This window comes from Emys orbicularis, chromosome 2, assembly GCF_028017835.1.
Source record: "Emys orbicularis isolate rEmyOrb1 chromosome 2, rEmyOrb1.hap1, whole genome shotgun sequence".
In the NCBI taxonomy this organism is placed as follows: Eukaryota; Metazoa; Chordata; order Testudines; family Emydidae; genus Emys; species Emys orbicularis.
Window position 1 is genome coordinate 195095995 of NC_088684.1, and position 144179 is coordinate 195240173.

The 144179-nt window shown below is 43.4% G+C and overlaps 1 protein-coding gene across 1 annotated transcript; it reads right to left on the reverse strand.

Annotated features, from left to right (window-relative positions):
* Positions 1-2207: 2207 nt before the first annotated feature.
* RAMP3 (receptor activity modifying protein 3) lies at positions 2208-106403 on the reverse strand. Its single transcript, XM_065397606.1, has 4 exons — positions 106211-106403; positions 70298-70327; positions 66203-66335; positions 2208-2463 (listed from the first exon to the last, which is right to left on the reverse strand). The coding sequence occupies exons 1-4, from the start codon at positions 106401-106403 to the stop codon at positions 2208-2210; spliced, it is 612 nt and encodes a 203-aa protein (XP_065253678.1).
* Positions 106404-144179: the final 37776 nt, after the last annotated feature.

The following is a 144179-nucleotide window of genomic DNA, read 5'->3' on the forward strand; positions in this document are numbered from 1 at the left end:
TAGTGGAAGGTCCTAATCTGTTTGGAAGAGATCTTGAACAGGATTGTATCAGGTTTCACATCCAGGGAAAATTGATATTTCTGTGTCTGCAAAATTGTCTTTTTTGAGCATTATTAGCTGTGAAGCAAAAATCCTTCATTTTTTTCCATACTCTTTTTTCCATACTCTTTTTTTTCCTACGTCTCTGATGGGATGGTACCAATTCTGTTTCATTTTAAATTATATAATCTAGGGTATAATTTTCAAAAATGCCTGAGGAACTTGGTCACTTTTTTGAAAGTTTTAGCCCTAGGCTATGGGGAAAATGTGAAACAAAACAAATGAAGATAATTGAATAGAATTTGGAAACCAGTTCATTTAAAGATAATTTTTGGTTTAAGAGCATAATAGTTATCCTCTGAGGAGGTGTAATCAAAACACAACATACTTTCACCATCATGTAGTTTCCAAGGCCAGTCTAGGTAATGCACAATGACAATAACATACCAGGCTCCTTAATAGCTGTTTCTTACCTTTATGTTAAATATAATAAATGTTTAACACATCACTTTTCTTCTTCAAACATTTTACAAATATTAACTTATTAGCATCAAAGAAGAGAATGAATCAGTATCTATTACAATATACATAGGAAATATCTGACATAACCAGTCATTCCTACCAATATAACCAATCTGATAGGAATACAAGCATATCTGTATTATGTTAAAATATTGGGAAAGAATGTGAAAACCAAGATATATAGGTACTGTAACTTTCCACGTATATATGATTTTCATACAGGGAGCACTTCTGTGTTGAGACCCAGCAACACTTTGTTCACGTGGACCCGCATCCCATCTACTAGAACAAAATCTTAAAGAATATTATCTAACTAATACATGTAGAAGACACCACTAGCTGTACTTTATTTAAGTGTGTGAGGTATGAGAATATGTATTCATGAGCAAGAGATCTTGAGCACTTGTAAAAACAGAATATTTGGCTTGGAGGACACTTCATGTGACAGACAAGAAAAGTTTTCAATAGGGACTAAAGTTATTTTATTTGGAGCATACTGTATCTAAATATTTCATTACAGAGGAATATGACGAATATGAACTTGTTGAATGGAATCTGTTTCCATTTCTCTGCCCTCTGTCAATTCCAAGCATCATTCAAACTGCCTTGCTGTTAACAACATAAGCTTCCACATTCTGTAAGTGATGAAAAATGAAGTATTCAAACACTGAAAGGCACCTCAATTGACATAGCTTCTTATCTTTTTTTATTTACAGGACATCACTTGCACAAAGGATTCAGGGTGAAGTGAGAATGAGGAGCACACAGTGAATACACTCATCAACATAAGAATAATAATTAAAAAAATAAAATGATAGGTCTGGCATATGACAGTTCCTTCACCAGCCCTTGGTAAATTCATGGTGACCCCATTTCCTCTCATTTTCCACCTCTAGGGAAAAGCCTGCATCCTTCCTGGAGTGTGTTCTCAAGCCAGCAAGCTCTAAGAAGTCATCTTTAAGGACATTTTAAAAACTACTTAACCTAGCACAGTCTCTTCTCCACAAGGATAATCCACTGGCCATATGAATTGTTTCTTACCAAGACAATACTTCCAGTCCTTGGTAGGGTGTGGTTTTTATTCACCACCAAGAAAGTGTCCCTCAGCAACATCCATGTTAAGTTCCTTTGGTGACAAATTTCCATTCAAGTCACAAGGTTCACAAATGAAAACCTCAAGTGTCCAGCATAAAAATTTCAAAAGAGCCTCACTGTCAGTATTACAAATTAATCACCCATTGTGTATATGCACACACATACTGGAAAACGATGCTTATTGACAAGCTTTAACTTTGGGTAAGAAACTTTACCTCTGCTGAAGTTAGCAGGTTCACTTTCCATCATAAGTCTCCCGTTATCCAGAACTGAATGTGAATTCCATTACACATTAGCTGTGATTATCGGTTTTGAGGGGAAAAAAGTTGTCTTTGCATAAGCAACATTAAAAACCTGCAGTATAGAAGCATTGACTTTAGATAGAGGCAGAATGCTTCTCTGAGTACAGGACAGTTTCCTCCCATAGTACCTGACAGGTTAGAACACAGCAGATCTGATATTTCTGATTCTTCTTTTCGTTACCAAACCAAAAAAAAAAAAAAAAAAGAGAGAGAGAGAGGAATGGGATGAGAAAAGCCAGGAGGCATGACTTACACTAGAATGTCACTTCTCTTACTGCACCACACCACTAGAGATATCATGGTAACCATCAGAAATACTGGGATTAAGATCAGAGTTATGAGAATTTCATCCGGTGGATCTTCCCAGTGGACCTTTTCTGATGTACAGTTTGAAAAGAATTGTTTATGAATTCCAATGATGAAGCCCTGTGCGAGTCGGTTTGGCCAAAAGCATCTCGCGGCGATGGCTTCCCGTTCTGTGCAGAGGCTGAAGTTGTCGTAATACCTATAGAGAGAAGAAAATCGAAGTAAGTCTGAATAAAAAATTATTTTGTTTCTCTTAAAAAAAATTAGTCTGATGTAATTTTGGGGTTTTTTTTAGATCTTTCAGATGGGCTGTAAATAGATCTTCTCCTTGGTTTTCTCACTAAATAAAAAACCTTTTGGAATTCCAGGTTTTTTTGTTCTCTAAAACATGGTTTATCAAATAGTAATTTTATTTCAGTAACTATGGACAACATTTTGGCATTTGCAATAAAGTGTTTTTGACATTGCCTTTGTATAGGATCTTTGTCTGATAATCTGTTCAACCTCATGGTGTTTTTCATTTGATTTATACGGTTTTAGTAGAATTGACAATGGTTATCACATGTCTAATGTAGATGATTGTACCTACAGTGTAGATACTTCTGCTGAAGGAAATAAATTGAATCTCTGGGTGTTCAGCACCTTGGAAAAGCAAGCAGTGTGTGACTTGCCAGAGATGACAAAGTGAGTCAGATGCAGTGTAGTTGTAGCCATGTTGTTCCCAGGATATTAGAGAGACCACACGCACCTTGTCACAACGAGTCAGAGGCAGAGTTGAGAATACTCTATTCCTAACTCCGAGTCCTCCGGTCAGGCTTCTAGACAAGCTGAGTAAAATCCTGGCTCCACTGGAGTCAATGGCAAAGCTCCCAGTGATTTTAATGTGGCCTGTAGTTCACCCTCTCATTTTAACTCATGTAGAATTAGAATGCAGTTCCCTTGGCAGAGGTATCAACAATACCCATAAAAATCAAATGTGGCAACTGCAACAAACTGTGAGTGAATTATAAATAATTCATGCGTAGTCTGTTGCTGGGGAGGAGGCTGAGGCCAAGTGCAGTCCCAGCATGAGATCATGAACTGCTGAATAATAATTTCAGTCCTGCTGTGCATGGATGCAATAATCAGAGAAAGGGCAAATAAAAATTAAATAAAGCATTCTTTTTTTTAACCTTAACCTTTCCCGCATCAGAGTGTGGGGAAATAGAGCAGGGGGGCCTTCTTTTTAATAGCCAGAGCTGTGAATCTGAAGGCCCCAAAATAAACCCTCCAACAGAGATCTGTTATGCTAACTACCCTTACACAAAGCAGTACAGGCCAGGGCCCAGGCCAGGGCCTGAACTAGACTAGACTGCACAATTCCCTGCCAAACTCGGTCAAGGGTCATGACCAGGGGGGGGGGAGGGGTGGCAAGGAGGGAAAGAAAAAAAAAAAAGCCCCAGCAGCAGCACTAATGAAATATGTTCATGACTAATGAAATATAATAACCGCTTGTGTGAAGCAATAGGTAACTTTAGCTAAATGCAATTTCTTAACTCATGCAGCTTCTCCTTTGGGTGATCTGTGACCCACTCCGTGATTCCAGCTATCTGCAAAAATAGCCAATCATAGATCCTCTTTAGGCGTCCCATGGAAACCCCCCCCCCCCCAATCTTTAACCAAAAGACCCCGGAAAATAACATGTGTCTTGAGAAATGTACCCAAACTGGTGCCAAGTACCACCCCTGGGGAAAACCATCAAGCGCCCCTCTACCCAAATAAACATCCAATTCTCGGAAAAATGAGGAAGGTACCGGGGGTGGGGGGGGAAACTGACCCCGACCCTAATTTCTTAACTCGCGGTTTGGGGAGGGACTGACCCCAACCCTAATTTCTTAACTCATGATGTATTGTTTGTACTTTGCTTGCGGTTTAATGAAATAAAAACTTGCCTGCGAGCTGCTGCTTGGGGTGTCAGTCTTCGGACTGCACCTCAGTGCACTGGTATGTATGTCAATAAACTGGCCTCAGGCTTGAGTCTTTGAACTAAAATCATTGCGTGGGTGTCTTTGACCACAACAAGAGTTAGACTCTAATGCCTGTCTACACCCTTAAGAGAGATCTGCTACACCCAGTAGCACATAGCACTTAATCTCAGCACTGTAGAGCATACAAAACGATGCACATAATGTTCAAAAGTAACCAAAGTTTGTATTTATGAGTACAGGCTATGCTTAGAGCAAGGAAACAATAAACTAAATTGAATAATTTGATGGATTATTGTGATGGGATCACGAGCCAACGTGATTTGGAAAGGGGTAGAGTGGTCAGAGGTAAGAGGAAATTAAGAAATTGAATTGTGTCTGGACAGCATATAGAGAGGGGAAGGAAGGAATTATTGTCTGTTGTACTTTGCAATGTTCCCTTCAATGATGAGTGACTTAGTAAAACTATTTCAAAGGGAAGGAGAGACTACCTGATGCCTTCAGGGACAGTATGCTGCACTATTGTCAGTGAGTCCCTGCCTCCACCCAATATATGAGTACAGTAATTGCCTTTGAATGACACATTTCCTGCAATAGGAAAATAACGCCCCTGGGAACTGATGGTGACTCAATCCCGGGTTGTGCAGTAGTGGAGGTGAACCACTCAGCATTGGGGTCAAGGATTGCACTCCATTGTATAAGGATTGATATTGCCATGTTATTGCCATGTAGGGGCAGAACACTGCATGGATAAGGTCTATGGCTACCTTCTTAATGTCATGTGCATAGGAGAAAACAGAGGCTTTGTAAAAAGGCACAGGTCAAAGTCCCTACCCCATCCCCTTCCTACTGGGGCTGGCATAGTTTCTAAATCACTGCCTGTAGCTTCCTATGCAAACACCAGGTCATTTAAGGGCCAGTGTAAGACCACACCCAGATGCGCTGGCACATCACCACTAGCATGAGAATGTAGGCAGTGGTTCTCAAACTGTGGGTTGGGACACCAAAGTGGGTCACAACCCCATTTTAATGGGGTTGACAGGGCCAGAATTAGATTCACTGGGGCCTGGGGCTAGCCAAAGCCTGAGGGCTTGAGCCTGGGGCAGCGGGGCTCTGCCCCGCGCCCCCTTCCACCCCCACCCTCACCCCTCCCACACACACACAAACACACACGGAGTGGCAGGGCTCACCCAGGGTCATGTAGTAATTTTTGTTGTCAGAAGGGGGTCGTGGTGTAATGAAGTTTGAGAACCGCTGAGTAGAGTATACAACCATTTTAAGAAGAAAAAGGAAGCTTTTGTTATGGTCAAGAGCAGCAGGGGACTAACAGTAAAGAAGTTAAAAATAAAACACAAATAATATCCTCTAATTATTTTAATAGTGACCTTCAAACATTCCAGTAGTTTCCATCCTTTATGTCCTGGACTACATTAGAATCTAAAGAGGACTAGCTGTATATGGGAGAGACATTCCCAAAGGACTTGAAGAATAATACAACTCAGTTGTTTTCCCCTGTCTGACTACGCTTCAATGCACCTTCTGAACAATAGAATCCCTAATGGAAAATGGTAGAGAATTTAATAGGGATGAGACCAATAGAATTCTATAGAAATTCAGTATACTATAGAAATGAAATAGATATCCATGGATAGTAAGGATGCTTCTAGAGAAATTACTCAAAAATCCTGGAGATTATAATAATAATTTTGTATATTGCGTATATCTAAAAGCACTTAAAAGAGGGCAGGATCATTATCCCCATTTTACAGATGAGGAAGTTGAGGCACTGTGAGGTTAAGTGACTTGCCTGAGGTCACCCAGCAGGCCAGTAACAGAGCCAGGAATAGAAGCGTGGTCTCAGATCCTTAAAAGTACTGCGGTGATGCTCCACTCAGTGCCATACTGCCTAGTGGAATCATCAGCCCTGAGTTAGGCCCAGGCTGCTCAGACAAGTTAGCCACATAAGGAAGGCATCCTTTGAAGCCAGCAAGCTGAGCTGTGAGTCACCGCAGATAGCAGGGACTGAAATGGCAAAGAGAGGAATGGGGTGAAGAGAGGGGCTTGGGTGCCAAAGCATATGTCTACACAGCATTTTGGAGCTCTAAGAATTGCTGTGTAGACAGCAGGGCCGGCTCCAGCATTTCTGCCGTCCCAAGCAAAAAAAAAAAAAAAAAAAGCCACGATCGCGATCGGCGGCGGCAATTGGAAAAAAAAAAAAAGCCGCAATCGGCGGCAGCAGTTCAGCGGCAGGTCCTTCGCTCCTAGAGGGAGTGAGGGACCTGCCGCCCCCGAATTGCCGCAGGTGCCGCCCCTCTCCCTTGGCCGCCCCAAGCACCTGCTTGTTAAGCTGGTGCCTGGAGCCGGCCCTGGTAGACAGCATTTTGAAGTTGCAGCTCAGGCTCTGAAGATTAGGGACAGTGATGGGCTCTAGAGCCCAAGCTCCAGCCTGGGCTGCAACTTCAAAGTGCTGTCTACACAGCAGTTTTTAGAGCACTAGTGCAAGCCCCACTAACCCAAGCTTGTCAAGCTGGGCTGGACGCAGTGTAGACATACCCTAAGGGGCCAGCCTAGTGTGCCTGGCTGATGAACCAGAGATAGGTGCTTCCCTCTGCTTGGGATCTTCAGTCACAAACCCTCTCATGGAGTTGGGTGCCTAAGCCAGGTCTGCTGCTTAGTTAGCCTATGCCCAAGCAGCCAAAACCAAAATCTCTTTCTCTCTAACTCTGGCCCTATGTTTCCATGTGCCCCCATGTGTCTTCTGTGCAGGAGCTGTGCTCCGCAAGCCCCACATATTGATGACCTGCATTCTTCCCTCCTGCCGTGAGGTCTGACAGGTATCAGGCTTAGGTAGTTGTAGAGCCTACCTATGGGATCAGGTCCCATTAGCAGGACTGTTGTTCCCCTGCCTAGTTTGAGATTCCACTTTGGGATTTTCAGGGCTTTGGCTTGAGCAGAGACTCTGAATTGCTTGTTACCAGCAGGGCAATCTCAGCACTTAGGTGGCTTTACAAATGCCAGTAAGTTTAAACTTGGGCACCTTGGGGACTTAGGCACCTCTGGGATTAGGCAGCAGCTGAGCTGTGGTTTTGAAAATGTCAATGGCAACTTAATGGAGGATTTAGGTGCTTAATGAGGCAGAAAGGTGGCTAAATACCTGGAAGGATCTGGGCCCCAAGCCGTATCCATTGGGCTACGCACTGCCTCCTAATAGACAATAGGACTTAATAATAATTGAGGTGTGCAGGTATGTGTATGTATAATGAATATAAATTATTCTATAAATCTAAGTACTATATTCTTACCATCAAATTCTACAGGATGGCTTACAAATTCTGTAGAAAAGTTATCATTCTTTTATAAGTTCCGGAGGACTTTTTCACTACTGTTGGCTGATTTCAGCAAAAATTGACCAACTGCTTTTGTATTTGAAGTCTAATACAGTCCAAAGAAATTGAATTAAACAGCTGCCAAGTTCTCCCAAATAGTAAGATAAAAATAATTAGGTTTGGTATAGTGTGTTCAAAAGACTGAATCCCTAAAAGCCAATCCACACCCACACGTTATCGTAAGTAGAATTCTGCAGAACATTTACTTAACGCCTCATGCCTTAAAATACTAATGTTTTACCTACATTATAACTGCTTTTGCAACACATAGTTGTGAGACTGAAGATAAGGAAAAATCTGAACTACTTGAGAACTGTGTCTGTGAGTAATGCTCCATTAACCAAAATACTTGTGTATGCTTTCACGAGAAACTGCATATTTTGTCACATTTGAAATTATTACCAATATATGCTAGCAAACAGCTTTTCACAGCAACAAAAATTGCCAAATTCCTCCTTGGAATAAATTGTAAGTTCTCAGACATTTGCCATATTCGTAAAACAATTCTATTATTTTCAGAGCACAAATAGCTTTTCTTTTCCTTCACTTGAGGCTTTCCGGAAAACAAAGAATAATTCAGATCACAACTGCAATGTGGTTTATTTTTTGAAAGACATGTGAAAACATGAATTTTCAGTGATTTTTTTGCCTGTGGTGAAATTTTAATGAATATTCATACATGCAGTCTCAGGTTGCCGTTTAACTTATCTTCAATGGTGCAGAAATGTGCATTTGTCCTGATAAGTGTTCTCTGGAACCTCCATGCAAAGGAATAGAAGATCAGGATGCGTCACGTACAGTACTATATGTCAAGCCACATCAGACAGATCCATAAATTCGTTTGTTGGAACTACTGAACAAACTAGCAGAGAAATCCAATAATATTCTATCACACATGGAGCATGCATGCAGCTAGCTAACTCTGTGGAGTCTTCCCATACTTGTGACTATGGACTTACTGTTTGACTATACGCCTATGAACCTCAGACACTTTGCAATAAGCTTAAGAAAGTGCTTTGCCTTACCTGGGTAACGTATTTTAAGAAAACTTTCACCATAATGTCACAATCTACCTTTTATACAATCAGGGGCGGCTCTATGGTTTTTGCCACCCCACGCACGGCAGTCAGGCGGCTTTCGGTGGCACGCCTGCGGGCAGTCCGCTGGCCACGCGGATTCAGTGGCATGCTTGCGGGAGGTCCGCCGGTGCCGTGCCTTCAGCGCCGTGCCTTCAGCGTCCCCGTGGCCGAATTACTGCCGAAGCCGCGGGACCGGCGGACCTCCCGCAGGCATGCCGCCTAAGGCAGCCTGACGGCCGCCCTCACAGCAACCAGCAGGCCGCCCCCCGCGGCTTGCCGCCCCAGGCACGCGCTTGCTGCGCTGGTGCCTGGAGCCACCCCTGTATACAATTAGCTTCATCATTATGTTATGCCCTAAGCTCCAGAGAGCTCTTTAAATCAAGCTCTGAAATTGGATAGCAAAGTACATAAACCATGAGCTTATTGATCAAATTTCCACTCTGAGTATTCACACACTACAAACTAAACTCCCAAAGTCCTGTCCCAGCATTCTCAGGGTTTAGTCTAAGTCTTGCAATGGAGTTTCTAGAGACAGTCTCTTCTTTTGTTGTTCCAAAGTCTCTCATGTAGCACTCTTAAATTAACAGAGAAATAAAATCCCTTCGTTGTATTCCTCAGAGTGGACAAGCTTCCTCATTCAGCTAACCTTCAGTCTATATATAAGTAGTACTAGTAGTATTGTAGAACCTTGGAGTCCCAGTCATGGGCCACACTAAGCATTACATCCCGAGGGCAATAGGATAAGCTAAATCACCCTAACCAAGGCTACCTACACCTCTAAAAACAGCTGCTTGAAATTCTAGTTACAGCACTGACCTCTGTGGACCAATTTTCTTAATTAATCCAAACACTTCATGCCTCTCAACTAACAGTATATGTTAATCAAATACATGAGTCTCCACCCCAGAAGCACAGCTCCAATCTAGAAATGTCATCCTAATATAGTCACATAACTAAAAATGGGTTTCAAATCAGGTAATCAGGTGACATAGTACAAATTTATCCCTGTTGCAACTCTATTTGCTTCAGTGGAATTACGTCAGGAATGAATCTGGCCAATAGTGTGACTTTTCATTTAACATCATGGGAGAAAGGAATTCAAGCTAGAAACACAACTATAGAACAAATATCTAGCACAATGCTTTCAACTTGCCTTCAAGTAAAAGCTTGGGGTTGTCAGAAGAAAAAAGCTCATATGTTTCAGGCCATTTACCCAATAACAGGAATTGCTAAACCAGTCTGAAAAAAATAACAGCTTCCCTTCAAAACAATATTCAGATAAAAGTCTTAATTTTTATTCTTTCATTTTCGCATGTCCCTGCCAGAACTAGAACCAGAAGTGCTGAAATAATAATAATTATAAATATCGTACCATGAGAAAGGCTGGTCTCATGTTATTTCCACTGTAGTGGAAGCAGGAAGTACCAAAAAAACTCACAAGAAAGCTTCTTCTTGTGTGATTCCCAGCCAAATGTTGCAGAATTAAAGGGTGTGAATAGTTTAGATAAACTTTAAATTAAGGATCCAACCTTTCAGCTGATTATCTCTTAAGGTTTCCCCATTACTACACAAGGAAAGTTTAATTTTCTGTTTAACAATTCCCCACAGCTATATTGGACAAAGCAGACACTGTAAAGATGTGGAATGCGTCTCTACTTCTTTCATATGAACATTTAACCAAGTGAACTTGTGGTTGCATCTCACCCTCCTTCATTTAAACACCGCCAAAGATAAAGTGCTTCCCTTTCGCCAAAAGGAGCAATCTCATACACAAATCCAAATCACCTGCTGCGGGAACTTGGGCAAGTCACTTCCCTGCCTGTGCCTCGGTTTCCCCATCTGTAAAACAAGGATAATAATATCTGACCTCCTTTTAAAAGCACTTTCAGCTCTAACATTAAAAAGTGCTATATAAGAAGTGAGGTATTATTATTAGACTGTACTTCCCTAATTAAATCATATCTTCCATTTTGGATGGAATGACACAGAATTCAGCCAGAAGAAAATAAAATTCCACAAAGCATAGGGAAAGAAATTAACATGAAAGTGAAAAACAACCAGGTTTTGAGACAATGATACAGTATAGTTGACTGTTACTACATTAAATTATGGATGACGTTATGACAGATTTACACACTCGGGGCTGAAAACCATAAATACACTTGGGCTCCTTTTGAGATAGTTACACCTGACCAGGCTGCTAGAGAATGAAAAGTGGTTGACTATACCTAATTGAGAAGCTTAATATACAAAATTTAGTACCAAACTGTTGTCAGATACCTAAAGATATAGGGGAATATGTAAATATAAAGAGCAGCTCTACATTTATGCAACATCTCTGATACCAAGTGCCCAATGTCTATTGAACAACAGAAGCACCTGTATTCAGCAAAGGGTAGAATCATCAAGAAAAATGTTTGATTCTGGTTAAGTATCATGGTATAAAAGATAATTTAGCACTGGAGGGATTGCATTAAAACATCAGCATTTACTAGTCACTGGCTTTTGCATTCAAACCTGCCTGAGCTGTATCCTGGTGATTATCACTATTAAACACCACCTGTCATGTAGGGATCACATGTTCAGATTTGGACTAGGTCAGAGGAGATTCAGAATATTTATTAGGGACAGTGGTATATCATGTGGTTGTGGGCGGTCACTGATTCCATATTTATCAGGTTTTTGACCCAAAAAACCCTCCAAAAAACAAATCACAGGATCTAATTCTCACCTCCTTATACACTGGTGTAAATCAGGAGTAAATAAACTAGAAGTAAAAGGTATTGCATCAGTGTAAACAGATGCAAGCCCCAATCCTGCAAACACTTAAGCATGTGCATAGTTATGAACAAACAGTCCATAAGGGTTATCACTGCCATCAGATGGTAATGAATGATTAGGGCTAGCAGTGTGACTTGGTAAATGATATGAAAAGAAGTGTGTAGGTCATGAAAAAGGGGAAATATTACAGGCTGTATTATTTGAATCAAAACATTCCTTTTTGCCCAATAAAAAAAATGTTTAAAAACCATTTAATAACCTTTTAACATTGTAGACCAGTGGTTCCCAAACTTGTTCCGCCGCTTGTGCAGGGAAAGCCCCTGGCGGGCCGGGCCGGTTTGTTTACCTGCCGCATCCACAGGTTCAGCCGATCGTGGCTCCCAGTGGCCTTGGTTCGCTGCTCCAGGCCAATGAGAGGTGCTGGAAGCGGCGGCCAGTACGTCCCTCACGCCGCTTCCAGCAGCTCCCATTGGCCTGGAGCAGCGATCCGCGGCCACTGGGAGCCGTGATCGGCCGAACCTGCGGACGCGGCAGGTAAACAAACCGGCCCGGCCCGCCAGGGGCTTTCCCTGCACAAGCGGTGGAACAAGTTTGGAAACCACTGTTGTAGACCATTTAAAGCCCATCACAATGGCATGTCTTGTTTTGATAGATCATGCTGTACACACTTATATTACAGCATTTGATCAGTCTCTGGGCACCTCTGACATCAATGGGATTCCTGAGGTCAATAAAGTCACACACATCCTTCAGTGTTTTCATGTGGCAGGGCCCTGATCCTGCCAGGGAGATCAGAATCTGCCCCATAGAAGATTATTTGGCTTAAGAGCCATCGTTACAGAGCTGCTGCCTTTGCAGTTGAGGCAGAGAAGCAGTATGTATTGGAAGAGCTGCCACTACTCTATCCCCAGCAGAATTGCCAAGGCTGAGTTATTTTGGGTAAAAAATTTAATTCCGTGATGCCAGGAGGTTGATAATACCCTGCAATTAACGGTGTTTATCAAAAGAGTGTGCTAGTTTTAAGTGGTTTAAACTATTAGAGGCTATTAAAGGGTCTGAACAGTTTATTGAAAGAAAGGCTATTTTGATTTAAATGAGACAGCTCATAACTTCACCTTCTTTTATATAAATTCATTACATGTGCCTTTTTCTCCCCTGAAGAACTCTCCCTCTCTTTTTCCTATCACTTACCCTTATAGACCACTAGCCCCAGTCATTACCATCAGATATATGGCTATTCACTGACCTGTGTAAAATGAGTTGGTTGTCTCAGGTAAGTTCCTATAGTAGTAGACACATACAGGGGTGCTGGAACAATTTTTATAGTATGGGTGCTGAGAGCCATTCAACCAAACTGTAAAACCTGTATCTAATGGAATTCACTTCAAGCTAGGGGGTGCGGCAGCACCCCCAGCAGCCCTTGTTCCAGTACCTATGGACACATGTCTACATCACAATTGTAACTAATTAGCACTCTGGTTGGTAGTTGTAGTAGAGAACACCGGGGTGGAATGGAAGACTGATCTGTCCTTTCCACCCAAAATATGGTTCCTGTAGGTGAGGTGCACTGCTCAGGCAGCTTGGGAGTTTACAGTACAGGTATGTCTACATTACAGCCACAACAGTGCCGCAGTTGTGCCATTGAACTATAGACACTTCATGCATTGACAGAAGGTTTTTTTTCCATTGCTGGAGCTTATCACCTCTCTGAGAGGCTAGGCCAATGGAAGAATTTTTCCGGCGTAGCTGCATCTACAATGGGGGCTATATCAACCTAACTACGGCACTGGGGCAAGAAATCTTTCACAGCTTGGTCAATTTAATTAAGTGTAGACCAGGCCTACCTCTGCATGTGCTATACTATAGGTATATTCCTGGCCATCTGTCATTTTGGGGACAGATTATGCTGGGCCCTTTGTGGGTGTGTAAACCCCATCTGCACCCTTGAACTCCCCTGAATACAGGTCTGTTCCTGGCTAGCACCCTGACAGGCACTAGCCTTCCAAAATAGGGCAGGGATGATCTGGCTGACTACAGAGGAGTAAGCAAGCTGCACCAACCTAAAGAGTGACACAGTAGCAATATGGGCCAGGACTTCCAGTAACTTATGCCCAGGCCACCTCTCTGTGGCACTGCAGTTCCATACCACCCACCACTCAGTCCCATACTTTAATGGCACAGTGTAGCCCTTGGTGACATAATAACATTATTTCTTTCCAACAAAATGTACAAAGAAAAGAACATACAAAAATACATGTGATGGCCTGGAATGCTAAGCATAGCTAGTCAATCCCATACCCTTGCCTTCCAAATCAAGGGCTTGCTTTGCTTCTTGGAGCCGATTCATGGGGTTATAACATTGCAGTGCTACAGGTGCACTCCCCCTCCTTTCTTTAGGATGAGCCTGCCTGTGACGAAGTGGGGATTTCCCCTTGTTATGTTGTATGTGAACCTATGTAAGTCTTACTGTTTGGCATGAATGCTGTGTGTGCCCCCGTTTCCCTGTGTATTGCATAGGGTTACCATATGTCCGTATTTTCCCGGATATGTCTGGCTTTTTAGTCCTTAAATCATCATCCAGGAGGAATTTTTAAGTATCTAAAACCATCCGGGAAAATACGGATGTATGGTAACCCTAGTAACATGAGGGGAAGGGGACCCCGAGTGACTGCAACTTACAACTCCCAGGTTCAGGTCATTGGCCGTAGGAGTCAGCGCCGCGAAGGTTTCCTGCAAGCCAGCCAGCCGGCGATGGTCAGGAACATTTCCCGGGAAACCCCACTCTGCCTGGTGGCCACGGTCCACAGCAGCATCCCTCCTAGTCCTGCGCCACCTCCTGCTGCCACTCCCAGGGCAGTAGCCAACGTCGGGCTCCGGCAATCTGTGGGGAACAGAGGTGGAGGGCAGCATCCGAGCGCACAGCCGCCTCCTCCCCAGGCTCCCGCCGCTCTCCAGCCCGTGTGCCTCCAGGCGCTTCCCCTGCGCAGCAGCAGCCGGAGCCGAGGTGGGGCAGGAAGTTGCTTCAGGCCCCGCGGTGAAGAGCGGTGGGAGCCAGGAAAGTTGGAGCCTGGGGAGGAGGCGGCTGCGCACTCGGATGCTGCCTGCCGCCTCTGTGCCCCCGCAGATCGCCGGAGCCCGGCTTTGGCTCCTGCCCTGGGAGCGGCAGCAGGAGGTGGCGCAGGACTAGGAGGGATGCTGCTGTGGACCGTGGCCACCAGGCACAGTGGGGTTTCCCGGGAAATGTTCCTGACCATCGCCGACTGGCTGGCTTGGCAGGAAACCTTCGCAGCGCTGACCCCTACGGCCGATAACCTGAACCTGGGAGTTGTAAGTTGCAGCCACTCGGGGGCCACTTCTCCTCATGTTACCCCCATCATTTCAGGGTGCAGCTTGGGCATCCCTCCATCCCTGCCTCCATCCTCTCCCAAAGCCCGGCTCGTTCTCAAATGCTGGAAGGGGAAAGAGGAGGAATTGTCTTGCCTTGGGGCTGGGTGGTCCAGTGAGGGTTAAAAAAAGCCCCTTAGGGAATAGGCTGCTTGTTTCTCTGGGACAACCATAGAGCTTAGACTCGCTTCTGTTTCCCGGGAGGAAGGAGCCTGGTGCTGGGGAGGGACTCTGGTTAGCTTGGGGCTGGAGGAGCAGCGTTTCTTTGCCCCCGCTGGAAGGGCTCACCATGGCTGTTGGAGGTTGGGGATCATGGTGCAGTTTGCCAAACAAGCTCCTTTGCTGCCTCTCTCCTCAGAAGCTGCAAAGGAAGCTGGATTCCCCCCACCCCCACCCAGGGCTGGCTCTAGGATTTTTGCTGCCCCAAGCAGAAACAATTTTGGCCGCCCCCCCGCCCCCCGTTTTTTTCTTACCCCACCCCCGGCCCCGCCTCAGCTCTGCCCCTTCCCCAAATCCCCAGCCCTGCCTCCTCCCCCCAGGCTCTCAAGCCTAGGAGGGAGGGGGAGAAGCGGCGCGCGAATCAGCTGTTTCGCGTGCCGCGGCCGCTCGGGATCTCCCCCTCCCTCCCAGGTTTGAGAGCCTGGGAGGGAGGTGGAGCAGCGGCGCGCGAGCGGCAGCAGCGGAGGTGAGCTAGGGCGGCCGGGGCACATTTTTAGGGGCGGCATTCTGGCGCCGGCCATGCTGCCCCTAAAAATGTGCCGCCCCAAGCACCAGCTTGTTTTGCTGGTGCCTAGAGCCGGCCCTGCCCCCACCCCCCAAGCCTTAAATCTGGAAGCTGAAATCAATCACCTGTTTCCAGTTTCTGCGCCCCGCAGATTTATTAGTCCATTAATATTAGTAGCCTGCACGGAATTTTGAAAGCAACGTATTACTAAGATTGATATTGGACTCTCCAGTTCTTTAAAGAGAGGCTGTTCTGGTTTGGGATTAAAATATGTAAATAAACTACAACCACCGAATAGTACGAAACCTCCCGAGTAGGCTGAACCTCCGTAGAGACCGCTTATGCTTCTCAGTGGGTCCTACCACAAATCAGATCCAAACAGAGGATTTGGTTGAAATGATCTATCAAAATACATGCTGGTTTTTGCAGCCACGCTTCCTGTGCTGTGATCTATCCCAGGGACTTGCTCTGTTTCAGCGATACAGCTATGAACCGAAAGCTCTTTAGGGTCGGGTCGGGTCGGGGGGGGGGGGGCGGAGGGCTCTCTGTGTGCTGCCGGTGCCTGCAAGCCCCGCTCCGCGGCTCCGGCAGCTCCGATTGGCACTTTTCCCGGCCAGTGGGAGCCACAGAGCTCGTGCTTGTGACGGGCGCAGCCCGTGGAGACCCCTCGGCTGCCCCTGATCCTAGGAACCAGAGGGACTTGCGGCAGGAGGGGTGAGTAGGCAAGTAGGCAAGCGGGGCAGGGTGAAGAGGTGAGGGGTGAGCAGCGGGGGTTGAATAGGTGAGGGGTGAGTAGGTGAGCGGGGGGGGGGCGTGAAAAGGCCAGCGGTGGGCAGCAGGGGTTGAAGAGGCGAGCGGCAAGGGAGCCAGTGGCAGGTGGGTGGGGGTGAGGAGGCAAGAAGCGGCGAGCCAGCGGCAGGCAGGGGTTCTCGGGGCGGTCATGGGGGTTTCTGGCAGGGGAGTAAGGAGGTGAGTGGCAGGTGGGAGGAGGCGAGCGGTGGGTGGGGGACTGAGGAGGGACGCAGCAAGCCAGTGGCAGGCTAGGGGGTGAGTAGGGGTGTGGTGGTGGGACCTGGGGCAGAGTGGGAGCAGAGCATGGGAGGAGCGGGGGTGGACTGTGGGCGGGGCTGACACCCCCTGTGGAGTGTCCTCTTTTTTGAATGTTCAAATATGGTAACCCTAGTATTGCACCAATGTCTAGGTGGTGGGAATAAGCATGTGTGACCTTTGTGGGGGTTGCTCCAGCTGCCTGCATGGATGCTACGGCCGCCCCTTCGTAACCTGAGACCCAGGAGGGGGCTGCAACCAGGTGACTCTTGGCCTGGGAAGCGAGACAAAGGCCGGAGGAGGAGCAACGGGCAGAGCAGGGCAGGGGCCAGGCAGCTGGAAGCGAGTCAGTCTCGGCTGGCTTGGGGCTCAGGGGGAAGACCAGAGTCCTGGCTCTGGGCTCCCCTCCCCCAAAGATGGACTTGGCTGAAAGTCACTGATTTCTGTGCTAACAAGTTCTGTCCTACACTGTGTTCCTGTCGACTAATAATCCTTCTGTTTTACCGGCTGGCTGAGAGTCACGTCTGACTGAGGAGTTGAGGGGCAAGGCCCTCTGGCTTCCCCAGGATCCCCGCCCAGGCAGACTTGCTGTGGGAAGCGCACGGTGTGGAAGCGGATGCTGAATGCTCTGAGGTCAGGCCCAGGAAGGTTGAAGCTGTGTAAGCTTCTTGCCCTGGAGACAGTATGCTCGGAGAGAGGAGGCATGCACCCACAGAGTCCTGACTGGCTTTGCAGGGAGTAATTCCAGAGCATCGCCCCGGTGACTCTGTGACACTGCCTCAAAAGCTTCAGAGGCAATAACTTGATCTAGTTTGAAGCTATTATTTTCTAAAATATTATGCAAACTGTTTCTTTATCACAAGATACAAAGCTTTGTCACAAATTCTGCAGGGGCACAAATAATCCAAAGCAAGCGAGTGGGCTCAGCTACTTCATAAAAAATACTTTGGGATTAGTTTTTAGGAGAAAAAAATGCATCAAGAAAGATACATGTAAAAACATACTATTTCAAGGCACACACTAGTCAATGAAACAATTTGGAAAGCTTTATACCCTTCTCCCTAATTATGACATAACCTGATGGGAAAACCAAGACTTTTTTTTAAAACTATAAATTAAGCTTCTGTGGCCCTGGGAAGCCAGATGATGTTTTTTCTAGTTTATTTAAATTAAAAATACTTCCTGATATTTGAAAACATTAATTTTAGTATACACAGAGGTTCACTGAACACACTATTTGTACTAGTAATGTCTGTGTTATGACAAATATCTCCCTAATTTATTATATATATTACCCATGATATGTCAGGCTTCTAAACTACACCTATTTCAAAATTAAAATAGTGGCACTGCATATCTTTCAACAAACAAGGGGAAATGTATGTTTTGTCTTGGAAATTTCTAGAACAAATGGTTGTGTCCAGTTCACCTGTGTATCCTAAAATTAATATTTTCAAAGATCAGGAAGTATTTTTAATTTAAATAAACAGAGAAAAATCATCTGGCTTCCCAGGGCGATTGAATCTTAATTTATAGAAAAAAACTACTTTCATTGATTGGTGGGTGCCTTGAATCAGCATATTTTTACATATTTCTTTATAGTTACTTTATGTAACAATGCTCCTGGTCAAGTTATCTGTGGGGACCAGAGCCACGACTCCTGGATCTAAAATCAGTATCCTGAACTACTTGAGCTAAAAGCCCAGAACCGTTAGCTTAGAGACAGCTGCAGATTCATAAACCTGGTCCTGCCACCAGAGGGAAATAAGAGCCACACTGTGTCAACATGGGTTACACGTGTGGCTGATTGAACATAAACACTATAGATGTCTTTCACTGCTGAAACAGGGTGAATAAAAGTTTCCTTGCAACAAGCCATTTCAGCTTCCACATGCCCTATGCCAACATAAGGAAAAGACAGGGTTTGTCTAATGCTAGGTTTAAGTCATGACTTCTTGGGAATCAATGCTTTAAATACAGCAGAATTAAATCAGAATTTGCTTGTGTTCACTTTCAAACCACAGCCTTTTGAAAGTTCAGCTGAAACACCATTTTTTATGACAGAGCAGCCACTAGTCAACCCTTAGTTAAGATTGCAATTAAGTTTCTGTTTCAAGCCTATTTAAAGTTCTGAGGCATGCTAACGCTGTTTTTTTAAACCAAGGTTATTTGTAATCAAATCTCTTCTGGAACACAGCAGCCACCCCGCTATTTGAATTTAGAAAGAACTTAACATGTAAGACTGAAAATAGGATTGAGAACTGCATTTGGTACTATTTAAGAAAGTCTGTTCTGGTCCTTTACAGGCCAATATTATGATAATATTAACATTTGACAGAGCACAGAAAATATGGCACTGAGAGGGGAGATGTTACTCAACTGAATGTTGAAAGAAAGCAGTCATTTAAAACACACTAAAGTTTTGAGACTAGAAAAAGAGTTCAAATTCCTGAACCTTGACCAGAAAACTTAATAGAAAATCTGAGGATGGCTGAGAAGGGAGGGAGAGAGGCAGAGAGGAGGATGAGGATTAATTAGAACTAAAAGAAAGCTGTCTTCTAAATCAAATTTTTACCTGTTGAGAAATACGTTAGCCAATCAGAATGGCAGCGATTCTGTTCCTTTTTCTTCTTGGAGCCCCCTTGCAGATGGATTGCTTAGGGGTTGTTCGTTGTGGTTGTTCGTTTAAATTGTGTACCACACAGTGCTTGCATAAGCTGCATGATTGGCAACCCTAAAAAATGGAGTCCCCCATTTATGTACAGAACAGCATGGGCAGTGGCGCTACAAACTTGCCACCCACTTCTGTTCCCCAACTCTAACCCCGATGTAACACTTCTAGGGATAAGGATGGTTCAAATTCCATGACATATTCAATTTATCCTCTCTGCTGAGGCTGACAATTAGCTGCTATTGTGGCAGGGCTTCTGCAATTGTCTATTGGGAACTGAGTGCAAACCACCAAATTACTTTTGCACAGGCCATTTCTGTCTGAAGGCTGTTCTAGTTACCCCCTTGCCTGCCCACCAACATCAGAAAGCTACATCTAGATGAAATAATAGAGAGATACCTTCTAACTTCATTAAAATAAATTGCACTAGCAGAGGTCTTTGGAAGCCCACAGTGGAAAATGGTAAATATTTTTCAATGTGTAAGGAGAGTTGACCTATATTTTGAGCAGGACTGGATTTGAACTGACCCACCTAGAGCCTGACTCACAAGGATGCTGAGTGCCCTCACTTCTCACTGAAGTTAGTGGAAACTGAAGGTATTCAGCATCTCCAGGAGTTGCTCAGCACCTTGCAGGAACAAGTCCCTAAAGGAGAAAGGCTTAGGCAGTTATTGCGTGCTAATATCTTTATTTTTTAGTTATAATTCATAAATCATTGAAGTCCTGAACTGTTTAGAATAAATACTGTGCATCCTACACTGACAGCCTGACCCTCAGCCCACTGAGATGGAGTCTTTCCATTTACTTCACTGGACTTTGGATCAAGCCTTTAGAGAACCTGATTATAGAGAGAATGCTAAATTGCTTCAGTGCATTTCAGCGAACTTGCACTCCTCCATCAGTGAAGCTTTGCCGTGCTTGTAGCAAAGATTCATGCCACTGTAACTGAATTCTATTCTGCCACTCCCCTGGGAATCATCATCTACAGAAAAGTGTGGTGCTGCATATCAAGGGGGATCATCACCTGCTCTGTTCTATTTGAGCAGAGGATGGGGTAGGTGGAATGCTTGGCTACTGGTAACACAGTTAAAGAGAGGAAGACGAAGTAATAGCGGTGCTAGCCTGGGACTTGGAATATGTGGGCTCCACCACAGACTCCCTGTGTGATGTGGGCTCCCCCACAGACTTTGTGGGCAAGTCACTTAACGTCAGATTCTTAAATGTATTTTAGGGACTGAATATGCAGATAAGCAGATGCAAAAGCACCCAGGTGCCTAACTATCACTGAAATTTATGAGAGGCACCTAGAAGCTTCAGAAAATCCCATTAGGTGCCTATCTGCATCTTTAGTCACCTAAATACCTTTGAAAATCTGGCCCCAAATCTCTTTGTGCTACAGTTCCCCATTTGTAAAATCGGGACAATACTTCCCTACCTCAAAGGGGTATGGTGAACATAAATCCATTAAAGGCTGTGTGGCACTCAAATACTACAGTGTTGGGGGCCATGTAAGTACCCATGGCAAATAGTTGAATTTTACCTGCCTGTACTTGGAAAAATTCTTTTATACTATGCCTGTCATTCATAGATTCCAAGGCCAGAAGGGACTGTTGTGATTTTCTCGTCTGACCTCCTTTATAGCACAGGTCATAGAACTAATAAATTCATAAAGTATATCCTTTAGAAAAACATCCACTCTTGATTTAAAAATTGCCACTGATGGAGACTCCACCATGACCCTTGTAAATTGTTCCAATGGTTAATTACTCACTCACTTCCAGTCTGAATTTGTCCAGCATCAATTTCCAGCCATTGGATTGTTATTCCTTTCTCTGCTAGACTGAAGAGTCCAATACTAAATATTTGTTCCCCGTGTAGGTACCTTTAGACTGTAGTCAAGTCACCGCTTAACCTTCTCTTTGTTAAACTAAATAGATAGATTTAAGGAGCTCAATCAGTATAAGGCATGTTTTCTAATCCTTTAATCGTTCTTGTGGTGGCTGTTCTCTGAACCCTCTCCAATTTATCGCTGTGGGATCTGAGTGCTTTACCAATGTTGTAAGTAAGCAAACAACAAAGGATCTCTCTTCTCACAACTCCCCCTGCTGTGCGGCACAAGCTACAGGTAACAGGTTAAGCATGAAAACACATCAGCCTGTCGAGTACATTAAACAAAGAAAGCCCTATCTCCTACAACTTTTGCTATAAAAGGCACAAATTCAGACACATCTAAGCATCCCTGCAGTGCGTGACAGACCAGACACTATCAAAGGAAGAAGAAATAAATAAAAACAGCTGTGGGGACTCAATAGCTTTTGAAGACTCCCAGTTTCAAATGTCTTCTTAGTGAAAACAAAATAATTGCTTCCTAACCAGAGACTGGGGGAATATGTTATGTAAAGACACGCGAATGGTATTTGAGATCGTCACCTTTATAGGCACCATTTCAATAGTTAATATCATTACTGATGTTTGTATGTAAGTAATATAAAACATAAATAATAAAATATTAATAATGCCTAGCTCTTATAAAGCACTTACTATCCATAGATCTCAAAACAACAGGTCAGTATCATTACCCCTTTTTACAGATGGAAAATTTGAGGCAGAGAGAGGTGAAGCAATTTGCCCAAGGTCACCCAGCAGACTAGAACCCATGTTTCTTGAGTCCCAGTCCAGTGCTTCAGCCAATAGGCAACACTAAGGCTAAGTAAGGGGGTGGATTTTTTAAAAAGAGCCTAAGGGAATTAGGTGCCGAACCCCCACTAGAAATCCCAGCCTAGTTAAGTATGTTGGGCTGCTTCTGCTATTGGATCACCTCTTAAATAAGACAATAAAATGAGAATGAAAAAAATTCACCTTTATCCCAATTCTATGGCCCATTCAGAACTCTGAATGAAACAGAACATTCTTCTTCATGTGGAAGCAGATATGCACGTTGTAGTAAGGGCTCCAAAACAGAGCACAGAGACCTCACTGACAGATACAGCAGAGCACTTTCAAAAGTATCCTTAGTTAGGGTTAAATTCTACCATTGTTCTGGAGCTGCACAGGGACGTGGGAGCAGAGTGGTAGTTTTCAATGTGAGGCTTACTGAGCCACTCTGCCCATGCAAGGTCAAATAGCTCAGGCAGAAAGGAGAAGAGGCCTGGAAGCAGTACACTCAGCAGCTCTCCTTACGGTCTCTTCAAAAAGGAGAACTGTGCACTCCCCTAGCACCTGCTGCCAGAAAGCAGAATGTTTTCAGGGAACTGGGAGTTCCGAACCACAAAGCACTATACCTTCCAGGGGCATCAGCTGGCCATGGAAGTGCTATATCTAGGTTTGGTTCTGTTTCTGCATGGATGAGCTGGAGGGCAAAGTGAAAGACTCCCTGTGCACCTGTCCTCTTTCTGCCAAATCTGCCATACATACCAGGGGGAAAATGTTGCCCATGGTAAGTCCATGTATGACCAGGCAAATTAGAGAGCCCCATCTAAACTTTTCATCCAGAGGCATGAGTAATGAATAATCCAGGCCATAAAAGAAGTAGTAATAGATTGAAATATATCTATCCAGGTTCTTAAACCCCCCAAAAAAGACAAATCATTCCCCAGGACTAGGTAGCTAAGTGATGTCCCATGAACTAAAACAGAATTAGTCACCATCAAGTATGCGGGAGTCAACCCTGGCAATGTGATCAGATGCAACAAGTTGTTCAACTGAGACTCAAATCTGCACAGTTGAGCAAAAGAAAACATGAACCCATTGGAACCAGCCTTTGTAATGTGCTAAATTAAATCAGAATATCATATATCGTTGTCTCATGATGCCAGTCCAGTGAAGCCAGGCTCTGCATGTCCATCCAAAGAGCATGAGTGGCAAGAGAGGACAAGCCACAAAGAGAAGCCATCCCTAGAACACAGGAAGGAGAAGCAAGTTGGCCACTTCTGAGGTGGGGCTCTCTCCTGCTACCACCTGAACCCAGCCCCAGAATGAAGGCTGTTCTGAGCTAGCATATTTATTATTTATGTATTAACCCCATCAGGGCACCTGGCATGATTCAAAACACCAAAGCAAACAGGACCCTAGTCCTAAAGAGCTTATAAACACCATCATGTTAGGTTCACTCTCCACCAAACATTGTGGCTAAACGTTGAATCTACACCTATTCAGATTCTCTCATTCTTAATTACAGCAACAGCTGAGTTCTCTCATTATGTAAGACAAATTATCTTTCAACATGCAAGGTTAAGATTTTAAAAGAGAAAGCATCTGTAAGCCCTTATCAATTGTGTATTACATAAAGACTGAAATTGTGACTGCTCAGTATTGCCTACTGTTTGAGATAGAGGAGGCTGCTCTATATTTGTCTTGAAGATGTCTAAGATGAAAAGGGGGATTGGTGGATTCCATCCACAGGGAGTTTGTTCAAATTCATTTAGGTCTGAGACGGTTCACACACTCAGTTGAACTAACTCAGAAACTTGAAACAAAGCTCAAATGAAACCACCAAAGGTTGTCTTGTTCCTAGTCCTACCCCATGCAAATTTATCCAGTTTGATGTGTTTTTCACCCCAAACCAGAAGTCAACCTAGGCTCACACAAAATCCAGCCCAAACTCAATGAATAGGTTGAAAAACTGGAGTGAATTTTGTGTTTCATTGTAAGTTTTGTACAACTCCAGCTGGAAGACAGCTGACCTCCCAAGACTTCCCACAGCATCATGGGTTAAACACCATGTACCTATCATATAGAGTGAAAGTTATAAATAATTATATGAAAAACAGCATCCAAGATTCTCTGTTGAAAGCATATCTCATTTCTATGGTACATGTTTTCTGCCATGGTGAAAAAAAAATGGGGAAAAGCCTATAAAAATAAATGTTATTAAATAATCCTTGGGCATTTTGACTACTTGAAATCATGATTTCTAGATCCATCAAAAAGAAGGCAGTAAAGGCAACCAGTTAAAGCGAATTTAACAATTAGTGATCCTGCCACAACTACTTAGAACTCAGTTTTCACATCTAGTCTCTTTCTCCCCTCCCCCGCAACATCTTGTAAAAATTTTAGTTTGATGTCTGGAAAACTGTATGGTATGCAATAAAGAAATGAGCCGAGAAAGAAATAATTCAAATGAACAATACACCAGACCTTTGAATTCAGTCACACCTAAGGAAGTGTTAGTGATTTCTGTATATGTGGGGTCATTAATGTTTTTATTTAGATGGAGGCCAGTCATTGTGCGTCACCTTGTCAAAAAAATGGGAGGAAACTTTCAATTTATGCTCAGGAGACACACACCCAGGCACACACAGAAGGAAGCTGGGGCTTGAAAAACATTACTGATGAAAGATATTACTGTTATCATGGTGAGTGGAAAGTCTAGCTTCTAGCATCACATTCCTGTGACCATGGAGTGGTGTCGTGAGACATTCTCTCCTTCTTTCAGTATGACAGGATGAAGCCTGATATACCAAAAGGAATGACTCTCCTTAATAAATTGAGGGTAGGTCTTTTAGTTAAATACCTAACTTACTTGTGAGATGGTACGTTCTTCCATGTTTGAAATCACCCAGATTTATCCAGCTATTCACATTTTGCTGACGTGTTCAAGCATATGATATATAATGTTTCAAATAGGCATCACTAGGTTGCACTGTTACATATAGTCTTCCACTTGTTTTTTCTTTGCGTAGAAGCAAGTTCTGACTCCTGGGAAGACATGTTGTGCTGTGTTAGTTTTAAGTTATGCAAGGTTTGTGTAGATGCAGCTTCAATGGAGAAAGGGAGTTATGTGAGCAGCAAGAGAGGTTGCTCTCTGCCTTGGGTTCTGATTAGAGTCTATTCTTTAGGCATTGCTGTTGGGCTCAAATTCCTGGAAGAAGGAATAGCCCTGCATGCTATTTTGACCATCTCATTTCAGGACTAGTATACGTATTAATAAAGCAAATCACACTATCAGGGTGATTTGATTACAGTGTATAAATACCTTCACAGGGAAGAAATACTAAGTACTGAAGGGCTCTTTAATCTAGTGGAGAAAGGTATAACAAAAACCAATCGCTAGAAGTTAAAACCTGAGAAATCTAAATTGGGAATGAGGCACACATTTTTAACAGTGAGGGTGGTTAACTGCTGGAACAAACTACCAAGGGAAGTGGTGGATCCTTCATCTTTTGATGTCCTCAGATCAAGGCTGGATGGCTTTGTGAAAGATATGCAATTAAAATATATCAGGAGTCCACATTTATGACCCACTGAACAGTTTTAAACTTAGTCTCTTTAATCTGATAGATACCTTTTTCAGACTGTGAGACTTCTGCTCCTACTGCAGTTTGAATGAAGAACACAACTACATGAGCTAGAGGAAAGTTTCCACTTGGCTGCACTACTAAGATCCTAGAGATCACTAGAGGTCACCACAACTTATTGGTAAAATATTTATTTCATTCATTCCATTTTCATTCTTCTGAAGACTGAGTAAGCAGGACTGCCGCAATACCAGGACGGCTGATGCGGTGCTTTGTCAGTCTCATCCTCTTCCAAATGTATTCAAAGCAACACTACTGAAAGCCTGAGGAATGCCTTAGCAGCATTTGCCCAGTATTAATAAGTTGCATTGTTACAAGGACATCTGTTGTCCCATTGCTTCTTGCATACCAGCACAGCTGAAAGTAAATGAAAATTAACAACAGGAGGAAAAGGGGTCTGACATATTTGTTGACGACATCGCCTGATCAGCAGGGTCAGATACAACAAAACTGAGGGAACCCGAACAATGTGCGTGAAGGCTAAATGTCGAGTTCTTATTGTTCCAATATATATGTTTTCCTTCCTGGCTAATTTGTGAATGTGCTAACTGCACAGAATGCTCTCTCTAAAAGGAAAACATTCTACATAAAGATTGCAATGCAGCTGCTGACTTTGACTTCTCAAGCACCCTACCCAAATATGAACTAACTCATACACTTGTCATATTTTTTCCTGTTTGTCTTGCTTTGTCTTTCTGGACTAAATGCAAAAACAGATGGCTATGTTGCAGAAGTAACATTTTCAGTTACATGTGCATAAGCAGGTATTTATATACACAAACCTGTTTTGCAAATTGCACCCAACTATATTTTACAGGTATTATACCAATTACCTGTTATCTGTGCATATGCATTTTACACGTGCAGTCCAGTGCCATTTCTTTCCAATGTGGCTTTTTATATTTAAGAATAGTGTTAGGCAGCCATTTAGACACGGTCACTGAAGGATTATGAAGAAGTAGAGTTTTGGGGGCTGTAAAGGAGTGACAGAATCAGGTCAGCAAGGGACCTGATCAACTCAGACAATGTAAAGACATCTTGTGGTATTAACTCTCAGAAAACAAAATTTTAATTGCTCGTGATAATACAAAATAAGTGTTAAAAACAGCTGCCATCTGTTGTCAAAAGACACTATAACTTAAGATGTGCATTTGTTCACTACAAAAGCCAGGGCTGTCCCTAGACTAAATGGCACCCCAGGCGAGGAACATATTCAGTGTGCCCCCCCCCTCCATTTGTTAAACTTTTGAATACCTGCCCTGGCACCCCAAGCCCGGTGCCCCAGGCAGTTGCCTGCCCCTAAATCTGGCCCTTACAAAAGCCCTGACCCTGCAAGCATTCGTGGGCTATAATTTATGCATCTGAGTAGTGTTATTAAAGTCAATACTTAAGGTTAAGCATGCACTTAGGTATCTAGAGAACTCTGGCCTAAATTCCATTGTAAGTTCATTAGATGATGGCTAGTGTTTCATACAATAGTATATCATGCTAATCAATATAGTCTCATTGTTTCCTTATATTCCTCCATCCGTCTCCACCTGTTGTCTCGTGTTTTATACTTTGATTGTAAGCTCTCTGAGGCAGGGACCCTCTTTTTTGTTCTGTGTTTGTACAGCACCTACCACAATGGGGTCTTGGTCCATGATCAGGGCTCCTTGTAACTATGATCATACAAATCAATAAATAATAATCTGCATTTAACTTGCATGGAGTACTTGATGCGAGCTATCCAAAAACACTTTACAGAACTCAATACCAAACAGCAAAAGTGAGGTATAAATTAAGCAATGAATACGCTCTATGGTGAATACATTAAAAAAATAAGGGTTGAATTCTGCCTTGATTTGCTGTGTCACATCAAGGACATCAGCAAATTTTGCAAAAAGACGCAGCAAGAGAGCGTATCAGTGAGCTGATAGCATGGAGGACACGAAGGAGTGAACTTGGGGTGCTTGCTGGTCAGTGGAGAATGAAAATATCACCTGAAGATGAGATGAGGATTCTCAGAGAATGGAATGCTGTCACAGAGCATAAATCATGTCATTGACCTGGAATGGATGACTAGGACAATCGCAGGGGTCCCTGAAAGTGTTGGGTAGACAGTATAAGTACACAGTGTCGGGGTGTCTTAGAAAAGGGACAACGTAATGGCAATATTTTCTCTTTTATTTTCCCCTTGTGTCAGTGAAATGAGTAACTGCCAGAGCTCAGGTTTGAAGCATGTGAGCATAGTCTCTGCCACTATGCTAAACTGGTGCTTAATGCCAAAGGTAATTTATAAAGATTATTGGAAATAAACTGTTTTGTAAGTAACCTGATCGACACAGGATCTTGTTTGTGAGAAAAAGGAACATTTCTCAGGGACAATTATCACTAAGAAACAATGTTCTAATTCCTCTTTGCTCTCTCTGGGAAGGGCAGATATTACCACTAACAAAATCTTAGATGAACAGTGAACAGAATTACTTTGCAGCCTGGCAGCAAGGGCATCTGCTAAGATCCAATTAACACTTTTTAAATCTATCATGTGCTACAATTTTGTTATACCTGCTTTAAGAAAACAGAAAATCAAACTCCTGGAATTAGAGCTGTCAACAGCTAGAACAGGGTTATTGGAAAGAGGTCCTACAAGTAGCCCTAGTAACTGCAGAAGCCTGTTCTGTCTCCTAACCTTCAAAAGTCTCCAAGCACTGAATACACTTTCACGTAGAACAGATATGCATCACCATCAAATCTATCAAGGTTTAACATAAAAAGCCCTGGATCAAAACCTAACACCAGTCCCCTCTCCACCTGCCAGAGAAAAGTGAATGCCAACCATCCATAGTAAAAGTTTTTTCCAATTGAAGTAGCCTCTGCAGAGACAGCAGCTAGAAAGCACCTACTCTGCTTACAAGATCTATTAGCCCTTGAACCCCTTCCACTGGGGGCAGGGATAAAACACTTTGCTTCAACCAATGATTAATATCCCTGAAGAAGTTTAAAAGACAAAACAGGCCTGTTGGGGATGCAAGAGGTCTGATCAAGGTGCACTTCTGAGCTAATAAACATTTTCAGTCTATTTCCTAGGGCTTTGGGATACGTTTTTACAATCAGCGCAGCCATAGGGGTTTCCTGTTTGTCAGCTCACAGATATCTTCTTTGGGGTGGGGGTGGGGGCAACAAATGAGCTTTCCCTCTTGGCAACAAGGGAGAGAGGCACTGTCTCTCCTTGATGCTTTCCATGCAGACCAGCACTAAATCACATCCCAGAGAAGACCAAAAATTCCTTATAAACCTCTGCAGAAAAGCCACCAGTGCCAGGAGAGTCTCTGGTAGTCAGCTCACAAAGGGCTGCTGTCAGTTTCTGAAGAGCTCAATCCTCTTCAAGTCCTTCTGCTTGCAACGCTGAGATCCTCAAGATACTGCTAGATTAAGACTGATGCATGCCTCTGCAGAGTTCAAGTCCAAGTACTCTGAGTGTTAATGTCTGGATCCTCACAGGTTCACTTAACCTGGTTCCAAAGGTGCAATTGTCACATGGCTAGTTATCTTCTACTCTGCATTTTTCTTTTCTGGCCCCAAGAAATATTGAGCAGATGCTTCAACCTCCTTAATACTGAGCTCTAACAAGAGCACCTTGGGCCTTGCAATCCAACTCCATCAAGGTCCATTTCTTATACTTCAGGCACTCATCAAGTGCTTTTTCTGTTTCTATTATTTAATTCTCTCTAGCTCACGGCTGTCAGATCTTTGGGCTTGTCTACATGAATCCAGAGTCCACACTATGAGTGTGTGATTTGTAGAGTTGCCCTACTGTGGTCCACTCTAACTTCCCCATGTAGACCCTGCTAGTGTGCAGTCCTGTGTGTAGACCCTGCTAGTGCGCAGATATAGTCCTGTTTCAAACAGGACCACGTCAATGTGCACTAAGGAACATTTAGTGCATGCCAGCAGGGTCCACATGCAAGAGTTAGAGTGCAGCACTCTAGTGTGCTCTACAGATCACACCCCCGTAGTACAGATTCCAGTGCAGCAATCCAGCAAAACCTCACATATAGGTGTAGAATCACTTAGTTGTGTTTCAGATGTTTTAGACAGCCATAAGTCTGGCAGAAGCTTTTATGGATCCAGATGAGGGGAAATGGCACTGAAGAACACTCACCTGGCAGCTGGAAAGCAGATACCCCCAACCTAGCAAGTCAGAGAAAAGGAAACTTTAAATAAGTCAAAGGATGAATGTCTATTGTGGCTGACAGACAGACAGAAAGAAAGCAGGGATACCCTTGCTTCTACCCTTCCCTTCCTTCAGTTTTTTTTATCCAGCTTGTGACAAGTGGCCACCGTGTCTTTATCCAAGAAGAGAAAGGTAGATCAAGAGTGTGATGTGTTTCAAGAGAAATAGAGAATTTCATATTTCTGTGTGGATGTGAATAGAAAGCCCACATGCTTGATTTGTAAGCAACAGGTAACTGGTAAAAGAATGCCGCATTCAAAGACATGATGAAGCAAGCTGTGGTGAGAAATGTGATAAGTACACGGGAAAATTACACAAAGATAAATATACTGAACTAGCACAGTCACTGAAATCAATCAGTGCTTATTAATACTCATCATTTAAGTGATGTTGTTGTTAAAGTGGGCTGTGTGACTGTCCATGAAATAGCTGTCATCAAAACTAGTAATTTTTGAGAAACTGTATGCTAAAAGTTGCAAAAATCATGTGTCCAGATAAGTGACAAGTTTTTTCAAACATCAGCCTCTCAAGAAACACAATTATAAGAGAATCAATGATTTAGCTGAGAGTTTGAACAGTCAACTCCAGGAAAAAGCAAAGTCCTTTGCTGCTTTTTTCAGCTGTTATTGATGAAAGCCCAGATGTAAGTGACATGTCTCAGCTAGCAGTGTTCATTCATGGAGTTGATGAGAACATGTGCATAGCAAAGGTGCTAGTAGAATTGGTGCCGATGAAAAACACAACAGCAAATACAACAGCAACTGACCTCTTCAACAACTTGGTGGAAGCTCTAAACAAAATGGATGTAGATTGGAAAGAGTGAGCCTGGCCACCCTCAATGGTGGGCAAGAAAGATGGAGTTGTGATAAAATTGAAGGCCAAATTGCAAACTACCAACCATAACCAGCAGTTTGGCAGTTTTCACTGCATTTTACATTGAGAAGCTCTGTGTAGTAAAACTTTAAAAATGAATCATGTTAAAACTGTGAATTTTATTTGAGCTAGAGGTCTCTACTACCACCAGTTCAGCCGGCTGTCAGGAAAAAGTGACATTCATCAAGAACTGCTGTATCACACTGAAGTTCGGTGGCTAAGCCAGGGAGTTGCATTGAAGCACTTTTTCGAATTGTGTGGTGAGATCCAACGTTTCGTGGATCAGAAAGAGAAAGATGTCACTTCAGTACCAGACAATGGCTTCAAGAATTTGCTTTCATGGAAGCTATTACAGAGCAGCTGAACTCGCTCAACACAAGAATGCAAGGGTGCAACCAAGCAGTGACAGAATATATGACAACATCTGAAGTTAAGGGGGGGGATAGCTCAGGGGTTTGAGCATTGGCCTGCTAAACCCAGGGTTATGAGTTCAATCCTTGAGGGGGTCATTTAGGGAACTGGGGTAAATATCTATCTGGGGATTGGTCCTGCTTTGAGCAGGGGGTTGGACTAGATGGCCTCCTGAGGTCCCTTCCAACCCTGATATTCAAAGTTTCTGCTGTGGGAAAAGCAACTTTCCCAGCATAACTTGGCACATGTTCCCATCTTGAAATCACTGTATAACACTGTTGGACTCAGTTTGATGACATCACATAAAGAGCCATGGGAAAAACTGATGAACCAAGAAAGCAATTTTAAGAACAATTCTCTGACTTCAGGAACCAGAGTTTACAATTTTCAGCAGACCATTTTCTGTCAGTCTGCATGATGTACCGGAGAAGCTCCAAATAGAATTTATTGAACTGCAGTGTGACACTCTGGGGCAAATTTTCTAGTATTGGTGTTCCCAAGTTTTATCAATACCTGGGATAATATTATCCGAAACTGAAGTCCTTTGCATCAAGAATTCCTTCCATGTTTGGGAACACAGACACATGTGAACAAGTTTTCTCCATCCTTAATATCAACAAATCTAAACTATGTTCTCAACTAAGTGAACACACCTGAACTCGATGCTCAGGATAGCCTCAGCCTTGTCACTTGCTCCCAATGTTGATGCATTGGTTCTAGCTAAGAGATGCCAACTATCTGGGAGCAGCAGAAGCAGTCACTAAAATCTAAAATAAATGTAAGTAATTACCAGCCTGGTTTATCTTTATCTATTTCTACTTTAATAACTTTTGCTGAATGTGGCCCATGCCCAGGGACAGGATATCAGTTTAGGCCCATCATATGAAATGAGTTTGACACCTCTGCTTAACTCTTCCATGCTTGGGTGTGGGCTCAGTGATACCTGTTGTATTTATTGCTGACAAATATATATTAAGGTGAACCTTATCCCACCACCATCACCTCAAAGAAGTATGTGGATTTGGCCCCTTCTCCACAAAAAGAGTTAAAACAGCCCAATAAACTATACATAAAGTTTAATATTTAATGTGCCAGTACAGACAATGTTTATGGATGGAGGACAAAATAAAATACAGAAGCCAGACTATGATCAGGGAACCCATTAGGGATAGTGCAATATATTTACGGGATTTTTTTAAAGACAAAGCCCATCCAGCCTTGCTAAAGGAAAACAACTAGTACTGGTATCCACCGCCAAGTAAATTGTCTCATCTGAGGGTTAAAACTCCTCCTCACCTCAACTGACTTGCCAAGCAGAAGACAGCTGGTTAAAACATAATAGGTAAAGTTCTTAACGATTTCTGTCAGTCCCGTCATCAGCTGCACAATTAAAAATATCCCTGCTATCAAAACATCATATGCCAGGTAGTTTACTGAAAGAGCATTCAGGGCTTCAATGTTATATTCTCTCTCCTTGCCCACAAGAGCATAAACATCAAGCAAAATGAACTGACCAAAAATCAACTTTGGGTGGACCCAGCTCAGGTCCCTGTCTCTTAGCCCTTGTTGTGGGCTCCGCCCCTTCTGAGCTTTCTTATATTTCTTTACCATGGGGAGGGGGAGAGGGATCAAAAGGGAAGCAAATGTTCCAATGTGGCTAAGAATAAACTCTTCTCAGGGCCAACTCAAGAGAAAAAGGCCAGCAATACCCACTTACTTTGGGTAAGCCTATGTAGCAGTTTTACAGGAGTCCTTGTGGCTGGGTACCTCAATCAGGCTCTCTCTGTCAGGCTTTCCCTGGGAGTTTGCTGGGGGTCTCCAGGATGGGAGTTCTCCCTGCTGCTTCAGGACCCACTCCCATAGCTTCCAGCTTTGGGTGTCCTCCGCACCCCCTCCCCCTTGCTGACTGCATGTTCCTCTTTTTTAAAGGCCTCCTTCCTACCATGCATGATTTGCAGGGGTGGAGAAATGGGGTAACCTCCTCCCTCAGAGCCTTTCTAGCCCCTTCCCCAGCAGTGTGGAATTTATACACCCATCACACTGCCTTTAACTTCTTTTGAACCAAATAAACCAGGCTTCACATTTCTGAAAATGTGGGCCCATGACTAAGAAAAGCTTCTGTCCCTCCAGTCAATCAGCAGAAGGGTTTGATTCAGGTCACCAGTTTGTGTTTCTCATGGAAAAGAAATGAATGTGCTTCTGTGGCAGATATTCAAATACAGCCATGTGTTTTCTTGTCTCTGCACCCGTTAACGTTTGAGGATTCACATGTAAGCTTACTCATCGCTCTGGGAATCATGTGGGGAAAGTGAGAGATAAAGCAGAAAGAACTCCATCATCGCTGCTAATTGCGGAAACACACACTTTAGTCATTAGTTGCTGCAGCCTCTTCTGTTTTTGTTTTGTTTTTGCTAAACTCAGGTGTAGAGTTTTACTTCATAATATGCTGAGGAGACAACAAAACCAGACTAAGAGCGGGAACACTTTCTTTCATGTCAACTCTGCATTTCCCTTTGGTCTCGTTAAGAAAACTTTTATTCCCTCAATAGCTGAGCAGCAGGAAGCTGGAACACAGAAATTCAGTGAGCTCATCTTCCCCATTTCTCTCACATTCAAACTTATTTAAGGCAAAACACTATTCACTTTTGAATTAAGGTAGACTGAATTAAGACCTCTTTAATTCTTAATGAATGTGTCCACACAGGGACTTAATGCAGTTTAACTAGTCCCCTTTAAGTCACACCTTTAGTGAATTCGGGTTAACTTTTCTGAGCATCCCTGTGTTGACAAACTGTTACTCCCACACACATCCACAGTTTTGCTCATTCAAAAACTATATTGCACATTATATTACAGCCAATATGCTTTCCTACCAAGAGCACTCATGCACCCACCCCTTTACAGAAACACTTTCCAGAAGCAAGTTCTTAAAAATTATGTCTGTGGGTCCAAGGCTCAAGGGTTTCATTCCAAAACATTGACTTTCTCCATTCTGGGTGGCAGACAAAGCCTCTACATCCAAAATAAACCAAAACTACCTTTCTCCAATCTCAAAAAAGGCAGAAACCAAAGAAAACCTGAGCCCAACTCACACAATCCTGAGAAAGAGAAAGAGGAAACAAGAAAAAGGAAAGAGGAGAGAGAAAGGAGGGAAAGTGATTTCTATTCCGCCATTGATCTTCAGGATATTTAGTAACTAGCTCTCATTGAGAGTTACCCACCTAAATCTCCAGTGAATCATTTGGTGAAGAGATTCCTTTCTGTATATTTCTGATAAAGTCATATACTAATATTGTCTAGTAACCATCAGGGATGATGTGAATAAACTACAGACATGCCTAATAACCTTTCTCAAAGTGAATCCATTTATAATGCAGTTCTGCTTTGATTGATTATCCCAAGTTACTTCAGTGCACTTGAAAGGACTTTTATTCCACATGGCTGAGTAAAATGGGCCCACTTGCTCTTGTATTCCTATTTTCAAGTGAAAATGACATGAAAAGTGAAATTCCTGACATATCCTGGAACAAAATTACCAACTGTTTTTGTGAACATGTGCCATTTTTGCACACTAGTTGTTATCTTCCATTTCTGTTTAGACTGTTGGCTATCTTTCTTGAAAAGATTCATCTTCACCTGTAATACTAAAAATACAATAATCTCCCTAAAAAAAAATTCCAAATTCAACTGGCTTTCATCTAATCCTATAACATCTGTGGGAAAGCTGCAATGTGGGGGGGAGGGTTTGTTCTCCACCCTTAATGACTGCTCTGACTGAGTCTGTCATTTCTCAGATGTTTCCATATCACCTCTGCAACTCTACATGTTTTCTTTCTATCTAGATTGACAGAGCTGACAGTCAAGCAGAGAGAGTTTGGTTTAGATCCAGATCAGTACTGCATAGCTGGAACTCCAACCCTAAAGGCATCTGTGAACTGAGTCATTGATCTGACCCAGAGGCAAAAACACAAAGGGAGGAAAAGAAGGGGTGGGAGCCAGTGATTAATAAACAGAGCTCTGCATTCATTTTAGCTATCATCCACAAATATACATTTTCAAATTCCTTTTTTTTTTTTTAAGACATTAAAGTGTCATCTGCTGGGGACACAGTTGTTATTAGACTTCACTTAGTCCAGAGTATCACAAGCACTTTAAGAAATGATGCTGTAAAGTTTTGTCACTGGAAACAATGGAGAAACTAAGTGATGATATCCATCTGTGGAACCTAAGTTACGGGTCAGCCAGGTGTATGCTTTGAGAAATATCTCCACTGGAGCTGGTAAACAGAGAGAAAAAATCATCCAGAAACCGTTCCAAAGCTTCTAAATAAAACTGGCCATCAGTGTCTTTCTTATTTTCTCTTTGTGAGTATTTCTAGGAGGTAGGTTTTGTTTGATTTTATGTAGCAAATGAATTTCAGGCGTGTAGCCAGAATTAATTTCATCACAAAATTTAATTAATTTGGGGGTGAGACAGAGGTTGTTATTTATATGAATTTGGTCATCCAATCAGGGAATAGAAATAACACAATTTGAGAATCAGATGACCAAACATACACCTTGAATATTAAATCACAAATATTGTCTACACAAAGCTTACAAAGAACAGTTCATGAGCAACTCGTGCTGAAATTTGTTCATACAAAATCCTCTTACATTTTTGAATAACAAATTCCTAAAAATTGCAGCCTGCTCATGGACAATTCATAAACAGGAAAAAGTGCAATATCTGCATACAAAAGTTCAGGATTAGAGGAATAGGATTGTTACAGAAAAGGGGTTTAAAGAATATTATGAAAGTCAGATGGGGCAACAGCTGAATATGAAAAACGTGCTTAGTTTTGCAAATGTATGTTAGGTTTGCAAAGGTGTTTTGAAGCTGTAGGCCATATATTTGCATAATATGGATGTGGATATCCCCCTCCCCTGCCACCACTCTTACAAGAGTGCTCTACACAGGAGATCTGTATGTATATACAGTACAACCTCAGAGTTACGAACTGACCGGTCAACCACACACCTCATTTGAAACTGGAAGTACGCAATCAGGCAGCAGAGACCAAAAAAAAAGAAAATACTATACAGTACAGTACTATGTTAAATGTAAAGTACTAAAAAAAATAAAGGGAAAGTTTAAAAAAAGATTTGACAAGGTAAGGGAATTGTTTCTGCGCTTGTTTTATTTACATTAAGATGGTTAAAAGCGGCATTTTTCTTCAGTATAGTAAAGTTTCAAAGCAGTATTAAGTCAATGTTCAGCTGTAAACTTTTAAAAGAACAACCATAACATTTTGTTCTGATTTACGAAACTTTCAGTTACTAACAACCTCAATTACTGTGGTGTTCGTAACTTTGAGGTTCTACTGTATGTAAATAAAGTTGTCGCCGCGTTGGTCCCAGGATATTAGAGAGACAAGGCAGGTGAGGTAATATCGTTTATTGGCCAACTTCTGTTGGTGAAACAGACACACTTTCGAGATACACAGAGCTCTTCTTCACGTCTGACCTGAAGTTGGTCCAGCAAAAGATATGACCTCACCCACTTTGTCTCTCTATATGTAAATAGATAGTTGATTGGGGTAGTATTAAGAGTTATTAACTATCTCCCCAGTTTCCTCATCACCTCTTCTCCCCCTTCCAATTCATTCCAGACCCAAGAATATGCATTCCCCATTTTCCCCACTCAGTGAAGTAGAGATGCATTCCCTTATCTCACCCACTGATACTCTGCTGTGCTGAGTGGCTGCTCTGTTCTGATCTGACTGATCCTCTGGGCCTCAGTGCAGAGGAGCTGAAGCAGGCAGAGGAGCCAGTAGTTATTATTTATTCTTATTTGTATTACATAGTGCCTAGGAACCCAAGTCATGGACCCGGTCCCCATTGTGCTAGGTACAGCACAAACACAGAACAAAACGGTCCCTGCCCTGAAGAACTGACAATCTAAATAGACAAGACAGACACCAGGTGGGAGAATGGGTAGAACTCACCAGCAAAGTGAACAATGTAATGGCAGCAAACAGCATGTTAGTCCCATTAGCTACAGCTATAGATGATGTATAAGTGAGTTTAGTTAGCAGAGGATTAGCTAAAGGGAAGGAGGAGGGGACACTGAAGAGAATGGGGGGTGATCGGAATAGGGAAAGAGAGATGAGGGTAAAGGGAGAGACATGGAGTTGAAGAGATTGAGAAAGAAGGGGAGGGATGAAGCAAACAGCCAATCAGTACAGGGCAAATAAAGTCCTGGGGGAAGGAGCTATCTCCTGCCCCATTCTGGGTCCGGGAGGGGTGTTGAGCCCCATTTCCCCCCAAGCAGCAGCCCCTGCTTTGGCTACTTCTGCCCCTACTGGTTGTTGTCTCCTACCCATTCTGCACCCTCATTTGTGATAGACATGAAGGTTACTTAAGAGACCAATAATGTCTTCGGTGATTTTTAATCACTGATCAGTCCAGTAATTTTTTTTTTTTTTTGCTTTTGATCGTTATCTAATTCCTATTCAGATGATGTAAAAACCAAAGTTACCTCAATTCCACCATGAATATGTAAATCTAAACCATCCTGAAAGTTGATCATTCACTCAGAGAACCAGAAGCACACTCATCTGTATTGCCTAAGACACAGACACTTATTTTTGGACCATCTTTTATAATAATATATAACATTAATATCTTATGCACATACAATATCTCTCTGCCTGAAGAATCCCAAAGCCCCACGGACATATATATATGCACACATGCACATACATTAAGGCTTGATCTACACTTAAACGTTCAATTGACATAAATACTTTGGTGAGGGGGTATGAAAAATCACATTCTTGAACTGTATAGACACAGCTATGTCAATGGAAGAATGCTTCCATCAATGTAGCTACCGTCGAGATTGCGTTTACACTATGGGGTTATGTGGGCATAGCTTTGCCAATGTAGCTAAGCCTGCGTAGTCGCCATAGTGTAGGCATACTCATAAGCCTCACAAATGTGATGGGAACATCCATGTGGTAAATTACAAATGTGATAAACTATTGACTGTGTGACTGCGTGATACATTTATCATATACCACCTCACTGGCTCTCTGCCTATTAATTTATTTCCCTGGGACAAAAATCAGGATCAATGACTAACTCGGTGTCTCATAGGGTCTGTGACAGAGCCAGAAATAGAACCCAGATCTTCTTAATCCCACAACACCATCCTTTCCCCTTTCAAAATCCACCCTATAGAATGTTATAAAATGATGCTTTCTTTAAATAGTATAGAATGCTCCTCTTTGCAGTCTGTCCATAGCCAATATAAAAACATTGATAGGTGTACATCTAGAAAAACAAGTCACAGATTCTTGAACATGGAAAAAGTATTTTCTTAATTCTCAAGCTATTCATTTAGAAAGACAAGGTGGCTGAGATATCTTTTATTGGACCAACTTCTAAGAAATATTGCCACACCCCCACCCTCCTTGACTCTCTAGTATCCTCGGACCAACTACAACTACACTTCATACAAGCTATTCATTTAGCATTTGGAGCCCTCCTCTTCACTTTCACTTTCAACTCTTACCCTAAAAACAGTCTATAATTTTACAAAACTGGTTTCATTTTTGGATGTCAGTTTTTTTCTAAAAGTAACTATTTCATTTTTTTTTAATTGCCCTCAACCTCTTCTATGCAGCCAACAATATATATTTTTACACAATATACTGGAGAAATCAACCAATCTCTTAAGAATTGTGAGCAGTGGCTGCACCACAGTGCATTTCATGGTTAGGAACTTACTTTCTCACAGAACTATACACTGTGTTGCAATGGTAACTAGAAGTTTTGTCAATTAACCACATACAATCATTTAAAAATTATCATTATATAATAAACTTTTATAATTGAAACACGGCACTGAACATTGAACAAATAAGTACTATTAACTCCTACTTTGTTGTGCTGCCAACAGTTAACACCTCATATAGCCTGAAGCAATAAAACTCAGTTCTCTATGCCTTTGCACAGCTAATCTGGGTTATAATATATTTGTTGCTGATTGATTTACAGCACAATAATGCAGGAACTATGTCTTCCAGACAGAACAAAACTAGATCAAAAGTTTGTATCAAATATTCATTTTCATAACAAAGATTTATTTTCTTAAATATTTTTACTGCTTTTAAAATATGCCGGGTATGCTAGCTAGTTTGCATAACAGATACAAGTCTACACAAACTGTAATGTGAAATGTTACCTAAAAGATTTTCAAACAAGAAAATCACACGTTGCCCTTATAAAATAGTCTTTAATACTTTGTTCCTTAATGATCCTTTTCTTTGATTGACTCACCATAATAAAATCATCCTTGCCTTTCTCATAAACCACTTAAGTCTCATGACTGTTGGCTGGTATGCCCTTCCAATAACTTATTCAAAAAGTGCTTCTCTGAATCAGTGGTTAGAGCTGGTTAAATTATTTGTTGCAAACTATTTTATTCATTGGATTGTGTTCTTCTCCTTGTGAACTGTCTGCAAAAAAATCAAATGCTTTCTGTTCCCCAATGGGATGGCCAAGCTTTGTAAACAAGAGGAGTGCCTGAAGATATCACTGGTGTACTGATTCTCCCACAAGCAGGCAGGAGTCCAGTTTACAGACACCAGCCTCTGATGCCTATTGCTTGCCTCTGACAACTGTCTTGGCTAAAATCAGGTAAACAGAAAGAGTGGCCTTGTCCTACCTTGACTTCACTAACACGGAGGGAGGTCTCATACCCAACGTGATCTCCTCAAGGAGAACCTAATATAATTATCAATACTTTCACTGACGATCTTTCAGTGATATATGGTACAGGTGTCATATTTCAATTTCTTTTCTGTAATCACTTGTTCATAATGAAGGAATGCAACAAATTTCAAGATTAGCTGAAAAAAGCATTTGAACAGTTGAAATCTCATATTAAAGACAGATGAGCTTTTGGTGAGGTGTGATGGAGAGCTCAGTGTTCAGTTTGGAGATTTTTCTTGTAGTCAGCAGCAGAGCTAGAGGTATCTGGGGACCCAACTCTACCCTTTTGCTCATACCGGGGGTGAGGACAGGGGTAAATCTATTCTAATGATTTGAAGAAATCTCAGCAGGTAGAACCTCAGTGAACTTTCTTCCTGCTCCCTCCTGTTAATTCTTCTGTGACAGGGATGATAACCCAAAAAGTTTGGTGAAGCCAAGCTGAGCAGGATCAAGAAAATGACTGTGTTGGCACCATCACATTGCAATGCCAGACCTGACGTCTCCTGTGCTCTGATGAGAGCCACACTTACCCCAAAGAGGAAGAGGGTGTTCCAATCACATTTCCTTCTCCCCATTCCTTGGGGATGGTTTCCTTGAGTGCAGGCTCTTGTGGGCTGAGGCTACGGCATGACAATATTTGTGTTGTGATGTAAATAAACAACATTATTTTAACTCTATGTCTGCCAAATCTGAGCTCCTGGAAGTCCGACACCAGAATGGCTGGACCGTGAGAGCTTGTATTTCTGCTCCGACTGTTCATGTAGCCCATATAATAATCTCAAAGAAGTTTTGTAAAGAGGAATCTCCAGATTTCTCTGTGTTTGAAGCTGAGAAGCATGCAAATTAGATAAAGATGAAAAACTGTAGTGAGGTTTAGCTAGTTTATGCTGCGGCTAGGTCTACATCATGCTGCTGAACTGAGCAACGGGCTCAGGGTTTTATACAAACTGCTCTTCAGGTTTCATGAAGCTTCTGAAATGACAATGTTAGAACAATGACTGTACCATGATAAAGTAAGAGGTTCAACAAGTGTGTTGCTGTCTTCTACATCAGTGGTTCTCAAAGCCGGTCCGCCGCTTGTTCAGGGAAAGCCCCTGGCAGGCCGGGCTGGTTTGTTTACCTGCCGCATCCGCAGGTTTGGCCGATCGCGGCTCCCACTGGCCGCGGTTCGCTGCTCCAGGCCAATGGGGGCTGCGGGAAGCGGCGCGGGCCGAGGGATGTGCTGGCCACCCTTCCCACAGCCCCCATTGGCCTGGAGCGGCGAACCGCAGCCAGTGGGAGCCGCGATCGGCTGAACCTGCGGACGCGGCAGATAAAGAAACCAGCCCGGCCCGCCAGGGGCTTTCCCTGAACAAGCGGTGGACCAGCTTTGAGAACCACTGTTCTACATCTTGTCAAGTTACAGCAGTGGACTGGACTTAGGAATGCATTGGCACATAAATTTACTGATTTGATAATATTAGTAATAGGTTTTAGGACTTTTACATGCTTACACAATGCACCATATGGAAATATAAAATATGGATTCCCTTTTTATGACAGATATTTGTATGGAAGTTGACAATATAATCCAACTTTTTTCAGCTCTAGCTTCTGTGATAGAGAGGCGGCCACTGGTGCCAACTGGCAAAAGGTTCACTGTTCTTTACAAGCAATTCCTGTCTCAGACCTGACAAACTTACTATACCTGACACAACACTTTCATGTTTTTTATCCATAAAGAGCAGCATGTGACATCTCTACTGAAAGCTTATAACTTATCATTACTCATCATCATTGCAAGATGTATGTAGGAGTACTATTTAAGGAATAATGTAACACAATTGAAAATTATGCTTTATGGTCTTCGAGTAGAAGTTAGTCATCAGAGAATCATGTGTCTTTGTGATGGCACATTCAAGTGGGATGGAGTTGTTATCCCCTCCTTGGGTTAGCTGGTGATGTAAAGTCAAGGCTTAGTTGTCTACCCTTGCCCCAATCCAGAACAGTCAATGGATAACCATCAAAGTCGACTGCAAACAATAAAAACCACTTGGAGGTTAAACAGGAACGTTATAACAGATAGGGGACTGCCCTGTCTGTGAATAAAGACAAAAATTGATTAGTTATATCAGAAGGTGGAGACAGACACTCTGCATCCATTCACTAAGGTGACATCTTGCTGAGTGGGGGTATTTTGTGAAAGATTGGATCCTGGTTCCTTGAAAGCCAGCCAGCTCTGCAACAGACTGAAATTTAGTGGGAGGGAGGAGGCAGAGAAGGCAGGAAAACTCTGTTAGGTAGGAAAGGTAACTATTAATGCAGGCCCTACTTCATACTTTATGATTTTGTTTTATATGGGAACCATTTCTTTCCATCACTCTCTCTTGTTTCTAGTGGAATCTCTATTCTCTCTTAAATAAATGTTCTTCTGGTTTATTATAAGTGCTTACAAGTGCTGTGCATTATACAGACGCAGTGATTTAAGGTAAAACTGGGTTGCACTGTTTCTTAGGGGCACAGGATCTGGGATTTCTGGGATTTGCCAATGCCAGGGGCTGGATATCATAGACAAATGTTCACGGGACCTCAGGAATTGGGGTGCACCTCTTGTTAACTGCAAGGCAAAGGTAGGGCTGGCCCAGCCAGAGGAGAGGGCTTGAGTAGCTGGTGGTGTTAGGGAGCTAACACCCAGCCACAAGCAATACTCCCTCTCAATGAAAGGAGGGAGGAGGTAACCAGGTGACTCACAGTCCTGGGTACCCCAAGAACCATGACACCTTCTAAAATTTAAATAAAACCAAATAATCTATGGGACTCTACAATGGGTGGAGAATTATTTAAAGTAACAGAAAGGATAATTAACCAGAGCCCCATGTCACCTTCAGATGTTGCATCACAATTTGAAAACATCATATCAGCATAAAGCATCATGAATATATAGCATTGTTACACCCTCAAAAGGAACTCTGCAATCTAGCTACCTGCAGAATTCATTTGCAAGCTGTGGAACAGACCTGTCAAAATCAGTATTCTTGCATGGAAACCAGGTTGGTTCGCAATTCCAGTTTATGAAAAATTCTGCTGCCTACCCAGATTCCTATATCCACTTAGACTATTGAAACCATTTGTCCAATATTGCAGTCATGGTTCAATTGTATTACAGCACATTTTCCTTTTGCCTATGCAGACAGAAATAAATCATAACCATGTTAAGGAACCATATTTCAGCCTCTGTCTCTACCAGGATGAAAGCAATAACATGCTTTATTTTCTGTCTACATAGGCAAGAAGGAATCCTCACATGGGAGAAGTAAAGAAGTTAGTTTGACATTCAGAGACCGGGTTGAGTTTGTTGGGCCAGCAGTTAGAGGGGAAAAAATATTCTTACTTGTAAACTAAGCACATTTTATGTAGAAATAATTGAGAAAAATAAAAATGGAACTCCACAATGTAATTTTCATATAGTCCCTTTTCAGAGTACAGCTGCACTTTAAAAATGTCTTCACATTTATTTCTTAGTTAGAATGGCCTGCTCCATACAGTGCTGGAGGCTTATGTATTCACAGCTTGAACTTTGGATCATTTCAAGGCACAGAATTAAAATCTGGTGAGATTTTATAAAATGTAGGGCTCCTTTATTTTTAATTTTTAAATTACAGATCGCAAAGACTATCTTGCAGAATGCCTTTTATGATAAAGAATTGGGTGTTGTCAGCAGCCAGCATGGTGTGAGCATGACTGCTCCAAGACTAAACTCACTTTTATAAGAAAATAATGATGATGATGATTAATTATTATTATATTAATATTATTATTGACCTTGCCTAACTGATTTATAAACTGCTTTTCTTCACTTTGGAAAACAAACGCATGCATTGCAAAAGGAAAGTAATGTTGTTTTGTTATTGTCTTCCATAGGAGCAAATCTGATACATAACCAGCAGCAGCTTATTTAGTAACATTCCAAAATTGGATTTTCAGGTTGTTAGAATAAAGCCAACATGTTTTGGCTGTTAAATATGTAATTAAGGGAAAGTACTCGCTACACATGAAACTGTGTCACACCTGGGCCACAGAATGAATCTGGTGATCATATCTGAAATTTGTACTCTTTGCCACCCTTTCACAGATGTAGTAAAACCAACAACTGGATGCGCTCACAATCCAGCATCTAGGTGAGACTTCCTGAAGTAGTCAATGGAGGAGGTAAAAAGGCATAGCCAAAAGCCAATGTCTTGAGCTGGAGAGCTCTCTGCTCACTCAGCATGCTCACTCAGCCAACAAGGCCAATTAGCCAACAGTGTTCACTAAAAGGACCGTGGATATATAATTTTCTGAAAGCAAAAATAAGACTTTATCTTAGGTCGCACTGTAGTTATTGCATGCTTAGTTTTTCCGTTAATGTTATGTTATCTTTTTTCTTCACTTCATAGTCAACCATGTTCCTCTGAAAACTCGTCATTTTTTAATAAACTGAACCAGTTATAAGCCGGATGCTAAATTCTTACTTAGTTTTGACACCAGCAAAACTCCAATTGACGTTAAAATTGAGCAAGAACTTCAGGTTTTGTCCAAACGATTAGATCAAATCTGGCTTTAGATATGCACATTAATAACTTTAGTTATTAATGTGCATAGTTAAAGTTAAGCTAAAGTTAATAAAACTTTTATTTTGGATTCAGAACTCTTTCTTTATGTGGCACTTCATTGATGGTCCCTATTATTATTTTAATTACTATTTCCATATTTTGACATGTGTTCGCTGGTCAGGGTTCGAAAATTTGGGTCACTAATTGGTTTTATTTAGCCCTTTAACTTAGACAGTAAGCTCTTAGGGGCAGAGATATTCTCTAAGATGTGTTTGAACAGCAGCTACCACTGTAGGGCCACAATTTGACTACAATATTCTCACACTACTGTAATACAAATAATAATTCAACTATTTTGATTCTTTGGTGGCTGCTATTTTTTCCAACTCCTGATCCCTTTAAACTGCTGAATGTAAGCTTAACTCATGCATGGTATTTACATTTAGTGGCCTTATTAACCTTTTTTCCCTCTCAACATTCTCAAAGGCACATCAGATAGCATTGGAGTTGCATTTTGTCCCACAGCATACCTGATACTTTCAGCAGCTTAAATCATCTTGTGTATTTAAATTCTGCAGCTACAATTATAACACAGACTAAATAATTTAATCACATTTTCCCACTTCTATCTGACCTTCACTGGCTTCTGACTTGACAACCCATTAACTTTGAAGTTCCAGTAATTGCCTGTAAGCATTTGAATAGTTTATTCAAAGAATGGGGCAATCCAATAGAGTTCAGGGTTATGCAAACCTTTCAAACACATTTTAGATTTACAGACTTACTGAGGGCTCCTTCTCTGTGTAAGGTCAATCACAATTTTTTCCAAGGGGAATTAAATAAAAATGGACCACATATTTTTTTCTAGTGAAAGTGAATCGTCTGCTATGTAATCAGTGATAGGGCTGCCGATTAATCACAATTAACTCACGCGATTAACTCAAAAAAATTAATCGCGAATAAAAAATTAATTGTGATTAATCGCACTGTTAAACAATAGAATATCAACTGAAATTTATTAAATATTTTGGATGTTTTTCTAGATTTTCAAATATATTGATTTCTATTACAACACAGAATACAAAGTATATGGTGTTCACTTTATATTATTTTATTACAAATATTTGCACTGTAAAAATGACAAAAGAAATAGTATTTTTCAATTCACCTCAATCAAGTACTGTAGTGCAATCTCTTTATCATGAAAGTGTAATTTACAAATGTAGATTTTCTTTTGTTACATAACTGTAGTCAAAAACAAAACAATGTAAAACTTTAGAGCCTATAAGTCTACTCAGTCCTACTTCTTGTTCAGCCAATCGCTAAGACAAACAAGTTTGTTTACATTTACGGGAGATACTGCTGCCTGCTTCTTATTTACAATGTCACCTGAAAGTGAGAACAGGCACATGCATGGTACTTTTGTAGCTGGCATTGCAAGGTATTTACGTGCCAGATATGCTAAACATTCGTATGCCCCTTCATGCTTGAGCCACCATTCCAGAGGACATGCTGATTATGCTCGTTAAAAAAAAAAAAGTGTTGATTAACTTTGTGACTGAACTCCTTAGGGGAGAATGGTATGTCTCCTGTTCTGTTTTACCCACACTCTGCCATATATTTCATGTTACAGCAGTCTTGGTTGATGACCCAGCACATGTTCATTTTAAGAACACTTTCACAGCAATTTTGACAAAACACAAAGAAGATACCAATGTGAGATTTCTAAAAATAGCTACAGCACTCGACCCAAGGTTTAAGAATCTGAAGTGCCTTCCAAAATTTGAGAGGGAGGAGGTGTGGAGCATGCTTTAGAAGTCTTAAAAGAGCAACACTCAGATACGGAGACTACAGAACCCAAACCACCAAAAAATAAAATCAACCTTCTGCTGGTGGCATCTGACTCAGATGATGAAGATGCATTGGTCCGCTCCACTTTGGATCATTATCAAGCAGAACCTGTCATCAGCATGGACGCATGTCCTTTGGAATGGTGGTTGAAGCATAAAGGGACATATGAATCTTTAGCTCATCTGGCACGTAAATATCTTGCGACCCCGGCTACAACAGTGCTATGCAAATGCCTGTTCTCACTTTCAGGTGACATTGTAAACAAGAAGCCAGCAGTATTATCTCCTGCAAATGTAAATAAACTTGTTTGTCTAAGTGATTGGCTGAAGTAGGACTGAGTGGATTTGTAGGCTCTAAAGTTTTACATTGTTTTATTTCTGAATGCAGGGGGGTTTTGTACATAATTCTACATGTGTAAGTTCAACTTTCATGATAAAGAGATTGCACTACAGTGCTTGTATTAGGTGAATTGAAAAATACTATTTCTTTTGTTTTTTACTGTGAAAATATTTGTAATAACAAAATATAAAGTGAGAACTGTACACTTTGTATTCTGTGTTGTAACTGAAATCAATATATTTGAAAATGTAGAAAACATCCAAAAATATTTAAATAAATGGTATTCTATTATTAACAGTGTGAGCAATTGCACGATTATTTTTTTAATCACTTGACAGTCCTAATCAGTGACAGAAGAACCACCTCTCCCCCACCAGAAACTAAGCAGACAAAGTGAGTTATGCCATATACAGTATATATTTAATTCAATCTTTTTCCTCTCTGCTCCTTTTTCCCCCCACAGAAACTATCTGTATTTGTATTTCACTATAGCTGCTCTCTGCTCAATTTTCACCCCATAGTTTCCCCCCCTTCCCCAAGCTGTTTAAATAACACTGATCCCATGTGTCCCAGGGAGATTATTCTATTCTGTTTCCCATAGGCTTCTGAAAACAGCATTTGTCTGGACCACACTGTTTGGAGCTTTTACTTTCCCCTGCTGGATCCTCTGCTTTGTGAAATTTTCTAGATCAGTGCAGGATAAGGGCAGATTTTGTCCACTGTTTTCAACTTTAATTTACTTATCTTTGCTTTTATCTAGCCTTACTTGTTTCTCTGTATGTAATTTATTTTGATGTAACGTGCTCTGGGGAGTTTAAACTGAGACTATATAGAAAATAAGGTGATTGACTGGAGTAAGCACAAAACCTTGGACCAAATCTTAGTGAAAAATAACCCCATTAGCTTTACAATTACTGTGATGTGAATCAGTCTTACACATACACTTGTGGGGTGACTGTCTTCATAACAGTACCAGGCTAAAGGCAATATCCTGTCCATTCTGCTAGTAGCGAGGGCCCTAAATGCAGTTTAATTCTGCAGAGAGATGAGGATTCTACAACATCTGTCACAGTGAAGAGCCGGGGGCATGACAGTGTAGAAGTGAGTGCATGGGCTGATGATACTACAGTCTCTGTTACAATTCATTCCTTATCTCCCCAGCTTAAACTGCTCAATGAGATGTTTTGTATGACGTGAACATCCATCTTCTAGGACTGGGACAGAGACCACCAAGTGATTTTATATTGAATACTCAACTGCTTTCATTGATTCACTACTAAATACGGCTGGATATGAATGGGTAACTCAGATTCTGCATTCCTTTGTCAATACCCTGAGCCATTCAGTTCCCAAAAAGGTATTTTAAAAATCAAGCGCCAGATTCATTAGCTGCTTACATCACTTTATCCCAGTGTAAGTGCTGACGGAGCTGTGAGTTGGCAGAAATTTTCATGGGACATGAGATTGCAGTAGCCCAATACACTGCAGTCTTAATAAAGCCAGAGGCCACACCATAAGTTGGATCTGGCAGAAAGGGAAGAATGACACAGGTGGACAGGGAATGTGCTAATTAAGTGTCTCCCTCAGCAGCTCCAAATGGAAGAATTCTTATACAAACCAAGTGTGAAGTAAAGCTGCCCCAACCTGACAGATACTCCAGAGGAGGGGATAGCAGTAACATAACCTACCCTTGGTCAGGGAGAAAAAAACCCTGGAGCATAGGGAGTTTAGTAAAATGTAATTTATAACTTTCTGCGGCCAGCTGTTCTGGATCGGACACCAGTTTTGTAGGACATTATTTGGAACCGAGTGATTCCATACAATGAATTTTGATCACACCGAAGAAAAATGTTTTCTAAAATGGAGAAACCATTTCTTTTCAATATACATATTCCTTCAACAGATTGCTGGTGTAATACACACCAAGGCTCACTCATTAATTGACATGTATAATTGGTGGGCCCAGGAGTGATGGGGACCACACACCACCACCCAGGAGTGGCGCCAGGGTTTTTGGCGCTCTAGGCGGGGGTCCTTCCGCGCTCCCGGTCGTCGTCGGCAATTCTGCGGCGGGGGGGGTCCTTCCGCGCTCCCGGTCTTCGGGGCACTTCGGCGGCGGGTCCCAGAGCCCCCCCCAAATGCCACCCCCCCAAATCCTAGCACCCTAGGCGACCGCCTAGGTCACCAAAATGGAAGCGCCGGCCCTGCCACCACCCTGTTTGGGTTGGGGTGGGGGAGCTCCTGTTGGTCCCTCCTTTTCCTCAGGGGCAGGGAGGGACAAGTGGCTTGGCTCTAACTGTTTAAACTCTGAGCCAGTTCTCTCTCCCCTCCTACCCCCACCTTCTCCTGTTGCTATTAAATTATTGGGATTAGGGCAGACCAGTTGATTGGCTCCCACCTGCAGAGCGAGGAAGGAGAGGTGGTTTCTGCCCTCTGCAATTTGGCTTTTGTTTCAGCTCCACCCTGTCCCACTTGTATACTGGATCTCTTGAGAAGCCAAGTGCTAGGCCGATCACCACATTTTAACTGGGGTCTGGATGGGTTTTGCTATATGGCAAATTGACAAATGACTGTCACCTTCCAGCCAGCACCAGAGGTCTGGTCTAGGGATTTACACTACATTTATCACAATTTTGGTGGGTTCCAGTGCAGCTGGTGGCCTAAGAAAGGGTTTGAGGTGAGGTCCAAGCCACCCAATGGGCTGCTTCGGCACAAGGCCTGCCCGGTGAGGAGGGTATACCTCCATGTCTCACATAGTATGGGGCTCATCTCATTTCTCTGGTGTCATGAGGACAATGGGTTGGGACTCTAGATTCTTGCAGGGTCCCCAAGAAGGCCTGGGGGTATAGATGGTACAGTGTTTCATACCCATCAAACTACCACCCAAGACCAGTGGCACCCAGTTAAATTCTGCCCTGAAATGGCCCTGGCAAGTAGTTTGGGGATAACTGGTTAATAATTTAAATTGCAGCCTCTGCATTTCACCATACTCTGGCATGGGTGTCTCATTGCTTCCCCGTCTGCAACAAATATAATTTTACCCTCAGCCTTCAGATCTATTGTTATTGCCTGGCTGACATAACCCAAAATGATATTTCCTTTGGGTAACTGGTATGTGCTCTTATGCCTGCAAGATGACTTTTGCAACAGCAGCCCAGGCTAGAAATAACTGATAGAGAATTATACCTTGCACTGAAATATATAATACATGATTAAATCAAGAGACAAAAGATAACAACCAAATCCTACATTCCTATATTTCAGTCCAATAGCAATAAAAAGTTATCAGAGCTAGTATCTTCCCTGAAGAACTGGTTATTGGACTGAAATTTTGGGAATTACACCTCAGCACTATGTTCTGTCTCTTGAATTATTATTACCAATTACTGCATTTAGTGACTGCTGCTAGAAAGCAAGCTCCCATTCTATCTGATTCAATGAAAACCTGGCCTTGGACTGCATTCTTCAAATGGCAAACCCCAACCACACAAGCACATATGGGAATTCAATTATATAATTTTATTGGCATGATAAGACATAAAAATGTCACCCAAGTGTATTAAGAGACAAAGAGAGAGAAGCTGCTGACTGGACATCTTACAGTATTCATATGATCTGTGATCAATATGTGTGGAAATACTTAATAGGCAGAGGAGAATAGAAAAACAATTTACATACTTCTAAACCCAGAGGTGTTTTTGTGGTCAGTGGACATTAAAGGTATTTCCCACCATAGCTTCCCTATGAACGGCAGTGAGCACCACAATGGTTTTGATCCTATAGACACCTTTGATAAGTGATTCTTCCAGCAATTATGTCAATGCAGCACTAGAGGAGCTAGTTAGCCCATGCTGTGATGTATGATCATTTTGGAAGATTTTCTTCTGAAGTGTTGTCACTGCATGGGGTTATTGGATGCACCCCTGAGAAAGAAGGTACTATGAACTATATGAAGATTACCTGTAAAAAATACCCGAAAGCAGGCTTTTCCATTTTAGGCTCACACAGTCTGAAGTGGTGATATCTGACCAATGACAGATGTCACTAAAATATCTTCCATGTCTACAGAGTCTACATCATTCTTAAAAATTCCACCTTAGCATGAGTACTTCTGGGAATGACAGCAGTAGAGAATATGACAACCACCTGTGCTGAGGTAAGACAGACTTGGAAAATACCCAGTTTATTCATAAACTTTCAAACATATTTGTGCTTAGAGATATCCAGTCCAGGATGAACCAGTAGCTAAGGCTGACAGTAATAAAGCAAGATTTGATTATACTAAATATAGACTTCTAATTTAGCAAAACCTTTATAAATTCCTTTTTTATGGTACACATTATTATTGAAACTGTTACTAATGGCATGCCATGTACACAAATGTATCTTTGCTCCTATCATAGCTGCCAGCCAACAAGAAATGCATACATATAGCATTTTCTTCTTTTTTAAACTTTATTTATATTGTTTTTATATAAAATATAAACAACATAATGAAACAAAACATATATAATCATGCACAAGATTGAAATACCATATAAATAACAAAATTCAGTGTTCATTATTTGTAAAAACCTGGAAAAAACAAACAAGCAAAACTCTGACCCTGTAGAGGTCCATCAATTGTTGAAGTGATTAAATAGATAAATAAGTGAGATCATAACCTATGAGTGTTGGGGACTAATATATACTAAACTGCAAAAAGCATGCAATAGTTTCATGTGTGACCAGACATCTTCATATTTTTTCCAAGCTTTTCTATTAGACAGAGTCATTGTTTCCATTAAGGCAGTAGTAGAGAGTTCACTAAGCCAGTCTGTGTATGAGATAGGAATTGCAGATTTCCATTTTCTCAAAATAACTCTTTGGGCCACTAAAATAGTTACTGCTACCCATTTTTTAACTGGTAATACCAACTCATTCAGCACCCATAACATACATAAGGTTGAAGAAGGAAAAAATAGCAACACAATGTTGTTGAGAGAGCAGTGAATATGGTATTCCAGAACACATGCATTTTTGACAGGTATAGAGGATGTATGAAAGGTTGGCATGGGGACTGTTTGCATTTCCAGCATTCACTATGTGTTCCCAATCTAGCTTTAAACAAATATTCTGGTGTTCAGTAATACCTGTTTATTATCTTGTTCTGGAAGAATCGCAAGAATAAGGCATTTGAAGTATATTTCACATTAAGCAGGATATCGCCACAGGTTTCTGTTGTGATAGTAAGGCTAAGTTAACTTTCTGATTTTTCTTTGAGACTGAGATTGGGGGGGTAATGCGAAGCAGTAAGCCACCTATAAGTAATTCCTACAAAGCGACTTTTGTTTCCATGTTTCTTAACATGTTCTTCTAGAGGTGAGAGAGTTGAAACAGACCAATTGTCCCCTATCCCTACATGAATCCTTGAGCATAGCTGCTGAAAGAAGGAACTGTGGGATAGCGGTAGCTGATATTTGTTGCACATAAAATCGAAGGAGGCCAGTCTATCGTCCTGTATTATATCTTTGTTTTGTTAATCCCTTTTCTATCCAAATTTGTCTTAAATGTGAAGTTTTCTGTGGTCCTGAGGTAGGGGTTATCCTATAGTGGTACAAGAAGAGAATTAGTAAGATTGGCTGCTGTAATCATCTTAACACATTGCAGGATGTCACATGTAGATGCAAAGATTGGATTTTTCCTTAAGGGTTTGGGTATATAAAAGAAGAGAGGGAACCAATTGGCATAACTAAGCTTTTTTCAATCTCAAACCAGGCCAGTGCATATTCAGAGCTACTGGGAAGGAACCACCTTACAATAGGATGCATTTGGAATGCTAGATAATATAGATGCAAATCTGGCAACCCCATGATTTTTAAGGGTCTTGTGTGACAAGAGAGGCTGTTTTTTATCCCATATAAATGGCATGATAAGCCTATTTGACCAAAGAGCAAGAGAGAGACCTTGAAAGGCAACAGGCTAATGATACGAGTCACTACTGAGCAGATATTCATTTTGGCTATTTCTAGTCTCCCCAGTAAGGATAGAGGGAGGAGATGGGATTGATGAGGATGGATTCTTCAGTCGTACAAAAATTTCATCAGCATATAAACTGATTTTGTATTCTTTCCTGTTTAGAGTCACACCTTCAATGGCTGCATGCCGGCATATGTACATTGCCAGTGGTTCAAGAGGAACCTTAAAAAGAAGGGGCAGGAGGGGACATCCCTGTTGTGTCCCTCTTTCTAGTTGAAATGTGGGAGAAATAATTCTATTAATTGATACTGAAGCGAGGGGAGAATTGTATAATACACTGACCCAGTTCAGGAATATTGCTCCAAAGCCAATTTTTTTAGGGCAGCTATTAGGGTCATTCCACCCTATCAAAGGCTTTTTCTGCATCTAGAGATAAGGCTGTGGAGGGAACATCTGACTGATATCTGAGCTTGCTGGATCAAGTGAGTGATTTTTCTCATATTATTAGCAGCCAATTTTCCTTTAATGAAACCAAACTGATCTGAGTGTATGATTGATGGGATCATGGTGTTCAGTCGTCTCACTAAAATTTTTGCAATTATTTTGCAATCCGTGTTCAATAGAGATATGGGGCGGAAGTTGCCACAGTTGCAGCCATCTTTGTTCTTTAATATTAAAGTAATTAAAGCAGTTCTCATCTTACAAGACATTGTTCCTTTTTGGAATGTTTCAGTGAAGACCTTTGAAAGAATAGAAGATAGCTGATCACAAAATGTGTTGCAGAAATCTGCCGGAAAGCCATCCATCTTAGGGGCCTAGCTGGAATTCATATTTTTATAGCCTCTTTGATCTCTTGTGTTGTGACAGCTTTGTCCATAAACAACACTTGTTCTGAAGTGAAGGTATTAAAAAGTAGGCCTTCAATGAAATGATCACATTTATTAGAGTCAAATTGACTGTCTAATTTATATAAAGTTTGATATAATTGCTTAAATTGATTATTTAAATTGATATTTATTGGTTCAAGGATGGCACTCCCATCTTCTTGCACTAAGGAAGAAATATTGTTGGCTAATTCCATCTTAAGTCTTCTGGCAAGTAGTTTACCTGTGTTATCTCCCCATTCATAATATCTTTGTTTGACCCTGTTGAGTGCAAATTCGACATGGCTGAATAAGCATTCATTATATTTATATTTGGCATTGATTACAGAACATAGGTTTTCATTATTTGGTTCAGTCTTAGGCTTTCTTTGCAATTCATCTACTTCATTGTCCAAAGAGTCTATTAACTTGAGTCTCTCTCTTTTTTTGGGAGGTATACTTTATGCATTCACCCCTTACAGTAGCTTTCAGAGTTTCCCAAAGGAGGGTATCTGAGGTAACTGGGTGCTTATTTTCTTGTGTGAAATCAGAGGTGAGTCAATGAACCATGGAACAAAACTTCGCATCTTTTTTCGCAGCTTTCACCTAGAACATTTTAATTATGTGTAACCAGCATCGATGCTAAGTACAATTGGAGCATGATCTGAAATTAATATATTATCAATAGCTGCTTCTAGGCATGCTGGAATCAGTTCTGAAGACACAAGAAAAACGTCAATTCTGGATTCAGATGAATGTACTGTAGAGAAATATGTATAGTCATGCTCCTTGGGGTGTCTCAGTCTCCAGATACCTTTTAAATCAAGTTCTTTCATTAATAGTGATGGTTGGCCTATTGTGCTTTGAGAGCTGGGTCTCATGTAACTGGACTTGTCCAGATGTCTATCTAGTGTAGTATTCCAGTCGCCTCCCAGTATTACAAGAATGCCTTTTTTGTTAGAAAGAATGTCTGCAATGTCTTTGAAAAATTCAGTATTACCTCCACTTGGATTGTAAATGCTTCCTCAGATTAACTTTTTTGAGTTGAAACCATCTTCAAGAAGAACATAGCTTCCTTCAGGATCAGACCAAAACTGTATACATTGAAAAGTTATGGTTTTATGAGTTGAGATGGAAATGCCTCTGCTCTTAGAATTCAACTATGAATGATACTCAACACCGACTCACCTCTTCTTGATTCTGTGGGTATCTATTTCTGCTAGATCAGTTTCCTGCAATAAAGCTACTTAGCACTTTTTTTATCTGAGGTATTTCAGGATATTAATTCTTTTGGAAGGTTGATTAAGTCCCCTCACATTCCAGGAGCATACTCTTAGAAAATTCATGGCAAAGTTTTAAAAGTTATATTAAGACATATAACCTTATTCTAAAGATACATATTTTTCCCTGTTGATACTGTAAAACCACATCTCTAGAATATGGTCTATATTTATTAGGTACTGGTTAGTTTTGAATGAATTGGTGTGAATTGAATGAATTGAATGAATGAAGCCTTCAATTGAGCTTCTAAGAGCATCAGGTATACTAAAAGATCTATAGTTAAATATCATGTGTCTTCCAAAGTATATTTATAAAAGAAAACAAAAAAAAATTAACAGACTTAAAACAAGCCTAGGTGGACATGCTCAGATCCCTGATGGCTTCAGTTCCATCTGGCCCTCCCCTCCCTATATTATCTAATATAGTCTAAATGTCTCTAAATATTTTAAGTTAAATATTACCCTGTAAATACCAATGGGTATTCTAGAATATGTATAATACATTCTATTGTATTATACATATTCTAGAATATGTACTTAGACTTAGGGGGGGAGGGGATAGCTCAGTGGTTTGAGCATTGGCCTGCTAAACCCAGGGTTATGAGTTCAATCCTTGAGGGGGCCACTTAGGGATCTAGGGCAAAAATCAGTACTTGGTCCTGCCTAGTAAAGGCAAGGGGCTGGACTTGATGACCTTTCAAGGTCCCTTCCAGTTCTAGGAGATAGGATATCTCCATTCCTACCTACAGAAGATTTTATGTGTACATACACATATGTATATACATATATATAGACTCAACACATGTAAATTTACAATTGATTTGGTACATCAAATATAAATTAGTACACAATCTAAATATGAAAAATCATATTCATATGTCAAATGCCCTCCACAAACTGAATATCTAGTTCTATTTTAGGTTACAGTCTGCTCTACAAGTCAGGAGCATTGACTGTTCAAGGGACTTGCGGTCACCACAACACAATCCATCAGTGAAGAGATTCTGTCTAGCAGTGCAAGGTGTGATGATTAGTATGGATAATACTTCAGTCAGTAGATGGTGCTATAAACCCCAGCTTTGCGTTAAACGGTTCTTCTAGGTATTGCAGTTGTTATTATTGCTCAGTTTCATAGGAGATCAACAGAAGAGTTCAGACTAGCTGGTTATCTGCTAGTAGTTGGAAGGTTATATAAGTGACAGTTACCATATCTACAAGGATACATAGGAAAACAAACTGATTATTCAACTTGTCAAGGTGTGTTCTTTATGATAAAACCATTCTGCTATTTTTGGTCAAAGCTGGTCTCAGTCTTTGAAGCATCTGTCAAGCTTCAGAGGTGGTTTTATAAAATCTTGTGGAGCCTGCTAAATCCATAGTGAAGGTGGATGGGTACGAGATACTGTATCTGATCTTGGTGCCCCTCATGATTTGCTTTAGGCCATTGAATGCAGCCCTCTTTGATTATGCTCATCTGAGAAGTCAGGAAAAAGTGAAATTTTATGACCTTTGTACATAAGGGTTTCCGCTTTTCCGCAGCATTCATTAACATTACTTTATCAGTAAACTTCAGCAGACTGAAGATGATGGGTCTTCGCTTGCTAGACTCCTGCCTTCTAGTACCAGGCATTCAATGAGCCCTTTCAATATCTAATGGGGCTAGCTGGGGGTCAGGGAGCAGCTTCTGAAGAAAGTTGATAATATTCTTCCCCTCTATACCCTCTGCAATGCCCAAGAGAAGAAACAACCTTGCCAAGATCTATTTTCTAAGTCATCATGTTTTTCTTCTAGTTTGTCTAGTTTAAGCTTTAAGAAGGCAGTTTCTTCTTTAATTTCCCTGGTTTCAATGTAGCTCATTTTCTAAGAGAGCCATTTGGGAGTTTGTATCACATACATCATTAGAGAGGCCATGAATATCTTTTGAGATTGAATCCAGTCGATCTGTGAGGAATGCTTTCAGTGCCACGATATCCTGGCCTAGGTTCTGCGGTGACCTTGTGGTCTCCCCCTTCAGCCACTTAGGTGATTCAGGCTTAGCTGTTTTGTTGCCTCTCATTTTTTCATTGCAATCCATATTCAACAGTTTGAAGTTTATCCAGGGGATTAATTTAAACTTTTATGACAGAAATGTATAGCCAATCTGCTAGGAAAGTAATTATTAGAAATGAATTGATATGTGGGAAGTGAGGAGGTCCAGGACTAGGCAGCCATCTTCCTCACAGGTACCATGTGACCTCATAACATTATCTTCTAAGTGATTCAGATTAGTAATTTGGGAATTCATTAGAGAAGGCACATCATAAAGAATGCAGTACCAAAAATTTTAAGAGTAATAGAGAATACAGCACTAAGAATGTCAAGGGTTTAATACTGAAGATGCATATTCCTAAAAAGAGATTAGGTTTAGGAGAGATTGATTGCCAGAGAGATTGGTTTTTGTGTTGTTCATTTTCGAAAAACTGCTTCCAGGAGCCAGTTTTCTTGATTAAAATACCAGGTTTTTTAGATAACAAAACAAAAGTTGCCAAAAGGAAAATAATCCACATAACTACCATAAGTAACACTGATCAAGGCTGTCTTAAGACAGCAGTGAGTAACTTTCTCTTCCTCTGGCCACCTCTTTAAGGAACTGGACATTTCAGTCAACACCCTGACCATGGTCTCATTGTGATCTGATGGGACTCATCCACATCACATAGCATATGTTTTAGAACTTTTATTGCACAGCTGATTAATTATAATCAGGGACTGAAGTATTCAGGCAATAGACCAAATCCTAATATGAGTGGAGCTGTCATTGATATACTACATGAAAAAAAGCTTTCTGCAAATCTTAAACCTTTCCAATCACTCTAGAACTACCTGTTGTCCTTAACCCACTACGTATGCTTAAATTTGACATTCTATTTGACTTGCCTGCGATATGCTGCGTTTACCTCCGGGCATTTTAAAATATATTGTTACATTTTAGCTGCTAGGAAGATTTCTGAACTAGAATAATTTAAGACCAATCATCAATGTAGGGTGACCAGATAGCAAGTGTGAAAAATTGGGACCGGGGGTGGGGGGTAATTGGCACCTATATAAGAAAAAGCTCCAAATATTGGGACTGTCCCTATAAAATCGGGACATCTGGTCACCCTACATCAATGTGATCATGAAGAAACAACTGGTCATTCTCCACTATCATAAATGCACATCTCCAAGTGCAGATTTTACATGTCTATCTTAGCTATTGATTTTAGGAATTTCTAAGACTCTAATACCATGGTGTCCAAACATTGAAATCTATAGGAGTTAAGCACTTAACCAACTTAGATACTTTTGGGGAATCCTACTAGGTGCCTACAACTAAAAAAAATACTTTTGAAAATCTGCTCCTGAATCCTTCTGGGCCCTTATATAACCCCCCAAAAATAGGCATAAATATGAGGGGAACATTGTACATAAACTGTTGAAGAAATATTCTCCAAAATGTGCTTCTATAAAAGATAAAGGAAACTGATTTTTGAAACATGAATAGTATATTCAAATATGTTCTCAACTAGCCCCTATTCCATGTGAGAATTGAAAAGCTTGTATTCCAATTTTCAGGATTAGGGACCTTTGGCAAACAGGTGTGAAGCAAGTTATATATTTAAAACCAGTTGGCAATAATGTTTTTTTTTCTTTCTAAGACTTAACACTGTGCATAACTATTTGCCATGAAGACACAAAATTACTTCACAAGCCAACAGAGGTGGGCCAAAATCAGAACCCCAGATACAAACACCCTCAAACTTTTGATAGGGATCTAAATTTTGCAAGCTCAGGGCCATTCTTACAAGCAAAGGTTTGTTGTTATGGAATGTGCAATGCAGCAATTGCTCTACCCCTTTCAACATGCCTACAAAAAAAAAGTCTCCTCTGATATTGGATTTACATTAGTTTCATTCCACTGATTGCTGTGCCATGACTCATTTTTACCAGTAGAGAGGAGATCTGAAATTAGGCCTCACTATACATTGCAGGCTTACCAGCAAAACATTTGAGCTACAAGAGACCATTACCAAAAATGCCATTTCTTCACAAGTTTCTCCTATGTATCTTCACTCCAAATAAAAAATTGAGTATCATAACTTTCTCATCATCCAAGATTTTTCTGTCAGATGAGCTAGAGAGGGGACAACATTTAATTTATAGTTCATGGTGTTTTTTTCATACCCTATGAAGTGAGGTCAAAGCATCATATCATTCCTCCGGCTACCGGTTAAATTGCTAAAGCTGAAACTGAATTTGCTATTTCCTCCATGCAATGAAACTTTAAGGAGAGCATGCAGTCTTGACAAGAAATTGCCAATAAATATTTTATCCATCCAATGTGTTTTTAAAGAGAGTTTTTTCCCTTTGTCTTTCTGTTGCTCATATTTGAAATTCTTTCTTAAAGAGGTTGTTTTTACAGTGTAATTCCTCCCTGCATATAGTATCATTTTGCATTGGAAAAGATTGATACTTTTCTCCCACTGTGTTGTATATTCAAGTAAAATGAATACAGCTGTTCAGCAAGGGCAGTTTGTCAGACAAAATTAATCTTTGTACACAAACATAATTGATCTGATATTGGAAAGATATATGATGTGATAGGAGAAGAGGTTTTCTATGACAATTTAAGCACCCAGTGCCTACTGAAAGTCAGTGAGAATTGGAAGCCTGAGTCTCCTTGGTGCCTTCTAAAATCTCTCCAAGGAATATTTTAACAGGTCTAGCAAAGTCAGCAGAGGAAACCTGTTGATCCTGCATAAACAGTGCCAGATTCTGATCCCTTTACTCATGTTGAGTAATATTTAGTTCTGCAAGTAGTCCCATAAATTTAAGATATTACTCAACATGAGGGTATCAGAATCTGATTCAAAGTAGTTTATTTCCCCCAGAAGATCATAACATAGTTATAATGCAGATCATACCCTTGCGGGGGGGAGGGCAGAATGACAGTGTCTCTTTAAAGATGAAAAAATGGCCTGTCTGATGAGTTAAAATGTTAAATTATTGCTCCACACCTTATTTTAAATTCCTTTTTACAAAAATATGTCAGGATCTTGATTCCAACACTATGTTTTTTGCACACATACATTTCTCCCATGGGGGTGTCAATGAGATTGCTGCCCAGGTAGGGAGAGGAAAATATTAGAGAAGGAAATAGATCCATCGGGTGCATGAATTTGCCCTTAATGTGTTGCTTTTTGTAGCATGCCAGTATACTCTTATGATAAAATGGGTATTACTGCAAAGTGCTAAACATCTCTGCAATATCTCAGTTCAGAAGAGACCTTAATTAGAAATTGTGCAATTAAGATACAAGTCAAAACAGATACTTCCTTGCAAAAATGCTCTATCTGTATTAATGCAGTGCTTAAGCTCCAGAACTTGAAGTTTTATGCTGAACGTTGCAAAACACACTAATCCGTAACAAGGATACCCATACTGTGATCCCAGCAAACTAAGCTAACTTCCCATTATAGTAATGGGAACAAGAAGAGACCAAGATCTCCAATGTGTCAAACTGCTCTCCTGTCCTTTCAACACTTGTCCAAGGACGTACCCAAGGTTACACCATAAAGATACATTCTCCCAAGTTTTCCTTGGAAGGAGACAAGGATTCCTCTGTGTATTTAAGACACTTTTCTTCCTGCCTATTTAATGGGGGAAGGACAACTAAATTCAAATCGCAGTTTCTTCTATTGCCTTACAAGCAACTTATCACCCTCTGTCTCTCCACTGAGAAGACTTGCTCTTTCACAGCTTCCACAGGTTTGGCTTCCTCAGGCAAAGGAGCACTTGAACAGTTTCACATCCTCAACATTTTTCAGAATACATTTTTCAGTGGAATGCTTATTCCTTTATTTTTCCTCTTCCTTTTTCCTATTTTTAAAGCTTTCAGATGAGCAGAAAATATAGTGCAGCCATCCAACTGTGTAGTTGTCACAGAATGAGAACTTATTTTTAGCCTGGGTACACAGCATGCAGTTTTAGACTCATAGTGTAAAACGTTGAGAGTTGGAAGGGGATGGAGAGAGCGTAGGGAAGTCAAACAACAAGTCATCAGAACTCATCAGGCTCTCAGCTCCTCCATGCAGGCATGTCTACTGCCTACTCCTAGAGAAGAAAGCTATACGGAGCCATCATTTTCAAGTGTCAACATAGTGTAGGGTATCAGAGGGGTAGCCGTGTTAGTCTGGATCTGTAAAAAGCAACAGAGAGTCCTGTGGCACCTTTAAGACTAACAGACGTATTGGAGCATAAGCTTTTGTAGGTGAATACCCACTTCATCAGACGCATGTAATGGAAATTTCCAGAGGCAGGTATAAATATGCAGGCAAGAATCAGTCTGGAGATAACAAGGTTAGTTCAATCAGGGAGGGTGAGGTCCTCTGCTAGCAGTTGAAGTGTGAACACCAAGGGAGGAGAAACTGCTTTTGTAGTTGGCTAGCCATTCACAGGCTTTGTTTAATCCTGAGCTGATGGTGTCAAATTTGCAAATGAAATGAAGTTCAGCAGTTTCTCTTTGGAGTCTGGTCCTGAAGTTTTTTTGCTGTAAGATGGCTACCTTTACATCTGCTATTGTGTGGCCAGGGAGGTTGAAGTGTTCTCCTACAGGTTTTTGTATATTGCCATTCCTGATATCTGACTTGCGTCCATTTATCCTTTTACGTAGTGACTGTCCAGTTTGGCCAATGTACATAGCAGAGGGGCATTGCTGGCACATGATGGCATATATAACATTGGTGGACCTGCAGGGCAGAGGCGTAGCGAGCGCCCTCCGTACCCTCCGACCGGAGGGGGCCCCGCAAGGAAGGGGGCCCCTAAAAGTGGCAAAATAAATACCGCATTCCAGTTTCTGCATTGTAAGGGGCCCCGCCCGGACATATGTTCGGAGGGGGCCACATTCGGAGGGGGCCACGTTCTTTGTTGCTACGGCCCTGGTGCAGGTGAATGAACCGGTGATGTTGTAGCTGATCTGGTTAGGTCCTGTGATGGTGTTGCTGGTGTAGATATGTGGGCAGAGTTGGCATCGAGGTTTGTTACATGGATTGGTTCCTGAGTTAGAGTTGTTATGGTGCGGTGTGTGGTTGCTGGTGAGAATATGCTTAAGGTTGGCGGGTTGTCTGTGGGCGAGGACTGGCCATAGTGTAGGGATAATTAGACAACCAGTTGGCAATGCTGGTCACACTGCTAACATGTATCAAATGCAGCCCTCCAAATACAACACGTATGGACCTCTGGGGTTGGAGAAACAAGTTTCTTCATCAAGTGAGAAACCCAGCCCTCACCTCCATTACTACCAAGGTCCCACAATAGCAAAACCAGTGAGAGATTCTGCTGCACTGAGGGGAAAGGAGGAGGTGGCTCTAGACTAAGTGAATGGTACAGCGGGAGTGCATCCCCCTTACATAGCATATAGCCCAGCTTAGAGTGACGCCCTACCTCGCCTTAGGAGAATGTGTGGGTAGGACATATATAGAGGGGAGGAGTGGTGCCAGAAGATCTGCTGCTTTGTTGATCCCTCTTGCTGCTGAAAAGGGATCACATAGGGCTGTGTAGGCTACTCCAGGTACTAGATGGGAGTAGGCTCCATGGAGCCCTTTTGCAGTCATTCCACAATCTGGAGCAAGTCGATTCCTCCTCCTGCTCCACCCACCTCCCACACATGTCCCCAGTGCCCAGTCCAACTATATGGATTTGGTCTTAGGACAGGAGAGCAACTACATTAGAAAAAAATGGGTGGAGCCAGGAGTGGAATGCATTAATTCTAAACACTTCTGGGACATAAACAAGAGGATAAGAAGTTGAGTGGGAGAGGCATGTTCCCTCTTACCCCTTCCTCCCCCCCAGTGATTTCACCCAGGCCCTAAAAGTTGAAGGAAAGTATGTATTTTAAAAAGTGACCTTTAGAATGACACTATGCGCGCAAAGGCAAGGACTAACAGAAGATGGTATCTAGGTGGTTAATATGCTGCCAGATCACGTGACATTTTAACTCACTTTAAGGTTTCAGTGGGGGTCAGGATACAAATGCCCAGGAAGCCCCAAAGTATCACTTGGCAAGCTGCTGCAGTAGGACACAGAAGAGAAGCTGCATTTTATCAGATAGCTTATCTACTGGTGACCAGAGAGTCAGGGGAAAGAACTAAGCTGCTCTCTCCAAGTCCCACAGATGACTTGTCATAGGGCGGGGGAGTGGATCAGGGACCATTTGAGAAGAGAACATGCTACCATAAGTGGCTGGAAAATCAGAGTAAGGGGAGATTTAAACTGATCTCAGATCTGAGGAAAATGTTCCATTCCTGTTTAGTTCTTACTTTGCTGGAACTAGTTCACCTGAACCTCATTTTCAGAGGTGCTGAACCCTGACAGCTCCCATCCATTTCAATTGGCTTTGTGGATAGCCAGCACTTCTGAAAACCATGTTCAACATTACACGAACACACCTACTCATAAGGGACATCACAGTGACGGGTCACATTTGGTGGAGACACCAGGCATAGGAAAACAAACCCAGGACCCAACAGGGGAGAAGCCACGCCTAGCAGCAGACACCAGGAAGAAGGCTTGAGCCCCACCTTGGGGCAGGGGCTACACAAACAAATGACAGCATGAAATATTGCTGTCAATAAAGAGAATGGAGTATTTGTTGTATTTGAAAATACACCTTGCATTAGTAACTTAATGAGAAAACTATGGATTTAGAGAACATTTGCCTTAAATGTGTTGAACTCTGGATTCACTATAGATACAATAAGACAGTTGACATATGTTAAATCAACATTAGCAACGAGGAGCCTATTGATTAACCTCTATTAATATGTTTTAGAGTAGGTGCTCTCCCAGTCAGAGACTGTGCCTCATTTTACCTTTGTGTGGCTATAAGCCATCTTTGCGCACACACACCCCTCACCCACATAGCGGGTGCAGGCTAAATGTCCATACACACACACACACACCATGAGCAGGGAGAAACTAAACGGTAGATTGTAAATCTGTGTCACAATCAGTTTCCTGGACTGCTCCTGGGACAGGGTAGCCACAGTTTAGCCCTATGCAATAGAGCAGGGGTCGGCAACGTTTGGCATGCGGCTCGCCAGGGTAAGCACCCTAGCGGGCCGGGCCAGTTTATTTACCTGCTGACGTGGCAGGTTCGGCCGATCGCGGCCCCCACTGGCCGCGGTTCGCCGTCCCGGGCCAATGGGGGCGGCGAGAAGCGGCGCGGGCGAGGGATGTGCTGGCCGCAGCTTCCCACTGCCCCCATTGGCCCGGGACAGCGAACCACGGCCAGTGGGGGCCGTGATCGACCAAACCTGCCGCGTCAGCAGGTAAATAAACTGGCCCGGCCCGCCAGGGTGCTTACCCTGGCGAGCCGCGTGCCAAATGTTGCCGACCCCTGGAATAGAGAATCAAGTACATGGGGTTTCAGTGTTAGAAACTGTATCTAGAACATAAGTAATTTATAAATATTAAAGATGTGGTACATCTGCTTTCAGCAGGTACCAGATAATGTATCCACTAAGTGCTGAATATAAATCTCAGATAACCACAGGGAGTGGTGTGAGGTGGATTGCAGCAGATGAGAATGGTAATGGAGCTGCCAGTTTATGTAGCCATTTTTCATACTTCTTTGTTGCTGCAATAAAAAAGAGCCAAATCCAGCAGTTTTTACTCAAGCAGAACTCCAATTAACTTCAAAGTGTCATTAATATTTTCTTTTGATTTCAGTACATAAGAACATAAGAACATAAGAAAGGCCGTACCGGGTCAGACCAAAGGTCCATCTAGCCCAGTATCCTGTCTACCGACAGTGGCCAATGCCAGGTGCCCCAGAGGGAGTGAACCTAACAGGCAATGATCAAGTGATCTCTCTCCTGCCATCCATCTCCACCCTCTGACAGACAGAGGCTAGGGACACCATTCCTTACCCATCCTGGCTAATAGCCATTAATGGACTTAACCACCATGAATTTATCCAGTTCTCTTTTAAACTCTGTTATAGTCCTAGCCTTCACAACCTCCTCAGGTAAAGAGTTCCACAAGTTGACTGTGCGCTGCGTGAAGAAGAACTTCCTTTTATTTGTTTTAAACCTGCTGCCTATTAATTTCATTTGATGACCCCTAGTTCTTGTATTATGGGAATAAGTAAATAACTTTTCCTTATCCACTTTCTCCACATCACTCATGATTTTATATACCTCTATCATATCCCCCCTTAGTCTCCTCTTTTCCAAGCTGAAGAGTCCTAGCCTCTTTAATCTCTCCTCCTATGGGACCCGTTCCAAACCCTTAATCATTTTAGTTGCCCTTTTCTGAACCTTTTCTAGTGCCAGTATATCTTTTTTGAGATGAGGAGACCACATCTGTATGCAGTATTCGAGATGAGGGCGTACCATCGATTTATATAAGGGCAATAATATATTCTCAGTCTTATTCTCTATCCCCTTTTTAATGATTCCTAACATCCTGTTTGCTTTTTTGACCGCCTCTGCACACTGCGTGGACATTTTCAGAGAACTATCCACGATGACTCCAAGATCTTTTTCCTGACTTGTTGTAGTTAAATTAGCCCCCATCATATTGTATGTATAGTTGGGGTTATTTTTTCCAATGTGCATTACTTTACATTTATCCACATTAAATTTCATTTGCCATTTTGTTGCCCAATCACTTAGTTTCGTGAGATCTTTTTGAAGTTCTTCACAGTCTGCTTTGGACTTAACTATCTTTAGCAGTTTAGTATCATCTGCAAACTTTGCCACCTCACTGTTTACCCCTTTCTCCAGATCATTTATGAATAAGTTGAATAGGATCGGTCCGAGGACTGACCCTTGGGGAACACCACTAGTTACCCCTCTCCATTCTGAGAATTTACCATTTATTCCTACCCTTTGTTCCCTGTCTTTTAACCAGTTCTCAATCCATGAAAGGACCTTCCCTTTTATCCCATGGCAGCTTAATTTACATAAGAGCCTTTGGTGAGGAACCTTGTCAAAGGCTTTCTGGAAATCTAAGTACACTATGTCCACTGGATCCCCCTTGTCCACATGTTTGTTGACCCCTTCAAAGAATTCTAATAGATTAGTAAGACACAATTTCCCTTTACAGAAACCATGTTGACTATTGCTCAACAGTTTATGTTTTTCTATGTGTCGGACAATTTTATTCTTAACTATTGTTTCGACTAATTTGCCCGGTACAGACGTTAGACTTACCGGTCTGTAATTGCCGGGATCAAGTACAAGTTTTGCCTCCATATTCCCATCAAATTTTGCAGAATTTGGCCACTGATTAGTGAGAGTTTGAATCCAACACAATAAACAAACTGATGTCCAAATTGATTCTAGTGGGGAATCACCACATCCTTGGTATTTATAGAGCTGTTCCTGACACTTGATGCAATTGACTTTTTAAAAGGTTGACACCCTTAAATGATAAATAATAAAGACAAAAGCATGAAACTTACGGGATAAATTCTGTTAGGTTGCACCATTTTTTAGAGTCCACTTTCTTCATCATCTCTTCAAAGGATTTTCCACATCTGGGCAACTTTTCTAACATGAGCGATTCGTTGCAGACGATCACTTGTTGATGTGCACCTAGAACAAGTCAGATAGCACTTTAAATCCCAAGACACTGATGATGGTAGGAACATGAATGTGGAATTATTTTCTTCACAACTCTTAGCACTAACAAGGTATCACCCCTTCTATTCAAGAATCTCCGAGGACTTTACAGACATTGATGAATTTAACTTTACACACCACCACTTCGGTTGTTATTTATTCCATTTTGTAAATGAGGAAAATGGGCACAAAGAAATTTAGGACCAAATTCAGATCTGGTGTAAGATGGCGTAGTTCCCATTGAAGTCAATGGGAATTGGGAACCACTTCTACTACAACTGAATTTAGAACATTATGAAGTGCCTCAGGTCACACAAAAAGTCTGTGCTCGAACCAAGAATAGAATCCAAGTGTTCTGGCTAAAAGTCCTATGTTTTATCCAAAAAAATCCTTCTTAGTTTATCTATAATGCAATAGATATTACAGTTAAAATAGAAAATGTTTTTATATGTCAAACCTTTAATACTGTAGATATATCAAACTATTTTACTAAGGAATAGGTTAGAACTACAGTGACTGGGCAGACAAAGGCAGCAGTAACTATGCTCATGATAACTCACAAAACCCTAAGAATTAGAAACCCTTTTTACTGAGAGGAAGAATTTTGGCCATGACACTTGGATTCGGATCTTGGAAAAGTACCATGAGATCTGCAGTTTCCAGCTGCTGCTAGAGATGGACAGTAAAGCCTCATCTGGAAGTACTACAACTCTAAATAGTGCAATACACTCCCTTCCCCACCCACTTGTGTAGAACAATTGGAATAATTAAATACAAAAAGTAATAAATCATCATTTAAGTGCAGTATCATCACTGACTGTAAGCCTAATTCCTCGTGTGGGATTTGAACTCATGCATGTCCTTCTGGGCTAGAGGTAGCTAACTGAGCCACATTACCATATATTGCATTGTCTTTAGGAGCCCAGCATAGAGGGAACTAACCTGTTGCATTTACGATTGTATAGTATTTCTAAGCCTTATTAGTGAAGACAAAATGGAGTGATTGACCACATAGATTTGCTTTGGTCAGAGTATAGATTAGGAAAGAATTTGGCAAGCTTTAACACATTAAACTAACTGTTTTGCTGTAGCTATAAAATAATAGTTTTAATACCAGGAATGTTTGCACATCTCATCTACAAAGGACTTTAAAATCAATTGTCACTAATAAAAGACTGGGTAGAAGCAGATCTAGGGTGGGGTAGAAGACTCTTCTCTTCATGGGACTGGCTTAGAGGGATTGGCTAGCATTAGTTGGCACTGGTGTTATAAGCACATAGCCATGAAGAAAAGAAAATAGTTAACCTGGGCTTACACTTTTGGCAAGCCCTAAAACACCTTTGGGCCGGCACTGTTTAGGAATCTGATCTGTAAATAGGCTATTATGTATGAGAGCACTTCCACCCTGTAGAATCTCAGGAGTTTGAAATGCCAAGGCCTTCAGAGCATTAGACAAGTCTCTGAGTGAAGACAGGGGTTTACTAGCTGTCAAGGTCCCAGGAGGCCTATAAGGCAGGTTGGCTGGGGCTACTAAGGCTAGGTCTACACTACCCGCCTGAATCGGCAGGTAGAAATCGACCTCTCGGGGATCGACGCTCTTACTCCACCAGCGAAGGTGGGAGTAAGCGCCGTCGACAGGAAGCCGCAGAGGTCGATTTTGCCACCATCCATACAGTGGGGTAAGTCGGCTGCGATACGTCGAATTCAGCTACGCTATTCGCGTAGCTGAATTTGCGTATCTTAAATCGACCCCCCCCCCCCCCGTAGTGAAGACGTAGCCCCAGTAAGAGCCAAGGCCGACAGTTCTGCAGGAACATGGAATCAGACAGAGAGAGGCCTACGTGACTGGCAAGTGGATGCAGGTAAGGGCTTGTGCTACAGGACCCAGTTTATTTGTATGAAAGAAGCCCAAGGGAAGGGCTAGCCAGTTGTCGGAGGAAAGTCAAGACTCACAGTCCTGAGAAGAGACTGTGTTGTTCTGGTTACACCTCAGAAAAGAGAGGATTTTTATTTGGATCTAGTCTGTAGATCAGGAAGTGGAAGACTTTCACACTTGTGCCTTTTTCCTTCTGCAGCCAGAAAAAGGAGAACTTTTATTTGGACCCTGTTTACATCACAGGAAGAGAAGGGAACCTTTGTTTTCTCTTCATTATTGAGTTACATTTCAGGAATGGGCTCTTTTCAGTAGTAGGAAGAACCTGCCACCTTGCTCCAGAGAGATGCATTGTCTGTGATTTCAGAGAACCTGCACTCCTGCTTTCCTCTGTGGAAAAACTCTTTACTGCTACTTAAACAGGAGCTCCTTTAAGGTTGCCACTAGTTTGGATTTTTCAAATCTCTTTCATCTACAGTTATTTCAATTAACATTTGCTATAACAACAGCAAATGTTAACAATCTGGGCCTGTCACTAAGGATGTTTTACCACCAAGTCCAGGTGCTTTTTTAATTTAAAACACACACACACACACACACACACACACACACACACACACACACAACCCTGTATTACAATCTTAGATGCTGTGTCAGACAGGAACATTACTAAATGAGAATGGCATGGTTATTGCAGTCTTCAGTTGTTGGGACTTTGATCATGGATCCATCTGTAACAGGATGCATATAGTTTAGAGTCTTAAGACTCAGGTAAACAGACTGATTTCAGCTAAGATGGGGCTGTACTTAATTACAAAAAGGAATATCTTCACTGAGAATGAAAAGTATATTTGTGTAACCCCCTGGTGTGTGTTACAGGTCCCCCATCCATAGATGATAGGTGTTTCTTACAGTGGCAGCTAGAGATATTGGTTCTTTAGCTCAAGTTGTAGCAGCTCATTTTTTTAGCTCTGGAGGTTCCTTGTTCAGTCCCAAGTGTGCAGCCAAGATGGTAGCATTACATTTTCTCACAGCACTGCATTGCTTTCCAAGCACTTTCAAACAGTGACAGCACTGTCGTTCCTATCCTACTTCTTTCACCACCTTCAGTCATCAAAGAAAGATTGCTAAGGCTTTGTCTGCATTAGAAAAATTCAAACCCATAATTTATCACTGGTGGTAGTTATTGTAGAAGCTGTGAAGCTGAGTTTAGGATTTTTACTCTTTTGTCATATAATTCTGCTCTGATCGGGGTTAGACAAAATGGTGGTAACAAATGCCTGAGCCCTGTCTACACTAGTATTTCCACTTTTCCAACCATCTGTGGCGCAGCACTGGTGGTAAATTGTGCATCAGAATTTTGCTAAGGTTGATCAACACTAGCCCTGAGCAAATTCAAAAACTGATGTGACAATATGTGTCTGGCAACCAGAGATCAGCAGTGATGTGTTCACTAAATCTGTGGGGTGGGAGAGCACTAGAGGCAGGGTGTTCTAAGTGGGGGGAGTCTAATTTGAAAGACAATTCATTTTTTGATGTGATAAAACCTAAATTTGTTGATTTTTAGGCCACAATACAAAATCTAGCTATTTACTCAGATTCCGAAGTGGGCTCCATTTTTCTTTTTCGTAGACTTGGATTTTTTGGTTGGCTTTGTTCAGAGATTAAATATTTTTACTTGTGTGATTTAAAGAAAAAATGAATAGAGCCTGATGAGTGCATATCTTCTAAAACTAAAGGGACACAACTCATGAGAGAATCTGATCACACAGTCGTTTCAGTCTGATTCTCTGACCACAGCTTTTTGATTCTTAAGTTTCTTAGCTAAATCGGACCCAAAGAGCATTTTAAAGTTTTCCCATCACTATCTAAACTGGTTAAAGACTAGGACATATTGAAAAACCCGCAGATATATTCCAAATTAAAAGCAAACTGCTAATGGACAAAAGTGTCTAGAGTTGACTAGCTGAACCTACTTATGTTGTGGTTTTGTGTGTGTGTGTTTTTTAAAGGGCTCTCATTAACAAAAAAGTAATATATGTTTGAACTTTAAAAAGCTCACCTGTAAATCCAAGTGTCATTAGACCATTAACTAGAAGGGAAAAAAAGAAGAGACTGATTAGAATTTCTTGGTTTTATTCCAGCATGATGAAAATTTGTGTAGTATTAGATCTAATACATAAGTAATCTTGACCACAGTTAATGATTCAACAGAACATTCCAAGTCACTACATGCCCTAAGTACTGTCATAAGGGTTTATTTTGATTAGAAGTGGGAAGATTAACATTTGCTCAACATTTATTTAAAAAGAATCACCTCTTATCTGTCTTTTAATCTACACAAATCACACAGGCTTTTTAGGGAACTAAGTGAGTAACTTCATGCAGATGACTATGTTCTGCTCTCATTTACACCCTGTGCAATACCACTGAAGTCAACTGGATTGCACAGTGTGGGAGGTCCGAATATGGCTCAAATTGCATAGATGCAAATTCTATCTTAGTTAATATATGCCCAAACCCCAGTCCATTCAATGAGAATTGTTGTGCACCCATATCTAAGAAGAATTCAGCCCCTACTATGGAATAAACTTTTATGATGGTCAAGTACAAACTTCTATTGGACAAGAATTTACTAGAATTCTGCAGAACAGGAATGCAAGTATCAGGATGCTTTGATAGCATAAGGATGTGAGCTTCAACTATACACCTAATAGTTGTATCTATTTTGTAAAAGCAGTACATATTTTTCAAATCTGTCAATGTAATGGTAAATGTAGTGGATTCCCCACCAACGTTTTTAAATCTACATTTTCAAATGTGCTTTATCAATTGCAGGCAACTGTGTTATGAGGTTAAGTAAACATTTTCTGGGAAGGATAAAACTACCCACTCCCAAGCAACCAAAGTTTTGATGTACAACCACCAGTTCACCCCTACAATTCCTGATTTCCTCTGGAAATCTTACATTACACTTCTTTATAAATTTCTATCAAGGATCTCCAAGTATTTTGCAGTCATGAGTGAAGTATTCCTCACGTTACCATTGCAAGGTAAGTCAGAACTTAGCTTGCCATAAGAAAACAGGTAAAGGAGGTAAGAATTTATCCACATTTTACATGTGGGATAACCAGAGCAGAGAGAGGTTAAGTGACTTTCTCGGTGTCATATAGTAGGACTGTGGCAAAGCTAGCAATGGAACACAGCTCCTGGCTCTCAGTCTCATGTTTTAAACACAAGACCATCAGTCAAATGAAAAGGAACTTTAATAGCATTTTTGATCTCACCAAAAGAAAGTAATATGGGAAGTCTCACAAGATAGATTGTTTTTGTGCCTATTCTCAACCAAAAGAGTCTGAAAATGTTCATGTAAGACCCCAAACCTCTTGAAGTTCACCCTTTATTGACTTAGCAACATCATGTATGCCTCTCTTGACAAAGATTTAACTAGGAGACCATAACGGGACACGATTGACGATTTTCTTGTGATTCAACATCATGCCATTCTTTTAGGAAGGGCTGATTCCAGTATTCTACTTTAAAAAACCCTACTAATTAATTGACTATTAAATTCATTTAGATAATACATATAGCTACAAGTAAAGTGTAGTTACAGTGTTGAAAGATCCTGTAGTATTTCAGTAGTAAATGATCATGAAGATACATTCACAAACATTCTTAATTGAACCAATAGTTGAAAAAAGAGGTTAAGATTGAACACACCAACTGGCTGCTGGTTTAATCACAGATGCCACTAAGTTTTATTTTCTACATACATAAATAGAAGCTACAGTGGTTACCAGTAAGCAGGACAGAAATTGGAGGCTAAGGGGTCAATCGGTTTGGAATTGGAGATGGGGCTAAAGCTACAGGACAGAGGGGGTGGGAAGTGGCAGCATAACCATCTCTACTGATGGTCATAGCATCCCTTTGCATCAGGAGTCAGTATTGCACTGATCTACAGCTCCAGTGCCCCCTTTAGCTACTTCCTCTGTGCTGCGTAGGCTCATCCTTTGTCTGTGTTCTGTGGCCCAGTCCTCTAGTCAGATGATTCTCCAGTCTCATTCCCTCCTGAGATATCAAAAGTCCAACATCACAAGCTCCAATCAGCCATCAACAAAAATGGCCTTCTGCCCCTCCCTAGGGCTATGTTAAGATCCCCTCACTTCTTTCACAGTCCTCCCTCAGGACTTTCCTTACAAGAGCTTCTCTTCTTCCCTGCAGAAGAATCCTGACTTCTCTATAATCTCCCCCTCAACTGAGCTCCCTTAGATTGCTTATAAGGCCCAGGTACCTAATGGATTATCACCTAGTTCCACCCCCTCTGGCCAGGAGGCAATCAATCAATCACCCCACAGTTTCAGAACACGCCTCTAATTGAGGATTTTCCCCCCCCCTTCTCTAGCAAATCATGGGAGAAACCTGATCACAGGCAGGTTTGGAGATGCTGAGGTGTTGTAAAAGAAAAATGACAGGGGAGGGAGACAGGAGAAAGTAATAAGCAATAAGGAAACAAGTGTTCTTTTATTACCACACATTTAAAAATCATCTGCATCAAGGCTTTGTTTTCACTGCCAAAAAAAGGGTGTGTTTTTACTGTGGGATGAGTGATGTGCATCCTACTGTAAAATCCTAGTGGAGACAAGACACTGTCGTTTTTACAATGATGTAGGTGAGGTCAACACTAGATCCCACCTCCCCACCCCATGATTGATCTTGCCTATTTACCTCATAGTAAAACTACTAGAGTGCCTTATCTTTACTAGGATTTTACAGCAGGGCAGCTAATGCACATGGTAAAAACACGTCTTTCTGGCAGGGAAGGCATATCCCCAGAATGAGCTCCGATTCTCAGAGCTGCACCGTGGACTTTTATTGCACACACTGCACTCTGATCTTGTACACAGAATTCCTACTGATGTCGACATGAGTTTTATACTGGGATCTAGGGCAATATAGAAAGTAACAGTGTGGATTCACAAGTGGAGAATTTTTGCCCTATAATCGTGAAAGTGAGGCTATAATCACTGGGTCCTGGTGACATTGACAAATTGCTCATGGTTCATTCTTACAATTTATGCTATCACTAGAACTCCTTCATGGGAGTGTGGTTTTATTAAGTACTGGCTTTTTTTCCCCACAGTATTATTTGTATAGTACTTCAATTGCCATATAAATTTAAAATAGCATTTGGACGCTCTAATGTCAATATCTACTAAAGGTGCCCCAAAACACTTTCAAAAGGTATGAAGGTCATTATTGAAAAGTTCATAACAGAGAATGTTATTCTGATATTTCCCTCTTGCCTAAATATTTCTTCAGGAAGCTGCAATTTCTGTCAAGACTCAATGATTTTAGAGAATTACATATTTCCCAAAGGATGTGTGAAGTACCTCTTGTTTTATCTGGCTTGCGTATGCAGTTCTTTCCTCAATAATCGTAGCATTGGAATACCCTGTATAGTGTGTCCTGTGGCGTATCAACACTAGTCTTCAAAATTTGTCTTTGCCACTCCAAAAAATTACTTTCTCTTCAATCCCATTTCTCATTAACTGAAGGACAGAAGCAATTTTATTTCCCTATTCTTCTTTTATCACAGAAGTTTTAGTATATTGCTATAACTTCTTATATTTATTCCACTTTAATTCCCAAAAGATTCCAAAGCATTTGACAAGCACTGATACAAACATATTCTACACACAAGTGAACTTTAGAAACCAATGAGATCCCTTTATTCAGTACTGAAATGCAGCTACATCTGGACTGAAACTTAGCAATGTAATATTGCACAATAGAACTAGTATAGGACTAGAGGTGAAGAATCGAGGTGTAAATGACTCCTACTAAATCACCATCTGACACTTCCCAAAGAACCCGTAACTTCCCTGGTGCCGTCCTATCCAAGTACTGGCCTGGCACCACGTAGTTTGTAAGAACAAGCAGGATTACAATTTCAAGTGACGTGGCTACAGGCCAAGAGTTATTTCTGATTTGTAAGACATAAGCTATGATACAGTGTTACAAAATTCTGTTGCTTCCCCTCTATAATATATATAATATACCATTATCCACATATTATCTTAATGCTAAATGCTAAGAAGACTGGCCTTACATTACCAAGTAGGTATGCAGCATGCCGTATATTTAAATTTTTGTAAGTAATTAAACATTACATTTATCTCTTGAGCATTTAGTGTTCAATATACAAAATTTAGTTATCTATCCTCTTACTTAAAAGTACATAGATTCTTAGATTTCAAGGCCAGCAGGGACCATTGTGATCATCTAGACTGAGCTCCTGTAGAACACAGGCCATAGAACTTCCCCAAAATAATTCTTAGAATGTATCCTTTAGAAAAACATCCAATCTGGATTTTAAAATGGTCAGTGATGGAGAATGCACCACAACTCTTGCTAAGTTGTTCCACTGGTTAATTACTCTGACCTTTAAAAATGTACACCTCGTTTCATGAATTTTTCCAGCTTCAACTTCCAGCCATTGGACCAGCTTATACATTTCTCTGCTAGACTGAAGAGCCTATATTAAATATTTATTCCCCATATAAGTACTTATAGACTGTAATCAAGTCACCCCTTAACATTCTCTTTGTTAAGCTAAATAGATTGAGCTCCTTGAGTCCACCACTCAAATCTAATCTTTTAATCAATCTGGTGGCTCTTCTCTGAACCCTCTCCAATTTATCAACATCCTTCTTGAGTTGTGGATCCCAGAGCTAAACACAGTATTCCAGCAGCAGTAACACTACTGCCAAATCCAGAGGTAAAATAACCTCTCTACTCATGCTTGAGAGTCCCCCATTTATGCATCCAGGAATCACATTAGTCTTTTGGGGTCACAGCATCACACTAGGAGCTCATGTTCAGCTGATTGTCCACCTGGACCCCCAAATCTTTTTCAGAGCCACTGCTTCCCAGTACAGCATCACCCAACCTGTAAATATGGTCTACATTCTTTGTTCCCAGATGTATACATTTACATTTAGTCATATTAAAAAGCATATTGTTTGCTTGGGTCGAGCTTACCAACCGATCCAGATCACTCTGTATCAGTGATCTGTCCTCTTCATTATTTACCACTCCCCTAATTTTTGTGTCATCTGCAAACTTTATCAATGATGATTTTGTTTTCTTCCAGGTCATTGATAAATATGTTAAATAATTTAAGGTTCTGGAAACACACCCATTAGACATGATTCCGCATTTACAATTACATGATGAGACCTATCAGTTAGCCAGTTTTTAATCCATTTAATGTGTGTGTAACAGGGTTCATGACCCACACCTCTTCCTGGAACCCACTTGCCCTCCCCAATAAGGCTCAGAGAGGCTTCAGGGTTCTGGGACACCCGTGTCTTTATTTACTTAACTTCGTCCCACCACCAGTGTCCATCTATGTACAAGCTTTACAGGATTATTCTCCTCCTTTATAGGCAGAGGCAGCCTTCAGCTAGGAGGCCTCCCGTTCCCTCCCTGACTGACTTCTCCCTAGCTGCCCCCTGCCTGCTGGCTCCCTCCCTTGTCAGGCCAGCAGCTGTTGCCAATCCTCAGGCCAGCATCACGCCTTTTCCATCAGCCCCAATCTGTTTCCCCTGATTGGAACTGACTGGGCAGGGGCTAATTAGGCGCTTTTGCACCAGCACCCTGCTACATACCTCCCCCCTTAAGCTGATGCCGGGCCTGATCTTGCTCGACCCTGCTTTTCTCGGCCTGGGGTTTTACTCTGGGGATGGCCTCCCTGCCCATCTGGGTGGTCCCCGGGCCCAACCCTGTGGGGTTTTGGCATGCCCCACCCACCCAAAGGTGCATTGGGCAGGGGATGGGCCACCCCACAAGTCCACCTCTGCCCAAAGGTCATCACACCAGTCCCAACCTTGGGCAGGTCACCCCGGACGCTCTTTTTCCTTCCCTGGTGGGGGAGACGGATTGGCGCCAACTGCCCTGAGTCTCCGGTTCGGGGTCTCTGCCTACTGGAGTGGGCCTCCCCCTCTTGGGTTTCTACTTTCTGAGCTTTCTTTAGCTTCTCTTCCTCTATCATGGGGATTCCCTCCCCTGGATGGTCCCCTCCCAGTACCTCCGTTCCCTCATCGGTCACTCCCATAGGGTCTCTTTCTTGGCTGTGTTGTCTAGGGTTCGTATCTTTTTTCCTCCTTGAGGTTGTGGGGACTCTCCTTTCTCAGGGTCCACCCTCCTAGGGGCCTTGTCTCCTCCCTCCAGGTTCCTCCCTCTCACTCTCTGTTGGTCTCCTCCCCATGCCCTCTTTCCCTTTTGGAGCAGGGTTACAATCCACCCCCAAGACCACGGAGTAGGGCAACCCCTCCATTACCCCTACCAGCTTCCAGGCAAACCTACCCTGCACCTTCAGGGGTACCTGGGCCACGGGACAATACTCCCCATCTCCGTGGATGCATTCCACCAGCATCCTTTCTCCAGGGATAAGCCAATGCGGTTTTATCAACCGCCACTGTATGAGGGAGCGGGCTGAGGTCGTATCCACTAGACCCCTCTGGGGCTTTCTCCCCACCCGCACGGGGATGGTGGCTATTCCATGCCTCTTCTTCCGCCCCCCCCCCCAACCTTTGTCCAACCACAGAATTCAGCAGCCCCACATTCCATCACTGGGCAGTCACAGCTCTTATGCCCCGGCTGTCCACAGTGCCGGCATACAAGCTGTCCCGGGCGGCTAGGGGTTCCCTTGTGCTCCTCCCGTCGCTTGTCTACCGGCTTCCCAGTGGGATGCTCACGGGATTTCTTGCCTCCCTCTGTGTCTTGCAGGGTCCAATGCTCCCTCAGGGGGAAGTCTGCCTCTGCATATTCTTCCGTCCTTTTGACCGTGGCTTCCACGGTGGCAGGCTGATGTCGCCACACCCAGACCCGCATGCTATCTGCACTGCACAAATTGTTTGAGGATCACCTGATCCATGATCTGCCCCACTGTTTGGTCATTGGGCCTCAAACACCGTGTCGCCCAGTCCATCAATTTCTAGGCAAAGGCCCAGGGCCGCATGTCCCCGGCCCACTGGGCTGCCCAAAACTTTTGCCGGTATTTTTCCAATGAAAGCCCCAGGCGGTCCAAGATGGCTGCCTTCACAGCGTCATAGTCTCTAGCCTGGGCATCTGTCAGGGCCATATACACTGCTTGTGCCTCCCCAGCAAGATATGGGACTAGCCGCAGGGCCCAGGTTACCCTGTCCCATCCTGCGCCCAGGGCCACCCGCTCAAAGGTACCCAAAAAGGCATCGGGGTCATCCGCCGGGGCCACATTACATAGGCTGAGGCCCAGGGGGTGGGTGCCATCTCCCGCCGCAGGACTCTCCAGTTTCTGCAGGAGCTGCTGCTGCACCATTGCCCGTTCTTTAATAAAGTCCTGCAAAGCCCACTGTTGCTTGGCCTGCCAAGCCAGTAAAGCTTGCCTCTCTAGCTGGTGGAATTGCTGAAAGGCCTGCAGTGTCTTCTGCATCTCCCCGTGTTGCTCCGTGAGCAACTGCAGAGTGCCCTCCATCTCCAGGTCGCCAAACTGTGTCTCTGGCAAAGGATCCCAGACAAGCTCCCACATGTAACAGGGTTCACGACCCGCCCCTCTTCCTGGAGCCCACTTGCCCTCCCCAATAAGGCTCAGAGAGGCTTCAGGGTTGTGCAACACCCATGTCTTTATTTACTTAACTTCGTCCCACCACCAGTGTCCATCTATGTACAAGCTTTACAGGATTATTCTCCTCCTTTACAGGCAGAGTCAGCCTTCAGCTAGGAGGCCTCCCGTTCCCTCCCTGACTGACTTCTCCCTAGCTACCCCCTGCCTGCTGGCTCCCTCCCAACCTTTATAGGCCTTGGCTTGTCAGGCCTTTTCCATCAGCTCCAATCTGTTTCCCCTGATTGGAGCTGACTGGGCAGGGGCTAATTAGGTGTTTTTACACCAGCACCCTGCTACAGTGTGCCATATTAATTTTATAGAGACAAGTGAGCGAGATAATATCTTGTATTGGAACAACTTCTGTTAATGAAATAGACAGGTCTGGGAAAGGTACTCAGAGTGTCACTGTCACGGAGTGTGGGGGGGACTCAGGGCCCTGCACCCCCGGCTCCCTGCGATTCACCATGACTCTCAGCCGGCCAGTAAAGCAGAAGGTTTATTTGGACGACGGGAATACAGTCCGAGACAGGTCTTGCAGGCACAGACAACAGGATACCCCTCAGTTAGGTCCATCTTGGGGTCCTCGGGCACCCCAGCCCCCCTCCAGAGGTCAGAGCCCTCCCTGCCTCCAGCCACCTCACCAGCCAGCTTCCCCCCGACTCTCCTTCAGCGACCCCTCCCACAGCCTTTGTTCAGTTTCCCGGGCAAAGGTGTCACCTCGCCCCAGCCCCCTCCTGGGTTCTCATGTTACAGGCTCAGGTATTTCCCTTCAGTCATTCTCCCATCCCCCAATGGAGACCATCCCAGCCACACTCCCCTGTCAGCACTTACAGATCACAGTAAGAACAGTCCCAGTTCGTCACATCTCCCCCCTTCGAGACCGAACTGAGCGGGGTCACTTCAGCCAGTGACCCGGGGAAGTTCGAACCTACCCCCGTTCCCATGGATGCCCCAGCATCCCTCCCATTCCTAGGTGAGAATTACACCAGGCCCCTCCAGTTTCACGCCCCCCCTTAGGTCGGGGTTGCTCGAGGGCATTTGCAGTTCGCATGGGGGAAGGGTTATGCGGCCTGTGCCCTTTTTCCACCCCAATACCCCTGGGGTTCCAACTGGGCTGCGGTCTTTTCCCAGCGCTCCAGTCTGGAGGTCTGTGCTTCGGGCTCTCTTGGTTCAGAGCCCCCCTTTTAACCTTGGCCACCCTCTGGAAAGGCTCCTCTATGCTGGGCAAGGGTCCTAAAGCCGTTTTCCCCTTGTCCCGGGCCTTCCTTCCCCTCTGACAGGGGTCACAGGATCGGCAGTACTGCCGGACAGTAACAAAGACCCCAGGCCAGTAAAAGCTCCGTAGCAGCCTCTGCTGGGTACGCCAGGTTCCCTGGTGCCCTGAGAGGGGAATGTCATGGGCCCGGTACAGCAGCTGGCGGCGATACTTCTGGGGTACCACCAGCTGTCTCCTGAATCCCCCTGACTCCATTTTCCCTGGGGGAGCCCATTCTCGGTACAGGAACCCCTTCTCCCACAGGAACCTTTTCCGGCCACCTCTCCCCATGGTCTGTACCGCACCGAGGTCGGCCAGGTCCCTTATCTTCCGCAAGGAGGGATCTTTCTGCACCTCGGCCTGGAACTCAGCAGCTGGGACAGGGATGGCCACCTGCTCTCTCTTGCCAGCTGGGTCTGAAGCCGCAGCCTCCCTGAGCCGTGTCCCTGGGCGTTCCCTCCCCACCAGGTTAGGGTCCTGCGCCTCGGGCAAGGCACCCTCCCCAAGGCCAGGGCGCAGTGCCCCTCGCCGGCTCTGACTGCGGGTCACAACCAGTGCACTTGGTGGGTTGCTTGACCAGTCCTCCAGGTCCCCCCCCATCAACACCTCAGTGGGCAAATACGGGTGTACCCCCACATCCTTGGGGCCCTCCTTGGCCCCCCACTTCAGGTGTACCCTCGCCACGGGCACTTTGACTGGTGTCCCGCCCACCCCCGTCAGGGTCAGGTAGGTGTTGGGCACCACCTGATCTGGGGGCACCACCTCGGGCCGGGCCAGCGTCACCTCTGCGCCCGTATCCCAGTATCCATCGACCTTCCTCCCATCCACCTCCAGGGGAACGAGGTACTCTTTCCGGAGGGACCGCCCCGCGCCCACCGTATAAACCAAAAACCCTGAGTCTGGAGCATCCCGCCCCGCAGAGGAGCAGGCCTGGAGCTCTCCTCCCTCCTTAGCAGGTGGTACTCTGCCAGCCCCCCTTCCCTGGGAGTGCTGCCTCTCGCCCGGCTGGGTCTCTACCCAGTCAACCCTCTGTGGGTTTGGTCTGCTCAGTCTGTCCCTGAGCCTGGGGCACTGGGCCCGTATGTGACCTCTTTGGTCACAGTGATAGCAGACCATGTCCCAGGGGTCCCCTCGAGTGGGTTGGATGGACCTGACGCTGGATCTTCCCCTTTGGTGGGGTTTCTCCGCATTTTCCCACTGGGATGGCCCATGGTGACTCTCGCTCTGCGTTGAGGTGGGACTGTTCCTTTGGGACTCCTCCCTGCCAGCCCCTGACCGGCTCTTCACAAACTCATCGGCCAGCCGGCCTGCATGTCGCGGGTTCTCTGGTTTTTTGTCCCTCAACCACAGCCTCAGGTCGGATGGGCACCGCTCATACAGTTGCTCCAGTACCAGCAGTTTAACCAGGTCCTCCTTTGTCTGGGCCCCAGCAGCCCACTTGCTGGCGTATCCTTCCATGCGGACGGCTAGTTGCAGATATGAGATCTCAGGGGTTTTATCCTGACTCCGGAACCTTTCCCGGTACATCTCAGAAGTCAGCCCAAACTCACGTAGCAGGGCCTTTTTGAATAGTTCATAGTCCCCTTTTTCCGCCTCTTCCAGTTGGCGGTACAAGGCCAAGGCTTTGGGGTCCAGTAAGGGGGTGAGAACCCGGAGTTTGTCGGCAGGATCAACCTGGTGCAGCTCGCAGGCCGTCTCAAAGGCATCCAGGAAGTCATCCATGTCCTCCCCCTCCTTACGTGGGGCCAGGATGCACTTATCAAAGCTTCGTGCAGTCCTGGGTCCCCCCTCACTCACCGCAGCCGGGGGCTCGCGGCCCTTCAGCCTCGCCAGCTCCAGTTCATGATGCCTCTGTCTCTCATTCTCCTCCCGTTCATGCTGCCTCAGTTTCTCTCTCTTCCCGTTCATGCTGCCTCAGTTTCTCTTTCTCTTCCCGTTCATGCTGCCTCAGTTTCTCTTTCTCTTCCCGTTCATGCTGCCTCAGTTTCTCTTTCTCCTCCCGTTCATGCTGTCTCTGGTGTTCACGATCCTCCAGCTCTCTCAGTTTTAGCTCTATCTCCCATCCCAGCCCATTCCGCTCCACGGATGCTGCGCGTGGCCGGGAGGATCCCCTGCTGGCCGGCGAGCGTTGCCGGGAGGATCCCCTGCTGGCCGGGGGGGTCCCTGCGCCCTCGGTATTTGCTGGGCTCCTCCCCACCCTTCCCCTAGGCATAGGAAGGAGGGGTCTCTGGAAGCCCTCAGCAGCCGGCTCACCACTCCCAGCTGGGACGGACACTGGGGCCTGCGCTGCATCTGCCAGGCTGCTTCCCTCAGAGACAGGGATCAGTTTATTCGCGCGATCTCCCTTCTCCAGCTGGGCAATGAGCTGTTCTTTGGTGAGCTTCCCAATGCGCACCCCCCTCTGCTTGCACAGCTCCACCAGGTCGCTCTTAAGCCGCTTGGCATACATCTTCCTGCTGGGCACTCACAGGCCTGTGTGCTCACCGCTCCCCACAGTTTCCAGGGAGACCCCTAGTGTGCCAGCCCTTCTCGAGGTCACCACCTCTCTGCCAGGGTCGAGCTGCAGACTCCTCCGCCCCTGGGACCACTCGCTGCGATCCCCCGGGGGACCCTGTTACTGCAAAAGTCCTTCTCGCTGGTCACACACTCCCAGGGGTGATAACCGTCTCTCTCTGACTCCTCAGCATGCCTGGTCCCCGTCAATCCCCCTTCGTTTTACTGCTCCCCAGTCACTTACTGCAGGACGCGCCGTCCACGGGGTGCAGTAGATCCCGCCTCTGCCACCAGTTGTCACGGAGTGTGGGGGGGACTCAGGGCCCTGCACCCCCGGCTCCCTGCGATTCACCATGACTCTCAGCCGGCCAGTAAAGCAGAAGGTTTATTTGGACAACGGGAATACAGTCCGAGACAGGTCTTGCAGGCACAGACAACAGGATACCCCTCAGTTAGGTCCATCTTGGGGTCCTCGGGCACCCCAGCCCCCCTCCAGAGGTCAGAGCCCTCCCTGCCTCCAGCCACCTCACCAGCCAGCTTCCCCCCGACTCTCCTTCAGCGACCCCTCCCACAGCCTTTGTTCAGTTTCCCGGGCAAAGGTGTCACCTCGCCCCAGCCCCCTCCTGGGTTCTCATGTTACAGGCTCAGGTATTTCCCTTCAGTCATTCTCCCATCCCCCAATGGAGACCATCCCAGCCACACTCCCCTGTCAGCACTTACAGATCACAGTAAGAACAGTCCCAGTTCGTCACAGTCACAAGTAAATACAAGGTGGAACAGATTGTTTAGCATAAGTAGTCAACACATATTCTCAGAGACCATTCAAGGTGAAGTGGCCCATTAACACCTTCCAATCATAGGACATGAAAAAATAAGTTAGTGGGTTACAGGTTGTTGTAATAAGCCCTCAATCCACTTTATTAAGACCATGATTTTTAGTGTCTAGCAAAGTTATGAATTTAAGTTCCTAGGCTCGTCTTTTGAAGGTGTTGTGCAGGTTGCCTTTGAGGACAAGGACTCAGAGGTCAGATATGAAGTGACGGTTTTGTGAAAAGTGTTTGCCCATCGATGATGGGGTGTTTCTGTCTTTTGTCATTTTTCCTGTGAGTTAATTCAAGAGTATGGTGTGTGATAGACCCAGACCAGTTGGGAACAGCAGAGTAGCAGAAGGGAGATATACTGGCCACTGGATAAGTAGTTTTCTGTTCCCTGAGTGACCAGAGCAGGGGCTGCTCCAGGCTAATAGACCACCTGACTACAATTAACCTGCTAAGAGTCAGGTGAGGCAGTTAAGCACCTGACTCTAATTAAGGCCCCTCTGATGCTATAAAAGGGCTCACTCCAGTCAAGCCAGGGGGAGCCAAGGGAGAGGAAGTGAGTGTGAGGAGCTGGGAGCAAGAGGCACAAGGAGCTGAGAGTGAGAGGGTGTGCTGCTGGAGGACTGAGGAGCACAAGCGTTATCAGACATCAGGAGGAAGGTCTGATGGTGAGGACAAAGAAGGTATTGGGAGAAGGCCATGGGGAAGTAGCCCAGGGAGTTGTAGCTGTCATGCAGCTGTTACAGGAGACACTATAGACAGCTGCAGTCCACAGGGCCCTGGGCTGGAACCTGGAGTAGAGGGCGGGCCCGGGTTCCCCCCATACCTCCCAACTCCTGATCAAACACAGGAGGAATTGACCTGGACTATAGCTTCTACCAGAGGGGAAGGTCTCTGGACTGTTTCCTGACCCACAGGGTGGATCTGTGAAGCGAGCAAATCCGCCAATAAGCGCAGGACCCACCAAGGTAGAGGAGGAACTTTGTCACAGGTGATAGTCTGGTTTCACCCACATAGTTGTTGTTGGGGCACTTAGTGAACTGGACAAGGTACGCCACATGTGTAGGACCCATGGATCTTAAAAGGTGTGTTATGGGGGGTATTGATCATCATAGTGTGTTGTGCAGATATGTCAGCTGGTTTTGCATCTGTTGTTCTGGCAGGGTCTGGTGCCACTTTGAGTTGAAGTGGGGGTTGAGGAAAGATTTCTTTCAGGATGTGGTCCTGGGACCCACATGGCTACAACAATACTGCAACCAACAATATTAATTGTATATACTTCTAGGTTTTTTAACCAACCTGGTTTAAAGGGGCAGTGAAGGCAACTATACAAAAAGTTAAAAACAATAACAAATAGAAGAAAGGAGAAGTTAATAGTTGTAAATATAAATCAGAAGCTGTAAGGAAAATTGATAAGGGAAGCAAAGGGACACGAGGAGAAATCTAAGGCCAGCAGAGTTAAGGACAATAAGAATGAGGTTTTTATAGTATATTAAGCAGATAAAGAATCCTATCTATGGTATTGGTCCATTACCAATTGGAAATGGTAGAATTAGCAATCATCATCAGCTAAACCTCAATAAAAGGATGATGTCTGCCTGGGGGGAAAAGTCACTGATCAGACTTAAGATGGCTGAGGAATCTAATTCATGCTTTACAGGTTTTTCCACATATGTGACAGGTTCATCTATAATAATGCAGAAAAGGCAGAAGTTTTCAATAAATACTTTTGTTCTGCATTGGGGAAAATATAGATGATGTAGTCATATAATATAACACTATTTTCATTCCACTAGTATCTCCAGAAGATATTAAACACCAACTACTAAAGTTAGAATTTTTTAAATCAGCAGGTCTGAATAACTTGCACCCAAGAGTTTTAAAGGACCTGGCTGAGGACCCCACTGGACCATTAATGTTGATTTTCAATAAGTCTTGGAACACTGGGAGACTGGAAGAAAGCTAATGTTGAGCCAATAGGTAAAAAGGATAAATGGGATGATCCAGGTAATTATAAGTCTGTTAGTCTGACATTGATCCTGAGAAAGATAATGGTGCAGCTGATACGGGACTTAATTAATAAAGAATTAAAGGGGGGTAATATAATTAATGCCAAACAACATGGGTTTATGGAAAATAGATCCTGTCAAACTAACTTGATATCTTTTTATGTTGGATTACAAGTTTGGCTGATAAAGGTAATAGTGCTGATGTAATATTCTTAGACTTCTGTAAGGTGTTTGAGTTAGTACTGCTCAACATTTTTATTAAAAAATTAGAAGAATATAACATTTTAAAAAAGGGATTTTTGAAAGCAGCAGATCCTCAGCTGATGTAAATTGTCATGGCCCAATTGGCTTCAACTGAATTATGATAATTTTCACCAGCTGAGGATTTGCCCTGGTGCATCTTGGCTTAACTTGTAAATGAATCATATATGATGGGAAAATACAAACACCCAGATATTGAACAAAATTCACCCTGCAGCCTTCTGTGCCAGGGGCTGTGCCCAGAGAGAATCATCCCAAGAGGAAAGACAGCAGTGTTTATACCTCTGCCCTCAGTGAGAGTTCTGCCAAGGAAAACAAGCTTTATATCATGACTGGACTCCACAGACACCCGACAGGCAGTGGCTATCCGGTGGATGCCTGAATTAATGCATTTCCTGGGAGCCCTGGAAACATCTCCTCCCCAGGCACCGCAGCCCACTTTCTGAGCTGCACTGGATGTCATAAGGCCAGCCCTCCCTCCAGTACAACCTGGGTTTCAGGCACTTTGCACCACTGTGAATGCCCTTTCTGACCTATTTCTCACCATCCCAGGCTGTGGCCTGGGTTACACCAGCAGCTGAACATAGCCAGTGATTTTACAATGCTTTTCCGAGCCTAATTTTCATTTACCAACAACATTAAGATGTTAAGCTGTAAATGGAGATGAGGCACCTGAAAAGACTGAATCGTAATTTAGCAAAACTCTGCGAAATGGATTAGGCCTACAACCATAAACCTGCAAGATGATAGAGAGAAAACTGGCACAGGATCATGGAAGCGAAAATTGATGACTGATGTTTCTAACACGAGCTCCCATTCAGACAGCCGAGACACAGCTCACTAAAGAGAGTGACCGTTAGGGCTACTCATGAGCACTGTCATTACAAACAGATGTCACTGAGGAGCCAGGGAAAAGTAGCTTGGCCCTCATGTTAAAGAACATCTAACGAGAAGGAATAAGCAGTGGAAGGTATAGGGGGTGGGGGAATCGACAGTAAAACAATCGAGCTTCTGTCTCTCTCACAAATGCTTCCCATTTATTTTAAGGGAGCCGTGGCTTAGTGTTGAGCAGAGTGGCTCAGCTGATCCTAGAGTAAAGCCCTTCTTCACCTTCCCAAAGGAGTTCAAAAGTTGTACATTGTGATCTGGTTTTTCCAACCATGTCATTACACAGCAATAGCTAGACTGGTCTTCAAAGCATCTGCTTGCATCTCAGCTGTACTAGAAAGTGTGTTTAGAACAGCTAGAGGAAAAAAATCTTTCCCAGGCTACTAACAACTGTGTCCTCATGTACTCACTCACAGCTGAGAATTTCAACAGTTTGCTCACGTCTAGGTGCCTGGTTCTAGTCAGGTCAGTAGTAACCAATATTTCATCACTGATCAGCTGTTTGATAGCCTATGTGGGGTCAGTACTGTTCCTACCACACATGTGTTCGCAATCACATCACAGAAACATTAGCAACTGGCATCGTCTGCACCATCAGCAGAGAACAGACCATGAAGGCTAAGTTACCATCTGTAGATCTCTCCAGGTTAGGAGTGGGGCAGCACTGCCAAGGTTGTCCTGCTGCCGTCTACGTTGTACCTGTTCTGCGCCCATACAGAGAACTTCAGCTTTCACAGCTGTCATTCTCACAGAATTCATTTAATTTTTTCTTTAATTAGATTAATTTGAAAATCCAGTTCTTGCTCACCTTAGAGGATAAAGTGCTTTTTAAAATAACTTTTTGTAACATAGATCAAGCTCAGAGTGAGACAGCTCAGTACAACAGCCATGGTGTTCAAAAGTCACTATGATTAAGGGTGTCCAAATTAAGAACTGTTTAAAGGGCCCTGATTTTCAGAAAAAGCTGAGCACACACCCTTTGAAAATCAGACCCAAACTGTCTGAAGTTGGGCACCCAAAAACCGAGGCACCCAAAAATCACTAGTCACTTTGGAAAATCTTGATCAGGGAGATTGTGACTCTAGCTTAGTAGGGAGAGAAAATGGATGATCTCACAAGCATGCAACCTGAAGGGTCTGAAGCAATGAGAAACCTGCCATAGTTCACTAAAAATGAATTAAACTCACCCTTCCTGCAATCAGAACTCTCACCTAAAAGTCCAGGCAACATAGGAAAGCCCACATGCAGGTAGCTTGCTGGAGCTTAAATAGAAACTACCGTCTTCTCAAGTCTTCATAAGAATTCAGAATTTCCTTTACTGGAAAAACCCCAGTGTTTGTACTAAAACCATTTGGTCTGGGCATTCATGTTTACAGTGTAACAATATCAAAAGTCATTGCCCTCAATGTCTAACTAAGAGCTCTTACTTCTGCCTAAACTTTACATTGTTTTGCATGAAAAGTGAACCAGTTTTCCTGAAAAATTTGGGAATCTGGCCCAAATTTGAAGGTTCATAATGAAACCCAAAGCCAAGCTAGTTTCACCTGGCTTCAGTTTCTGTTACAAAAACTTTGCACTACAGTAATTCCTAGTAGCAGGACTAGAATTTCACTAATACCTGAGCTTACTTCCCTTGGATGTGTTCTTGCATTATATTCCAATACAATGATTGATGACTGTAGTAGGCACAGGCATACAGTGAGTGTAACACTCAGAAGTAATATTCAGCATGAGTATGGGTGGGGGGAGGGAGATTGGTGTAAAGTGTCCATTTTATATACAACTGGTTGGAATGCCAGGGCTGTATTTCCATCATCTTTCTCTGCTGAAAGGTTGGCCGCACATTGCACTGGTGAGCAGAGCAAGGTCCTAGCATGGGTTTCGGGTGTTAGGCAAACATGTCAGCAGGGGGTTGCACAAGCCGTGTTACGGTATTCTTACAACAGTTACAATCAAATGTTTCTGTTTGAAACGTCACCCTGGTCTGGGTGTCTAGCACCAACTTCCTCACAGGCCTTTGGAGAGTGGACAACTCTGTGGAAGAGTGAGTAGTGTCTTAGCATTAGAGCTGGGAATCAAAAAGCCAAAGATTTGATTGAAAATTGAATTTTCCATCACAGAAGCAACTAAAAATGACACTAATGGTTCAGTTGATTGTTATGATTAGCAGCAGCTAAAAGGAGCACCATAGAGGAGTATGGCACTTTACAAAAACATATGAGGTCACAGGGCCTGATGGTAGCTTCAACTTTGGGCCCAATACATCACTAGCCTGCAAATTATTTACAAGAGTGCAAAGTCCCCACCCTGAAGAATTTACACTATGAGGCCTCAGTCCTGGAAGTTGTTCTGAGGAAGCAGAAACCATTGCATGCATGGTGCAACACTCGACGTCTAGGGGGGTTCACTGTGTGGATATCATTGAAGGATTTGAGACTAAATTAAGATGAAAGCAACAGAGGTAAGGGGGAGAGGGGCAAAGGTACCCAGTGGGCCATTTACCTGCCTATATGCCTGACATTTGTGCATACATTTGGTATTTGCACTGAAAAATAGGTAGGTACAAGTGAATGTGTGCCACTGCATCCATCTCAGCTTTGAAAAACTGGGCCTGTACTAAGTTCCTGTCTGCTAAATAAGGTAAGAAAATATATCTGGTGCATGGATGTGGAGGAGGAGAGGTGGTTATGAGGCAGCCTACCCTCAAAGAGAAAATTAATATGAAACGTCCTTATTTTTGACATGTATAAAGGTTACAGTACTGGGAGGAAAAATGACATTATCAGAACAAAAAGGTTGCCTCCCACCTCCAATAATTTTAATAACCCAAATTATAAGTGCCTGTGCATGGTTCAGAAAGTCATCTTTTGTTCTCATTGGTACTAATTGTCCATTATATGTTTGTCCTTTATGAGAGGAGCAGGCTATTGAAAAATAGAAAAGAGAGAGAGAACAATCATAATGTACTGTGAAAGCAGCAAAGGAAATGAGGCAAATGAAGCTCAGAGATCTGGGCAATGGAAGGAACACAACACAAAGGAAGGAAGTAGGAAACAAACAAGCCATAATAAATATAGCGCATGAAAGAAATATCGCAGGCACAATTTAAAATAGTTTTGGACGGGGGGGGGGGGAATCCTATATTAGAGAGGGAACAGGGACAAACGGGAAAAGGTTAAATAAATCTGTAAGGGCAGGTATAGTGAGCGTGTGCCATAGAGGAGGTCCCCTCACCCCTGCTGTACACTGCCCCTACTACAACACTGCATCCAAGCTAGACAGCAGCTTCGGTTCTGGGGGGTTACTCCCAGCACAGGTTCAGAGGCTGCTCAGAGGAGCACTCACAGCTGGGAGGTAATGAGAAGTATGTAAGCTGACTCTCCTTAGGGTCAGCACTTTAAAGAGGGATCAAGTATTTCCCACAGTGAGTGGTTTGTGCTCACTAGAAGTGGGAGGTTGGAGGGAACTGGGCCATATCCCCAATCTGCTTTGTATTTTTCTAATAGATATTATTATTATTATTATTATTATCATCTTCTTTATAGTTCTTTCATTGGTAGTGTTCAAAATGCTTTACAAAGCAGGTCAGCATCATTTATCCCCGTTTTACAGACAGGGAAACTGAGGCACAGAGGGGGAAGTGAGTTAGCATTAATTGTTTGTAGGCCACATGAAAAGAATGCAGCCAGAAATGATGTTACCAGTTTACTATTTTGGCTAATCCAAAATCTAGAAAGAAAGAAAACCTATGAAGAATTTAGTGGAGATCCATGTTTGAATGAAAAACCATTTTGCTTTGACCCTTGCCCTACTACCTGGCCCTTTTATTTACTTCCCCCAATCAATTTTTGTTCCTGTAGAGGTGGTATGAAAAACAAGTAGTTCCAAATATTAAAATACATCACTTAGTAACAGTGTAAGGCAGTGCTATATTATGTCGGAGTCTGAAATATCATTGTCTGGTTTTTGAATTGGTAAGGGAATTTAGGCAGGTTAACAACCCTGGGCACTGGCATTCTCCTTCCACAGAGCCAGTAAAGCAGAAGATGGAGTAATTCAAACTTATTCATCCATCGGTGCACCTCAACATGGAATACTACTAATGTTACTAGTCGCTCAAGTCTCCCTGTCAGTTCAGAACTTCCCAACCCTTTCTGAGACTGCCAAGAAGCCTGCCAATTATTCTGAAATCTTACTTCAACTGTGTCAGAAACACTGTCCTCCCACTTGTTTGTAAAGCACTTAACTTACTGCTGGCAATATATAAATACTTGACAATTTCTGAATAACCAATATGTATTCCCAAAAGTCTCTGAGATAGATTTTCTGCTTCTTTACTTACTGGGTACATCTGCCCTGCAATAAAAGACCTTTGGCACAGACACAGCAGGCCAGATGAGCTGACTCGGGGTCACAGGGCTTTGTCTGCAGGGCTAAAAATTACAGTATAGATGTTCAGGCTCAGGCTGGATCCCAGGTTCTGAAACCCCACAAGGGAAGTGGGTTTTAAAGCCCAGGCTCCAGTCTGAGCCTGAATGTCAACATTGCAATTTTTAGCCCTGCAGCCCAAGCCCCAGACTCTGAGACTCAGTGCCACAGGTTTTTTATTGCAGTGTAGACTTACCCACTGTTAGACCACTGCATGGATGCCAAATTTATATCCATGAATGCGGATATCCACAGATATAAAGCAGATATCCGAGGAGCTGCAGGGCTCCACTGAGAATGGCAGTGGTGAAAGCAGCCACACGTCCGGCTGCTGCTCGCAGGAGCCAGCACCCCACGCGCGCAGGCAGGTCCTCTGGTGTGGCTGTACTGTTCCGAACCCCGCCCACTGGGGTGGGCACCAGGCTCAGCAGCAGCTGTCCCTGGTCACGCTAGTCCAGGAGTGTGCAAGCCGCTGAGCCTGGTGCCAACCTGACTGGGCGGAATTGGGGACGGTACAGTAACACTAGAGGAGCTGCCTGCGTGGGGTGCTGGCTCCTGCGAGCGGTGACCAGACGTGCGGCTGCTTTCGCTGTTGCCATTCCCGGTAGAGCCCTGCAGCTCCTCGGCTACCCGCTTTATATCCGCGGGTATCCGCATCTGCAGATATAAATTTGGTGTCCGTGCAGGGCTCTACCCACTGTTACTGTTCCAAGCAGAGACTTTCAAAGGTGACTAGTAAGTTATAGACACAAAATTTCTATTTTATCATGGGAGCTGTGCATCTAAATCCCCTACTCAGCAACAAAAACTTAACCAGAGATGTTAAATTATGATTCCATCATAAATTTTCTCTTATTCAAATTTAGATGAAGTAATTCTTACAGAAAGAAATATAACGTGACAGTCTTCACAACAACTAATCTGTAGCTGGCAGAGAAACTAATTATTTAGTTTCATTTGCATGAAGTAAACTCACTTCACGTTCTTAAATGGTGACACAAACAATTATACAGATTAGTTCTCAAGTAGATTTTTCCCCTCCTGGGAACCATAGCTCAAATCCTTCCCAGAGGAACACTGTTCCAAACAGAAAAAAAAATCCCTTTGTTTCAAAAGTATAACTGAGCTGGTGGAATCAGGAACTGCTTTTGGCTGACTCCCAGCACCACATGCAGGGGGTCTATGGTGCACTCTCCAAAGAGGTCTGCATCTATTCAAGTCTAGCAGTGCAGAATTGCAGAGAATTAAGCTAATCAAAAGATGACCCAGTGTAAACCTGTTAAAAGGCAAGCAGAAGAGCTTTTCAAACACTCCTAAATCGCTAATTATTGAATTCACGTCTGTGTACAGGCCCCTTCATGCTACACAAGAATCACACATTAAGGGTGTAAAATGGTATGGAGAGCCTTACACAAGCTCTTTGCACTGGGATGAATTTTTCCTTAGCAGAAAATATGTGTATGCACTTTAAAAATACAGATAATTATAATTTCAAATAAAATGGGAGGGGGGAATTATTTCCTCCTTTGCTTACCACACAAGACCGGAGACCAATGATCCGTGTTTCCCATACAACATAATGGGCCTGATCCTACGCCCACTGATGTTACCTTGACATTCCCTGCAGCTGTCTATGGAGCGCTGTAATTTGCAAGTGGTTTTGTTGCGAGAGAAACATTAAATCTTAAACTTAGATCTTGGCTCATCATAAGCTGTTCAATTCAACTTTAAGGGCCATACTGGTGTTTCTCTCGATGTTCATGTGTTGCCTTGAACAATAGAGTCCTGGTCCTGATTGGGATCTTTAAGTGCCACTGGACTACAAACACTCTACTCTGATTCTTGAGTGCACATGCACCTTATGGAAAAGTTCTGTAGAATTTAAGTAAAATGAGGACATTCCTATAGGCTTTTTGGACCATTCTATGGAAAATTCTATTCCAGCTACAGAATTTTAAAGGACAGTTTAAAAAACTGTAGAAAGAGATTTTTTTTTCTATTCAATTATATGGGTTTTTAGTGTAGCTTCTATAGAACTCTATTGGTTTCATCCCTATTATATTCTGCACAATTTCTCAATAGAGTACGTTTAATTTTTAGAACATAACATAAGAATGGCATACTGGGTCAGACCAAAGGTCCATCTAGCCTAGTATCTTGACTTCTGACAGTGGCCAATGCCAGGTGCCCCAGAGGGAATGAACAGAACAGGTAATCATCAAGTGATCCATGCCCTGTTGCCCATTCCCAGCTTCTGGCAAACAGAGGCTAGGGACCATCCCTGTCCATCCAGTTTTACACCAAAACTGTTCTTTAATAAATTCATTTCTGTAAGAGACCTTTATTTTTAGAATGGCTCTGCTAATTTATAAAATATAGTTTGACAAAAACATCAAAAAGTCACTGGATAGTTACATTTTCTGGCAATCTTAATAACCTTCCTTTACCAGTTAAATTTTCGGTTTTGTTTTTGTGACTGGAGCACTAAAAGTGGATTATTTTAAGTGCTACTCCTTTAACCACTTCAGCGCTGTCTAACATGGAGAGGCATTTTGCCCTATGTGCTCCCATATCTACATGGTAAATCTTTTCATGGGCCTTTATAGCGCACCAATCAGTGCAATATCCAGGTGCTAAAATCCTCAGTGAGCTGTTAATAGGCTGACCAGATAGCAAGTGTCAAAAATCAGGACAGGAGGTGGGGGGTAATAGGTGCCTATGTGAGAAAAAGACCCAAAAATCGGGACTGTCCCTGTAAAATCGGGATATCTGGTCATCCTAGCTGTTAACAGCAAGTGCACTGCAGGTTGCCATGTCCTGCTATGGTAGATGCCGGCAGCAAAAGGGTTAAGTGGGCAATATTGTTATACTAGGACAATACCAATAAAGGGGGGAAAGCCAAGGGTTTGAAAAGACACCATAATATTTTGGATATTTTATTTTCCAAGCATTTGAACTTATACATCTTCATCACACCCTTGTGAAGTATTGTTTTTGTTATTCCCATTTTACAAGCAGGGAAACAAAGGCAGAGTATGTTAAGTGATTTACACAAGACCACAGAGGGAAGTCAGTATCAGGTTTGGGATAATGCATTCCTAACATCCAGTTCTGTGCCAGGACAACTAGATCACAGCTCCCTCTGTCTCAAAGAAACAGTTTCTGTCCAAATGAAGTGTGTTATAGTTATGAACATCTCTATCTAAAAGGTGTATGTGAGATGTGGCTGTGCAACATATGGTTAAGGTACGTGCAAAAAAAAAAAAAAAAGAGGTAACAGCTGAAGCAGAGTACAAAAAATATCAGCTATCTAAATTATTCCTATAGAGGTACTGCCTTCAGTCCACTGATTGCAATGTAAGATGATCATGGGAGTCTAGGATGGTATATGACCCTTAGCCTACCAATCTACAATGTACCACATGATTACCAGGAAGCAAATATTTTTAGCATGTGTGATGCTACATAGTCTTTAGCCAAAGAAGCATGAAAAGACTAAAGCAAAGGTGATGTGGCATAAAGTTTACTTATAATAAGGAAATATAAAGGTCAGCCCAATACTGGCTTAATTCGACATCTATTCACCTGTGAAGGGCAAGTACAGTATGAGTCCCTCAAGGCAAATAAGGACTTTAGTCACAGGAACTGCATGGGACAGCCAAATGAGCTTATATTTTTTTAAGCCTTGGAAGGGGAAGTGACCCACGTAAGTTTCACACACGAGGGTCACAGCACACTCCCTCCTGAGGAAGTGTTTATAGCACGGGATACTTAAAGACGTTTAAAACTTCTTTTTCCCCTGAGAAGCAGACATTTTAAAGCAAGATCCTGATATCACAGGAGATCAGGGAAATGTTTTTTCCTTGCAACAAGATTACCACCCTAATTACCTTGCCCACCCCCAGGTTTATGTGTGCTCTTCTTGCAGCCTGTTCATGCTAACCAGTAACAGGTTAAATGTACTAATGTTGATGTAATTTCATCAAAGTCAATTTTCCAGTAAAGTCCATATGTACCATAAGGGAATAATTGTGCCTGAGGTTCTTTAAACTGCCCAAGCTTTTTTTTTTTTTTTTTAAATAAGGAGATATATCTATCTCATAGAACTGAAAGGGACCCTGAAAAGTCATTGGGTCCAGCCCCCTGCCTTCACTAGCAGGACCAAGTACTGATTTTGCCCCAGATCCCTAAGTGGCCCTCTCAAGGATTGAACTTGCAACCCTCCATTTAAGCAGGCCAACACTCAAACCACTGAGCTATTCCTTCCTTCCTCCCTCCCTGAATTCTAGGTTGTCAGGTCACATATGAGCACATAAGACTTTTTATGACAGAACAGTACTTTCACCATGGCAGTCACAAAGTAGCAACAAGATCCCAGACCTTGGCACATATTGTTATTTATATAGCATCATATGGTAGGTATGCATAGCACTCAATACATAAATAAAATAATAGGTCCCTGCCCCGAGGGAAGAGCTCTGTGTAAGCTCAAAAGCTTGTCTCTCTCACCAACAGAAGCTGGTGCAATAAAAGATATTATCTCACCCACCTTGTCTCTCTAACATACTAAAGTGACATGGGGGGGCAGAGGGGGGTTGCAACAATTCACGTTTGCACAAAAAAGAACCCAAGTATATGAAATGACTTGAGCCCAAATGACAGAGCCCAGTTCCGTTACACTGGTGTTACTCATTAGCTTCAGTGGAATTTACACGTGTCCAGCTGAGGGCAGAACTGGGGCTAATGGAATTGAGTTTTCTCCAGGAAGGGAAAGTTGTGATGGTTCTTTTTAGAGGAGGCAAATGTTTGAAGATCTGTATTTTCTTTGATCTTCATGTTTTACAAAATACCACTAGTCCATTTAAAAAATTTCAGTGGTGAAGACAACACTTCAGGACGAAGAAACATTAGGTGGAGGGTTAATCCTGTCACTTTTTTTCTCTACCCACCTCCTTATCTTCATGCATAAGAACTACACTGCAGATTTATTACAGATATGACTGAAAACAATAAAACCAAGGCCATTCACAGTTAAGTGTTCCATAAACATCTTCTAGAACTTAAGTTATACCTACAGGAACAAGATGACTTAGTCTGTGTTTCACCTTTAAACTGTGGCTTTCTTTGCTTTTGACAATTTACCTTTCTGCTGTATTTTATCTCAACATGTTATTAAGAAAAAATCAGAAGGAAGGTAACATGTACAACACATCCCAGCCCAAGCGCAAAGAGACGTTCTATGTGGAGATGATCTGCAGCCACACTGGAAACTGTGGGAAACAAGGGCTGTATTAGGGGTATGCCAATGAACACGCATGGGAAACGAAAAAATAAAACAATATATGGGAAAACAAGAAACTCAGTTCTTCCCCTGGATCCCTGGAAGTAATCCAAACTCAGTGAAAGTGCACAAAAGTCCCTAATGCCTTATATTCAAGCACCTAAAAAGCAGGCTGGAAAACAGAAGTGAGTCTGCTCTCAAGGACAGGCTTTGAGATGGATTCTCCTTTGAGCTCAAGGGTAATGATCCCTTGATCCAAAGCAGTATCATCAAGCACCATAATAACTACACAGCAATTTCATTTTATACACTATCCAAACCATCTTCAAACATGTTTTTTTCCTCAAACTCTCATAGGACACTAGTGTAGATTAAATAGTTAAAATGCCTACAAAATCTCTGATTTTAAAAGAAGCTTTGTGTCTGGTTGTACAGGAACAATATACTTTTGTATAGAAGTCAGAAATCAAAAGCAAAAGTATGTTTTGTTTTTCAAAAAAAGCATCAGAACTAATTGTGTACCTATGTTATTCCCGCCTAGGCTTAGAACTTCTATTTTACAGCTGGGGCACAGATAATAGGGTTGGAACCGATTGCTTATTTTAAGGTAGCCAAACTCCCTGCATTGTTGCAGGAGACTTTTCATAATTCTTTATCGACAGCACTAATAGCATGCGCTTTACTCTAGCCTTGACTGCTTGAGAAAGGATTAATCCATAAACTCTCTGGTCACTTGATTGAATGCAAAGAAGTTTCAGCTTGGCAAATACGATTTAAAATGGAAGTGTTGACACAGTCTGAGCCAGGTGTTTATTATCTCTCTTCACAATGCAAGATATGTTTGGTACAAATGCTATAATTAAGGCTGCAAATGAGTATCTGTAATCTCCGCGCTTTCACTTGCCCCAAAGCGTTCTTCTTGGACTGACATTTTCTATGCTTGATCTCAGACAAAAGGCGATTTTTTTGGTGAAAGTTTGAAGGAAGCCCTTTTAGCCATTGCTGAGTTATATGAAGCTGGAGAAGAAGAAGCAGGGGCACGTCTCCATCCCCCTCCCCCCCCCCCCCCCCCCGCAAATAAATCAACCATTTTTCCTATACAGAACTAAAAATGGCTGAACTTTGAAAGCATATAGCGGCTCAGATTTTAAGGCCAGAAAGGACCATTATGATCGTTTAGTCTGACCTCCTGCATAACACAGGCCATAGAACCTCACCCAGTAATTCCTGCATCAAGCCCATTACAGCTGTCTGAGCTAGAGTAGATCTTTTAGAAAAACATCCGGTCTTGACTTAAAAACTGCAAGTGGTGGAATAACCACCCCATCCCCAGCGAAGTGTTCATTCTGGAGCACGCCCCCGAGTTTTAAAGATATTTAGCTGTTGCTCTGCTCTGCATTGCAATGCCTAATTGACTTGGAACCGAAGTCTTTTTTTTCAAAGGCATCTTAAGCACTTAGGAGCATAAAGCTAATTGACTTTCAATGACACTTAGACACCTCAGTGCTTAAATCACTTTTGAAAGTGAGACTTAGGGCCCAATTTTAAAGGTATTTAGTTAGACACCTAACTCTCATTTATTTCAATAGGACTTAGGCACCTAAATAGCTTTAAAACTCTGGGCACGAGTTTCCTAAGTCAGTTATGCACTGAAAGACTGAGTGGAGCCAAACCTACAAATCTGGGCCTATGTCTACAAACAAGTTTTAAAAACAAATTGGTTTGGTGATAAAGTACAAAGCGGTTGGGTGGAAAAACAAACCCACATCTAAGCTTGCTCAGTAGGCAACAGCTAAGATCTTAAGCAAAAGACCCAAACTCTTTTACAACATCCCAGTCCTGCGTCAGAGCCAGAAGGGCACCACACAACAGGAGTTGGGCACCTGATGCCCTTAGACCACTTTGGAAATCCCAGCCTTAAAAAGGTAACGTTATTGATTAAGCACAGGAATGTTCTTCCACTCTTAAAATCAATCAAATGCAAACATCAAAAAACTACATTCATATGACATTCAAATCACTGAACTAAGATAAAGAAAGCCAGGAAATTCAAATGTTTTAAGGGGCCTGATTCTCCTCTCACATCACTTACATGTTGGTGTAACTGCATTGGCTTTGATAGAACTATTTCTGATTTACACTGATGTAGGTGAAGGAGAATCAGACCCGAGGTTCCTCCAGCAATATTCACTCGCCCCATTGCTCATTAGGGAGTATTCTGTTTTCACACTGTGGGAACATGTACCACTAGTGAGATGCATGCCAGTCAGGTGGGATGCAGGTTGGTTTATCAGAATAAAAATCCCTTCTAGGTCTGCTGATCAAAATGAAGTTGGGATGCCAGGTGGCTTTGAATATTCAGTGTGGTACATTAGGTCTTAAGTTTAACAATAATAATTCCTAACTCTTATATCACACTTTCCATCAGTAGATCTCAAAGCTCTTCACAGTCTTTAATGTCTTTATCCTCGCACCACCCTGTGAGGTAGATAAGTACTACTGTTCCCATTTTACAGACACCGAGAGACTAAGACCCAGATCCTGAAAAATATTTAGACTCCTAACTCCCATTGCAATCAGTTGAAGTTAGGAGCCTAAATACCTTTGTGGATCTGGGCCTAAGTGATTTGCCAAAGGTCACACAAAGTCTATGGCATAAATGGGAGTTTGAGAATTCCTGTTTTATGGTATATATTTAACAACACTATATTAGGCTGCTCATTTAACAGTAAAACAAGAATAGGTGAGGTTACGCATGTGCCATGTGACAGTTAATGTTGCTGTAGGAATTTTAACTTCTATTTCCCAGTTTGTTTTTTATAACTGTGTAAGCCTAATGCTGCATTAATATTAAGGATGCAGTTATATGAATGCACATTTATGCTATTAAATGCAGTAATCTATTAACACAATATAGGGAACATCTGGCCACATCTCTCCTGTGACATGAAGAGCTCTGTTAGCAGCAAAATTGGGGTGGTTCTACTGTTCAGGGAGTGGGGCAGGGGCCCACGCTGGGGTTGCTCTCTCTGTGTGCTAACCAGACACCCTGCTCCTCAGAAGCTCCCTGTGCACTGCCAAGCAGCAGAGATTTGGTGATACGGCTGAGACACTACCTAGATCAAACGGCCATTTCCCTGCCCCAGCTCAGGGCAGGTTGTAGATGCTGCAAATACTACTTCAGCCTTCAGAATGTAGGACTGGCCGTGGAGCAGCAAACTCCTGTTGCTGCACTGCCCGCTCAGGGGAATTTCTTCCTCCCAGCCTTCGAAAAACTCCCTAGTGCACAACTCTGCCACTCAGACAGACAGCAGCAGACAGAATTGGGGCTGTGTATGTGCAGGCATGTCAACAACTTCGCTGGTCTTGCTCTCTTGTGCCCAATCCTATAAAGACTTAGCCAAAGATTTTAAAGTCTGAAGGATCAGGGACGTTGTCCATGCTCCTTTTGGTGCTTTGCTTGCCCTTAGACCATGCCAGGAGAATTTCTGGAGGGCTTGTCTGCATAGGTGCTGGAATTAGGGGTGCTGCTACAGCCCCTGGCTTGAAGTAGTAATAACAATCCATGGTTTCCTCCTTCAGCACCCCCGTTATAAAAATTGTTCCAGCAACACTGCTTGTCAGCTGATCCAACGGTTCTCAATATGCTCAGACCAGCAACTTGGCTATTAATCCCCTTTCCCCAGTCACCGCTTCTCCAGAACTGAAAACAGGTGGGCAACACACTGAGAACACAATACCCTTTACTTTAAGATAAAGTAGAGAAAATACAGAAAATAAAAGGATAGATCCTTAAACATGTAGCCCTCAACAGACAAGAGGATGCAAAAAAAAAAAAAAAAAAGTCACAGAGCATTTGGCAAACATAGCTCTGAATTCCCATCAGAAATGAAGGCCATTACTAAGTGACACCAATGAGATAAGGTCATGCTGTTCTCAAGACAGAGGCTGTCTTCCTCTCTAGCCATTGAACCATTTGTAATAGCTCACACACTTTTGACATTCACTTCAGTGAAGAACAATCTTCTCCCCAGTACTTTCTGGATTAGTTTCAGGGAAGACATTAAGTTAAGATATTATCTTAGAGCAGTCCTGTAAAGTTTTAGGAAACCTTTTGTTGGCTCACATTAACATTTCCTATTGACTCAGAGAAATGTAGGGCTGGAAGGGACCTTGAGAGGTCTTCTAGTCCAGCCCCCTGTGCTGAGGCAGGACCAAGTATACTTAAGACCATCCCTGAGAGGTGTTTGTCCAACCTGCTCTTAACAACCTCCAGTGATGGGAATTCCACAGCTTTCCTTAGAAGCCTATTCCAGAGCTTAACTACCCTGTTAGTTAAAAAGTTTTTCCTAATATCTAACCTAAATCTCCCTTGCTGCACGTTAAGCCAATTACTTCTTGTCCTACCTTCAATGGACATAGAGAACAACTGATCACCATTCTCTTTGTAACAGCATGCAGGGCCGGCGCTTCCACTAGGCGACCCTAGGCGGTCGCCTAGGGCGGCAGGATTTGGGGGGCGGCATTTTGCCGCCCTCAGCGGAAATTCGGCGGCGGGGTGTCCTTCTGCTCCGGGTCTTCGGCGGAAATTCGGCGGCGGGTCCTTCACTCGCTCCGGGACCCGCCGCCGAAGTGCCCCGAAGACGCGGAGCGGAAGGACCCCCCCGCCGCCAAATGCTCAGAGGAGGAGCACTGCCGCCTAGGGCAGCAAAAACCCTGGCGCCGCTCCTGACAGCGCATAACATATTTGAAAACTGTTATCAGGTTTCCCTTAGGGTATATTTACACTGCAATTAAAAGCCTGCAGTTGGTCCATGCCAGCTGACGTGGGCTCACAGGGCTCAGGCTGAGGGGCAGCTTAATTGCAGTGTAGATTTGCAGACTTGGGCTGGAGTCAGGCTCTAGGACACTGTGAGATGAGAGGATCACAGATCTCAGGCTCCAGCCCAAGCCTGCAAATCTACACTGCAATGAAACAGTCGCAGACCCGAGCCAACTGGCATAGGCCAGCCATGGGTATCTAATTGCAGTGTAGACATACCTTCAGTCTTCTTTTCTCAAGATTAAACATGCCCAGGTTTTTCAACCTTTCCTCGTAGATCAGGTTTTCTGAACCTTTTATCATTTTTGTTGCTCTCCTCTGGACTCTCTCCAATTTCTCCACATACTTCCTAAATTGTGGTGCTCGAACTGGACACAGTACTCCAGCTGAGGCTTCACCAGTGCTGAGTAGAGAGGGACAATTACCTCCCGTGTCTTACATACAACATTCCTGTTAATACACCTCAGAATGATATAAGCCTTTTTCACAATTGCATCACATTGTTGACTCATACTCAGTGTGGGGTTCACTATAACCTCAGAGCCTTTCCAACAGTACTACCAACTAGCCAGTTATCCCCCATTTGTAGTTGTGCATTTGATTTTTCCTTCCAAAGTGTGGTACTTTGCACTTGTCTTTATTGAATTTCATCTTGTTGATTTCAGATCAATTCTCCAACTTGTCAAGGTCATTTTGAATTCAAATCCAGTCCTCCAAAGTGCCTGCAACTCCTCCCAGCTTGGTGTCGTCTGTAAATTTTATAAGCATACTCTCCATTCCATTATCCAAGTCATTAATGAAAATATTGAAGATCATCAGACCCCTACAGGGCCCCGCTAGATTCATCCCTCAGTTTGACAGTGATCCATTGATAACTACACTTTGAATATGGCCTTTCAACCAGATTTGCAACCACCTTTTATTAATTTCATCTAGACCACATTTTCCTAGTTTATTTATGAGAATGTGATGAGTATGTCAAAGGCCATACTAAAATCAAGATCTCTACCTCATTCCCACCTCTTTTCTGGGGCTAGTCACATAGCTTTCTTAGGGCTGGCCTACATATAAATTTGCACGAAAATAACAACCTTTTTATTTCAGTGCAAGTCTGTATGGACACTCTTATTTCAAAATTAAATTGTATTTTGGAATAAGTGTCCTATTTCAATTTTGTTTTTTATTGAAATAGGACTCTTATTTTTAAATCAGAAAGTGTCCACACACAGACTTCCACCAAAGGTGTGAATTAAGATTGGTGTCATTATTACAGTGGAAATGTGTATGTGGACAACCACTATGGGGGAAGGTAGTTTGCTACAAGAGAGAGATGTGAGAAGTAAACAAAGCCACAGGTTGATGACAAATGGTATTTGGCAAGTGACGTTTTTCATTGATCCCTTTGCGCAATTTCTTTTTTTTTTTTTTTTTTTTTTCCTTTTTTTGGTGGAAGTAGGTGGAATTTCATTTGCTTGCAATTAGGGCAACCAGTGAATAAGCTCTGTAATCAGCACTGAGGTGGTGGAAAAACAGCGTCTCAAACAAATAACAATTTGACAGCGCAATAAAGAAATATGGCTTAAAAAGCAGAACCACCACACCTAGTGCACTTTTTACTGAGGACATGCTGTCCTACACCAGGAACTCGTCCACAATAATATCCTTATAAAATTGCGTGTGTGTGTTTGTATATATACAACATACTTTTTTTTTTAAATCAAACACTACGAGACAATTTCATTCCCATGTAAAAAAAAAAACGAGTCAGAGGCAAGTGCTACTCTCACTTAAACTGGTGTAAATCAGGAGTAACTCCACTGAATTCAGTGGAATTGCATCAGTGGAATGGGATCAGAATCAGTCTGCCAATTTGTGTGTGTCCGTCTATCTCCTATCTTTAATCTGGAATGTACCTCTAATCTTGTAGGTGTCATTCTTCTTGACTTCTGGGACCAGCGTGCTTTTGCTTGAATATTTGATGCTCTCTGCTGCCACCCACAGCACATGCATGTACATTTCAGAAGATCTCTCTCTTATGAACACAGTACATTTTTTCCAGTCACCTTAACTGTACCGAGTATGAGTCTGTACACTGGGGTCTGGGCAGACCTTAGAAATCTTCAGGTTATGGGGGGAGGGGAAGAGGGGGCGAAGGAAGATGGAAACTGTGAAGTATGGTGGAGTTGTGCCAGGATCTAACAGCAACTTGGAAGCACAGGCTGCATCAGAATTTGTCTGCTTTGCTTCAAAAGTGATAGCAATAGAGTTCGTTGATTATATTTCCTGTTGATTGCTGTTTGAAAACATGCAGGATCCCTAACAAATGAGAGCAGCGCTTTGGCAGAGTAGTGTATTGCTAAGCTGGTCTGGTCTGTTTCAAAATGAGATGTTCTCATTTTAAGAGTACACACAGACTCGTACTTATGTCTGACTGACTGACACCTTGATCTATTGTATTCAATGTCGTTCCCACGCTGATTTTCACTCCCTTCATCCCAACCCTTTCAGCCACAAAACAGTGGACTAGATTCATCACTAAGATGATAGGGAAGTTTTTTTCAAATTTAATCAATTTTTTTTAAATCATTCATGCGTTTCTCTTTCTCACTAGAATCCAATCTTACATGGAGTTGAACTTGAGGGCATTCTGTATTTACAAAAGGCACGCAAGTACCTTCCAGGATCGGGTCCTTCTTATACAGCTCTAGTGATAATTAGCAGTGTGGAGGTGTAGTCCAGAGCATAAGATACAAGAGTGGGAGCCTGGAGCCATATTCAGTTTCCAGATCTGACATTGATTTGCTGGGCAACTCTGGCAAAATACTTCGCTTCTCTGTGCTACAGTTCCCCAGCTGTAAAATACAGTGGTAATGATACTTTACAACTTTGTAGAATGTTTTGAGATCTGGGCATTAAAAGTGCTAACGATCATGATAGTTATCACATTTCTACTTTAACATGTTTTGCTGAGACAGATGCTTGTACAATTAAAAAAATATGAAGTTTCAATATAAATGATAACTTCTTACACTTATATAGCATCTTTCATCCTTACCTATAGACACAGCACTACTAATAAGCAGCCATCTTTACAGGATGGAGGGGGGAATGTTTGAAAAAGGATGCCAGAACAATTACTCTTGTAAAATATGCTACTGGACTCTTAAATGGCTGTGCACTCAAATCCCTGCTCCACCACTGACTCCCTGTGTGACATTGGGCAAGTCACTTAGCTTCTCTGTTCCCCATCTGTAAAAAAATGGGGATAATAGCATTTCCCTACCTCACAGGGATGTTGTGATGAAAATACATTAATGACTGTGAGGCACTCATATACTATGGTAATGGGTGCCATGTAAATTACCTAAGATAAATAGATGTGCAGAACAGGCTCTCAAAATATATACTTTGAGTAATTCAACGGGAGCATTGACTGATCAACCATAACAACATCTGACCGAAAGAGAAAAGGCACAAGGGTCAGTGTTTAAACTGGATCATACGGAAATAAAAACAAGGAGGAACAACGATGGTTCAAAGTGTTCAATTAAAGTCAATATCCCTGGGGAATCACTGATGCTAGGAATCATGTTTGTATTATTTGCCATCAGAAGAATCAGCGCAAACTGTAGTTGGCTTACACTTACTACACTTATTGAGTATTATTTATAATAGTCAGATTCCACATTGTGAATTTTTTAGTAATCATAAAAAGTTGGTTTTAAATCAGGGAATTAGTTTGATTCCATTTACATCTTTGTTGTTCATGCAAAATCTATCCCTTCGCTTTTCATCAAAAGCAATCCATTGTCAGTTGTAGACCACCATAAAAATCAGTTCTTCAGTAAAATTCAGTTAGGTGAGCAACTGGCCTAGGCAAGAAACTCTAGTCTGGGGGACTGACCTGTTAGTGTCTCTGGTGAGAGCTGTGTGTAATTGTTGGAGGTACAGGAAGAGTAGTCCTCAGTCCGTTCATTCTCTGGGAATAAATCCTTAGTAAACATGTTTCACTTGTGAGAGTCATGACAAAATCTAACACTGGAAGTTTCTCCTACTCAAAATTTACTGATTATTTCCCTATGTTCAGCAGTAAAGAAATCAACCATTAGGTGTCAGGAAAGTTTGTATTCTGAAATGCATTTTAAATGGAAATGTACAAAACATTTGACTGCATAAGGTAGGTTTCAAACAATGTTGAGAGAAAAATCCACCAAAATGGACATTTTACTTTTTTTTAAAAGCAAAAAATGTTACTAGAGGCCCATCGTTTCTGAAAATTGTCAGAACCAGATGTTCCTCTTATTTACAGGCCTTTTCATGTAAAGATCTCTATCTTCTGGTCTCAAGTTTTTATCTCCTATAAAGTACATGGAATACCCTTCTAAATACTCTGGGCCTGATTCTCTTCTCACATCTGTGTAAATCAAGAGTAACTCCACTGTCATCACCTGAGTTAGACTGGTGTAAATAAGATCAGAATAAGATTCTGTCGGTAACTTTGGATTTGACTATAAGGTTTTAAATCCTGAATTCCTAAAGACAGCTACAAGGGGGGAAAATGAAATATCAATGATTAACAACATAGTGTAAACTGAAGTTAAAGAATGTGAAAAATCTGAAAGGTATCTGCACAGCTACAAGTAACTGTTTGAGCAAATCCTAAATAGAATCATCCAGCCTCCGGACCAGGAAAATTCCCTGCTTCCCAAAGAGGGGGAGGGAGCCCACACTAAAGCTGGTGTGAAAAGGATGAATATAATTCAGAAGTTAGTCAATTCATTCTTCCTGGAAAGTGAGCGTCTATAGTAATGTATGTCTTGACTCATCTCCTGGCAAAATTGGCTTGCGGGATGTTGGGCTGGTGGTCAAAACTTAAGTTATCAATCTTACAGCTCTCATTCAAGGAAAATGACCACTGTGCCTGAGTGAGGACTTCGGGAATTGGCCAAATCTATACGCAGCCAGCTATCATGTCAAAGATGATTATTTTGAACTATTTTACAGAAAAATGTGCTACCTTAGTTAATATCACTGCAAGAAGAAAGGGGGGGGAAAGCCATACAGTTCCTGTGTACACGATCAAGCTAACCCCAATTCAGTTCTCAACGCTTTTCAGGATTTGGCATCTTATTTTTACATTTATTCACTCTTGTTCTCTGGGTCTTACAGCAGCCATCTGCTGCATGGCTGAGAAGGAGGTGGTTCTGTGCCTGTCACAGCATCATCAACACCCTGGGTGAAATGTACACATCTCTCACACTGTAACTAATTGATAAGGCGTGTGTGGGGAAACAAGGAGAGGGCTGGAGACAGCTTCTCCTTTCTCACCAGGACACTATCAGAGGTCTGTTCCCAGTGCTTGATATCATAGGAAGAGATTCCTTCTGCTCTTAGAAAAATCCTCTTCCCAAACAGATGATCTATTCTTTTATAACCCAAGTTGCCTTTCCCTAGTCTTTATTTTTAATATACAGCTCCAGCAAATGAGGTGAAAATCAGACTTCAGCTAGTATAGTCTCACAAAAATGCCTTTGACACTAAAAAGCCACTAACCTTACAAAATACAACCCAGCACATCTTCCTCGAGGACAGCCACAAACTCATTAATGCCTTAGAGAAGGGCTTCTTTTCAGATTCCCTTACTCAGACTGTTACCGAATAATTTAAGTGAGGTGGGAATTATGGAGGGGGAGGTTGTGTATGATTGTTTTCTCTCTGGCATGTAATAACCCCTTATGAAATCACCTTTCTGGAAGGGCTCTGCTTCTCCAGCAGAATCAGGACTTGTAGAAAGGGTTTACATTTTCACATTTACATTCAGCTAAAGATGCCTGGCAAAAATCTATTCCTTTTATCTTGTAAGGGAAACCCACAAACCAGTACCTTAAAACACTTTTGTTGCTGGGGTAATATAATAAATGCTTTAAGTTATTTAAGACAAAACACCTTCCTAGAACAGCAAAGACTCATACATGCTAGTAAGTGAGGCGTGCTAATAACTTCTCCAGGTGCTTTTTACTGACCATTTGCCCGAGATGTTCTGAGCATCATCTTGCAAGCCAGCTACTTACCCCACAACACGAAAAGGAAAAGTTGCACTAGCCAGAAAGCATGCGTCTCCATCCCGCAGTAGGAGCAACCAGGACTCAGAGCCTCTGGGGGAAAGCGCCCGCATGGGGAGGAAAGAGGGCGGCAGGTCTGCAGCCACCAGCAAACACACCTCGGATCAACCACACGCTCTCCCCTCAGGAAACCCCTCTTCATTCCTTTGCATCAAAGCAGAAGCAGCGACAACTGGGGGTGGGCGGGCGTGCAAGCTTTCCCCCAGCTCCACTCCTCCTCCCCGTCCCTACCCTGAGATGCGATCATCAGCCTCTCAGCAGCACCAATCAACTCCAACTTCCATTTCCCATTTTTGCCCACCCCCGCTCCCCCGCCTTGTTTCTTCCTCCCCCTTTCTCCGGCTCGCCTTTGGACTGGGAGGAAGGAGGAGGATGTTGTTGTGGCTATTCTGGGATCCTCCAGGGCAGCCGATGGGAAGTTTCGTGCAGCTGGAGGTTGCTGAGAAGGAGGAGAAAGGGGGAGGCCCACAACGGAGGCGTCTGCCCGCACAGCTGTCTAGGGCGAGCGTGAAATTGACCAGCAGGGAGCTAGCTGTGTGTGTGCTTGTCTCTCCCTGTGTTATCCGAGCCTCTTGAGCGCCTCGGTGTCTTTGTGTGGCTCCTTGGGTGATCATCCGCAGCGTGCCTATGTGCCTGTCTGCTGAGTGCCTGCCTTTGTGTCTGTGGGTCTGACGCTGGCCGGCAGGGGGCTGAGGCAGAGGCAGCAGGGGCTGTTGCAGGTCAGGAGGGGGGAGGGGGGCAGAAGGCACATGTGCTTTGCAGCCTTCTCCTCCCCTCCCCCCAGCACTCACCTGGAGGAGACACCTAGGGGGCTTCCGGTCCGGTGGGAGACAGGAATCTCTGCAGTGGACCTCACTCACCTTAGCAGCTGCTGGGGCTTCGGTCAGTGAGTGTTTGACCCCGTGATTCCCCATAGGTTTGTAATATTGGGTTGGTTTTGTGGTTTTCGGTGGTGTTGCTGTTTGAGGGTGAGTTTGTGCCTGCCTGTGTCTGTTTCAAAACTAAACTCGGGATCATGTAACCCAGGAAGAAAGCCCCGAGCCAGTACTTAGTGCTGTGAATTCCAGGTGAGAAAGAGAGAGGGAGGTTTGGAGGAGGAAATCAAATACATCAAGAGGGGAGAATGCGAAAGGTCTGCAACACGGCAGGCTGAGACTTTTATCTCTCCCCTCTCCCCCGAGAGGGGAAACTGAGGCACGGAGTGATCCGATTCCCCTCCCCAAATTATTTTGAAAAGGAGGGGGACGGGGGCTCCTATCCAAACCAGTTCTCTTTCCATCAACTCTGCTTCCCCTGCTGCAAGACCACTGTAGGGGCTGAATATTTCCATTAAACTCTGGCTCCTTCATTTGCCCTGCAACAATAAAATAGACCGGCTTTGGGGGGGAGGAATATTCCCCCCCCCCCTCCAAAGCTGTGTGGACATTAAGGTTTTTTTGGGGGAGGGGGCACAATAATATTCCGGATCGATCAAACACCCAGCTCACCTTTCTAGCCATCCAGCAGCTCTGGGGCAGGGAAGGAAGGTGCTCTTGGTGCAGAGTGGTTGCAAAACAGGGGTGAATTTAGCGGGGGGGGGTCCAGTTGAAATCCAGCCCGATGCAGCCACACAGAATCGCTGGCGGCGCTAGGAGAGGCCAGGAGTGGAAGCAGGTGGCCCGGGGGTGAGGGGACATTTGCCCTCAGTCCTGGGCTCTGGAATGGACTAGGCTGGGTGGGTGGTGGGTTCAGTCTAGTCTTCCAGCCTGTTGCTCTCGCTGGGGTTTGTGGTTTTCATCTGGCTCCACCAAAAAGATCAAACAAGCCCAGTAGAAAAGGGGGGTGAGAGAGGCAGGAAGGCATTTGTAAGGGGTTAAAGTGACCCATCAACGAAAGAGTAAAACCAGAGTTTGACTGGGTTTCCCCCCAGCCACCACTCCTGCAAACACTGGGCAAGGGGCAGCCCCATCCCCCACTGAGGCTATGGTGAGGGGCAGCAGGGGAGGAAGGAAGCCACATGTGATGGCAGTCCCCTCCCCCCCAGCACCCACCACCCACTCTCCGGCCCCCAAACTCTGTCCCAAAGCCTGCACCCACCCCTCCGCACTCCCTCCCAGAGCCTGCACCCCTCCACCCATCCTGCACCCCACACCGTGCCCCAACCCGGAGCCTGCACCCAAACTCTGTCCCACTCAGCCCTGGGCAAAGCTCTCCTTGGCTGGCTCCCAGCCCCTCTCCAAGGGTTGCAGCTGTCTGGAAGTGCCTGCCTTCCACACCTTCCTCATTCACACCTCATTCATTCAACAGGTCAATTGATTACAAAGTGGGGGGAAGCTCCTTATTCTACTTCTAGCAAAAAGACATTTTTCTTTTACCTTAATTATACTACCTTAGGGGCCAGCTATAACATTACCAAGGTTCAATACAAAGTCATATAAAAGTTATACAAAAATGCATAATGCAGAGATTTATCTACAACTGCACTGATTGACTGCTGTGTGCAGTAATATAGTGACCCCTGGGTCTTTGAATGAGGCTTTATACTTGGGGGGGGGGCGAGCAGGTGGGCAAGCGGCGGGTGGGCAAAGAGGCAAGCAGTGAGCCAGCAGAGGTTCTAGGGGCGGGCATGGGGGTTTCTGGCAGGGGAGGGAGAAGGTGAAAGGAGGCAAGTGGTGGGTAGGGGACTGACTAGGAGGGACAGAGCAAGCCAGCAGGGGGCTAGGGAGTGAAGAGGGGTGTGATGGTGGGGCTGAGCGGGGAGGGGTCAGGTCCTATTTTACTGCTGTGATCTGGTCACCCTATGTCACCCCCCCCCCCCAACCTTCCTTTTCGGCCCACAGCTGTTTTGGCGGGGCGGCGCTGGGGAAGCAGGGTTTGTTTCCGCGGGCCGGGAGGCGGGCACAATTTTATATTAATAAGGAAATATTTTATAAATTTTAATAAAATAAACATTATTGAAGAAAATCAGTTGTACAACTATCAAAACATGAATTATTTTCCTAATATGAAAGTGAAAATCAGCTAATTAATATATGACGCAATGTATGTAATATATAATTTTATTATTTATATAGTCATGGAAAGTAAATAATACATGGAAGAAATGAAAGGGTTCTTTTTAAGTGTCTTTTTTTTTAGTCATCCCTGCTGGGGCCCCGTCGAAACTGTTCGAATTGGGCCCCGCACTTCCTAAAGCCGTCCCTGTCCGTTGGCTTGTGTGTCCATCTGTCTGTCTGCAGTAATCATATTCTCGTCAGTCTCCCCTTCCAAACAGAAAAGGGGCGGGCCCCAGCTGCCCATTGATCAGTAAAGCTGTAGTCTCAAACCTCTCCTTTAAAGGGGGAAGTTTGGGCATTTTCTCTCTTCTCTTTGGAACTCTCACCCACAGGCTGTCTAGGGCAGGCACCGTCTGCCAGGGATCCCTTGTTCGGCGCATATTTGGCGTGAGCTAAACTTCTGCTGAGATATCTTCCTCGACACCTTTTCTCATCACATTTTCTTGAGTTATCTCAAATGCCAATGTGTTATTTAAAATGTAATATGTATAGATCGGCAGCCGCTACCCTTTAATAAAATATATATTCCAGGACAGAATAGCCAGTAGCCTTAAGCAAGTGCTGAATGTGTTTTAATGCTGCCATTTCATCTCTGCATGATCGTGTCCAGGGTGGGAAACCATACATTGCTCATTTTCATCAATATTTAAACCCTATGTTCCTCAATCCATAAGCATTTGAAGTTAGCTTCCTGATTTAAAAATGCCAGGAGCCGAAGCAACAGGGAGAGCCTTCCTGGAGACTTAGCAAGACAACTAAAAAACATGTATGCTGTTCAGTTTCATACACAGCCGGAAAGTATTTCTAGATAAGCAGAAAGATTGCATCTAGGTAATTACATTTCAATAGTGCATGAAGTCGCTGTCACTGATAAGGTCAGATTAACCATAACATTTAGAATTTTAAAAAAATAAACTTTTATATAACCTAATGTTATAATATAGATTGTGTTATGTGTGTGCCTGTGTATAACTTTATTTTTATAAATACTATGTGTGTGTAATGTTTCAATTGATTGGAAACTCTGCCAGGGAAACAGTGTTTTATTTCTAATCGAAATCGCAGGTTGATTTGTTATAGAAACAAATGGTTGAGATACTATCAGTGTGCATAGCAGCATTTTCTGGTGTGTTACATTTTGAGACTTGTTTAAATAAATATTTGTTACTTTATAAAAAAAAAAAAAAAAAAACAATTTGGAAAGTCCAAACATTGCAGCATGGTGCTATTTATTGCAGGTGTAAAGCAAAGTGAAATTGACTATAAACAAAAGTGAAATTGACTGGCCAATTTTTAATTGTCCAAGCTGAGAGAAATGGAAAATGTAAACAAATCACATTAAAGGTGATTTAAAGTCATCAGTATTATAATATAGCTATGGGAATTAAGTTTTTAAAGATATTATATAGGACTTGCTAGTCTGTGCATGCCACTATTTTCTCCTGGATGGAAGCATATCTAGTGAAATACCATAGGCCCTAGACAACTAATAGCGATTGGATGTCATTCTTTAGCTCCAGTGATTAGCATTTGAGCTTCTAAAGGAGGAGCTGAGTTCTATTCCAGCTATCCACATGAAGTTTTGAGCGACCACTGTAGCATAATGATAACCATGAAATTCTATATAGCCACAGGCTTGCTACCCTATGATGTTTATTGATTGAATCTCTTTTTTAAAAAATTAGGATTTTGGCAGATGTCAATTTTCCCTTATAAATCATAATATTTAACAGTTCCAAGGACTTAGAGTGGACATGATCTTCATGAGCATTAATATACTGGTTATTAAAACAATCAAAGTGTTTTGACACAGGATACAGAGATGTGGCCAAAGCATAAGAAACATTTCAAATAAAGAATCAAGTTTTGTTTTTAAATAATGTGGCCAGTGTTTCTTTATCTGCTTCAGGGTGGAAAAGTCACTGCACAAAATGCATAGCAAATATCTTTTATGAAAGTAATTGTTTTCAACTTGTAAAATTCAGCAGATTCTCTCCCCGGGCCCCATTTTAGGCTTACTTCCTGAAATACCATAATGCAAATAAAACCCTATTGGCAGAACAATAACTGAAATTTAAAGGAAGGTGCACTAACTTTGAGATAGTGAAGCTATTTTAAATTCATAGGCTAGCTACTTAAACTGACATTTTCAGCAAACTGAACAAAAATGAATAATTCTTAGAAGCCGATGTATTTGTGACCCACCTTGTAAGCAAAAGGCTTTAGGATTAGCACCTTTGATGTGATGTAACTGTAGTTACAGATGGGCTTTCAGTTACCATCCTGACACTCACTAATAATGTTTCATGTCCATCAACAGATCTATCAAATTTACCTCTTCAGGAAAACTGAAGTTTATATTTTGCAGTTACGGTTCAGTAACAACAACATGACAGTAAAAAGCTATTACACTATGATATGAGAGATCTTGCAAATACCAATTATCTGTGTATAACTCCATACCCCTCCACCCACAATATGTGATAGCAATACTCCCAAAAGTACAATTTGTTATAGTTCCCTGCAGTACTGCCTTGACAGAACATCACCATAGTGTCAGCCAGCCAGCATTTTCAAATGCTCCAATCCCATTTCTGGAAGTGTGACTTTTAGTCCTACTTCTCAATAAAACAATGGGCATAGCATAGCATAGGTAGTAGTTCCAATACCAAACTTCCAAGGACCTGTCCTATTGCGACATAACACAAGATTGAGTCAAATAAATGGCAAGATTGATTTATTTACTTCCTGACCACTAAAACACTTATAGCTATGCCAGGTAAGGGAATGAAATATCATGCTTCAGGGGACAGGGTTAAGCTGATCCACTGAGGCTGTCAGGGAGATATTGGTTATATCTAGTATGTTGTGGAAGCCGCTGGGTTGCAATTCGCCTCTGACAGAGCAGTATTCTAGACTAGATGGACTGATGGTCTCATCTGGTACTGTAGGGTAAATTTTACTTCCCTACACCCTAGGGCCAATAAATCATTTGTATCCAAAGGTACATTAACATTTTCAAGACAGATTTTAATTGGGCTACTCATTGGAGTGAGGGCTGGAAGACTGGGCCTAAGTTCAGCTCATCTCTATTTTTAGCTAAAAGAGGTCAATTTACATAGAACTTTTAAAACTTTTGGTTCCCATTTAATGCTTCTGAATGGATGCCTTTTCTGTTCTACAAGTTTAAAAAAAACCAAGAGACATAAACAGGTAATTAAAACTGTGTTCTCCTCTGAACTTTGTTTGCATAATTTCATACAAATATTTTATCCAAGTCTTTTACACCAGAGAAAGGAAGAATGCATATGCTATGAAAATATCAAACACAATGGTAAATGGACTACTACTATGACCAAAGAGAAATATTCTTCAAAGACTTTGTATGCATTTAAAGATTATGTGAATTTTAAGCAAAACAAATTCTATGGTCTTAAATTCTTTTCTCCTGTATGATCTGGTCTGAGCAGAGAGAAAATTAAGATAGATTTGTATGTAAATATCTTGATTCCCAGATGGAAACAGACACAGACTGGGAAAACACCCACAAACACTCAAATCAACTTGGACTCCAATCTTGAAATGAGAATCATATGGGCAGATCCCTGCACCTGTGCAAAGCCTCACTCACTTCAGTGGATTCTTGATGCCTAACATTGACACCTAAATCCAATATGTAAGTATCTAAATATAAAAGTGGCCTGGTTTTCAGTGATGCTAGGTTGTGAACTCTCGGTGCCTCTGAAAAAATAGGCCATTTTACCGAAGGTGACAAAATGTGATCTGGCTGCCTAAATGTAGGCAGAAAATGTTGGCCTTAATTTGAAAAAAAAAAACACCCCTCAAATATTTTTATTATTTTGATATTTTGAAGTGTATTGACACCAGTGCTTTATTTTTGCCACGGCTGAGCCCTGGCACCTCTAGGCTTAGCAGTTCTTAGCCCCGACACCTCTGGGCTTGCTGCATCAGTTATGAATGTAAAAATATTGCTTGAGCCCCGGCAACTCTTTCATTACAAATTAAGCACTGATTGAGGCAAACAATGTTAAAGACATTTAGATACTCAGTATCATAAAGCTAGCAACTATGGCTAGTAAAAACAGCTTCACAACTGTACTTCGTAGTTCTGACAGCAAAGGAAAACAGAACAGATGTGTGTGGAAGAGAGGGGATGTCTCACTTGGAGGTTCCTGTAACAAATAAAGTAACTTGGGAGACTGGTCAGGTCTTAGCTTGGTTGCTATAACAAGAGGGGAAGAAGTTGTCATATATTAATTTTTCCAGTGTATAAAAATGATCCTACTGTAAATTCTAGGCACATGCAAAAAAGAATCTTTCATACCAAACAAATGCATTAATCCTTTCACACAAAAGGTCAACCACCAGTGATAGTAAGGGCTCTAAAAACAGCTCTTCTGACCCCTTCCTCATCTACTCCTCTTCAAATCACCTCAGAGGAAGAGTCCAGGCAAACAGAGAAGTCAAGCAACATTCCTGAAAGTCAACACATGCAACCTTTGTTTTACTGGGTGGGGGAGTGAATTCCAGAGTCAAGGGCCGTTCATGGAAAATGTCTTCCCCTAGATGTACTCATCTAGTTAACTGAGTGCTTGAGCATGGCAGCACAGTCTAGAAGAGGATGGGATTGAAAGTCAGACAGGATTCTATCCCCAGCTCTGCTACTGAACCACTGTACGGCTTTGGACAAATCACTTATCTTCCCTGTGCCTTGCTTTTCTCAACTCTATAATGGAAACAACCCTGTGAAGAGCTTTGAGAATTGCAGATGAGCAGTGTACTGGAAATACTAATTACAAGTCTTAACTCAGCTGATCTGTGTTATTTATGTGCTATAAAGAGGATATTTACAATGCACCTGAGATCTAGACTAGATCAGCTAAGATTTGCAGTTATTTCCCACTGTTTTTTCCTCCTGCAGCAAGAAACATCCTAAAATTGTTCTCTTGTATGTGTCATAAGCACCATGATCCTTTCCTCCAGTTGTACACGATTATTCTTCTCTTTGTACATCAGGCAAAAGCTATAACTAAAAAAAAAAAAACTTGGCTCAGCCACAGAAAACAAAATCATGTTTTAATTTTCAAAGTGATAGTCCAATGAAATACACAGAATTATATTTCATCTTCAACCAAATAAAGCTAAAATTCATTCATAATAGTTTAAGACAGTGAATAAACTCTTTACTATCACATGTGCTGTAGCCATTGGGCTTTTTACACAGAAAATGCATTAAAGCTGTTATGATAGGCTACTGGAGTGCCTTTTGGAATGCCAGCAAGAAATTTGCAGACTGTCTCCGCAAGTGATTGAAGTCTGTTAAAATAAAAGGAAATAAGACAATGAGGAAAATGGGAAAGGTGGGATGGGAACTGTTTTAACAATAAAAATACTCTGTAATTACATAGTAGCTTTTATCCAAAAGTCCTTATAACGATTCAATCATCACACCATATTGGCACCACAGGTAAGGGATATAAAAGGATCATTTTATTGGCTTCTGTAATGCAGCTGGCTCTGCGGTGAAACACAGCACACAGTAACACTACACAGCAGCCTAGAATAGAAAATATAGACTACCCAAATTCAATTTGAACTCAGGAGTTCTGACATCCAGCCTGATAGTAAAACCATTCTTGCTTCTGAATCATTCTACTTCTAAGATCTCACTAAACCACCTTGTGCTGTGATCTTGTATCAGTGTCTGTATTTACTTGTAATAAAATGGACAAATTAGCCTTCTTAGACACAGGAAAGACACATTCTCGGGCTGTAACCTAAGCAGGATAAAACTGGTTCAGTACTTCGATGAGAATTTTCCATTAAAAAAAGGGGAGAAAGAAGTGGTACTGTGCAAATATAAGGACATTACCAGTGCAAATAAAGTGATTCGGGTACACAACGTGGGCTGCAACACAGTGTATTTAAATGTTTTCAGATCTATACAAACAAGACTATTGTATTTCTCCTTTTAAAAGAAGAAATCGAAAAAAAAGACGCATGTCTGCATTAAAGTGATTTCAGCTACCTATTATATTCACACAGTTGTGACTCTGTTGTAACAAATAATCCTCTTTTTTAAAATCACTAAATCTTTACCGCCCCAAGGCAACAACAATTTGTGCACATTTTACATCTCTTTACTCAAACTGATGAAAACAGTCCCAATTCCCACAGCATTTGCTACAAGATTACCCTGACATATTTCAACAACAAAAAATCCCTTTACAGTACATTTTGCAAAGTTCTAAACATTTCAGCTTATTTGCAGACAATGATCTAAAGAGATTTTCCCCAACACTATGCATTACTGCTACACAAATCATACATAAAATTCCTTTTTTCTTTTTTCTGTTTGAAAAACTTGTGTGTTAGCTACCCTTCTGTTCGTGTAAGTATACCTCCCTGAGCAATGGTAATAGTAACAGAAACATTAACATTCTTGTGTTGACCTAGTTACATCCACACTGGGAGTTTGGTCAGCATATTTATGAGTAGTATAACCTCAATAGCATTTATTACCATGCATTTTTGACAGGTTTCCATGCCCCATTTAAGGCTTATATCCTGCCCTCCGTTCCCATTTCCGTTGGTGTCGAGGTTTGGCGCTGTCGGCCATTTTGAAATTTTGAGGCCGCATGATACTCTTGGCCAATAGTTTAGAGCTGCCGTTGCATTCCCTCCCTAAGTAAGGAGGAGCTTCTATTTAAATGGGTCTAATGATTAAAGATGGCTGCACCTAGAAGACCCTGGCCAACACCGGCAGTCAAGCCTCTCATGAAGAGATGTTATACGGTCGCTGCTATGGGACCTGAAGAAACAAACACACCATTGTGGCAAACAGTGTTTGAGATGGGTCATGGGAGTGGGGAAACAGGGATAGCTAAGGATACCTGTACCCACAAGAACAACACGGTGGAGAAACATGAGGGCAGACCGCTGGGCCAAGATTTGTTTGAGACTCCGGCCAGAAGAACCCAAATGATTCAAACAAACGGCTGTATGGAGACGAGGCATAGGTACGTTGTATGTCAGAACGTTCAAGGGATGGCAGGGACCTGGTCAACAGTGCTCGGTTGGCTAGAGCCTTTTGGATCAAGCCTGCACAAAGACATATTGCATTTGTTGTTTGTTGTTTTTAAAAGTTGCATGCGGAAGGGGTCTCTTGACACACGGTGTAAAAGGTTTTAAAATCATGTTATGAAAAAGTACAAAGATGCCTTACACATTTCTTACTGTAAATTTTTCAGCAGCTGAGCCATGGTTCTTCAGAGGACTTGGAGGTTCTGGTCACCGACAGCTCCGAAGGGCGGAGCGGATTGGGCCTGATCTGTTTTTGCCCAGACCCAAAACCAGATGCTCAACAGAATGCCAAAACAGAGGGGGATGCTTATTCTATAGGTCTGTACTATCTAAAGTTGAGGGAGAAATTCGGTATTAAGCCTATGCGAGTTCATAACTGTAGAACCATGATGCGTGCAATTGTACGAGCAGCTGTGCACAGAATCATCAAGCACTGCCTGAGAGAGAAACAAAATGAGGATTGTCCTGGATGTGCCAAAGATGCCCCCGGTCAGAGGCATCACGACTGCATATACTGGTCTTTAGAAGATGTGAACTGTAAAACTAAAGAAATTAGCGCTAGTTTGCTTATGTGTTAAATATTATCAGCACGTTGGGATACGCGCTGCAGTGCCTCTGTTTAACCCAGGAACATTTAGATCTAGGGGCAGAATTGGTGGACAAAGTGACAGCAGCCGAGGACCCAAACAGCATTTTAGATGAAATCATCAAACCAACAGATAAATGTTTAATGCGAAATGTTGAAAGTCTTCTTCGTTCAGCAAATTACAAAATCTTGCTAAGAAAAAACACTAACAGTTAGAGTATGTTTTGGGAACAAAACAGGGCGTGTTGTAAAATAAAATGTCAGTTGAAAATAACTGTGTGAAGTGTGTTTTTATGGAGTACAAGGGGTGTGGGGTTGTCAAAAGGGAAGTAGGTTGCCCCCAGGGCCGTCCTTACCCATACGCAAAGTACACAGCTGCATAGGGCACCAGGAAATTTGGGGCACCAAAATTTGCTGGTGCCCTGCGCAGCTGCGTGCTGCTCCGGCCCCTGCTCCAGCTCTTCCCCAGGGCCCCGCCCCTGCTCCGCCCCACCCCGCCTCTTCCCTGCCCCAGCCCCGCCTCTTCCCACCCCTTCTCCGCCCCAGCCCTGCCCCCACTCCCCTGAGCTCTGCAGCAGGGCCGGGGCTGCACTCACCGGTGGTGGGAAGTGCAGCGACCCGGCCCCAGCTGCGCTGCTGGTGAGTGCTGGATGGTGGTTACCCCCCACCATGGAGGCCTGGGGTCCGCTCCCCCACAGAAGCCTGGGGCCCCACACACACACCCTGTGAGGAGGCTGCGTAGGGCCCCAGAATAGTTAGGGACAGCCCTGGTTGCCCCCATAGTATACGTGCGGTTAGGTTACAGTTTGTCAACAACAAGAAGAGGTATATGAGCAGCCTGTTCCTCTAACAAAGGCCCACCCTCCCCACCCAGCCCTGGTGCTTGTGCATGAGGGATATAGGCTGTTGGGGCATCTGGACCATTGCAAAGCAGCCCCAGAACCCCTTTTAAATCATACCATCTTCCGCTTTGGCTGGAGCTATTCATTTTCCACCCCAGGCCCTCTGCATTAGGACTTAATCATGACCGCTCTGATTTCAACAATGTCTTAGGTCTCTTGTCTACTGTTTCATATTATTTAATGCTGTACACCATCTAGGGTTACAGTTTGCATAAAAGTGTTTTATAAAAATAAAACAAAAATATATGGGGCTTAGACAAGATAATGATCAACAAAATTGTAATTGTTGCTTTGCAGGCACTGCTACAAAGTATCTTTAAGTTTGTTTTTGTTAATATTTCTGATAAGGCATAGGATGGGGGAGATAATACCTCATAAAGTGGGAAAGTGCTTCCAAATGACAAACGCTTGCCTGTTCTAAAGCATAACAACTAACACAGAATGGCTGCCCACAAAAAAGAGTTATCAACGTTCCCCCTAAAACTCAGGACAATTTTCTTACCCCCATGGCCTGATCTCTCTGGTTGTGATTTTTTTTAAAATTTGGTTGTCCTCGGTTTAGATTTTTAAAAAACATAAGAAAAGAAGAAGGGAGTGGGGGTAGAAAAGTCGGGGGGGGGGGGCAGACTCCTTATTTCTGGTAAAAAAAAAACAGCTAACTTTTTTTATATTTTTTCTTCTGTTTTTTGTATAAATCCAAACTTTAAAAAGCAATCTTGTTTATTTTTTTGTTAATTTTGTTTTTTTTATTAAAACACATATATAAACTCCCCTCAATTGCCAGTTTTCGTATTCTTACCCAGTTGCTGTTTTGGTACTTTAAAAATACTATTTTTAAAAGCATAGACTAGTATCTTAAGCCTTTTTAGTTCACTAAACTTCTACAAAATATCCCTAAGGCTGGCCTTGTTTTGTTACAACTCAGTCAATACTGCTTTTTCATGTTAAACTTTTAAAAAAACAAACAAACATAATGCTTCAAATAGGCCTCACTGCATACAGAATATCCTTTAAAAAGGTCATATTATGTTACATCTCAGTCAATGCTGTATTTTCATGTTAAATGTTAAAAAAAAAAACCTTTATATAATGAAACACTGCATGTTCAGCAAGTGTTAAAAGTATGGGGGGAAAGTCGAGGGGTGGGGATGTTCTTCAGATAGGCTATCTCTGAGCTTCATGCAGTCACAAAGCGATGGTTTTTGTCTTTTCCAATCAGTAAATGGAATAAAATACTTGTTATAACTTTCACAAAGTATCTTTCAGTGCAATCTCACCATTTGTTAAAACTTTAACAGCATTAAAAAAAGTTAGGAAAGAAGTCTGTGTAAAAAAATCAAGCAAACTGAAGGGGTAACCCCTAGAGCCTTGCTAAGGCAGACTAAAGTGGATGGATCACTGGCTAGCCTAATTAGTCTTATCTATTTTTAAAATGTAGAGAAAGCCACAGCTCGAGCCTGTGCTGGATTATTTTAATAAAATCTATGGACCCAAAACAAACACAGGAGCTTGTACCTGTGCTTCAGCATACGATTTGCAAACATTTAAAAACAAAGACATTCTGATAATGCAACAGAAAAATTAATACTTAAATCTAAAAGTCCTAAGAAAATGAAAGCTTAATATAACTTTTATATGGATTTGTTAAAAAGTGCGGAGGAAAATAAACTTCTCTCTGATCCACTGGATTATAGAATAAGGGGAATATAAACTAGCTGTTACTAAGGTTCTGTGGTGTTCACTCTGGGGTGTTTCTGCATGCTCATTTTTTTTTAAATGGAAACACATGTAAAAATGTTAAATAAAGGGCTCTGTCTTCATATAGGCTTGTCTTTTAAAGTGTTTATTCCTTTACAAAACTTAATATAACTTTCACTTGTATTTGTTAAAAAGTGGGGGAAGAAGCTGCCTTCTTCTCTCTGATCCACTGACTCACAGACGCTGTTTTTGCTAACAGGGGCTTTGCTGCAGCTTCGGATTGTCCTCATTAAAAAAAATGACCAGTTAGTCTAAAACATAGGGGAAAACTTTTAAAAATTGTTTGTTACTAAGGGCTTATGGTTTTAACCTTTATTAAAGCACCTATGTAAAAGTGCTACATAGCGGGAAAGATGCTTGGGGGTCTGTTTTTTTAGATAAGAATAAGGCAGTTAAAGGAGAGGAGGGAGATGGCTCTTGTTTTAAAAATCTTGGGACTATAGGATTGGTTCAGGAAAATGTATTCTATGTCACAGCTGTAGAACAACATCTGATTGGTCCGAACCAAAGGCGGTGATAACTAGCCTGAGGGGTTCTGACCCTTGGAAGCTCCCTCTTTCCCCAGGAGCCGCCGCAAGGGTAAGATCTCTCTCTCTCTCTGACTCAACCATGTGCTGTCTATTTTTGCCCTTTGCAAAGGGGCTTTCTTTTCCCTTTTCTTGCCGTGTTCTCTCTTTTAACCTATTTTAATATGTTTCTCTTTTATTTAACTCTTTTTAAATGCTCTTTTCTTAACCTACTCTTATATTAATATTTTAAATGCTTTTCTATTAACCCCCCTTTATACTTTTTACCATGTGCTTACTAAACAGTCTCCACTTTATAAAATTCCCTTTTTTTGCCATGTGTGTTCTTTTAACCTATTTTTCTCTCTTGTTTAATGTTTTTAAATGCTCTTTTCTTAACCTACCCTTATATTTAATATTTTAAATGTTTCTTTATTAACCAACCTTTATATTTTTACCATGTGCTTACTAAACAGTCTCCGCTTTATAAAATTCCTTTTTTCTGCCATGTGTTCTTTTTTAACCAAACTTTATATTTAAAAAACATTGTAAATTTATTTCAATTTTTTTTATTCTTTAATAACATGCCAAACTAGGCCTTTAAGATCATCTCTCCTTACTAAACCTAACCAAACAATCTTTCTTCCCTTTAATAACCTTTCTTTCCATTTTCCCTCTAAACTTTACCAAAGCGTTCTTTTTTTAATCTTTAAGCTCTCACTCTATTCTTTCAACCTTTTTCTCTAAACAATCAACCAAATGTATCAAAGCACAAGCACGCAACATTCCCCCTATTCAAACATAAAAAAAAAAAAATCAAAAAAACAATTTCAAAATGGCCAACGGCGCCAAACCTTGACACCAACGGGAATGGAGGGCAGGACATAAGCCCTAAATGGGGAATGGAAACCTGTCAAAAAAAAATACATGGTGATGAATGCTATCAAGGTTACATTACTGCTATGGTGTTCAGGAGTGTGGATTTTTCATACCCCTGAGGCCAGGTCTACACTATAATAAATGAACATCGGTATAACTCTGTTGATCGGGGTGTGAATCCACACCACAGTAGTAGATAATATAGTAGTATCTTTTTTGTTGTGTTATGATCACTAAGGTGACCATGACAAGTTAAATTTACAGCCACTAAAACTAACCAACTCTACATGGAAAGGAAGTGAACAACCTACAAATGAGCAGAAACTCTAAATAGCTCAATTAGATGAGATAAGCAGCTATTTTAACTTCAGATGTAAAAAAATTCCAACTCACCAGAGCTATCTTTATCATATTATCTTGAGATTTCTAAAACAGAGCAAGGATATGAATAATACTATTCATATCCTTTATTAACCTACCCTTATATTTAATATTTTAAATATTAAAATAAAAGGTTAAAGGGACACTATTAAGGGCCCAAAAGCAAGCTATTCCGCTGGTTAGGAAAGATAGAAAATGTGGCAAAAGACCACCTTGGCTTAACTACGAGATCTTGCATGATCTAAAAAATAAAAAGGAGTCATACAAAAAATGGAAACTAGGACAGATTACAAAGGATGAATGTAGGCAAACAACACAGGAATGCAGGGGCAAGATTAGAAAGGCAAAGGCACAAAATGAGCTCAAACTAGCTACGGGAATAAAGGGGAACAAGAAGACTTTTTATCAATACATTAGAAGCAAGAGGAAGACCAAAGACAGGGTAGGCCCACTGCTTAGTGAAGAGGGAGAAACAGTAACAGGAAACTTGGAAATGGCAGAGATGCTTAATGACTTCTTTGTTTCGGTCTTCACCGAGAAGTCTGAAGGAATGCCTAACATACTGAATGCTAATGGGAAGGGGGTAGGTTTAGCAGATAAAATAAAAAAAAGAACAAGTTAAAAATCACTTAGAAAAGTTAGATGCCTGCAAGTCACCAGGGCCTGATGAAATGCATCCTAGAATACTCAAGGAGCTAATAGAGGAGGCATCTGAGCCTCTAGCTATTATCTTTGGAAAATCATGGGAGACGGGAGAGATTCCAGAAGACTGGAAAAGGGCAAATATAGTGCCCATCTATAAAAAGGGAAATAAAAACAACCCAGGAAACTACAGACCAGTTAGTTTAACTTCTGTGCCAGGGAAGATAATGGAGCAAGTAATTAAGGAAATCATCTGCAAACACTTGGAAGGTGGTAAGGTGATAGGGAACAGCCAGCATGGATTTGTAAAGAACAAATCATGTCAAACCAATCTGATAGCTTTCTTTGATAGGATAACGAGTCTTGTGGATAAGGGAGAAGCTGTGGATGTGGTATACCTAGACTTTAGTAAGGCATTTGATACGGTCTCGCATGATATTCTTATCGACAAACTAGGCAAATACAATTTAGATGGGGCTACTATAAGGTGGGTGCATAACTGGCTGGATAACCGTACTCAGAGAGTTGTTATTAATGGTTCCCAATCCTGCTGGAAAGGCATAACGAGTGAGGTTCCGCAGGGGTCTGTTTTGGGACCGGCTCTGTTCAATATCTTCATTAACGACTTAGATATTGGCATAGAAAGTACGCTTATTAAGTTTGCGGATGATACCAAACTGGGAGGGATTGCAACTGCTTTGGAGGACAGGGTCATAATTCAAAATGATCTGGACAAATTGGAGAAATGGTCTGAGTTAAACAGGATGAAGTTTAACAAAGACAAATGCAAAGTGCTCCACTTAGGAAGAAAAAATCAGTTTCACACATACAGAATGGGAAGAGACTGTCTAGGAAGGAGTACGGCAGAAAGGGATCTAGGGGTTATAGTGGACCACAAGCTAAATATGAGTCAACAGTGTGATGCTGTTGCAAAAAAAGCAAACATGATTCTGGGATGTATTAACAGGTGTGTTGTGAGCAAGACACGAGAAGTCATTCTTCCGCTCTACTCTGCTCTGGTTAGGCCTCAGCTGGAGTATTGTGTCCAGTTCTGGGCACCGCATTTCAAGAAAGATGTGGAGAAATTGGAAAGGGTCCAGAGAAGAGCAACAAGAATGATTAAAGGTCTGGAGAACATGACCTATGAAGGAAGGCTGAAAGAATTGGGTTTGTTTAGTTTGGAAAAGAGAAGACTGAGAGGGGACATGATAGCAGTTTTCAGGTATCTAAAAGGGTGTCATAAGGAGGAGGGAGAAAACTTGTTCACCTTAGCCTCTGAGGATAGAACAAGAAGCAATGGGCTTAAACTGCAGCAAGGGAGGTCTAGGTTGGACATTAGGAAAAAGTTCCTAACTGTCAGGGTGGTTAAACACTGGAATAAATTGCCTAGGGAGGTTGTGGAATCTCCATCTCTGGAGATATTTAAGAGTAGGTTAGATAAATGTCTATCAGGGATGGTCTAGACAGTATTTGGTCCTGCCATGCGGGCAGGGGACTGAACTCGATGACCTCTCGAGGTCCCTTCCAGTTCTAGAATCTATGAATCTATGAATACAGACCAAGAAGGTGTAAGACAGACCAAGAAGGTGTTGTACTGATGACTCTCTCTCCTTCAGAGATATTGGTTGGTTAATTGGTTGTAGTCCAATGGCTACAAGTGCAGCAGACTACTGCCTACTAGGTAGAGTAACTGGATGGTCTGAAATGAAATAAAGCCTAATAAATTAAATTAATTAAAAAGATGAAATCACAATTGGAAAGCTGATCACCACACTACTAGGAGAAGATGTCTCATAGAACTTGTGTAACAACTACTAAGCCCGATCCTGAAGCCTGTAAGATCAGGCCCAAATGGAAAGCCAAACAGAGATGATTAGAGGTCTACACTAAACAAATCAATTTTAAATGGGTACAAGGTACTACCTGAATTTCTATAGAGATCATGTCATCTTCCTCTTCATCCAAGGAAAGTCTAATTGCAATTACAAATGAAACTACTTCTTATGTTTCTGGAATTTCAGACTTGGTTTGAGTAGCCAAAAGACAAGAATTACCCCATTTTCAAAAACACGTCTAACCTGCAGATGTAAAACATGCACAAATAGTTGACTGTATGAGACCAAGATTTAAAAAGCCAACACAGGAAAAAACACACAAAAAGGAGTTTTGAAACATTCACGTGATGTTTTACAAACATTTTTACATTTAATTGAAAAAGTCTTTCAATACATACAAAAACCTCTGATTTAAATTGTCCTTTTAAGTGAATATTTGTGAATATGATTACACAAGGGTAAGAGGTATTTTAATATTAGTTGAAAGTAATACAATCAAGCACTATGTTGACTCAACACTGCTGTCTTACATATTATAACTTATGCTGCATTAGCACCCTAGGCTTTATATCCTCTGACTCACTTCACAGTTTGGAATAAATGTCCATCATCTCCCAGAGCGGGAATGAAAAAGCCTCATGCATTATTCCACCCACGTCCTGAATTTTTTCAGACTAGCACAGAATGAATATATTCTTTAACTTGAAGCTCCCTCTGCTGTGCAAACAGTTTAAAGATAGAGCTTTCGTGTTTCATTTTAAAAACAATTTAGGAGTGAACTGAATGCAGAAGGTCATTGGCCCGACAGACTTGGAGACCAAAGTCCACATGACAGCATAAGGAAATGCCCAAATGTCTCCTACTACTTTCCTCTTCGTACTGTTCACCTGTGCACGTCGACCAGTACTACAGAGTATGGCTCAGGGCTACCCTAGTATCCAGGATGCAAAGCCCTGCAGACAGTGTAAAACCAGGCATAATGATTCACCCATGTGACAGGGGAGAGCCCCTTGTGCCCCAAATGGAGAACTGATGCATACATTGCAGAAAAGAAAAAAATGCCACAGCCACAAGACCATTAATGTTAATTTTCAATAGCTCTTGGAACACTGTGGAAGTTCCAGAAGACTCAAAGAAAGCTAAGGTTGTGCCAATATTTAAAAAGGATCAATGGAATGACCGAGGTAATTGTAGGCCTGTCAGTCTGACATCAATCCCAAGAAAGATAATGGAGCAGCTGACCCAGGATATGATTCATAAAGAATTAAGGGAGGGCAACATAATTCATGATAGTCAACATGGTTTTATGGAAAACAGATCCTGTCAAACTAACTTGATATATTTTTTGATAAGATTACAAGTTTGATAGCTAAAGGTAATAATGTAGATGTAATAGAGTTCTGTAAGGCGTTTGATTCAATACAGCGTGACATTTGATTAAAAACCTGGAATGATATAAAATTAACATGGCACACATTAAACGGATTAAAAACTGGCTCACTAATAGGTATCAAAATGTAATTGTTGATGGGGAATCATCATCTAACAGGTGTGTTTCTAGTGGGGGCCCACAGGGATTGGTTCTTGACCTTATGCTATTTAACATTTTTATCAATGATGAGGAAGAAAACAAAGTCTGATAAAATTGGCAGATCATACGAAAATTGGGGGATTAGTAAATAATGAAGAGGACAAGTCACTAAGACAGAATGATCTGGATCACTTGGTAAGCTGGGTGCAAGCAAAAACATGCTTTCTAATATGGCTAAATGTGAATGTATATATCTGGGAGCAAAGAATGTAGGCCACACTTACAGGATGGGTGATACTATCCTGGAAAGCAGTGACTCTGAAAAAGATTTGAGGAGCCTGGTGGATAATCAGCTGAATGTGATCTCCCAGTGCAATGCTGTGGCCCCAAAGGGCTAATATGATCCTTGAATGCATAAACAGGTGACTCTCAAATAGGAATAGAGAGGTTATATTACCTTTGCATTTCGCACTGGTGCAATTGCTGCTGGAATTGTGTCCATTTGTGATGTCCATAATTTAAGAAAGATGTTGATAAATTGGAGAGGATTCGGAGAAGTCACAAGAATGATTAAAGGATTAGAAAACATGCTTTATACTGATAGAATGAAAGAGATCGATCTATTTAGCTTAACAAAGAGAAGGTTAAGGAGTGACTTGATTACAGTCCATAAGTACCTACATGGAGAATACGTATGTTATAATTGTCTATTAAATCTAGCAGAGAAAGGTATAACACGATCTAATGGCTGGAAGTTGAAGCTAGACAAATTCAGACTGGAAATAAGGCATACATTTTTACCAGCGACAGTAAATAACCATTGGAACAATTTACCAAGGGTCGTGGTGGATTCTCCATCACTGACAATTTTAAAATCAAGATTGGATGTTTTTCTAAAACAGAAATTCTCTAGGAATTACGTTAGGGAAGTTCTATGCTCTGTGGTCTACAGGAGGTCAGACTAGATGATCACAATGGTCCCTTCTGGCCTTGGACTCTATGAATCTATGAGACCTCAGTGCCTGGGCTCTCTCCCTCAGGCTACAGGTTTGCCCCCTCTGTCCCTTTATGAGATTTAGCTCACCACAGGCATTGGTCAAGCAACCCCAGAGCACAGAGTACACCCCAATAGAGCTGGTGAAATTTTTTCAGAAGATGGTAAATTTGCAAAAATATGAATTTTTCAGGGCACAGAAACTATTTGTGAATTAGGCAAATAGTTTTGGCTGGAAAAAAATAGAATTTTTTCTTCAAAAAAGTCTAAATGATTCATTTTGACCAGTCAAAACCAGAGCATTTCAACTTTTTGTTTCAAAATTAGTTATATTTATTTAAAAAAAAAACCCACCCCACAAAAGGATCAAAACCACCCAAACACTAAATCAAAAAGTCAGCTCCCAAACCAAAAAATTAATTATTTACTCAGCTTCGCACCCCAACAGCATGGAAACTGAATGCAGATGCCATACTGTGATGGGGTTGCTTCCATGTCACAGAACATCACCATAACAACACCCCAGTTGGAATGGACATGCAACCTCTTAACATGGTAAGCAATAGTCCCCCAACACCAGCCGCCAAGAGAGTGGCAGGCACAACCCTCACCAGTGCAAACAGGGTTACGTGAATGAAAAAGGGTCAGATGATAAGGAGGCAATCCAGCAGATGGAGGTTCATTAAAGCAGGGCATCCAGCATTCATCACAGGTCATAGACATGGAGGTGCAGCATGCCCATCACAGAGGGCTTGGCACCAACACAACTGTCACTACCCAGCACACAGGGCGCCCAGTTACCCTATCTCCGTCAGGGTCTGCCCTATAAAGGCAGAGTCCTACCATGAACAAGACTCCCCAGCAAACCCAAACCATGTACATAGAAGCCAGAGGACAATGCAGGAGAGGTAGGACACAGAAAGCAGAGCACGCAGCAGCATGGATTGTGTGTCTCAGTGTAGGGAAACTGTGGCACGCTGTACCTCAAATCAGCACCTTGGAACCCCCATATTAACCACTGTCATATAATGATGATATGTTTTGTATCAAGTATGCCTTGTGAGGTATCATTTTAAAAGTCTTGATATGTCAAATATTAATATCCTGTTGTATTGTACGTACTATCATTGGATGGGAAGTTATGAAGTATTGCTATGTTTGTTACTGAAATATGTTGGGAGGTTGGGAACTCTCACAATCAGACTTTCAGGTACAACAGTGGAGTAGCCAGATGCACTGATGGCCCATTGAAGGGACTCCACTTTCCCAACGACCATCTCTGAGAGAGCTCATATACAATGGAGACTGCTTGATCCATGTCATAGCAAAAGATCTTTCCAGCAAGCTGAAAGAAACTACAAAAGAAGGGGAAGTGATATAATGGCTTGGCCTTACTCCTCCCACAACTCAACACCTGGAAGAATGTTGAGAGGACAAAAACTTAAAACTGGGGAGGGTTATCCCGGGCTGGAAAAGAGTCCCAGCTTGTGTACTGAGAAACTATACTGCCTGTCAGGGTGAGACACTGCTTGATTCAAATCCTAGAATTTAGACTGCTAATTTATTGTATTTCTTAGGTAATCAACTTTGATCGCTACACTTGCTACTTATAATCACTTAAAATCTATGCTTCTGTAGTTAGTAAATCTGTTTTATATTTAACCTCAAGCAATGTGTTTTGGTTGAAGTGCTTGGGAAATCTTAGTTCAGTTTACAAAGGCTAGTGTGTGTTCACTCCACATCGAGGGAGGGGCAGACTGGGTAATGAACTTACACTGGCCTGGCTTCTGACCAGGGCAAGAAGGTACAGTTCTTGGGTGCAAAGCTGGGGAGCTGGGGGGAATTGGCTGGAGCCTCTCTATTGTTAGTTCATGAGTGGCTGGGAGAAGTATTCATGTAACTCAGTTCAGTGTGGCCCTGCCTGTAGATGTCAGTCTGTGTAAGTGCAGTATCTGCCCGAGGTTTGTAGCTTGCCAACAGCATCACAGTGCGAGAGGGAGCCCACCTTGGTGGGACAGAGGGCTCAGCAGTCCCACAGTCCAGGATGCATCCCGGGAGCCCCATCACGGAAACAAAAGCACATGGATGCACAGTACCAGATATGTGGCCACTAAGGCCCATGTCATCACCTATGCAATCCCACAGTGCAGCTCCCCATCATCCTCTCAGCAAACTGCACACATTCCCTTTCTGCATGAAAATCCCAACCCTTCTGCACAGCCACGAGGTCCACACACTGAGATGGAGAAAAATCAAACTGCTCACGACAACTACTGTACAGGCTGCCACGGAGAGTCAAATCAGGGACCTGCATATGCAACAGACAGTATAGCCGGAGCAACAAAGCAAACCTCTGTAAATTGGTGAGGCAGTACACTCACAGCTGCCAGGGATCACACTCAGATTGTGGCTGGTGGAAAGGCCACCACAGTGGTCATGGCTTGCTCCAGAAGAAATACAGTAGCATCTTCTGCCACAGAGACAAACCAGTCTTGATCCTAGAGTCATTCCCACTGACCTGCCCACACCCAACATGACCACAAATCCATAACCCTGTGAGCATCAGTGGATGCATCATAGAGAGAACCACAGTAGGAACCCCCCCACAGCTGTTCTCCGAGATTGGCTTACTCAGTTGCCAGTCCCCACCACACAGGTACCACAAGCAATGCCCCAGTGGTGGCAGGCAGGGAAGAGGCCATGTCTGCACCGACCACAAACTCTAATGGAAAAGCACTACAGCTGGGACATACCGAAGCCCACATGGCCAGCCAGCAAATCACAGCAATCCCTGGTTACAACTGAGAGGGTTAGCAGACAGTGTGCCAGGCATGCAGAATCACACCAACAAGACAGCCATCCCACTCCAAACACAGCATGAGGCCTGGGACAAGCCACACCCACACATCAGCTGAAACACTGTACCAGGTGCAGTAGGCTGTGCTAGACAAGTAGCTGCAAATGGGAGACATCTAAAGAAAAAATGTCATAGTAGCCACATTCCCCAGGGGAGTGACAAAGATAGTGAGGGGCAGCCACATAGCAAGGGCAATGCCCACAGCAGGCAGGCAATAAATTGGTCCACTGCAAAGGCAGATATGTTGGTTGGTATGGTCATCATGAACATCAAGGTTATCCTGGGAACCAGGGGCAGAAGACAAGAGATCACCAGAAGGCAAACGGTCTGAAGAAATAGTGCCAACAATGTGTCATCTTTGGGGTGGACAGCCATGCTACCAAGCAGCGTAAGCACAAGTGGCAGGATCTGGTCAGGGACAAGTTTCATGAGATGCACTGATATGCCTTGCAGACTAGCTGTGGGCCCTTGACCACTTTGCAGCTGCTAGCAGTGAAGAAGTGTGTGGCATCAAGACCATCATTAGCATTCCAGGGCTCTTAGAGACTTCAGCGAGCATGCCATATTGCCTCATCTACCTCCATAACACCCCAAATCAGAGCTATTGTGCACTCATAGGATGACAGCTTTTGGATGGTGGCGGGGGATGATCACCGTGGCCATGGCTGTGTGTTTGTAGTGGCATCCACTGAGGAAGTTGTCCACTAGGGAAGGCTACCAATGTAATGTCCATCACAGAAGCATGAGCAAGTGTGATGGGTTGTCACCCCGGGGTACAGTCAGGGAGCTGTGGGAACCGCTGTGGGCTCTAACTCCTCAACTGGGCAGGCCTCTCTCACACTGCTTTGCTGGAGATTCAGCCAGCCTCATCAGGCCCTGTTATCACCCAACATGAGAGCAGGTGGCGCTACACACCCAACTGAGTTACTTGAGTGCTTTACCTAAGCCACTCAAGGACAATCAGCCAATTTCCCAGCTCCCCCGCCTTGCACCCCTGCTGGAGTATAAACCCAGAATTATACCGTTTTACCCTGCACAGGGATTTGTACAAATTAAGCTCATTAATATAGTTCACTTTCTCCACGATGTGGGAAAGATATGCACAACAAGCTTGTGTTAACCAAGCTGAGATTTTCCCTAGACACTTCACTTAAAAGCACACTGGTTTAGATAAAACAAAAAGATAGATTTTAAGTGATTATAAGTGACAGTTTGCATTTTTGTTTATTTGCTAGGTAATCAGCTTTGATCTGTTTGCTAAATCTTTCATACTAGATTGATAGGGTTTGAATTAGCAATTTCTCACAATGACTGATGATACAAGCAATCCACCAGGTTTCCATGCATAGGCTAGAAATCTCTTTAGACTGGGACCAGCACTTCCCCCGGTTCAGTCTTTGTTCCTCAGATGTTTCCAGGAGTTCTGTTGTGTGGGGACTGAGCCCAGAGGTGATGTTGCTCCCCGCCTTATATAGCTTTTCCATATGGTGGAATCCCTTTGTTCCAAACTCAGTTCCCAGACCAGCTTGTGGAAAAATACAGGTGCCAAAATGGAGTTCAGTGTCATGTGGTCTGGTCACATGCCCTTGCTTGCCTTGCTGAGTCATAGCAGCCATTATCCATAGGCTGTCTGGAGCATTCTCAGGAAGGCTCACCAGGTGGGGGATAAGCTTCTGCTAGCGCCTTTTGTTTCCCCTAATGGCCCATTACCTTGAATAGGCACTTCTCAACCAGCTGTCTAGACTGGAAGCATTTTGCCTAGTGGGTGTTGCCATATTTGAAATACAGATACATAATCAATATTTACAAATTTAGATATGAAAATGATACATGCACACAAATAGGATAATCATATTCAGTAAATCATAACCATAACTTTTCCAATGACAGCTTGCAAGACATATCTTGTACCAGATGCATAATTGTTATAATCATAGCATAATCATACAACTCTGAAGAATATGGGGTGCAGTGTGACACCAAGATGGACCTATGAACAGACAGGGGATGGGGAATGGCACAGGAATGGAAGCATCAACTGCTGTATTCCACCTCGCTTTGCACAGGATGCACAACTACCCATCAGTTAGTGGCCCATATCAGTGGGGTGGCTCGCACAGCCAGCCATACAGCCAAATGGATCCATGTTTTCACCTGGCAGGGACCCCCACTGCTATAACAGTGTCCACAGATGCCTATACAGATGTGGGGGCAGAGTTTAGGAGGTTGGAGTATTGTAGCCAGTGGAAAGGCACCATTGCCCTACTTTTGTGGTTACCACCCACCATCCCCTGGAGCTCATGAAAAGGTGAGAATGTTCCCCCCCGTCTGCCAAATGGAGAATCACTGCCACTCAGTTGAATGCCTCCTCCAACACCTTCCCCTTCTTGGGATGAGTCCATAATGGGGTGTCAATAATGCACAGTGTGGCCGAGTGGATGGCACCAGTTTTTCAAATAAGGAGAAAAAAATAGGTTTGTGTCCCTCTTGTTTCTTTATGATGGGTAGAGATGACTCAGAAGGGCTTTTGGGATTTTTCTTCTCCTAGTGAATAGAAGGGGGGGAAAGAAGTTCCTACTTGGTGATTAATTTATTGTCAAGGTCTGGGTATCTCGCATGTTTCAAGAGGACAGGGGCCTCAGTAATACAGATTAGCAGCTTTCTCAGTCCTGATTACAAGAGTACGAGAGCTTTTAATCTTTAAGAAAAGAGAGAGCTTTTCTCCAGAGTGTTTTAGTCAAATAAGTGTGAACAAAAAAGTTTTAAAGAGCTCTGAGCACTAAGATGTGGTCCTCTCAATTATGTTTAATTTCCTTCAAAGCAGGAAAGTCAATCCTACCAGTTTGTCACCATCCATAAAATCTTCAGAGTAGACAAGACAAGTATTTCTAAGGTAAACATTATGCACACTTTTTAAAAATTCAACATTTTATGGCTTTTTTATGCATCATAAAGTAACATAAAAGGACTCAAAGCTCATTTTTCCTCTGCAAATGACCTTTAATGTAGACAGAAAAGTAACTGGCTTGATCATAAAATACTTGAAAATCTGAATTAAATACTACATAGGCAAAGGTCATGGTATAGCCTTTAAGATGTAGCTAAATGCCAGAGGCAGTATAAATATTTGACCCCTCCCCCAAAAAATCAACCTGGCAAGCTGATTCACTCCTTCAACTGTAGAGGGACGGTTGATTTTTTCTCCCTGTTATTAATCTGTGATATGGTCCAAGGGGAAAAAAAGCTCGCTCTCTCTCTCGTTATTGGGGATGTGGCTTTTTTTCTCTGGAATGAGCATTTCTCAGTACTTGAGCTAATATATTTCTCATCTAGGAAACACATTTATGGGGTTAGCAATGGAAACAACCACAGTAAAAATTCTTCCCCTCACTCTTAGTACAAGAGCATCCACTTTCAGATTCTGAAATATGCTTTGTGTACATAGACAGCGTTCTTTCAGTGATCTCAGAGCTTTGACTTTTTTTGTCCTTTAACATTATTTTGCCCCACAGTAATTTGGTACATTTTTATCAAACATTTAGTGCAGGGTAGTCAGAGTAAAATTTCATTAAGTTGAAGTGGTGTTTGCACTAGTTACACAGCAGCAACTAACTAGGACTATACAATTCCCTGGCTTCTCATTTGTGTTTCAAACCCACTCTTGAACATCTAAACATTTTACTTGTGTTTTTTTTAAATGAGCTAATGATGCTTAATAAACTTACTTATTAGAAATGGTTGTAAAAATTTGGAATGTGAGTCCTTTTGGTGTGCAATGATTTTCTTCACATTGCTTTTTTAATTCAGGGAAGTTAGTGACGAGAATTTTGCAAAAAAAAAAAATCAGATTATTACAATCTGACTCACCCACAACATATTACGGAATCATCTATCACCCACCTCCACATACACAGACTCACAAGCTGCTTCCTAGGCCTCCCTTTTCTTAGTTCAACATCGCTCTCTCCACTGTGTGCATAGAGTTGGGGGGCCATCCTCTTGGACCAGCAACACCTTTCTATACAGCGGAGATGGAACTCAATTGCAAAGCGAGATACAGATACAAAAACTTTTGCTGAAATTCATGTTTGGATCCAGGGTTTTACTGGCTCCAAACTGCAAAATTCAGCTCTATATTTAAAACTCCCTAAAGTGTGAGGCTGTTCAGATCAGGACACATGCTGTAGGGAAGACCAGAGATAGGAGAAGCTGCCTCCTTTTCATCAGCCTAAGGGAGTTGGATACGCAGCAGCAAGAAGTCAAAGTAGCTGGGTAGTAAACAGAATCTTTGACTTCTGTGGATCTCAACATCAATGGAGGGGACACTCCCCAAAGTGAATAATTATCAGTGGGTTTTGATCAAACACTGGCCAGAATCATCGGGCTGTCTACCCACTCTGCAAAGTTCAGCGGCTCTCAGATTATTTTTTTAAGCCTGCACAAGAGCAATGGCATAGGACTTCAAAAACTATACCAGAATTGGTCAGACAAACTGTGATGACCCCCATCACGGATACTATAGCCTACACCCCATACATTTTACTTGCCTCAGGTCAAATCTATACTTAGGTGATCTGTGAAAAAAGTGTGAAAGGCAGGCACTCATAAAAGCCACTGTATTAATGGTGAAGTTGATTATGCCTTCTACCAGGACATTAATAATGTTGATCTCCATTTGCATGGTGTTATCTCTTGGAGACTTCTGAAATCCAGAGCAGACCTGTCTGCCTTTAAGAGAAGACCAATAAAATAGGTCCTGTTCCCTGTAAGGAGTTTAATGAACACTGACCTCAGCCTGGAGATAATGGTTTGACTATTTAAAGGATACAATCATCAAAATTTCTGTTGTTCCAGGAATTTCTAAGGCACCCCTTAATATAGTATCTAATCACCAATTCAATCAAATATATTATCGCATGCAGGGCTTCTCAAAGATTTTCATGGCATGGGACACTTCTTAGTGTCTTACGTATTCCAGCTTACCTGGAGTTGGTCTATCTCCTCCCATTCATGACCACATAACAGCTCTGTTGCAGTTATAGCAGTGTATATGAAAAAATAAAAATATGTTAATTTCCTCATACTACATCTTGTGAATCTCCTCCCTGGAAACAAGGAGGAAAGTCAGTGGCTAGTGACCAGCCAGCTCCCCAAAGACCACCTCCAAGTGTTCTGTGAATCACAGCTTTGAAATCAATTATCTAGAAAATGTACCTACCTCTTTGTATTTGTAAAACACTTCAGGATCCTTCAGGATGAACAGCACTTTATACTATAAATATACAAGATAAACCACTATTTGTTGCCTAGGTGAGCAGATTAAACTATTCTCCTTTCTCCTATTTCTGCATAGAACACACCTTATTTCAAGTATCAAAGGGGTAGCCGTGTTAGTCTGAATCTGTAAAAAGCAACAGAGGGTCCTGTGGCACCTTTAAGACTAACAGAAGTATTGGGAGCATAAGCTTTCGTGGGTAAGAACCTCACTTCTTGCATCTGAAGAAGTGAGGTTCTTACCCACGAAAGCTTATGCTCCCAATACTTCTGTTAGTCTTAAAGGTGCCACAGGACCCTCTGTTGCTTTTTACCTTATTTCAAATCATCTCTGCTTCACTGGTAGTAGCTATCAATTTTGGGAGCAGCTGGGATAGAATAAATTTTTCCCATCTTTTTCAGCCAGCACATCAGGAACATAAAATGAATTGCAAAGTGCAAGAACTGATACTGAATATGTTTAAACTTCACTACATTTGTTAATGAAAAAGAATACAAAAGATAGTCACAATCTTGAAACAAAATCATAAGTATTTCAGCATTTAAGCAGATATTACACACAATCTCTACATGATCATCTTGATTATTCCATTTTATGTCCAGGGCAAATGAAGTTAGTTCTTCATCTCCTCTATAATGGAAAATGTCATACAACCCATCAAAGATGAATTGGGCCAAAGCAAGATGCAATTACTGAACAAGGATGAATGACCCTTGAATAATTTGGAGGTTCAGCTAGAATGAATATCCAGAAGTAAGGATGCCTGTTCAAACCTGTAAAACTGGGCCTGAACTCTCACAAAAACAGGCTGTTGTGAGATTTCAGTTGCTTGCTCCTTCCATTTAGGTCAGAAATACTATGAGAGCAGCCCTCTTTAGGCTTTAAAATTGTTAACTAGGTTCCCATCAGTAAGGGGTAAGAGAGGCACTGCTAAGGGCAAAATATAAAAATTGAGGGCATACTTGGGCCTATAGAATATCTTATTGGTGATAACCAATGATAAATAAAAACAAACAAAAAAACCTCAGCTTGAATCTCAATTCCTACAGTAAGAAACAATCCTTACCCTGAAATGCTTAAAGTCCTAGACAGACAAAACAAAGGAGAGGAAACAAGGAACAGAGATGTGAAGTGATTGGCAGATGATCACACAGCAAGTCACTGGCAGAGCCATTAGAAAAAAAATCAGTTGTCATTTGATTACATTTAATCTAAAAACCATTGAAACAGAACCCTACAGTGCCATTTCCACCATCATTTCTTGGAGCAGAACTGTACTTTTTTTAAAATAACCAAAATATCTCAATTCTTAATAAGAAAAAAAAAATAGTTTAAGTTTGGGGTAAAAATAGAGATAGGTTCCTGTCGCAGGGTGGTTACCCCACTCCTGCCCTGAAGGGCTTAAAACAGCCCTGGGGGAAGGTTGTGGCTGGGAGCTGCTAAACTGGGCTGATTGGGAAGTGGCTGCAGCTGGGCCACACCCCAATCAGGCCTCAGCTGGCCCTATATAAGAGGCTGGGAGCCAGAAGCTTAAAGCCTGGTCTACACTACGACTTTAATTCGGATTTAGCTGCTTTAATTCGAATTAACGCTTGACCCGTCCACACAACGAAGCCATTTAATTCGAATTAAAGAGCCCTTTAATTCGATTTCTGTACTCCTCCTCGACGAGAGGAGTAGCGTCAAAATCGGTATTGTTAATCCGAATTAAGGTTAGTGTGGCCGCAATTCGAAGTTATTGGCAATTCAATGTTATTGGCTACCCACAATGCAACGCTCTGGAAATCGATGCTACTACGGTAGCTTGGACGCACACCACCGAATTAATGGTGCCTAGTGTGGCCGAATACATTCGAATTTATAAAATCGGTTTCCTAAATTCGAATTATATAAATTCGGATTAATCCTGTAGTGTAGACATACCCTAAGAGTCTCTCTCTGCTGTAGGGAGCTTTACCAGACACCTAGATTGGGAGCAGGGCTAGGGAAGGGCCAGAGGAGCTGGGAGCTCTGGCCTAGGAAAGCTGCAGGCCTGGCAAGGCCTAATAACTGCAGGGTTGCAGGGGGCAGCCCATGGGTAGGCAGAGGCAGCAGGTCTGAACCCCTTTGCCTGTGATGAGTGGCTGATACTGCAGTCTGCCCTAGTGAATGGGGCTAGATGGAGACTGGGCAGTAGCAGCGAGCAGCGGCCCCCAGGAGCCGGCCAACAGGGCTGCTAACAGGGGAGTTTAAGTGGGAGTGAGTCTCATTGGAGGAGAAGGTATCTGTACTTGCGTCTGTCTTTGTAGTGCTTGTATGTGTAGAGGCCTGTAGGGGCAGTGTGCTGAGCCCCGAGCCCTGAGTAGGGGCTCCGCCCTGATTAGGGGGCGGAGCTTGGCTGATTAGGGGGCCTATAAAAGAGGCCTCCCAGCCGAGCAGCGGCCCTAGCAGCGAGCAGCGGCCCCCAGGAGCCGGCCAACAGGGCTGCTAACAGGGGAGTTTAAGTGGGAGTGAGTCTCATTGGAGGAGAAGGTATCTGTACTTGCGTCTGTCTTTGTAGTGCTTGTATGTGTAGAGGCCTGTAGGGGCAGTGTGCTGAGCCCCGAGCCCTGAGTAGGGGCTCCGCCCTGATTAGGGGGCGGAGCTTGGCTGATTAGGGGGCCTATAAAAGAGGCCTCCCAGCCGAGCAGCGGCCCTAGCAGCGAGCAGCGGCCCCCAGGAGCCGGCCAACAGGGCTGCTAACAGGGGAGTTTAAGTGGGAGTGAGTCTCATTGGAGGAGAAGGTATCTGTACTTGCGTCTGTCTTTGTAGTGCTTGTATGTGTAGAGGCCTGTAGGGGCAGTGTGCTGAGCCCCGAGCCCTGAGTAGGGGCTCCGCCCTGATTAGGGGGCGGAGCTTGGCTGATTAGGGGGCCTATAAAAGAGGCCTCCCAGCCGAGCAGCGGCCCTAGCAGCGAGCAGCGGCCCCCAGGAGCCGGCCAACAGGGCTGCTAACAGGGGAGTTTAAGTGGGAGTGAGTCTCATTGGAGGAGAAGGTATCTGTACTTGCGTCTGTCTTTGTAGTGCTTGTATGTGTAGAGGCCTGTAGGGGCAGTGTGCTGAGCCCCGAGCCCTGAGTAGGGGCTCCGCCCTGATTAGGGGGCGGAGCTTGGCTGATTAGGGGGCCTATAAAAGAGGCCTCCCAGCCGAGCAGCGGCCCTAGCAGCGAGCAGCGGCCCCCAGGAGCCGGCCAACAGGGCTGCTAACAGGGGAGTTTAAGTGGGAGTGAGTCTCATTGGAGGAGAAGGTATCTGTACTTGCGTCTGTCTTTGTAGTGCTTGTATGTGTAGAGGCCTGTAGGGGCAGTGTGCTGAGCCCCGAGCCCTGAGTAGGGGCTCCGCCCTGATTAGGGGGCGGAGCTTGGCTGATTAGGGGGCCTATAAAAGAGGCCTCCCAGCCGAGCAGCGGCCCTAGCAGCGAGCAGCGGCCCCCAGGAGCCGGCCAACAGGGCTGCTAACAGGGGAGTTTAAGTGGGAGTGAGTCTCATTGGAGGAGAAGGTATCTGTACTTGCGTCTGTCTTTGTAGTGCTTGTATGTGTAGAGGCCTGTAGGGGCAGTGTGCTGAGCCCCGAGCCCTGAGTAGGGGCTCCGCCCTGATTAGGGGGCGGAGCTTGGCTGATTAGGGGGCCTATAAAAGAGGCCTCCCAGCCGAGCAGCGGCCCTAGCAGCGAGCAGCGGCCCCCAGGAGCCGGCCAACAGGGCTGCTAACAGGGGAGTTTAAGTGGGAGTGAGTCTCATTGGAGGAGAAGGTATCTGTACTTGCGTCTGTCTTTGTAGTGCTTGTATGTGTAGAGGCCTGTAGGGGCAGTGTGCTGAGCCCCGAGCCCTGAGTAGGGGCTCCGCCCTGATTAGGGGGCGGAGCTTGGCTGATTAGGGGGCCTATAAAAGAGGCCTCCCAGCCGAGCAGCGGCCCTAGCAGCGAGCAGCGGCCCCCAGGAGCCGGCCAACAGGGCTGCTAACAGGGGAGTTTAAGTGGGAGTGAGTCTCATTGGAGGAGAAGGTATCTGTACTTGCGTCTGTCTTTGTAGTGCTTGTATGTGTAGAGGCCTGTAGGGGCAGTGTGCTGAGCCCCGAGCCCTGAGTAGGGGCTCCGCCCTGATTAGGGGGCGGAGCTTGGCTGATTAGGGGGCCTATAAAAGAGGCCTCCCAGCCGAGCAGCGGCCCTAGCAGCGAGCAGCGGCCCCCAGGAGCCGGCCAACAGGGCTGCTAACAGGGGAGTTTAAGTGGGAGTGAGTCTCATTGGAGGAGAAGGTATCTGTACTTGCGTCTGTCTTTGTAGTGCTTGTATGTGTAGAGGCCTGTAGGGGCAGTGTGCTGAGCCCCGAGCCCTGAGTAGGGGCTCCGCCCTGATTAGGGGGCGGAGCTTGGCTGATTAGGGGGCCTATAAAAGAGGCCTCCCAGCCGAGCAGCGGCCCTAGCAGCGAGCAGCGGCCCCCAGGAGCCGGCCAACAGGGCTGCTAACAGGGGAGTTTAAGTGGGAGTGAGTCTCATTGGAGGAGAAGGTATCTGTACTTGCGTCTGTCTTTGTAGTGCTTGTATGTGTAGAGGCCTGTAGGGGCAGTGTGCTGAGCCCCGAGCCCTGAGTAGGGGCTCCGCCCTGATTAGGGGGCGGAGCTTGGCTGATTAGGGGGCCTATAAAAGAGGCCTCCCAGCCGAGCAGCGGCCCTAGCAGCGAGCAGCGGCCCCCAGGAGCCGGCCAACAGGGCTGCTAACAGGGGAGTTTAAGTGGGAGTGAGTCTCATTGGAGGAGAAGGTATCTGTACTTGCGTCTGTCTTTGTAGTGCTTGTATGTGTAGAGGCCTGTAGGGGCAGTGTGCTGAGCCCCGAGCCCTGAGTAGGGGCTCCGCCCTGATTAGGGGGCGGAGCTTGGCTGATTAGGGGGCCTATAAAAGAGGCCTCCCAGCCGAGCAGCGGCCCTAGCAGCGAGCAGCGGCCCCCAGGAGCCGGCCAACAGGGCTGCTAACAGGGGAGTTTAAGTGGGAGTGAGTCTCATTGGAGGAGAAGGTATCTGTACTTGCGTCTGTCTTTGTAGTGCTTGTATGTGTAGAGGCCTGTAGGGGCAGTGTGCTGAGCCCCGAGCCCTGAGTAGGGGCTCCGCCCTGATTAGGGGGCGGAGCTTGGCTGATTAGGGGGCCTATAAAAGAGGCCTCCCAGCCGAGCAGCGGCCCTAGCAGCGAGCAGCGGCCCCCAGGAGCCGGCCAACAGGGCTGCTAACAGGGGAGTTTAAGTGGGAGTGAGTCTCATTGGAGGAGAAGGTATCTGTACTTGCGTCTGTCTTTGTAGTGCTTGTATGTGTAGAGGCCTGTAGGGGCAGTGTGCTGAGCCCCGAGCCCTGAGTAGGGGCTCCGCCCTGATTAGGGGGCGGAGCTTGGCTGATTAGGGGGCCTATAAAAGAGGCCTCCCAGCCGAGCAGCGGCCCTAGCAGCGAGCAGCGGCCCCCAGGAGCCGGCCAACAGGGCTGCTAACAGGGGAGTTTAAGTGGGAGTGAGTCTCATTGGAGGAGAAGGTATCTGTACTTGCGTCTGTCTTTGTAGTGCTTGTATGTGTAGAGGCCTGTAGGGGCAGTGTGCTGAGCCCCGAGCCCTGAGTAGGGGCTCCGCCCTGATTAGGGGGCGGAGCTTGGCTGATTAGGGGGCCTATAAAAGAGGCCTCCCAGCCGAGCAGCGGCCCTAGCAGCGAGCAGCGGCCCCCAGGAGCCGGCCAACAGGGCTGCTAACAGGGGAGTTTAAGTGGGAGTGAGTCTCATTGGAGGAGAAGGTATCTGTACTTGCGTCTGTCTTTGTAGTGCTTGTATGTGTAGAGGCCTGTAGGGGCAGTGTGCTGAGCCCCGAGCCCTGAGTAGGGGCTCCGCCCTGATTAGGGGGCGGAGCTTGGCTGATTAGGGGGCCTATAAAAGAGGCCTCCCAGCCGAGCAGCGGCCCTAGCAGCGAGCAGCGGCCCCCAGGAGCCGGCCAACAGGGCTGCTAACAGGGGAGTTTAAGTGGGAGTGAGTCTCATTGGAGGAGAAGGTATCTGTACTTGCGTCTGTCTTTGTAGTGCTTGTATGTGTAGAGGCCTGTAGGGGCAGTGTGCTGAGCCCCGAGCCCTGAGTAGGGGCTCCGCCCTGATTAGGGGGCGGAGCTTGGCTGATTAGGGGGCCTATAAAAGAGGCCTCCCAGCCGAGCAGCGGCCCTAGCAGCGAGCAGCGGCCCCCAGGAGCCGGCCAACAGGGCTGCTAACAGGGGAGTTTAAGTGGGAGTGAGTCTCATTGGAGGAGAAGGTATCTGTACTTGCGTCTGTCTTTGTAGTGCTTGTATGTGTAGAGGCCTGTAGGGGCAGTGTGCTGAGCCCCGAGCCCTGAGTAGGGGCTCCGCCCTGATTAGGGGGCGGAGCTTGGCTGATTAGGGGGCCTATAAAAGAGGCCTCCCAGCCGAGCAGCGGCCCTAGCAGCGAGCAGCGGCCCCCAGGAGCCGGCCAACAGGGCTGCTAACAGGGGAGTTTAAGTGGGAGTGAGTCTCATTGGAGGAGAAGGTATCTGTACTTGCGTCTGTCTTTGTAGTGCTTGTATGTGTAGAGGCCTGTAGGGGCAGTGTGCTGAGCCCCGAGCCCTGAGTAGGGGCTCCGCCCTGATTAGGGGGCGGAGCTTGGCTGATTAGGGGGCCTATAAAAGAGGCCTCCCAGCCGAGCAGCGGCCCTAGCAGCGAGCAGCGGCCCCCAGGAGCCGGCCAACAGGGCTGCTAACAGGGGAGTTTAAGTGGGAGTGAGTCTCATTGGAGGAGAAGGTATCTGTACTTGCGTCTGTCTTTGTAGTGCTTGTATGTGTAGAGGCCTGTAGGGGCAGTGTGCTGAGCCCCGAGCCCTGAGTAGGGGCTCCGCCCTGATTAGGGGGCGGAGCTTGGCTGATTAGGGGGCCTATAAAAGAGGCCTCCCAGCCGAGCAGCGGCCCTAGCAGCGAGCAGCGGCCCCCAGGAGCCGGCCAACAGGGCTGCTAACAGGGGAGTTTAAGTGGGAGTGAGTCTCATTGGAGGAGAAGGTATCTGTACTTGCGTCTGTCTTTGTAGTGCTTGTATGTGTAGAGGCCTGTAGGGGCAGTGTGCTGAGCCCCGAGCCCTGAGTAGGGGCTCCGCCCTGATTAGGGGGCGGAGCTTGGCTGATTAGGGGGCCTATAAAAGAGGCCTCCCAGCCGAGCAGCGGCCCTAGCAGCGAGCAGCGGCCCCCAGGAGCCGGCCAACAGGGCTGCTAACAGGGGAGTTTAAGTGGGAGTGAGTCTCATTGGAGGAGAAGGTATCTGTACTTGCGTCTGTCTTTGTAGTGCTTGTATGTGTAGAGGCCTGTAGGGGCAGTGTGCTGAGCCCCGAGCCCTGAGTAGGGGCTCCGCCCTGATTAGGGGGCGGAGCTTGGCTGATTAGGGGGCCTATAAAAGAGGCCTCCCAGCCGAGCAGCGGCCCTAGCAGCGAGCAGCGGCCCCCAGGAGCCGGCCAACAGGGCTGCTAACAGGGGAGTTTAAGTGGGAGTGAGTCTCATTGGAGGAGAAGGTATCTGTACTTGCGTCTGTCTTTGTAGTGCTTGTATGTGTAGAGGCCTGTAGGGGCAGTGTGCTGAGCCCCGAGCCCTGAGTAGGGGCTCCGCCCTGATTAGGGGGCGGAGCTTGGCTGATTAGGGGGCCTATAAAAGAGGCCTCCCAGCCGAGCAGCGGCCCTAGCAGCGAGCAGCGGCCCCCAGGAGCCGGCCAACAGGGCTGCTAACAGGGGAGTTTAAGTGGGAGTGAGTCTCATTGGAGGAGAAGGTATCTGTACTTGCGTCTGTCTTTGTAGTGCTTGTATGTGTAGAGGCCTGTAGGGGCAGTGTGCTGAGCCCCGAGCCCTGAGTAGGGGCTCCGCCCTGATTAGGGGGCGGAGCTTGGCTGATTAGGGGGCCTATAAAAGAGGCCTCCCAGCCGAGCAGCGGCCCTAGCAGCGAGCAGCGGCCCCCAGGAGCCGGCCAACAGGGCTGCTAACAGGGGAGTTTAAGTGGGAGTGAGTCTCATTGGAGGAGAAGGTATCTGTACTTGCGTCTGTCTTTGTAGTGCTTGTATGTGTAGAGGCCTGTAGGGGCAGTGTGCTGAGCCCCGAGCCCTGAGTAGGGGCTCCGCCCTGATTAGGGGGCGGAGCTTGGCTGATTAGGGGGCCTATAAAAGAGGCCTCCCAGCCGAGCAGCGGCCCTAGCAGCGAGCAGCGGCCCCCAGGAGCCGGCCAACAGGGCTGCTAACAGGGGAGTTTAAGTGGGAGTGAGTCTCATTGGAGGAGAAGGTATCTGTACTTGCGTCTGTCTTTGTAGTGCTTGTATGTGTAGAGGCCTGTAGGGGCAGTGTGCTGAGCCCCGAGCCCTGAGTAGGGGCTCCGCCCTGATTAGGGGGCGGAGCTTGGCTGATTAGGGGGCCTATAAAAGAGGCCTCCCAGCCGAGCAGCGGCCCTAGCAGCGAGCAGCGGCCCCCAGGAGCCGGCCAACAGGGCTGCTAACAGGGGAGTTTAAGTGGGAGTGAGTCTCATTGGAGGAGAAGGTATCTGTACTTGCGTCTGTCTTTGTAGTGCTTGTATGTGTAGAGGCCTGTAGGGGCAGTGTGCTGAGCCCCGAGCCCTGAGTAGGGGCTCCGCCCTGATTAGGGGGCGGAGCTTGGCTGATTAGGGGGCCTATAAAAGAGGCCTCCCAGCCGAGCAGCGGCCCTAGCAGCGAGCAGCGGCCCCCAGGAGCCGGCCAACAGGGCTGCTAACAGGGGAGTTTAAGTGGGAGTGAGTCTCATTGGAGGAGAAGGTATCTGTACTTGCGTCTGTCTTTGTAGTGCTTGTATGTGTAGAGGCCTGTAGGGGCAGTGTGCTGAGCCCCGAGCCCTGAGTAGGGGCTCCGCCCTGATTAGGGGGCGGAGCTTGGCTGATTAGGGGGCCTATAAAAGAGGCCTCCCAGCCGAGCAGCGGCCCTAGCAGCGAGCAGCGGCCCCCAGGAGCCGGCCAACAGGGCTGCTAACAGGGGAGTTTAAGTGGGAGTGAGTCTCATTGGAGGAGAAGGTATCTGTACTTGCGTCTGTCTTTGTAGTGCTTGTATGTGTAGAGGCCTGTAGGGGCAGTGTGCTGAGCCCCGAGCCCTGAGTAGGGGCTCCGCCCTGATTAGGGGGCGGAGCTTGGCTGATTAGGGGGCCTATAAAAGAGGCCTCCCAGCCGAGCAGCGGCCCTAGCAGCGAGCAGCGGCCCCCAGGAGCCGGCCAACAGGGCTGCTAACAGGGGAGTTTAAGTGGGAGTGAGTCTCATTGGAGGAGAAGGTATCTGTACTTGCGTCTGTCTTTGTAGTGCTTGTATGTGTAGAGGCCTGTAGGGGCAGTGTGCTGAGCCCCGAGCCCTGAGTAGGGGCTCCGCCCTGATTAGGGGGCGGAGCTTGGCTGATTAGGGGGCCTATAAAAGAGGCCTCCCAGCCGAGCAGCGGCCCTAGCAGCGAGCAGCGGCCCCCAGGAGCCGGCCAACAGGGCTGCTAACAGGGGAGTTTAAGTGGGAGTGAGTCTCATTGGAGGAGAAGGTATCTGTACTTGCGTCTGTCTTTGTAGTGCTTGTATGTGTAGAGGCCTGTAGGGGCAGTGTGCTGAGCCCCGAGCCCTGAGTAGGGGCTCCGC

Excerpts from the sequence above, each read along its gene's own strand:
- RAMP3 (XM_065397606.1), bottom strand. The coding sequence starts at position 106,403 with ATGAAGAGGGGTTTCCTGAGGGGAGAGCGTGTGGTTGATCCGAGGTGT. Across the intron at positions 70,328-106,210 it reads TTTCCTTTTCGTGTTGTGGG|TTAATGGTCTAATGACACTT; the intron begins GTAAGTAGCTGG and ends TTTCCCTTCTAG. Across the intron at positions 66,336-70,297 it reads AATGACACTTGGATTTACAG|GTGCACATCAACAAGTGATC; the intron begins GTGAGCTTTTTA and ends GACTTGTTCTAG.